The sequence below is a fragment of the Pantherophis guttatus genome, chromosome 1 (genome assembly GCF_059756535.1).
Source record: "Pantherophis guttatus breed Tessera chromosome 1, ASM5975653v1, whole genome shotgun sequence".
Taxonomy (NCBI): Eukaryota; Metazoa; Chordata; class Lepidosauria; order Squamata; family Colubridae; genus Pantherophis; species Pantherophis guttatus.
In genome coordinates, this window is record NC_142063.1 from 147,099,420 (window position 1) to 147,243,598 (window position 144,179).

General features: G+C 40.4%; 3 long non-coding RNA genes across 4 annotated transcripts; 1 reads left to right on the top strand and 2 right to left on the bottom strand.

The window, feature by feature from the left end:
- Nucleotides 1-1,268: 1,268 nt before the first annotated feature.
- Nucleotides 1,269-75,357, bottom strand: LOC148116585 (uncharacterized). 2 transcript variants are annotated; one of them, XR_015731125.1, is made up of 6 exons: nucleotides 75,124-75,357; nucleotides 18,486-18,586; nucleotides 9,182-9,361; nucleotides 7,140-7,416; nucleotides 2,911-3,038; nucleotides 1,269-2,033 (listed from the first exon to the last, which is right to left on the bottom strand). It is a non-coding gene; the product is annotated as an uncharacterized LOC148116585 (long non-coding RNA). The 2 variants fall into 2 exon arrangements; XR_015731126.1 differs by lacking the exon at nucleotides 18,486-18,586.
- Nucleotides 32,678-103,693, top strand: LOC148116586 (uncharacterized). Its single transcript, XR_015731128.1, has 3 exons — nucleotides 32,678-33,039; nucleotides 38,169-38,509; nucleotides 103,349-103,693. It is a non-coding gene; the product is annotated as an uncharacterized LOC148116586 (long non-coding RNA).
- Nucleotides 92,397-95,902, bottom strand: LOC148116587 (uncharacterized). Its single transcript, XR_015731127.1, has 3 exons — nucleotides 95,717-95,902; nucleotides 93,754-93,869; nucleotides 92,397-92,942 (listed from the first exon to the last, which is right to left on the bottom strand). It is a non-coding gene; the product is annotated as an uncharacterized LOC148116587 (long non-coding RNA).
- Nucleotides 103,694-144,179: the final 40,486 nt, after the last annotated feature.

Sequence of the window (144,179 nt, forward strand, 5' to 3'; positions counted from 1 at the left end):
TTAAAAAACCCTGTCATGTATATCCCCTTTCAATACTTCTTTCCAGGATGATTTAAAATCTTCATTCATAGATATGCCAGAAAACCATAGGTAAAAGTTAATTTGATACTACAGTTTAATCAATAAAGCCAAGTTAACTTCCAATAGACACAATTCCCGAATCTGCATGTAATGAAGAATTTCAAAGAAGAGCCAAAAATAGAGCTTGCTTCAGCCCTCCTGAGGTAGAGATTTACTTAGATATCCAGCCTAAGCTGTCTATCAGTCCTGCAATGTGGTAGTATTGCTCTATATTTTAATCAGCATAAATACTAACTGGGCAGTAGATGATTGTCCTTGTTTCTTCCATCACGGGGGATAGAATCAACCATCCCTTTCAACACCATAAAAATATATATATAGAAGGGTACTTCTGTCTTGTAGGGTACTGAGTATTTCTTGGTGATCAACCTTCATTAAACCACCAGTGGGTAGATGCAGGGGGTCATTGTAGTCCTTTGTTAACCGTACAATATCAGAAAACAAAGCTATTTCAGCTATGCAGGAAGAGATCCATGGGATGCACAGCCCAATAGGTTTGAAGAGCACCAGGTAAGGAAATCTAATGGTGAGCTGCATACCCAGGAGATTATTTTAATTGCATCAGATAAAAATGTGGAATATAGTTACTGGAGGAATGATATTTATTTCTCTAATCTTTGATGTCTTTCTAATAGTACTTAGAATTCAAAGTTATTCTGTAGATACATTTCATACAGTATATTATAGTCCATCCATGCAGTATAATTTTACTAATTAAAAAGAAATTAGAGTATAATCACACTAATATTCATGTGTTAATTAAATGTGTCAAAGGCTTGTCTATGTTCTTTCTTTTTCTACTACTTTGTCAGAAAAAATGGTAACAATGAGTCACTATAGTAAACAGTGTACTTCAGTCATACAAAATGTGATGAATGTTCCTTAGCATCTCTTTTATGATAATTTTTCATTGCCTACTTTTTAAGGGAAGGAGTAGTGCTAATTACAAAATTCCACCTCATTAAAAATTATTTTTGATTTTTTTCATCAGTCTTTGTGAACATGAAACAATGAGATAGCCACCATACAATACCGTAGATTTCAATTTAACTAAATATTTGAAAAGCAACCAAAGACAGCAATATTGGTGCATTGGATGACATCTTAATCTTACTAAAAACAGGACATAATTTCAGCTGCTTAGTAATGTGGAAAAACAGAAATCTGTTGACGAGTTGTTTTTTTAATTTTTTAAAATAATTTTTATTGAGAGAGTATAGTAACAATAACGGATCAATAATTGTACTGTAAAAAAGAACTATGTGCATCACAGTTAATACAGCATAAAAATAACATACATTTAGAGTGAAAAAAGCAAAAATGAAAGAAGAAAAGCGCAAAGATGCATAAATCAAAAAAAAAAAATATAAAGATGATTTTTCATTTAATTTTACAGCAGTTATAGATATAAGTATAAAATAACATTTTCTATGGTTACAGCCATAGAAATGGTTTATCTCTCTATTATTTTTATTCTAACCCTCAAAACCATATATCATAACATCAGTTTTTCTGTTTCCTGCAAAGGTCAATAAAGGGTTTCCAATAATCATTAAATTTAGACAATGTCCTGTCCAGTGGTGGGTTGCTCCTGGTTCTGTCCGGTTCTATAGAACCGGTAGTAAAATCGGCGGGAGGCTCTGCCCACCTGGCATGACGTCATCATTGGTGATCTGCGCATGCACAGAAGAGCGCGCGCGTGAGCAAAGCAAGCAAGCACAATCCCACTGCAAACCATTAGTAAAGGTAAGTGGAACCCACCCCTTGTCCTGTCTCTAATTAAAGCAGTCCATTTGGCCATCTCAGGAAGTTCCATCATCTTCACTATCCAGTTCTTCATTCTGGGCAAAGTTTTATTTTAAAAAAAAAATAATAGTCTCTCTTATGTATGACTGCATCATATATAAAACAAAGTCCCATAACATTTTTTTCTAGCTGCTTATCCCTCAATCCTAAAAGAAAAGAAACATTTTTTTAAAAAAAATCTCTGGTTTCAATTGTACATGAATCTTTAAAGTCTTCTGTATTATTATTAATTCAATTTTAAACTTGCAATTAGAGATTATATAGAAACATACTGCTCCATCTTCTCATCTCGAATCTAACGACATCTCAACTGATTAGAAAATACATATCTTGAAATTATTCCTTATCAGGATAATATGTTTCTTCCCCTTTCATAAAATATTTCTCTTCTTAAAGAAAAATCAATGGCTAAATTTTGAGAACCACTTCTCAATAATGAAATTTTACTGGTTTTCTCAAAGAATGTTTGAAAAAAGTATTCTTTTTTTTTTTTATCTTGCTGTAAGAAATATTAGGGCTTTTTTATTTTCGGGTTTTGGTCTAATCCGAACACACCTCCCTTTTGATTTTAAATTAAAATATGTTAATAAAATCCTGAAGAAAAGTATGATGATTAAACATGGAAATGGGTTGCAGAATTATAGTTTTAACACAGGAGATTTGCCATATTTTGAAGAGTTTTGGCAAGAGTGACACTCCGGGTACTAATTTCAGCCATTGCTTTATAATTTCCTGCCAATGTACACCAACAAGATAACACAGTATTGCTAAAACAGGCAACACGAGGGATACCAATATGGTTGGGAACTTGTATCTGTGATTCTTGCATGATGCAGCATCACTAGGACATCCCTCACTCTATACTTGGTTTTGTTTGTCATGCAAAACATGACTATTATAACTTTTCTATACAATATATATTTCTTTAAAAACATTTATTCAGGTCAAAATAATCAAGCTTTTTTTTTAAAAAAACCTGAATATGGCACTTGACATTTGATGTGGAAGGTTTGTCTCACCTACCTTGTTCTGATGCCATGAATTCCAAAAAGTTTAAAGATATACAGTATATTCCGTTAGACCTGCGTAGTTCCTTTGGCCAATGCCTGATAGATATCATAGATCCCTCTTTGCTGACTGAACCCAATTTCCTAGTAGAAGACAAGGTATAACCTTGTTACCCTTCTTTACCTACTTCCAACTTCAGCTACTTCCACCTTTAGGTACTTCCAACTTAATTTCATTGCCACGGCAACTGATAGTTCTGGCACTAATCAGAAATTTCCTGGGGGATGGGGACAGCAATCTTCTGCTTGATCATCACCTTAAATCAAGGTAGACAGTACACACCTTGGTACTGTTGATATCCTGCTACTGTTCCCTTTGTATTATGCTAAATCAGTGGCCCCCAACCTTTTGGGCACCAGGGACCAGTTCTATGGAGAGAGGTTTTTCCGTGGACCGAAAAGGGCGTGGTTTTGCATGCTGCCTGTATCCCACAAATGGGGTTTTGCTTGTTTGCGCAGCCTGGTTTCTGGCATATCGTGGCCCAGTGTCAGTTCACAGATTGGGGGTTAGGGACCCCTGTGCTAAATGGTGCATTCTTTAACATATTGCTACTGTTTCCTCCCTCAGCATCACTTTGCCTAATGCAGGTAGTCCTTGATTTATGACCACATTTGAGCCCAACATTTCTGTTGTTAAGTGAGACAGTTTAGTAAATTTTGCCCCATTTTACATCCTTTCTTGCCACAGTTGTTAAGGGAATCCATGCAGCTCTTAAATTAATAACACAGTTGTTAAATGAATCTGGCTTCTCTTTGCTTGTCAGAAGGTCGCAAAAGATTATCATATGACCCCAGGACATTATAACTGTCATAAATATGAGGTTTTTGCCGAGTGTCTGGATTTGGATCAAATGACCACGGGGATGCTTTCACTGTCATAAGTGTGGAAAATGGTTATAAAGTCACTTTTTCCAATGTTGTTGTAACTTTGAATGGTCACACTACTTTGGAAAGTCTACTACTATGTCCCAAAGAACGTCTGGGCTCTTTTTACAATGTTATGAATGCCACCTCTGCTGCCTTGACTGTATTTTTGGTTAGGCCAATTGTTTCCTCTTGACCCCAACAGCATTTTGCAAAATATTCCCTTGGTATATTTTCTGGAATTCCTGGAGTTCAATAATATGTGAAATGGATGGATGGATGGATGGATGGATGGATGGATGGATGGATGGATGGGTGGGTGGGTGGGTGGGTTAGGTAGGTAGGTAGGTAGGTAGGTAGATGGTTGATAGATCTAAAACTCTCCATTAAATGGACTGTGCTCCAAATTAGACATTCGGTCCTCTCGCCCCTCCTGTTCAACATTTATGTGAAGCCGCTGGGCGAGATCATCCGTGGCTTTGGGGTGAGATACCACCAGTACGCTGATGACACCCAGCTGTACATCTCCACCCCAGGCCACCCCAACGATGCCCTTGAAGTGATGTCCCAGTGCCTGGAGGCTGTGCGGATCTGGGTGGGGAGGAACAGGCTCAGGCTCAACCCTTCCAAGACTGAGTGGCTGTGGCTCCCGGCATCCCGATATAGTCAGTTGACTCCATCACTGACTATTGGGGGCGAGTCGTTGGCCCCCACAGAGAGGGCTCGCAATCTGGGAGTCCTCCTGGATAGGCAGCTGTCCTTGGAGGAACATCTGACGGCTGTAACCAGGGGGACCTTTTGTCAGGTTCGCCTGATCCGCCAGTTGCGGCCCTTTCTTGATCGGGATTCCCTGTGCACAGTCACTCATGCCCTCGTCACCTCTCGCCTTGACTACTGCAACGCTCTCTACATGGGGCTCCCCTTGAGGAGCACCCGGAGGCTCCAACTGGTCCAGAATGCAGCAGCGCGGGTAGTGACGGGAGCAGCCTGGCGCTCCCATGTAACACCGCTCCTGCGCGAGCTGCACTGGCTCCCAGTGGTCTTCCGGGTGCGCTTCAAGGTGTTGGTTATCACCTTTAAAGCGCTCCATGGCATAGGGCCTAGCTATCTTCGAGACCGCCTGCTGCCACCGACAATCTCCCATCGACCCGTGCGCTCCCACAGAGAGGGCCTCCTCGGAGTGCCATCAGCCAAACAGTACAGGCTGGTGACCCCCAGGGGGAGGGCCTTCTCTGTGGGGGCACCTACCCTCTGGAATCAATTGCCTCCAGAGATAAGGAGAATCCAAGACCTCAGTGCCTTCCGCCGTGCCCTTAAAACCTTCCTTTTCCAGCAAGCCGGGCTGGCCTAATTTTTTAAGTGTTTTTAAGTGTTTTGTTTATTGTTTTTAATTAATGGGGCCAAATTTATATATGTATATTTTAACTGTATTTTAATATTTGTACTTGATGTTTTTACTTGGCTGTTCACCGCCCTGAGTCCTCAGGGAGAAGGGCGGTATACAAATTCAAAATAAAATAAATTAAATAAATTTAAAAAAGGGCAAAAGACGCACTGAGAAAACACAAGGGGTTTATAGGCTTCGAACTGTATTATAACTGCTTTAAATAATTTTTAATCTACCCAGAGATCTTCAGTTATTATGAAGATTAACAATAAGTTTTGAAGTGGTGTTAATGCCATAACAAACCAGATTTCAACTATAAAAATCATCTGGTGAAGATTAGAAACAAATATTATTAAGAATATGTTATATGATTCAAATAGCCTGATTAGGGCTTTTTTTGCCTCAACATCTTCTAGTGTATAGAAAAAAATTATATATATTTTAGTTATTAATAAATAAATAATTATTCATCATTAAGTGATGTGACAGAAGGCAATGTATCTAAATGAGAAATATGTTTGTCCTGTTCTCCCAATGCTTTCAAAGAGAATAAAAAAATTAAAAAATGTTAAATACTAAAGGAGAAGAATAGAATTAAGGTGGTTGATAAAGGAATTAGATAATTTTTTTAACAGCAAATGGGACAAGGAATAATGAAGATTTTTATCAAATATGTACCCTCTATAAAACCAGCCCCAAATATGAAATATCTGTTTTGTAGCCTGTCGCCACTCCCAATATTATGTGCCGCCCTTGACCAGTTCAAAAGCTACCAATTTCTGGCTTCTGAGAACATGCCCTCTCTTTTAGGTCTCAGCCATGCAATAATCATATTCTGACTGACCTTGAGCTCTCTCAGTCCATATCTCCCTCCCTCCCTCTCTCTCTCTCAGCCCAACTCACCTCACAGGATTGTTGCTCTAGGGCAGTGATGGCTAACCTTTTTGCCATCGCATGCCAAAAGCTGGGGGAGTGCGGGGTGGTCGCGCGTGTGTGTGCCCACACCCATAATTCTATGTGCCCTGCCCCCCCCACTCATGCACATGCGACCACTCCCATGCTCCCTTTGCTTTTGGCATGTGATGGCCCGGTGGCCCGGTAGGCCTGTTTTTTGCCCTCCCCACCCCGGAGGCCCTACGAAGGCCGGAAACAGCCCATTTGCCAATTTCCGGTGGGCCCAGAAGGCCCAAAAATCAGCTGGCCAGCACGCGCATGCGTGCTGGAGCTGAGCTAGGGCACCCTTCACGTGCCCACCAATGTGGCTCAGCGTGTCATCTGTGGCACACGTGCCATAGGTTCGCCATCACCGCTCTAGGGAAAATAGGAGGAGAAAGGTGTGTTGAATATGTTTGCCAGCTTGAATTATTTATAGAAATAATGAAGGCAGGATCAATCAATCAATCAATCAATCAATCAATCAATCAACCAATCTCAGGTTTCCCCAGGCAGAAAGGGGACATAAAACCATCTTCTCACACTCAGCCTGCAATAAGGACACTCATGCTGGCTGCCATGTGCGGAAGGAGCCATAAGCGAGCATTACATATGTTGCTGCTCTTCTGCTCTCAGATGTGAAGGTGTCAGATGAATGTTCAATGCCAGATATTAAAGCCTTATTGTAATGCTTGCCTCTTTGCTGCCCTCCCCCATAAGCAAAAATGTTAAGAGACCCTATGCAAGGTTTTGTATGTAGGAAGATAATCCTAACTAAACATATTTTGAACCATTTTCCCTTTTTATTTCTTTATCGTTACCTTTTTCTTTAGACAGCTGCTTCTGAAGTGTCTGTTCCTTTGCTTCAAGCTTGCTGGATTTTCTTTTTATCTGAAAATCTAAGCTTTAGACTGAGGCCATGGGGGAGATGGAACAAACCCTTTTCTCTCTTGGCCTTGGAACCTTACAGACTTCTGTTATTTGTTTTTAAAAGGACTCACCTTTTGTTCTCCAGTAGATGGAAAGGGTGGGGAAGTGGCGTTTGCCTTTACATTTCTCCCTCATGGAATGGGCATTCTATGTGTATCCAGAAGTCTGCAGAATTCTGAATGTTAAATAAGCAGGGTCATTCTCTGGCTGATTTTAATACATATGCAGAAAGTTCTTCAGATGAATATTGACTTGAAGTTGGATCTTCCCAGTCTTAATTTGACAACAGTCCCTCTGTTGCAGTACCAAGCTGACCCATGCCTCTTTCAACAGTTTTAAGTGCAGAAGCTGTCAAGATAGGAGACATAACTCAGGGACAGAGTGTAAACTCTGCCATCAACAGCCAAGAATGAGAAACAGGCTACTAGAGCTCATGAGGAAAGAACAGGAGAAATAGATTCAGGTTTTAAATCCCAAGGCTGCAGGTACATATATAGGGCTATGTAATTTGTAACTCTTTAAAAGCAAATCTACATCAGCATTTGCATTACTTTCAATAGAACTACTTATCTATCTGTACCTCCTCCTTGATTTTTCAGAAATGCTTAATAGCAGTTAGGAAGTGCTAGAAGAAAGGTTTATTGCAATAGTCTTGACAATGAAGGGTGCCTGAAGTCAAAAAATTCTCCACTGCTTCATCTGCTGGGTAGTCCCTAAAAGTGCTTTATGTCATAGCGGGATAAAAAAGATTGAGATAGCCATTGGGGCAGAATGATCAAAGCCCTGTCCCTTCTCTATGTATCTAAATATTGTCCACAAGTGAAAAGGATGAGGCAGGGGTGAAATGCTCCCGGTTCGGACTGGATTGGGCGATCTGGTAGCGATTGTGGTGGGTAGTTTGGCGATCCGGTAGCGATGGCAGAGCAAAGCTCCATCCACCCATCCCGGTGTCATTACTTCCTGGTTTTAACCAGGAAGTAATGTGTTTTTTACCTACTGTGCACACGCAGAAGGTTTTGCGCTTGTGCAGAAGGTAAGGAAGGTAAGTAGATTTCTCCCCTGGGATGAGGGCTTTTATTGTGTTGATAAGACCACCATCCTCTTGTTTTAAGGCATCTTTTTGATACTCTAGGACAAATGGGAAACTTCAGTCTTTAGAGGGCAGGATGCGATGTGGGAGAATGGGACCAAACTGTTTAGATTGTCAACCCTGAAGCTGATCTGGTCGGAGCCATCTTGAGGCTTCAGTGCTGCCACACTGGAGCGAGGGATGGGGAGGGGAGATTAGAGATAACTGGGGTTGTGTAGTCAAAATAAAATACTTTCTCTTGGGAACCAAGGATGTTCTCACACCTGGCCGGAGGAAGGAGGAGTGATATCTCCAGACCAGCGGACGCTGCTTTGATTGGGCCATGTGACTGATTGTTTGGGGTTGAGAGGAAAACTTTTACTTTTAATTAGGTGAAAACCAAGGGGCTCCTCAGAGTTGGTTTTCACCAGATATATGTCAATAAGGTATTTCCAATAAAGCTATTCTTTGAAAAATCCACCTGCCTCGGAGTTTTTGCTTGCAATGCATCTATTACTTGGAACCCTGACATAGATTGGATTTGGGGCAACTTTGAACATATGTAGTTGTTGGGGTTTTAAGTGAAATAAGTGCCTCATGCCTACAGCATTTTAAAATGTATGTATGAAGCACCTATTCACTATGTTTTTATTAGCACTTATTTTGCTTGATGTTTTCGCACAGAACAAGGAAAGATCCCATCTCTGAATGTTCATATTAGTTGCCTAATTGTGGCAGTTTATGGTTATTTAGGGAGAGCAACATGGATTGCAAAGAGACTAGTGTGGCCCAGGTCACGTTGCTGCCCAACCCAGTTTCAAAGAATGTAAGAGGCAGCTCTTTCCACAAAAGCCCTTTGTGCTTTTTCAGCAAAAGATTGTTCACATTGGACTTTTTTAAAAAAAAATTTTTTTTATTTATATGCCGCCCTTCTCCGGAGACTCAGGGCAGCTTACAATGCGTTAAGCAATAGCCTTCATACTTTTGTATATTTATACAAAGTCAGCTTATTGCCCCCAAAATCTGGGTCTTCAATTTACCTACCTTAGAAAGGATGGAAGGCTGAGTCAACCTTGAGCCTGGCGAGATTCGAACTTACAGTAATTGCAGACAGCTGGTGTTAATCACAATGCTATCAGTCTGCTGAGCCACCAGGCCCAGACTTCCTGGAAAGCAGAAAAATCTTCTGATATAGAAAGTGGTGGAGATTTATCCATCCTGTTCCTAATGGGAAAAATGCCTTGGTCAAAAATTATGTTAAGTTCTCCTAGGCAAGCAGACCGGTATTTTCACAGATGTCTTTTGGTATGTTTAGGTTTCTGGCATTTTCATGCTACAACAAGTGTATTTTCCCTAATACATCATCACTGTGTCCTTTAGCATTTATTTGGAGAGTTAATTGCCTCATCATTATACATTAATATTTATAGCATTATAAATCCAATGTTCTATCTAATTCTAAAAAAATAATAATAATCAAAGCTTCCACGTTGTCAAGAAGATCGTCTCAGTAATGACACCTTCATGGATCCATGTGTGTGTGGTTGACAAAGCTGATGATGGACAAGAAAAAGACAAAGAGTTTTACGGAAACACCAGTTCAAGTGTTCCGTTCACTGGCTTTGAGACTGGGAACATTGCAAATCTGACAAAAAATATTTTTAGCACTTCCTGATTTTGGCACAGTCAGATGCGCTAAAATATAAAGCAGCTTTATTTTCATTTTTTTCTTTCTTTTTTTTTAAAAAAGTGCTTCTCATTCCTTTATCAGATAAAACTATGACATTTCATGTACAAAAGCTAAGCAAGCAATGAAATATTCTGGCTCCTACCATAGTGTTTTAAATCTGTACTGGGCAAGTTAGGTTTCTCCCCTTTTTAGTTCTTTTTTTTTACAGACTGATTTTCTACTTCCAACTTATCAATGCAACGGTTTCTTGGGCATCTTTCCAGAACAGGTCCATCAACAATATTTACCCAACTGATTTTTCTATTGAAATTAGAAAGAGGGCATTTTTAAAACCAAGTAAAACTAATAAGGTGGTAAGTAACATCTTATCCCACCTAAACTACTTCTGGCATAATAATAGCTCTCCCTTTTTACTAGGCCCTCTTAAAGGTTTAAAGCTGATCACAGTCCTTTATGGAATGCTAATTTTCAAATTTGGGCAACGTGCCTAAAGCATATGCTCCTCTTTGTGCCCCTTTCTTTTCTATTTTTAATCGTCCTAAATTCTCTATAACTGTTCCTTTACTTTTTATGCTGGGATTAATAAGCAATCATACCAATTGAAGCATTTCTATTAATTCTGGCAATGTATCAACCTGGAGATAAGAACTGATGAGCTAATTCCTCTAAAATGTACTTGGCCACATATTTTCCAGTTTAGATCATGGGTTGGCAACATATGGCCTAATGATGTGGCCTGCCACGTGAAGTCATCCAACCTGTGGTCCCCAAAACAAGTATATTTATCTGGGTCATTCAAGAGAGAGACAGAGCAATTGCCACCTACTTGGGCAGCCTTTTTGGTGAGTCACCAGCTACCTCAGCATGGGCAGAGCAACATGTTCATCCAGAAATAATGGTGGTGGTTTGGCCTTTGGCTCCTCTGCAGAAGAAGGTTGCCAACCCTTGGTTTGGATCTCTCTTTTTACCTTCATAAATAAAAGCCCAAGCAAATAGACCCTTGACAAATTTTGAAACATTTATATTGTTTTCTGAATAGTTTTTATCCCAGAGCTATAATTGTACTCAACAATGAACTAAAGGGCCACCATCAGTGAGCTGTTGGACAGCATTACTTGGTCTGTTGTATGGATGTTTGGGTGGTTTACGGGTGGGGAATTTGTGGTGGGTGGGGGTGTGTTTGGGGATTGTTATGTATGTTGGACCTCGTCTTTGGGTGTTAAGTGAATTTCGTTGTATAGGTATACTGTGTATACATGTACAATGACAATAAAGTTATTATTTTATTTTATTTTATTGAACCTTCCAGTTACAATTGGAGACCTTATTTCTAAATTATTATGGAACAGATTGCCCCTAAATTGGTCTAACAAAGAATGACCTGGGAAAAGGATTCACAAAAGTCAAGAGGGAAATACAGTATAAAAATGGAAACGAATAGCTTCTTCTTCTTCAGCTCAAACTAAAGGAAAATGTTTTAATTTTTTTTTATAGCTGGTATATCACTGCTTATAAATTAGAATGTATGAATAAGGAAAGCTCTGCTTTATGTTGCAATGGCTGTGAGGGAAAGGGTCTGCATTTATTTATTTTTATTTAAATTTAAATCTGCATTTTCATATGTGTGGTCCTTGCCCCAAGTCTTTTCCTTCTGATCTGAGATGTTCTGGGAGATTGGCAATGTTATAAATCAAATAATGAATATGCATCCATAGCTTCCTTGCTGAATATATATTTTAATCTCCATTGCACATATTTACTCTAATGAACCAGTGGTAGTTTTGCTGACTGCTGCCGAATGTCTACAGCCAAACACTAGAAAGACAACATTATGATGCTGCAGCTGTGGTTTCAGAACTATATTGCTCTAGCAGAGAAGCTAGCTGACATTCTTTGCCTTTAAATCAGAGGTGGTATTCAGCAGATTCTGACCAGTTCTGGAGAACCGGTAGTGGAAATTTTGAGTAGTTTGGAGAACTGGTAAATGCTACCTCTAACTGGCCCCGGCCCCATCTATTCTCTGCCTCCCGAGTCCCAGCTGATCGGGAGGAAATGGGGATTTTGCAGTAACCTTCCCCTGGAGTGGGAAGGGAATGGAGATTTTACAGTATCCTTCCCCTGCCACGCCCACCAAGCCACGCCCACCAAGCCACGCCCACAGAATCGGTAGTAAAAAAAATTGAATCCCACCACTGCTTTAAATGGGGCAAATCCTTCTTTAATGTATGGTCTGATTTTATGACTTACACCAATCAGGGGAACTGTGACCTCTTTACGCCAAAAAATGTTACTAATTGGGTGGTGGAGGCAAATACAGGCTTTCTTGCTTTGTTTAAAAATTTATTTAAGTAGGGGTATGATTGTCTTAAAAAAACCATAAAAAATAATTTTGTGCCTGAGAAGAGTCAAGGAGTGGGTAGGGCTTGGTCAATGTCTAAAATATCCCCCTTCTGTCGGCACAGATTTTCTTCAAAATGCCAACTCTGGGTACCTTCCCATACTAAAGTGCCCAAGGGATACCAAGGACAGACCTTTTCAGTGGTAGCCCTTGATTTAGGAATGCCATTGCAACTAGGTCAATTATCTTTATTGCTTTTATTTCTTCCAGACCTTTGAATCATTTGCTAATCCCCCTGTGATATTTTAACATTTTTACTACTTTTTTTTTTAACTCTCTGCTCTTGTTTTATTGTATATTTTGTTATCATATCTTGCACAGGTTAGGTGATGTGTTAATGTATTCTTTTATCAACAGATTGTTGATAAAATGTATCCTTTTAAACAACAATTTAATCTTCCATTTAAGTTATTTGAATCTGTCTGCAACCTGCTTAAGAAATTTAATTATTTTTAAAACCTTACACTTCAATCAAGCATGTTAAACACTTCATGTGCATAAAATATGGTAATTGTTATGAATTCAGGCTACTAAAAATCTTAATGCAAAGGAATGGTGGCAACTTTTGAAAGAATAGTTCAGAATAAAAGAATAATGTAATGGTGCCATGGTTCCTAAACTGCATCCATTGTTCCTGAAAAAGATTTCCATTTACACAACAAGACTTTGCATTCTTTTCTTTTCACTCTGACTCTACCTTTCTCCCACGAGTGCAAACCATAATTATTTCCTATTAGACGCGGCCACTGGATATTTCAGTAGGATAATACCCTTTTATAGAATAAGAATCTAATTTGATGTGATGTGACTTGAGGTTTAGAAACCACAAATCACATCACATCAAAACTTTGCAACAGATCCAGACTATTGCACATTAAAGCAATAGCAATCGCATTTGGACTTATGTACTGCCCCATAGTGCTTTACAGCACTCTAGTGTGTGTGTGTGTGTGTGGAGTTTACAATGTAGACACATTATTTGCATATTGCCCCCAACAATCTGGGTCTTCATTTTACTGATCTCAGAAGGATAGAAGGCTGAATCAACCTTGAGCCGGTCAGGATCGAACTCCTGGTAGTGGGCAGAGTTTGCCTGCAATACTGCATTCTAATGAACGTGTCACTATGGCACCATGTTACTACAATGCTTTGTATTACTACAGCAAAGAAACAAAACAATTAAAAATGTGACAAAATGAGAATCTGAATATAAATTCTAAGGGGAAAATTCATTTTGACATTTTGAAGCCAAAAGTTATTGTAGACAATCAAATAAAAATGAATCCACTTGTTTTCCCACCACTGACATTTTTTGAAAAAACTTTTCAGATATCCAACAGGCCTGATGATTGGTTAAAGACTCAATTCAGAAAAACTCTAAATTAGACCCAGGTCTTATTTAATAATAGCATAAGTCACTGCAGTAAAATTATATGCTAAGTTTAATTATGTCAAAATTCTGCTTACAGGGTTAAAATCTAAAGGGAAGCAGAAGAGCAAGAAAAGAAGGATAAATAGGAAAAGGAATGGAAGAGGAGATAATAAGTTAAAGACGACCTGGAAAAATAGAAATGTTTTTAATTTTTTTAGGAAATGAAATAGGAGTGACAGACTAATATAAAAATATAATAGTTAATCATTAAACTTTCAGATTAAGAATTTAAATATTTAACTACCGTATGTCATCTCGCCTGCTTAGCTTTTTGTATTCAATTAACCTTTCTTTTTTCTGCCATTGATATATCCAACAATATGTCAAACATGTTCTTTCTAGCATTTTTTCTATCTGACTTTCTGCTCCTGCCTATGCATGATTTCCTTCCTTCCTTCTTTCTTTCTTTCTTTCTTTCTTTCTTTCTTTCTTTCTTTCTTTCTTTCTTTCTTTCTTTCTTTCTTTCTTTTCTTTCTTTCTTTTTTTTCTTTCTCTTTCTCTTTCTCTCTCTCTCTTTTTTCTCTTTCTTTCTTTCTCCTTTTTCTTTTTTCTTTCTTTCTTCTTTCTTTCTTTCTTTCTTTCTGTTTTCTTTCTCTCTTTCTTCTTTCTTTCTCTTTCTCTTTCTCTCTTTCTTCTTCCCTTCCTTTCCCTTTCCTTTCCTGATTTCATTTTTTAGTCTATTATGGTTTTACGATTTCTACAGCATATTTTTGGCATGCAATAAGTGAATCCTGATGTTCCTGCTCCATGTCATTCATTCCTGACATCACCTCCCTCTCTCTTTACTCCTTCCTTTCCCCCTTCTGAGTTGAGAAGTGCCAGGAGCTTCTCCTGCTCCCTCATTCTAGGTGTGACAAGCTAAAGAGCGTTGTGATGACCCTTTCTCCCTTTTCATTTCTTCTTCAGCTGATCAAGGAAGCTGCTAAAGCTGATGAGATATTCCACTCCTCCTCTTTGCTCCCCTCTATCTACCCCCATCCTGCCTAAGTCAGGAGTCAGGGAGGACTTTTATTTATTGTTTGGTTGGAACCAATAAAATATGTTCCTTTTCTGGTTTTCCACTCTTGTTTCTTTCTGGCACTAGACTGCAGAGAGATATTACCATTTCTTTTACTTCTTTGACAGGCAGTCCTTATTTCTCTATCAATCCTTATATAAATGTCTCTCTCTGTTGTGGCCCGCCAGCGGCCTGCGCGGATCGTGGCTGATCCCGACGAGGAGGAGGCTGGTGTGGGGTTGTGGCAGCAGCTGGCGCAGCCGGCGCTCGCGTCGGACAGTGAGGAGGCTGAAGGGGATGTGGTGCCAGAGGCAGAGACTCAGCCAGGGCCTTCAGAACCTCCAGAAGCTCCTTCAAGTGGAGAGAGCGAAGTGGAGGAGCCTCTCTTCAATGCTCGAGCTGCCAAAAGGCAGGAGTGGCTACTCAGGAGGAGGAGGTCTCCTCGAGAGTAAGGTTTGAGGATAATTGGTCACTCCCTTAGCCTATTTAAGTCCCATGCAGTTAGTAATTTCTTGCTAGAAACAACGTGTAATTATTACAGAGCATTTTTGAAGAGTGAGTGTCTTATCATATCTTCTTTTCTGGGCTGGTTGCCAACCTTTGCCAGACTTCGTTTATTCTTGGTACGTTATAACTTTGATAAGGACCGTTGGTGTGTGTCACAATCCTTGGGAATCCGGAACTGGGGCAGAATACTCTAACCCCCCAAATAAGTCTCTCTATCCTACGGAATCAGGATTGATAATAGGTGCTGAAACTTGACTGTATTGTAATCAGGAGACGTGGGTCTGTGAGGGTATTGCAGCATTAAAGAAGTGTGGGGTGAGTACTTGGCCTGTGCCGAAAATCCAAAATATGTTCACTTTCAAATTCTTTCTTCCACCACCAAGGAGGAAGTTGGGGTGAGAGAAGATTCATAGGGAGCAAGAAAGGAGTTTCAGGCCTTGGAGGGAATGATGGAAACCAGATGTATTAACAGTGTGGATAGAAGTATAGACAAAACATCATAGGAATGATCCGTGCAATTACAAGGAATAATCCATTAAACCTGACATCTAGCTTCTTATATAGTTATGTGTAGAAAAGTCATAGAAAACTAAATGTGGTCCTCAACAACAATTGTGAGTGGGGCTTTCCTGGCAATGACATCAGTAGATCCTTTACTGGTAGTAGACCAGAGGTAGGTTTCAGCCAGTTCTGACCAGTTCTGGAGAACCGGTAGCGGTAATTTTGAGTAGTTCGGAGAACCGGTAGTAAAAATTCTGACTGGCCCGCCCACATCTATTCTCTGCCTCCCAAGTCCCAGCTGATCAGGAGGAAATGGGGATTTTGCAGTAACCTTCCCCTGGAGTGGGGTGGGAATGGATGTTTTATAGTATCCTTCCCCTGCCACACCCACCAAGCCATGCCCCGCCCACCAAGCCACACCCACAGAACTGGTAGTAAAAATTTTTGAAATCCACCACTGTAGTAGACCTTGAAATAATCCAATTCATCCTTGAACTGTTACTATGCAACTTGACATTCCTAGAGAAAGTAGGAGGTCTCTAAAACAGTAGGGCTTTGGGGGCCATTTGGAAGTTGGTACCAGTAGGCAACATCTTGATGGAGGAATGAACTGAATTATTGTAAGTGGATTCCATCATGGGCAAAAGAGCACACCAATTATCTTGCTGGTAATTTACATAGCAATTTTGCTCTTAAATGGATTTTGTCATCTGACTGAGCGATGGACAGAAATAGGTGGAATTTTTATATTCAACTAGATCAGAGTTCCCCAACCTTTCCGGCTTTGCGGAGCAACAGGGTGGAGGGGATGGTTCTGCACGAGCATTGGGGATGCACGCATGCCACACGCTCACGCACCACTTACACAACCCAGTTTTTTACAGCTCACAGCCTGATATTGGGCTGCAACCCGGGGGTTGAGGACTCCTGAATTAGAGAATTCTTTCCCTGCTGGATCACCTATTTCTCTACTAGATTTCTCAATGTCTTCTATAACAAAAGAGTTTCTAATGTATTGCCTTCACTGGAAAAAACTGGAACACATTCAGAAATGTATCTGCCTACAAAATAGCCCGTGCACAGTCAAATATCAGCACATGAAAGGTTTTATGACATTTTGTATTACGCCATAAACTGTTCAGCCCATGTTGAAGTGTACAGCCCAGTTAAACATCAACATAGGGCATGTTTTTACGACATTTTGTATTATGTCATAAACTGCTTTATGATAATGTTTATGTCATAAAATATCTCATAAAATTTGCTAAATTTCAATTCCATGGGAGACATGAATCTCGGATTTTGGCCACATGTTGTAAGTTAACCCATTTGAGGTAGTTTCGTTCAAAAACTATTGCCCTGTGATGCATCATTTCACCCACCTAAAGGCAGTGACAACTAGAGTTCTAGTAATATATGGATAGATCGTTCAAACAGAGTTTTCAAAAAACATGCCATGAATTGTGAGCCTTTATCAGAAATGAGATGATCAGGCAATTTACTGGAGAAATTTATTGAATCAGCAGGAGAGCTATTTCAGGATTGGAGGGGACACCATGATAGACAGAATGAAGTAGCCTTCTTAAAGGACCGGTTAATTACTACCAGAATGGTACCCAAGGCTTTGGCAAGTGGTATGATCAGGTACAAAATCCAAGTATACTCTATAAGGCCACTGTGAAAAGGAAGGGAATGCAACAAACCAAATTGTTCATTGCTTAGAACAGTGTTTCTCAATCTTGGCAACTTTAAAATGTGTGGACTTCAACTCCCACTGGCTAGGGAATTCTGAGAGATAAAGTCCACAAATCTTAAAATTATCAAGATTAAGAAACACTGGGTTAGAGGTTTGACATGGAGACAAGCATGGCAAAAAGAAACATATGATTTGACATCTTCTTTAACACAAGGCCACCAAATGTACAGAACAGGAGGAGGTGAATATACCTCCAAAGGATGAATGCTCCAAAAAGAAAAAAAAAGACATCTATTTTCTAACTATCATGGTAGAACTACAATCCTTCCTTTAAGGAAAGGGGAACATACAACCAGTACTGGAGAAGGCTCCTGCATATTCCTTGGACAGCAAAGGTGACTAACAAGCAAGTATTGGAGTGCATAATATCAGACATGTCTCTGGAAGGCAAAATCTTGAAACTGCATCTCACTTACTTTGGTCTTGTTATGCAAGGGAATTCACTGGAGAAAGCAATTATGTTTGGAAGAGTTAGCGGTAAAAGGAAACCAGGCAACCAAAGAACATGGTAGCTGGACACCATCAAAACTGATACCAGCCAGAGCATAGAACATCTCAGACAAGAAGTGCAAGATCAGAAGACCTGGCCCATACAACACCAAGAGTCGGACATGACTGAATTGATAACATCATTATCATCATAACCAGTTATTATGATATATTGTGGGGAGGGGCAAAATAAGGATGTCTTGAGGGTCATCTATTTATATCTGCATGTATTAATTTTGCTATTGCAGAGTATGGATTTGGACAAGTAAGATAAGCAATTTCTCTTTTTTCTCCAAGAGTCACATAAGGTTGGCCAGGTGTTGGAAGGAGGAAAGATCAAAGTCAGTCATGACTAGAAGGAGAGGGGAAGAAAATGGTGGGGTAAGAAATATTATGCATTAGATAATAAAGTATCAGCCTGCTTGCCCTGTGAATTAAGAATATAAAAATGCAAAAATTAAAAGAAGAGAAATATTGTGTCCATCTAATGTGGGACTGTGCGATCTTGTCAAAAATCTTTAAGGATTCCAAATTCTTTTAATTGGTTCAGATCTCAGTAAGATATTTTGCCCAAATACCTTTGTTTTAAAATTTTACTTCTTTTCAGCTGGAAGGATCTTTCTGCAAAATACAGGTAAAATCAAAGTCTCAGCCTACACAGCAAATGGGTGGGTAGAATCTGGAAGACAGAAAATGGATTGAAAAGTGAATGCTCGTTTGAACTATATATATAAAAAAATCTTATTGGCTGCCAGAACGAACTTAAAGGAGATCTCTCCCATTTCTGGGTAAAATGAGTTAATGGTGTGACTAGTAAAAGAAAGTTAGGAATAAAATTTTGGTAAAGATTGATATAGCCCAGAAAAATCAATATATATTTTTGATGAATAAGGAGACTGCCAGAATAGAATGGATTCTATCTTAGCTGGATCTCTTTGGATTCTTTTCAAAAAACCACTTTAACTTAGACAAGATCAAAGGCAGAGTCCTCCATCTTAATATAGAGACTGTAATCACAAATATGTTGGAGAACTGCTTGAACTAATCATTGTGAAAAATAGTATTCTGCAAATAAATCACTGATTATATAGGTACTATGTACCGTGTTTCCTCGAAAATAAGACCCTGTCTTATATTTTTTTGAACCCTAAATAAGTGCTTGGCCTTATTTTTGGGGAGGTCTTATTATTTGGGGGCACATGGAGCAAGATCGGGCTCCTCTTGCTGTCTTATCTGATTTCCAGCTCTGTGTCCCTAACCCTAACCAGAGGAAATGGTGGGGACCGGTTATGCATGCAGTTAAATATTTTGAGGGAGGGCTTATTTTCAGGGAGGGCTTATTTTAGCGTATGCGCTCAAAAGCCCGATTGGGCTTATTATATCAGGGGATGTCTTATTTTCAGGGAAAAAGGGTATAACTTGGAATTTAACCAAAAAACAATAGAACATAATATAAATCAGATAAAGACCAAAGGAATAGAATGTAATCCAAACAGTGTTACTAGTGATTCAAATTTTCCATAGCAAAAAACAAAGGTAGCTGTGACCCTTTCATTAGGATGAAATTATAAGTCTTCTGAAATCAAACTTGATGAAAATGTGTGCCTTCTGCCATTTCAAAAAGAGTCTGAAAACAAAATGAAAGGACAGTGATCCCTAATGCTTACACAGTTTGGGAGTCTATAATCATGGGCTTCATACAGGGAGTCACCTTTTTAAAGAAAATAAATAGGAGAATTGGCCAGGGAGGATTCCACAAGGGCTTTCTACCTTATTATTAATTATTATTAAATTTGTTTGCTGCCCATCTCACCACAAAGGAACTCGGAGTGGCTTGCAACATTCAAAATAATAAAACCATGAAAAATAAAGCTTTCTAATAACAATAAAGCAGCGGGGGAAGGTAGGTTTTTCAATTGGTCCATCGATCACTTCCAGTACAATACTTTCCCATTAGGGCCGCCAAGTTGACAGAGCCCATCTTCAGGCCCTTATGGAAGATCAGGAAGGTGGCAGTGGATCTCACCCCAGGGGGCAAGATGTTCCAAAGATTAGAGCCACGACACAAAACGCTCTTCTCCTGGACTCTACCAGCTGCAATTCCTTGACTGACACAGCACGGGGGAGGGGGGGGCGTGCCAGTCCCATTGGGGTGAGATGGTTCCTCTGATAACTTTCTATTGCAAATTCTTATAGGTAAATCCTTTCAAGTAGACATATGCTGAATTTGACATTGGATAGTCGTATTTTCAAGAAACTAACCTCCAAAAATTAGATTCATTGTACTCACAATGTTTTTGTGGTAAATATTTTGTGCTAAAATATTTGTAAAGAGGAAAGAGGCTTTTCCTCTTTACAAGTATTTTAGCATAGTCTGCATATCTGATGGCAAACTAGGATGATCTCTTCATGAAAGATTGTGAATAGTGTGGATCAGGGATGGGTTCTAAATTTTTTTTACTACCAGTTCTGTGGGCATGGCTTATTTTGTGGGCGTGGTTTGATGATCATGTGACAATTCTTTAGGATTTAGCAGAGGTATTGGTCTACCAGGCTTTTAACTGCTTGCAGAGCTGTATCAGTCTACCCATTTGTTTTTGGAGGCACCGGTCTATCCATTTGTTTTTTGAGTGCACTGGTCTACCACCACACTGCCTTTTAACACTGATCAGCTGTAGGGCGGCCCTTTGAAGCCCCATGGCAAGAGTTTAAACAGTTTTTTTCCTTCTAGCCGATCAGCTGGGACTCGGGAGGCAGTGAATAGATTGGGGGCGGAGCCAAATAAAAGGTAAGAATAACGCAGGGTGGGTGGGTGGGTGGGTGGGTGAGAGGGCCCAGCTCCAGAACAAAGAACTGGGCTCTTATCGTCACCACTACCGGCTCGGCCGAACCGGGAGGAACTCACCACTGGTGTGGATTTTATGCCTTGCAAGCTGTGAGTCTTACATGCTAGTGAATCAATAGCAATAGCACTTAGACTTATATACCACTTCACATGCTTTTACAGCCCTCTCCAAGCAGTTTACAGAGTCAACATATTGCCCCCCAGCAGTCTGGGTCCTCATTTTACCCACCTCAGAAGAATGGAAGGCTGAGTCAACCTTGAGCCGGTGAGAATCGAATTGCTGAAAGAGCTGGCAGCACTCAGTCAGGAGAAGTAGCCTGCAGTATTGCATTCTAACCACTGTGCCACTATGGCTCAAAGGTGATGTTAACCCATTCCAATTAATATGTGGCTTGTGAGGATAAAGTCAACTCATTTCCAAGACCCTAGATAAATCTCATGAGGAGTCTAAATAAAGTTGGGGAGACTTCTGAGGGTTGCTGGTGGTAACCTGTAAAACTTTAATGTGCTCTAATAGAGGTCATGAGCATTAAGAGCTGATCAGCAGTCGCCCTAACACTCAGTCCAAAATATTCCCTCCATTTTCTCATAGGGTTTTGCTGTAGTGCCAACATTACGGAAGACCCATCTGCATTTTCAGAAGGAAGATGGGATGGCATGACATAGAAAAATGGTGTTGATGATCATGTTGATGACAGGAGAATAGCAATATTTTGGGGGGAGGGAGGGGATAATGCTAGCAGTAGCAATGTGAGCAATGCACTTGAAGCTCTAGGTCAGGGGTGTCCAATCTTGGCAACTTTAAGATTTGTAGACTTCAATTCCCAGAATTCCTAAGCCAGCTATGCTGGCTGGGGAATTCTGAAAATCGAAGATCACGATTCGAAGTTCAGGGTTGGACACTCCTGCTGTACATGCTTGGAAGTTTACAGTATATTAAAATACACTCCACAGACATTTTTATTGTTGGAGTCAGGCTATATAACATGCTGCATACTATGATATTTCTCCAGAGACGCTCCAGCCCTATGAAATCGTTTATCTCAGGAGGTTCTTCCTGAGAATCTTTCAGAGGGCAACTAAGACAGCTATTCTGCAGGACATTTTGTGGATGATGAATAAAGAAGTCTCTCTTTGAATGCCAGGTTGGGGGTGGTGGCTGTTTATATATATATATATATATATTTTCAGTCAACCAGGGGCTTTTTTTAGGCAGACATGACTCATGATGTCACCTGATCTGTGAAACTGAAAATGTCAGAGACAAATCGTAGGGTGGACAGCATGCAAAGTCAACCAGGACAAATAAAGCCCTTTTTACACTGAGTCAGTGTTGGCCGGCAATTGCTTTAAGCTGAATCAGACTCCTGGCATGGTCTCTCTTGGGTTTCAGTCAGAGTTTTCCCCCCATTCTTAGTAAAAGATACTCAGAACAGATAAATAGATACCGGTATCTTCTTCATGCTAAGTACTGTAAGTGTTATGTAGCTGAACTAGGGCAGCAACCTTTCCTTGTTTTATGCTAAAACGTCTTTTCCATAAGGTAAGAACCTGGAGTGAGGTCATTTGTTTTCAAATGAAAAAGAGTAAGTTTTCATCAAACACAGAATTTTTTCCATGTATTTGTCTAGCTTGAAATTAACAATAACAACAACAACAACAAATCATTTATTTTTTATTTATTTTTGCTTTTGCTTTCAGGTGCAGTAAACTAATTGCATTGGCAGCCAGGAACCACAAAAGGTTCAAAAGTAGTGATGTGATGAAATCTCCCAAATACTTTTGTGCTTCCCCCCGCCCCCAACCAGGGTTGGGTTTCAAAACCCATCGCTACCAGTTCGCTCATGGGTGCGCATGCACTTGCGTTTGCACGTGACACTTCTGTGCATGCGCAGAAGCGACCAGGTGGGTGGGCGGAGCCTCCCACTGCCTCCACTACTGGTTCGCCTGATCTGGGGTGAACCAGTAGCAACCCACCACTGCCCCCACCCCATATTTTAGAGACTTAAATGCTTAAAAACTCAACTGAACATTTCACATTCATAAAGAAAATCAAAAGAAAGGCATGTTAGTCCTCATAAACGCACGAGCCACGGTGGCGCAGTGGTTAGAATGCAGTATTGCAGATGACTTCTGCTGCCTGCCGGCTGCCTGCAATTTGGCAGTTCAAATCTCATCAGGCTCAAAGTTGACTTAACCTTCCATCCTTCTGAGGTCGGTAAAATGAGGACTCAGATTGTTGGGGGCAATATGCTGACTCTGTAAACTGCTCAGAGCGGGCTGTAAAGGGGTATATAAGTCTAAGTGCTATTGCTTGCTATTATTTGATGGCTTAATTGTCCAATTTCAAGAGCATAGGTCATTTACTTTTGTACTAAATAATAGTTTACAATTTGTTATTCAGTCTCCAACTCATATCCAACTCTTTGCAACCCCAAGGACCATAGCACACCAGACTTCCCTGTCCTCCATTGTCTCCCAGAGTTTACCCAAATTCATGTCCATTGCATCAATGACACTATCTAACAATCTCATTCTCTGTCATCCCGTTCTCCTTTTGCCTTCCATCTTTCCCAACATCAGGGTCTTTTCATTTACAATGAAAAGAGACTAAACTAAGCAAGAAATCTTTTCCTGGTTTAAATGAACCACTGATCCTTTTGCATCTGGTACAGTGGTTATTTTAATTAAATCTTACCCAATATGCTCTCAACAACTCATTAATTCTCATAATTATGGGCTTCCTTATTCCCATAATTCCTGGCCACTTACCTCCCATCATGTGGAAGATTATGGGAACTGGAATGTCATATTAGGAGAGGCAAGGAAGGCAAGTTTAAATAACAGGTTACAGAAAGAACCCCAAAATCACGATTCATAATCATTATATAATGGTTCAATGATTATTTCAGCTATTTTACTGTTTTATTGGATTGTTGTATGCCATCCACAGTCATTTTCTGTGAGATGGACGGCCATACATATTTGATTATTAAATAAATCAATAACTTTCAGCCAGTGATTTGCATAATACAGGAGAAATTAGTTGACTGAATCTGGTGAAAATGAACACCTCCAGGAATTAATTGGCTTGGTCAGTTAACTTGGCTTTGTAGCTCTGTGACCCAATTAAGCAATTAGGCAAATTAAGACACCCAGTATTTTAGGCAGATTTGAGACATCAGTTGATCCAGGGGTGAAATGCTCCCGGTTCGGACTGGATCACGCGATCCAGTAGCGATGGCTGTGGGTGGTTCGGAGAACCGGTAGCAAAAATCCCTGCCTCCCCACCATGCCCAGCTGAGCTGTGCGATCATCAGAAACTTTTTTTTTTACTTTTAAAAGCATTTTTTCTACAACCTCTTCGGCCGAAAAAGTGCTTTTAAAAGTAAAAAAAAAAAAGCCTCTGATGATCACGCGGCTCAGCTGGGATCGTCAGAGGCTTTTAAAAGTATTTTTTTCTGCAACCTCTTAAGGTTGTAGAAAAAATGTTTTTAAAAGTAAAAAAAAAGTTGGCCACGCCCACCCAGTCACATTTACCCCCCCAAGCCACGCCCACATAACTGGTAGTAACAAATTTTACATTTCACCACTGAGTTGATCTATTCTTGCCAAATATGTAAACACTTAGGAGCGGGAGGGAGAAAAAGCAACTGTTTTCTTTCTATCTTTCCTCAAAGGGCACTGAAAAAATATGACAAAGGCCGAGACATCAAGAAAGCAGATAGCAAATGCCTTGCTTATGACAGGATCAGATAAAAAAAAAATGTTATCCTAGTTCAAAAGCGAAGTTCCATGCTCACAAATATTCACTCAAGTGAATGTTGAGTAATTTGCTCTGAGGGTAAAATAGAATATTTGTCAGGAAACAGATCAGAGAGACATTCCAGATCAATTTTTTTTTCTCCAGCTTAAATACCTGGCACCTTTTAGATGTGTTAGGACTGTTAATACGATACTATATGTGAGAAGCCTTGAGCACATGAAGACATCATATGTAATATATTTTGAACACTATGCTCTCGCTAAACTAAAACTGATTTACTGTGGCTAGAATAGTTGTGGGTCAGAGGTGGTATTCTGCAGGTTCAGACCGGTTCGCCCGAACTGGTAGTGGAAATCACGGGCGGGCCCGCCTACCCGCCCCGGCTCTATGCCGTCCTATTTAGGGATGCTTTTGAGGCCAGGTGTATGTGCGGAAACAAAGCACATGCGCAGAAAGCCAGGTGCATGCGTGGAAGGCAGGCACACGCACGAACCGGGCACACACATGCACGAAGCGAGCGCACGCATGCACGGTGAACTGATAGCAACAATGTGCAACCCACTGCTGGTGTGGGTATTTGTATGAGTCAAGAGAGAGAGAGAGAGAAAGAGAGAGAGAGAGAATGCTGAAACGATCCGTTGAATTGTTTCCTTTTTCATCTTTCATAAAATCCATATTAAATAAAAATGTTTATCCATAGATGTATTCTACAAGTGTTTACATACTACAGATTTGAAGCATGCAGAGTGCCAGAGTCAGTGAAGGATAAAAGGGAGAAGCTAATTACACTTTAAAGTGTTCCTTTTTTAAACAAATCATATTACAAAAATGCAACATGCAGAGTCTCTTTATTATTCTTTCTTTAGCTGACTCACCGAGAATAAAATGAAAATGCAACCATCACACAATAAACAGCTGTACAGTAGAGCAGCAATAAGAAGTGTGTTGAATCACTGGAAGGATTTATTTTCCAGGGCCATATGATATAAATGGTAAACCTCCTTCAACTCAAGCTTGACATCTGGTAACTACTTGGACGTAATAATATAGTTTTATTTGTAACAACATGCACATCATTTGCCATGATTGCCTACGGAGTTGTTGCCTCAGTTTTCTGTCTAACCTACAGGGCTGGAATTTCCAATGGTCTTCTATCTAATTACTAACCAAAAACTGATTCTGCTCATTTTTTTTGTCAAGATCAGCTGGAGGAAGGTCTTAATTCCAAGTCACATACTATGGTAGGCAGATTACCTGCAGAGATGACTTGGGCGTCCAGAAGGTTGTTTTACAGTCTGGTACAGATGCCTTGCGTAACAATGGAATAATTAGGATGTAGACAAAACTTCCACTCTAACAGTGGCCCTCCCAATTCCCTAGATGACACTGAAGTTGGACCAAATCACCACTAAGGGAATGGCAGATGGTGGGTCATCCACCAGGGCCCTGAGTGAAATTCTACTCTGACACATAAACACAGTATCTCCCCTGCCCCTTATTTTTAAAGGTATATTTTAGGAATTTAAATGATCATTATATTGTTGTTGTTTTTAATTGCATAATTCTTTTCTATGATACAACAGAGCAAATCCTATGTCCGCCTGTCAAGGGGAGTCCACTTCGCAGAATATTAGATCGAGGGTAGCCTTTGCAACAGCAATTCTCATATATGTTTACTTTGGAGAAAGTTCCACTCCAAAGGTTTTTGAGGCACCTGGGCATTGCATCTGAGCTGTGCAATCCTATGCCCCTTTATTAATTCTGCACATGCAATTCAGTGGGATTTAAACATGATGCTAGTTTGAGGATTAAACAGACCACTTGGGAATCTACCTTTTAAGATGGTTCTAATATTGTATTTATTCTCTCCTGTACAGAATGGTTGTATTTTTAATATACATAGTCTTTGACTTACAACAGTTTTTTGGTGACTATTCAAAGTTACAATGGCACTGAAAAAAGTGACTTATGACCGTTTTTCAAACTTCTGACAGTTGTAGCATCTGTAGTTGTAGCATAACCAAAATTCAGACACTTGGCAACTAACTCATATTTATGATGATTGCTGTGGCCTGGGATCATGTGATCAGATTTTCCAATCTTCTGACAAGCAAAGTCAATGGGGAAGCCAGATTAACAACCGTGTTACAAATTTAATAAATCCAAAGATTCACTTAACAACTGTGGCAAGAAAGGTCACTTAACAACTGTCTCACTTAGTAACATACATTTTGGGTTCCATTGTGGTCATAAATTGGGAATTATCTATAGCGATTGTTTTTAATCATCGCGTTAATACGTTTGTTGCTTTATTTTAATGGTTGTGTAAATAAATAAACATACCCACAAATAAAGTCTGCAGCATTAAAAACTGAAGATGAAATGAAGGACTCACCACAATTAATTTGGGCTGCTAAGCAAGTAAAAAATGTTTGTTGGAAAAAAGGGTGTAAACACATGTAGAAGTGGCCTCTTTGGTTGCTTTATGGACCAATGTTCTGTGCAAATCCAGAACATGGAAGAATTCCTCACCAGGGGTGGGTTCTTCTTATTTTTACTACCGGTTCGCATCGTGCCCACGTGCGCTCTTCTGTGCATACACAGAAGCTTCTGCGCATGCACAGATCAACTTTGATGATATCCGGGTCAGTGGGTGGAGCCTCCCACCAGTTTCACTACCGGTTCTTGTGAACCGGTCTGAACCGGGAGCAACCCACCACTGTTCCTCACCCAATACTGTAGGTTGGTTGGAACACCAAAGGATTTGCATTAAAGAAAGCTGAATCCACGATTATACTTGGATAGAGCTGATTTTCACTGTCCATAGTTGCAACCACCAAAGAATAGAATGGTTTTCATGAATTGGACTTGACAAAGTGACAATCACCATTTAGCATTAGCATTAGCAATAGCAATAGCACTTATATACCACTTCACAGTGCTTTACAGCCCTCTCTAAGCGGTTTACAGAGTCAGTACATTGCCCCCAACAATCTGGGTCCTCATTTTACCCACCTCAGAAGGATGGAAGGCTGAGTCAACCTTGAGGCGGTGAGATTTGAACTGCCTAACTACAGCTAGCAGTCAGCTGAAGTAGCCTCCAGTGCTGTACTCTAACCACTGCGCCACCTTGGTAATTATTTATTGCTAGATGGAATCTGGAATACTAGCAAGTATCCACTGTATGCTGCTGGAAGGCTGCCATTGATTGGTTTTCATTCTGACCAATCCTCTCTCAGCTAACTGTACAACTAGTCCTTGATTTACTGCCACAATTGAACCCAAAATTTCTGTTGCTAAGCAAGACAGTTGTTAAGTGAGTTTTGCCCCATTTTACAACCTTTCTTGTCACACTTAAGTGAATAATTTCAGTTGTTAAATTAGTAACCCGGTTGTTAAGTGAATCTGGCTTCCCCATTGATTTTGCTTGTCAAACCTTCACAAAAGGGGATTACATGACCCCAGGACACTGCAACCATCATAAATACAAATCAGTTGCCAAATGTCTGAATTTTGATTATGTGACCATGGAGATGCTGCAACTGTCATAAGTGTGACAGTCTTGGTCATAAATCATTTTTTAATGCTCTAGCAACTTCAAACGGTCACTAAACGAACTGTTGTAAGTCAAAGACCACCTGTACTTACTCCTTCCCAGGGTATTTTTAGATTTGCCTAGGAAGTAAAAAAGATTAGATTTTGTGATGAGATTTTTCTCCCCAAAATTGAGAGAATGACAATCCCAACCCCTCTTCCTCCCACCTATGGTGGTGCGTTACTTCCTTGCAACAAGCAAGAGCAGCACAATTTAAAGAATCTGGGGGAGGATCACTGTCAGGATGCCTTGAAAACAAAAGTAATTTTATTGATCAGAAATCTTGCAGACTTCCTGCTGGGTGACAATGTGCGTAGAATACAGCAACGCCCATATCATATCCCTTTATTAGCGTTTTTTTCTTTACCAAGAAGGTAGATTGACAGCAGAGAAAGAAGCTGCATTAGTTCTTTTGTTTCGGCTCACATTACTCCCTCATTGACCGTGAACAAGCAATCGACCAATAAATGCTACGGGATGAAAATAGTGATTTCAAAGAGTTCATTAGAATGAGAAAACCTATTGAATCACCGAGAATACTCTGAGCCTACCTAGACTTTGTGTCACAAACCTGTATACTTTCAGGAAACGTTTGTAAAGCAGTTCCAGCTGTCCCATAATTTGACAGTCAGCCCAGGACTCAGTATCCATCAAACTGGTTACCCTTCTTGGGGAAACCCCCACAGTGGAATATCCAAAGATTTCCTCAAAATCACTTCAGTCTCATCACAGCATTGCAGGGGACCATAGCTAATAAATAAATCTATTACAGGAAGTCCTCGACGTACGACCATAATTAAGACCAACATTTCTGTTAAGTGAGTTTTGCCCCATTTTATGACTTTTCTTTTTCTCAGTTGTGAAGTGAATCACAGCAGTTGTTAAGCTAGTTACATGGTTGTTAAGTGAATCTGGCTTCCTGTTGGCTTTGCTGGTCAGAAGATCGCAAAAGATGATGACATGACCCTGGGACGCTGCCACCGTATGAGTCGGTTGCCAAGCGTCTGAATTTTGATCACATGACCGTGGGGATGCTGCAATGGTTGCAAGTGTGAAAAATTGTCACTTTTTTCAGTGCCGCTGTAACTTCAAATGGTCACTGAATGAATGGTTATAAGTCATAAAAATGGTTGCATAATTAACTGTGTAGGACAGGACTCATGGTGAGATTCAGCCGGTTCGTACTGGTTTGGCTGAACTGGTAGTAGCAACCTGTGGGTGGGCCCGCCAGCCCGCCCACCTGCCCTGGAGCTATGCGATCCTATTTAGCCATGTTTTCTAAACCGCAAACCGCACACGCGAGCAAAATGCATGTGCAGAAGGCCATGCACATCTGCGGAAGGTGCACGCTCACATTTTGGGTGTTGCGTGAACCGGTTGTTAAATGATGTGAAGCCCACCTCTGACCGGACTCTACGGAAAATTCTCTCCTGAGGGTCTCTTCAAATGTGAGTTGATTATTTCCCTAACTTGTAAAACTTGCTAGATAACCTTTATCAGCACCAACACCCTGAGAAGGCCATTTGCAAGGATTTACAAAAATCAAATCAACGGAAGAGAAAAAGAGAAAATGTAAATAGCAAAATGGCAGGATTTCTTTTTTTAAAATAAATTTTATTAAATATACAATTTAAAAACATTAGACATGGTGCGACTTGTCTGGTACATACTTTTCTAACACTTTTTCTTGCATGTATATTACAATATAGCATTCTGCATCTTCCATATATATATATGTGTGTGTGTGTGTGTGTGTGTCTATATATATATATATATACTTTTTGTACATTCAATCACACTCCTGTTATATACATATTCCCTTCACATTTATTCAGATCCAATTTATTCCTATCTAATATTTGTTATATTATTTTATTTATTTTTCTCCCCTTTTCTTCACTTTGTTTCTAAATCTCTATCCCTACGTTCCTCCTTTTTTCTAGCCATTATAAAATGTATTCCAGGTTATATAGCATTCCGATTCATCTTTATCTTTGAGCTCCATTGTTAACCTGTCCATTTCTGCACAGGTCAATATTTTGCTAATTATTTCTGCCTCTTGTGGGTTCTCTCTGCATTTCCAATTTTGTGCGAATATCAACCTCGCTGCCATTAATATGTGTACCATAAGATACATTTCTTCTTTTTTGTAATTATCCCTTACTATACCCAGAAGGAAGAGTTCTGGCATCATATCTATCGTCTGGTTTAACATCTCTTCTAGCCACTGTTTTATTTGGAGCCAAAAGTGCAAAATGGCAGGATTCGATTGTTTAACTCATTTGTATGTGTGCTTGTTTTTCTGATTCTAAACAGAATTTGCTTTCCAAACCATTCAGCAATCAACAACCTTTGTGGACAAATGTGTCTTTTCCAACTCCTTCCTTTCATCAAAGCATATTATAGCTCAACTGGACTCTGCTCCTTTCCCCAACAGCTTCCTTTCATGCATAATGAGCCCTCATTTGTTGGGTTAGCAAAATGGCTGCTGTCACTCCGACAATGGGGATTGCAGCTGAAAATAGATCTGCATGCCGGAAGCAGAGCGCCAATCTTGCAGGTTTCTCCTCAAGAGGTGTAACACATCTCATTACCACTTTTGGGAAGAAATCTGCTGTTAGCAGAGGATTTTCTTCTTGTTTCAAGGGCACGAATATAATTATCACTTTATAATTTATGGAGTGCCAACTGCTCCACCACGCATCTTACAAGCAATAATCCGCTTTAGGGAATGTAAAAGTTTGTAGTGCCTGCGACTCATTAGAGGAGTAGATCCCCCCCCCCAAAAATGAAATATTTGGGCAACCTACAGCCCATGGCTTACAAAGAGCAAGATTTCCAGAGGGCAAAACTTGGGAACATGGGACTTAATTTGGGGGAGGGGAGGAGAGTTCCACGTGCCCCCCACTCACTAGATAATTCTATCCAATTTGACTTCTCTTGACTCTTTCCTTAGCTTGTCATCTTCAATTAATTTCCAGTTTGTCTAGACTAACACCTTTCTCTTAACTTCTGTTCTATGCTCCATTAGGGGCGGCTGTGGATTCCAACAGTGTGAGAGATGGAACTGACAGGTTGCTACCTTCTGAAAATTACAAGGGGAAGCCTTCACTGGTTTTTGTCTCAGTGGATTTTCCAGGCAACTCTAATCTGTTATACATCCAGCAAGCAAATTCATTTAGCTACCTCTGTCCAAGCCTTACTGTGTAATCTCTTTAAACAGAATGCAACAGTGGGACGTCAGCTTCAGCACTGTAGCTCTTTTCTCCTTCTCCTGATTTTCTTAATATCTAGCTAGAAAAGGGCTCTAGAGAACCTAGTCATCGGATAATGCTATTTTTGCTTCTCCTGCTGTGCCCCAGGGCTCTTCTTAAGATGGCACATGGATATTTTGCTCAAAGAATTTCCCTGACTAAGGAACTCCCAAATAAGAGCATAGCTAGCTCACAGCCAAGAAGAGGGAATGCCAGTATCACTGTCTGTCTTTGATCCTTGTAATCTCTTCTATAGCTGCTTTGCCTCCTTTGATTATTAGTATCCATTATATTTTTTTATGATATAATAAAAAGATGCTTTTGCAAATGCAGATTTCTATTGCTATTGTCAAAACAGAAATGGATACAGCAATCCAAGATCTTGAAAGCTCGGTAGAAACAGGAAGACTAATTTTGTTTAGCGACATAAATATTGTCAGCAGGTTCTAAATTAGAGGGTTATATTTCTTTCTGTAGCAGCTAAGTCTTTACATTATGTGTCCAGAGTAAGATAATCTGAGCATGGTCATTAGTGCCTCAAGTGACAACACTGGGTTGATTTGTTCAATGATCTATTGTTTGTATTTTTGGCTGCAAAAGGCATTCTCAGGAGTCATTTCCAATACCAAAGTTCAAAGGCATCGATTTTCTTCATATTCCAATTCTTCCAAGATTCTTCCAAGATCCTTCCAAGGTATAGTTCATGCAAATATGTCTGTTTTACAATTACTAAACCTGCTTTACTCACATAGAATTTCTGTTCTCAAGAATGCTTATGCATGGACAGAGTGGTCCAGAAACCAATTTAATGGAACAACTAATATTTTATAAAGTGGTTCATTTGGATTAGAAAACAGAAAATCCAACTTTGTACAAATATAGAAATGAGGGGATTCTTTTAAATTTAATTATAAGCCTCACTATAAATATACATTTGCTTAAACTGTTAATAAAACTGTAAACTGTTCCTTTTGTGGAGGCACTTTTTCTCTAAAGCACTTAACAAACGCTTTGCACTAGGAAGAGCAAATATGTTGGCTTAAGCTTAAGGAGAAAAAAAATCAGATGTTTCAGATACTTTCCTGGCTCCCCCTTCCTAGCACATCATTCTTTATTTTCCAACATGTTCATAGTTTATCTACTACTACATACATTTTGGAATGAATTGCATTATTATTAACTCCTCTTGAGATATCTGCTACAGAAAGAAATATGTTGTAAGAACTCAGAAACACAAATACTGACTAATCTAAGGAAGAGGGGAATAGCTTTCTCATCATATGACAGGGAGCTGAGAAACTGAAGAAACTCTCTGTCGCTACTGGGATATCTAGTCAGATCTGAAGGCTGGAAGGCTGCGAGAGAAGAAAAAAATTCACAGGGTTGGGGGCTGGGGTAGAGGCGAGATAGAAAATGCTGCAGGTTTTCTGCAAGCGATCACTGCAAAGATATACTTAGGGCAAAACTTGAGGATGGATTGGCAGTTTCATGCTTCAGATGTTATAAAGGTAAAGTTTCCCCTGTCCAGTTGTGTCTGACTCTAGGGGTTGGTGCTCATCTCTGTTTCTTAGCTGAGAGAGCCAATGTTGTCTGAAGATATTTTCTGTGGTCATGTGGTCAGCATGACTATACGCCAAGGTGCATGGAATGCTGTTTCCACTCCACTGTAGGGGTACGTATTTACTTTCTCACATTTGCATGCTAGGTGGGCAGGAGCTGGGGCAAGTAAAAAGAGCTCATCCAGTTCTGTGGCACTTAGGTCTTGAACTTGGGCTGTCAGCTTTCCAGTGGACAAGGTCAGTGTCTTTAACTACTGAGCCATCGTTCTCCTTTATGAGAAGATTTTATAAGATATTCCAAATGTCCGTTCTCAAATATTCTCTAGATCCCTATTATGTTCTTGAATAGATTTATCTGGAGACACTAGATCTCAATATAAAAAGCTATGCCTAACTTCCTTGACCTCCGGTTAGTTTACTTTAGTGGCTTCTCTCCCAAGATCATGGTGGCAGAGAATTCTGGGAATTTTAGCCCCAATATTGGTTTTTGTAATCCCCAAAGCAAACTAGGATGGGAAAGTTGACTTAGATTTGACATTGTCCTACTTTTTCTCTAGTTACAACAAGGTAAACCTGTTAGACAAAACACTACATCATTCTGCAAGGCTCTTTTGAAAGGTATATATGACAAGGTGGTTTTATAACAGATAGTGGGGAGAGATGTTTACATGGTATCCACAAGTAAATATACAGTCAGAGTACTTGCATATTATTACAAGGGAAGCTGCTTCTTGCTTTTAAAGCCCTAAATCTGTCAAATCACTTTTTTTTTTTTGATCTCAAGGATGGGAAATGTAGTGCGATTCTGTTTCTATTTTTTGCCATAAACCATGCTGATTAAATAGTACTGAACTACTGGAGTTTCAAATATTTGGAGTGCACCAAACTACTGCGCCCCAATGTAAAGACACAAATACCTCTGCAATTTGTCATAAAAACTCAAAACAAGATTGTGCCAACTGAAACAGTTTGTTATATTGAAGTATTGCCTTTCAACCCAAAGGACAGGGAAAGAAGCTGGTAGACTTTGCTTGATGCTTGATTGCTCAATAATTAATTTTCAGTGTCTTGATTTAGGCAAGTTAGCCCAGAAATTTGTCATCTTCCCTTCTATTCAACATATCTCTAGACAAGCGTTTTATAGTTTCATTGATCCTCAAGAAAGAAAAGCAGAAAATTTAAGTTCGGCTCTATCCATCAAAGTACTCTTCTTTGAACGTGTAAGCTGATGTATTTAGCAATATTGTTTTGACATGCTAAAACGTAGCCTTTCTTTCAGTCCTGGCTATGGTCATGGGAATATAACAATGTTTTTCGCAATAATGAGATCAGAAAATATCTTTCCAACTAGTGATATACCCCATGCATATTTTCTTTGTAGTTATGTGTTCCCAGTAGGATCCCTGCAGAAACATCCTGTAGCGCTTACCAGATCTTCTGCCCACCTGCATTTTAAGAGTTGTCTAAAATCATTTCATTTTGAAGTGGGAAGTTGACTAGTTACAAAGCAAAATGACAGCTTCCTGCTGTTTCTTCCTTATTCCCAAGAATGACCTGGAGTACAAATTGCTCCCATATGCATATTGAGAAAATAGAAATTATTAATGGCTATAGACAATTGCTTTCTTTGGAAGTAGGCCCACCTGTCCAGAAGAGAGGGATGGTTAAGAAGCATCTCGGAATCTAGAGAGTAGGGTGAGAATCATTTTTTCTTTAATCATTTTGGTTCAAGAAAAAAAAAAGTGATTTATCAACATTCCAAATGTTTCCATTTGAAATAGCTCATCTTTAATCAAGTTCTCATTTTTTAATGAATTTTGTTCCAACTCTATTTTCTAGTTCAATGTTCTTTTCCAGCCCAATCTTAGTGGTGCTATCATTATTATTATTCCCAGAACAGAACAAAGTAAAGATTCATAATTTTATGTTCTGAAAAGCAATCTCCTGCCTGATCATGTGAATAAATTAATGCAGTCAGTCAAATGAATGTCATTTCCAGATTTACAAAAAGCCACAGTAAATGAATCCATTTCATGCTAGAAGTTTGTCAACAAAGTTGCACAAAGAAAGAACAAGATCACTAGACAAATGTTAGCTGCAATACATGAAGAGTAATTCAATTTATGTCTTGTCTTTCAGCTAAAATTTTCACTAATTATAAATAGGATAAAATAACAGAGTTGGAAGGGACCTTGGAGGTTTTCTAGTCCAACCCGTAAGAGCTGAGGTAACACAGTGGTTAGAGTGCAGTACTGCAGCTACTTCAGCTGACTGCTAGTTCAGCAGATCAGCGGATCAAATCTCACCGGCTCAAGGTTGACTCAGCCTTCCATCCTTCCGAGGTGGGTAAAATGAGGACCCAGATTGTTGGGGGCAATATGCTATTTAGTATACTGTCTTTGGTGTAAGCCGCCCAGAGTCCTCGGAGAGTGGGCGGCATAGAAATATGGCTAATAAATAAATAAGTAAACCCCCTGCTTAGGCAGGAAACCCTGCACAACTTCAGACAGATAAATTCAGATTTAAAAAGAAATGTTAAAATTGAAATAAAAGCCAATTTCAATAAAACAGTGTTTTAAAAACTCTACACGCTTAAAGCTAAGTCCCATAACTTACATTGATTTTGCTGTGGAGGCAGAAGAAAAAGTTTATATTTTGAGAATTTAAAACCACCAACAATATGGAACAAAATCCAAGATATCAACTATCCAGTATTTTGAGAAGTTATTGTAAGGATAATTTTGTATATGCTCCTGAAAAATGACTCTAATTTGGCTCTGATATTCTAGGCAAGCTGAAATATATGAATGTTTCTCTAATGTGGAATGTCCTATGCACAATTCTTATTCCATATAGGCAAAACTAACGGATTCCATGTTTGACAGTATCAAAAGCCATTAAAATATCCAGAACAGCCAATGGGGATATGTGGTTCTTGGTGTAAACTATTCACCAAGAAAGTTTCTATCCCACATCCAATCCTGAAGTCAAATTGATAATTAAAAATCTATGGCATCAAGAAACACCTGGAAGCTACCAACACCTTCTATAGGAAATGAATATTGAAAATGAGTCAGAAATTACCCAAAGCAGTGCAGTCCAGAAACATATTGTAATTTTCCTGATCTCACTACTTACTAGGACTAATAATGTTACCTAGTTTTGTAATGAAATGTCTGCAAGAAAACAAACAAGCCCAGAGAACACTAAGGATCCCACAGCTTGACTACTATGTTTAGTACCAAGTTATTTTTCACACACCTATATTATTTGTCTCATAGGGCCCCCGCTTCTGAACCTTAGTCCTGCCCATTTGATTATTATTCCCTCTGAACCCATCGTCATTTCACAGATGAATCAAAAGTGGAGATTACTTTTCCTCTTCCTTGCTTTTCCCACAGTCAACCCCGAGAAAACAATAAACTGGAAGCCATAGAATTGAGAAGGGAGAAGATGCGAAGAGAACTGCATTAGCACTAGTAGGACCTACGGGGGAAATTACATTTTATGGAACACAAGAAGAAAGAAGGACTAGGGGTGACATGACAACAGTTTCCCATAGCTGCCACAAAGAAGAGGGGAGGGGGCAGCCTGTTTTCCAAAGCACCAAAAAGCAAAACAAGTAAAAATGGATAGAAACGAATCAAGGAGAGAAGCAACCTAGAACTAAGGAGACATTTCCTAACAGTGAGAACAATTAACCAGTGGAATGACTTGCTTTCAGAAGTTGTGGGTGCTCCATCACTGGAGGTTTTTAAGAAGAGACTGGACAGCCACTTGTCTGGAATGGTATAGGGGCTCTTGTTTGAACAGGGAGTTGGACTAGAAGGCCTCCAAGGTCCCTTCCAACTGTGTTATTACAACTGTGGTGTCCCCTTAGTGACTCTTGAAGAAGATGCTGCTGGAGAGCTTTTTTTAGTCTAAGAAATTACGTGGCTTTTAACAAATCTATAATATTTCTTGCAACTCTTCTGCGAAAGCACAAAGTGTGGTTCAAGTCGAGTTCCACTTGTTTTGGCAACAGTACAGAACTGAGTGTCTCACTCCCATGGTCTGTGGGTTTTTTTCCCTCCAGTTTCCCACTCTAACTTATTGCCTATGATCTCCTCTCTATCTTATTGTTGTTGTTAGTCGCCAAATCGTGTCCAACCCATCGGTACCCCATGGACAACTTTCCTCCAGGCCTTCCTGTCCTCTACCATCACCCGGAGTCCATTTAAGCTCACACCAACTGCTTCAGTGACTCCATCCAGCCACTCATTCTCTGTCGTCCCCTTCTTCTTTTCCCCTCAATCGTTCCCAGCATTAGGCTCTTCTCCAGTGACTCCTTCCTTCTCATTAGGTGGCCAAAGTATTTGAGTTTCATCTTCAGGATCTGGCCTTCTAAAAAGCAGTCAGGGTTGATCTCCTCTAGGACTGACTGGTTTGATTGCCTTGCAGTCCAAGGGACTCGCAGGAGTCTTCTCCAGCAACATAGTTCAAAGGCCTCAATTCTTTGGCACTCAGCCTTCCTTATGGTCCAACTTTCACAGCCATACATTGCAATTGGGAAAACCATAGCCTTGACTATACACACTTTTGTTGTCTCTGCTTTTTAGTATGGTGTCTAGGTTTATCTTATAGCTACATGCTGTTCAGATCCAACCTTGTTTAGCTTTTTTGCAACCATTCAAAAGCAGCAAGATTCTTCCAGAAATAAAGCTTTTTTTCCCCAAGAACACCAACATGACATATGATACAATTGGTGTGTGACACAGCCCATACATACAACACACAACTGCAATTCTCTTACCTGACTGAGAATAACAAAAGAAGGTGGAAAGGGAAATGGCAAAATAACATTTGGTTGGCTGATCACAGAATGTGTTCGTGCATGAACTGGATTTTTCTAAACAACAGTTTTCTGTTTGTTTGCACATATGATTCTATGAACTAAATAAAAATGTCCCTTGTTTTAAATGTATTTTCTCCTCTATGACCTTCAATCTTCTTGTGAGGATTCATATTTCTGGAGCAGAACTGCTATCACAGCCTGAAATGAGTTGCATGCATTTTTTATGATACAATCTTTTGTATAAATGTGTCCTCTGGAACACTGACAATCAAATAATAATAATAAAAAGGTCTGGCTGCATATGAGGAACAAATAATTTTGGATTTCTAAAAGCCCAAGAGAAAATTCATCAAATAGAACCTGAATTTTTTGCTAATTTAATTTTTTTTTCTTTCTTTCTTTCCCAAGGAGCATTCATAAAGCTATCAGTCAGATATACTATTGTGTGAGAAGGAAGAATGGGCGGTACCGAAAGCTAAAAGCCATTAAGTAAAATGGAAATGCTCAGATGATCTGAGAAGTAGGATCTAAAATGTCTTCAGTGCAGAACACTTGAATTGAATTGAACTGAATTGAATACTTTATACTTTATTTGCCAAGTGTGATTAGACACACAAGGAATTTGTCTCCAGTGCATAAACTCTCAGTGCAGTGGTGAAATCCTCTGAGGGTCTCCACTGGTTCACTGCCTGCGCATGCACAGCACACACCAAACACATGTTTCGTGTGGAAAAAGAAGACTTCACTAGGTAAGTAGAACAGCGAGGGGGGGAACAGCTGTGTCACATGATTTAGCTTCGCTAGAAAGCAGGATTTCCTGCTTTCTAGCAATTTTAAATTGCGCGGCACAGCTGATCATCGGAAATACCGGTTTGGATGAACTGGTAGCTTTTTTTTTTTTTTACTATTGGTTCAACCGAACTGGTAGCTTTTTTTTTTATCACTACCGGTTTGCCCGAAATGGGACGAACCGGTAGCATTTCACTCCTGTCTCAGTGTACATACAAAGCAACAGAATAGTGATGATAATAATAATATCAATAAGAGGGGGGAGTAGAGAAGATAATAAGGATAATATAATAATACCCTGTTTCCCCAAAAATAAGACCTATCCCAAAAATAAGACCTATTTAAGAGCCTGCGCAACTGGCTGCCTGACCATTCCATCTGGTTGCTCACTGTGCCGCGGCCATGAGGCAAGGCAGGCAGGTGGTGGAGCTGCCCTATGTGCCCCGCACTGGCTTACCTCAGAGCCCCTGCAGCCAGGCCATCTACACCCCAACAACTGCCTCACCGCAGCAGCACTGGCAGCCATGTACAGCAGGAACCCATATGGCTGCTGGCCCACTACCTCTGCTTGCTCACGGCCTCAATGGAAAAGGAGGCTGAGTGGTATGTTGGTGCCATGGCCATGAGGCGAAGCAGATGGCAGGACATGGATGGCCTATCTGCAGGGGCCCTGAGGTAAGCCAGTGCTGGGCTTGTGAGGCAGCTCCATCTCCCGCCTCACCTCAGGGCCGCAGCACTGGTGTGTCACTCAGCCTCCTGCCCAGCCATGAGCAAGCAGAAGAGTGTTGTGGCCCGCCAGCTGCCAGCAGAGCTGGCGGCAGACTTGGACAATGAGGAGGTAGAACAGCTGGGGTCTGTTCCAGATGCACACATGTGCAGAGCAGTTAGAAGAGGTGAACAACGGAGGAGCCGGCTTGGGAAGCAAAGCACACGTGGCCCCTGAATGGCCCCTCCCTGGCTGGAGAATAAGTAGAAGGAAAGGGGAGTGGTTGTCATAGGAGACAATAGTTCGTATTTCGGAAGATTTTGCTCATTGTGTTTTGTGCATCAAAGACTCCTTGCCAGAACTTAATTTTTAGCCTTTCGGCTGGTAGCTCATGGCCTTGCAATTATCGCAAGGAATATGGACTTTTCGGTGGGTGAATGCAATTAATTCACAAGAGTTAAATAAAGAGGGTTTTTTCATGACAATGAGTCTGTTTCTTGCTTTTGCTAAGGCTGAGTCAGAACAAAGAAGTGGGCCTCTTATACATAGGGAAAAAAATAAGACACTCCCTGAAAATAAGCCCTAGTGCTTATTTTAGGGCCCAAAGGAAAATAAGACTTGGTCTTGTTTTGGGGAAAACATGGTACTATAATAATACTACAGCCATACTACATGAGTAAATATGCATTTAAACAGTAACCTTTTTGCTTTACTACCTCAATCTGCTTATAGACTAGGTTCCATATGTTCAATAGAGTTATGATGGGTGAAGTCTGGATCTTCAAGTTTCTGAGGGTCTGTCATTATATTATGGCATTAATAGACAGGAGAACATTTTGAATTTCACACAGTCTAAATTTTTCCACATATGATAATTGTATTGAGCATCAATCCTGCAGGCAGAGCAAATGCAGAAGATGGAAGTGCAAATTAGTGATTCTCTTCCCAGGCACCATCTGATTCTCAGTCACACAAACAGATACAGGTAGTCCTCACCATACAACTGCAATGGAACTTGCCCGTGATGGTTGTAAGTTGTGGCGGTCATAAAACAGATCAGCCACATGACCAAACCTGGTTTTTATTAACTTTTGTTGTGGTGCTCATTAAGCAAAAGCTGTGGTTGTAAAGCAACCACTACAGTTGTTAAATGAACTCCATGGTCCGCTATGGGCACAGAAAACAGGAAGTAAGTGTTGGTTTTTGGTAAAACCATCATAAAATGTGGTCACATCACCATGGCATGCTGCAAATGGCTGTAAATGTGACCATCATCCTGCTGAGCACCCAAAGTGTGGTGACGTGACTATGGAAAAGGCCCGAGAGTTGGATCTGCAGATCCAGGTCATAAACAATCCATGAGGTAGGTCCATTGTAACTTTGAACAGTAGCCAAGCGATTAGTCATAAATCAAAGACTACCTGTATTGTGCAACTCATTGTTGTGACCCAGGCCTACGTAGCTGATATTAAAAGCAAAACAGTTCCAAAAAACAAACAGATTTTATTAAAACAGCTGAGAATTAACTCATTCTCAGCATATTGTAAATGAAATGAAAGCAAAGCCCTTAAAACACCAGTCTTTAGTTTATCTCTGATCCTATAATTAGGCAAACTGCCAAAGGCTTTTCTTGGCAACAGTTCAGGAACAGAAGAAATAACTACAGCCAAACACGAAGCAATTTGTGGTTTGTTGTTTTCTGGCAAAGAGGCCAAGAGCCGTTGCTGGTCTTTTAAGCCTTATGGGAGGGCCCAATCATGTCTTGGCCCTATTCCCGAATCATCCTCTCTGCTTTAGCTGCTCCTGCCTTCTGGCAGCTCTTCTCATACGTGCATCAGGAACAGGCTCCTCCTGTTCCTCTGTCTCTCTACTGTCAGCCTCTGGAGGCTCCGAAGTCCGCACATCACTCCCCAATGGCCCTGGCCCCATCTCTACCTCTGACGCAGAGCCCTCATTCGGGCCTTCCCCAGCCTCCAGGACTGGCCCCTGTTATTCCTCAGCCTCATCGCTGTCCGACTCCGCTGCCAGCTCCGCAGGCTGCTGGCAGACCACAACACTCATAAAGCTCAACAGAATACCTCCCATCTTAGTTAGAGGAACAAATGGCTCCAGATGGAGTTGTAAGTTCAGAAATTGATCTGGTTCATTTTCCAGGGTCAATATTAGGTTGCTAAGGGAGACATTTGTTAAGTGAGTTTTGCCTCACTTTACGACTTTTCTTGCCACATTTGTTAAGTGAATCACTGCAGTTGTTTAATTAGTAACAAGTTGTCAAGCGAATCTGGTTTCCCCATTGGCTTTGCTTGTCAAAAATGTCAGACAAATGGTCATAAGTCAGTGCTGTGGTAACTTTGAATGGTCGCTAAGTGAACTGTTGTAAGTCGAGGACTACCTCTCTCTATATATTCATCAAAAAAGAGAAGCTAAGCATTTCCCTAAATTAACCTTTAAAATGGGAGGGTCATTTTTAGATTTCCTGAGAATATGATAATAGAGGTGGATTAAAAGGGGATTTTTTTCTGTTTAATCTTTCTTCTGGTGATAGATGAGAGTCACCCTTCCTTAGAGAAAATACATCACACCCATTGTAATACTATCACCCTTCTGTGTCCTAAGAAGCCTATTTGTTTGCTTGGTTTCTATGCCTCTATTAGCCCACGTCTTCACCTTGCTCTTGAGGCAGTGTACTTTGGCAGGAGAATATAGAAATGTTGAATCTGGTTTTGCTGTGCCAGAGATAGTAGACATAGCTACAGCTTTATGGCCGGTTCATTTAGTGCAGGGCCAGGGAACTATGCCCCTCCCCCTTATGACCTGTGTATTTCAACTCCCAGAATTCCATGCTGGCTCAGGAATTCTGGGAGTTGAAGTCCACAGGTCATAAAGGGACCATAGTTCCCCACCCCTGATTTAGTGAGCTTCTTGATAAGAGCATGATTCCTAACATTCCAGACTGCCAAAAGGATGACTAAGGATGTATCCGGGGAAGGATAGGTCATGAGTTCAAGTCTACCCTTCTCCATTGGGCAAGTATCTCCCTGTCTCTCCCCCCCCCCAATTGCAAAACGCCCTGGGCATGTGCTCAGTTTAAAAGTCAGGCAAGAAAGATATTTTTCCTGCCAGGGCAGAAAGAGAAAGAGAGAGAGAGAGAGAGAGAGAGAGAGAGAGAGAGAGAGAGAGAGAGGAAAAAGGACAGAATAGAGTCCTTACTCTTCACTAAGCAGTGCATCCCTGGGGAGGGATAGGTGCCAAAAGTCCAGAGAGTGACAGTGACTGTGCAATCAAAGCTTCGTCCCTTTCAAAGCAGTCGTTTTGTTTGCATGTTCGTTGCCATCCGCTTGACTCCCCTGTCACTAAACCACTGCAGTGTATAAAACAAAACACAGGATGGCTTAGTGGCATATATAAACACAACAGGGGAAAGGGCAGAGAAGGGTAGCAGAAAGAGAGGGCTGGATTTGCCAGTTTAGCCCCTACCCGGACACTCCCTCTGGCCTCTTTTCTAGCATGTGACGTGTTCATACCACAGTTGCAATCCTGCAGCCCCGCACTGCCATCTCCCTGTACTAGTTAGTTAGTGGGCCTGTACACAACCCTGTGTTAGGAGGTGTGCTCTATGGAAACTGCTCCCAGAGAATTACAAACCAGCAGCATTTCATTTGGAGATCAGTGGCTGCAGTTCTCAAGGCACAGAACAGAATCCGAGGCAGGGAAAGGCCCTATGAAAAAACGGTTACATAAACTGGGCATGGCTAATCTAGTGAAGAGAAGGACCAGGGGAGACATGATAACCGTCTTTCAATACTTGAGGGGCTGCCACAGAGAGGAGGGGTTCAAGCTGCTTTCCAAAGCGCCTGAAGGCCAGACAAGGAATAATGGATGGAAACTGACCAAGGAGAGATTCAACCTAGAAATGAGGAGGAACTTTCTGACTGTGAGAACAATCAACCAATGGAACAGCTTGCCTTCGGAAGTGGTGGGAGCGTCCTCACATGAGACTTTCAAGAAAAGATTGGACTGCCATTTGTCAGAAATGGTGTAGGGTCTCCTGCTTGAGCGGGGGGTTGGACTAGATGACCTATAAGGTCCCTTCCAACTCTGTTAATCTGTTAAAAATAAACCCAGCAGGTTAACTTGCTATCATCCAGACCAAAAAAGGAATTGTTTGTTGGACGCATCTACCGGTATGTGGCTTCTCAGTTCAGGTCACATGACTCTGAATGGCATACCCACAAAAAACAACACATACCAGGAGAACCAAATGACAACAAAATGGAGGTCAGAACTAAAATATACTACAGTATAATTCTTCCAGGTGGGAAACTCTGCTCATCCCAACCCAAAGGGGAACCCAGGGGAAAAGCCAGCTCCTAATTGCCTTTCTAAAGGCCTGCAGGTGGGGGATATTAGAGCGATAGTGAGAAGATGCTAAGCCTGAAATTTACTGCAATTGCATGCAAACTAATGTTATGTCAGTTCATTTTGTTTCATTTCAGTTTTCCTCCCTCCACCAGACACCCCCCCCTCCATGTTAGGCCTTTGTTGTTATATTGCAACAATCAATAATAGCAGTTTCATATTAGCAGCCTTTGAAACATTAAAATGAAAAACAAAGTGCATGAAATGGAATTTATCCTTATTCTAGATCAGTTCCTTCTGAATTAAAGAGTTTACCGAACAGTAAAGAGATAATAAATTGGGGTATCTTTTAAGCTAGAATATATTTGCATTCCAAGCAAACAGGAACATTAGAAACATAATACCACTTAGCATCAGTGTAATAGCTCTACATTTTCAAAATATTTAATGTCGGGATTCTTGTACGTAGACTGATTTTTACATTTTATAATATAAATTTGTGATGTATGCAGCTACATTGGGTATTTATTTATTTATTTATTTGTTCAATTTATATGCCGCCCTTCTCCACAGACTCAGGGCGGCTTACAATGCATTAAGCAATAGCCTTCATACTTTTTGTATATACCTGCTTAGTAGGGCTTTTGGCTCCCCCTAAGCGGTGTTCTTTTTTATACAAAGTCAGCTTATTGCCCCCACAATCCGGGTCCTCATTTTACCTACCTCGAAAGGATGGAAGGCTGAGTCAACCTTGAGCCTGGTGAGATTTGAACTTGCAGTAATTGCAGGCAGCTGGTGCTAGTTAACAGCACTTTAGTCTGCTGCGCCACCAAGGCTAAATTGCCCATAGCTGAAACTCTATTAAACATATTCTTTAATTAAAAAAAAAAAGACTACAAAACCCAGACAGCCTAAAAAAATACAATCGGAATAATTTGCCCATGGTTCTAATTCAGGGCTGTCAAACCCCCAGCCTGCAGGCCGGATGCTGGCCACACCCATGCCCAGTTTAGTAAAGGGGAAAAATGTCCCAATATGTCACATGACAACGTCGTGAAGCTGTCATGACACCTCTGTTCCAATTGAAAAGCTGGCTGAATTTTAACTTCAGCTGAGTGGGATTCTCAAAGCGGGGGATTTATATATAGAGCTGCCAGATCTATTATATTTCTCACACCTCGTTCAGAGATTCAGTTCTGTTGAGAAGTCCCTAACACTTAAAAAGTAAAAGAAAACAAACAAACAAACAAGGAGAGAAAAAGGACCACCAACAGTAAGGTGGTCAGATTTGCTTATGACAGCAATGCACAAAGCTGAGGAATTCTGAAGACAGTCTGTCCATGTGGCTGCTAACAATCAACCCCAATTTCACAGCATTTCATCAATCCATCCATCCATCAATCAATCAACTGAGCGATATAGAGATTAGAACCTCCCTTGATGTTAAAAGTTTGACAATTGATTCTCTGTCTCCTACAACAGTGAAAATGAGGGGAAACTGAACATGCATGTGTGATTAGCCTGGCGTACTTTCATAGAGCCATACAATGCTTGAACCATTATATCCTGCACAATGTTAAATGCCTGCTTGCCGTTCCAAGCAGCCTGAACAACCTCATGGGATCCCTCCTCAGTAATCGCTCTCATCGGTAGTCTCTGCGCAAAATTTCACAACTTTTGAGCCCCAGGGGAACTTCAGGTGTCTTGCCTTATCAACACTACCTCACGATCAAGATTCATCCTGTCCGTGCTTTGTTTGAGAGGAAGCTTTTTTCCATAATGAGCAGCTCAGAGGGAGCTAGGGAGAATGGGAAAAGCCTGGTTTAGCTGGCCTGGGCCATGTGCTGAAGAGAGGGAGCCTTGTGGGAAATGTCCCTCATTTGAAAGATCATCCCCTCAAAGAAATATGCTACAGACAGAGATTCAATGGCTGGCTTGGCACATCATGCTGAGGTTGCATATTCTGAGCTTCCTATGATTAAGCAGCCTGTTGGGACAAGCAGCTCTTTTCACTCCTGGCTTTATGATGCTGAGTAGAACTCTCCAAGAAGTTATCATGTGGTTGAAAAAGTCAAATTGGAGTCCCTTTTCCCTGTTCCCAAGCAAGCCAGGATCCTCTGATCAGAAAAAATAGAACTCACCTGGTTTATCCTGTATCCTCTGCGCCACCAAGGAGCCTTGGTGTGCAGCGGACTAAACTGCTGTTAAAGTAGCACTTAGCTGCCAGCTGCCTGCAATTACTGCGAGTTCAATTCTCACCAGGCTCAAGGTTGACTTACCCTTCCATCCTTCCGAGGTAGGTAAATGAGGACCCGGTTTGTGGGGGCAATAAGCTGACTTTGTATAAAATAGAACACCGCTTGGGGGGGGGCAAAAAGCCCTACTAAGCAGGTATATACAAAAGTATGAAGGCTATTGCTTAATGCATTGTAAGCCACCCTGAGTCTCCAGAGAAGGGCGGCATATAAATCGAACTAATAAATAATAAATAAATAATATCCAATCCAAATTTATCTGGATGACAAACAAATGGGCAAGGCCTATTCTATTTAATTCACTTTTATTTCATTGGCTTCAAATTGTGTTTCATTCCATATTAAGTAAGTCTGCAAAACATCATGAAAACTTGGAAACACTTTTCTGTTCATTTCCCAGCACATGTATTGCAAGCACGTTTGTCCTAAAATAATACATATCTGGGTGCTTTTTTACTTTAATATTCATATTTAAATAAATTATTGTATATGAAAACTGACATATTTTGAAGAACAAACACAGTCATTTGCATACCAATATTCCAGATCTCCTAGAACTTCAATATGTGGGAAAACAGAAAGTTCATATAAATATGTAGATACGAATTCTTAATTCTGATTATAACATAAAATATTTCATAAATCATTTTCATTATCGAAGTCCCAAATCCTGGACCTGAACTCTTCTGAATTATGGCGGTTATGGACATATAACAGTTGAGCACTAATTGCCTTCAGAGCTTAATTTCAGGAACACATAAACCAGAAATACATTTTGAAATAAAATACATTTTGAAATAGATTTGAAATAAATCAATATTTATTTGAATGGAGGAGCTAAATTCACCATTTCATAAAATGATCATAGCTAGCCTACAAAAATCCAGATGACCAATAGATGGTAGCAAAGCATCAAAAGCTTTCTGTATCTCCTTCCTATCACCTAGTGGTTATCTTAATTTTTGCAGCCCAGATATGTTAGCCATCTCACTAGAAATAATGTCACTTGATTACATTTAACTCTAACTCAATTATGTTCCATCATTAAAAAAAATAGTCTGGCGATTAAACTAAATATTAATTAGTACTGATGAGTCAAACAGCTTCATTTCTTGGACTGAGACACTGAAGTGTTTTCTTTACTCTAACTTTTATTTGGCTTGTTGTTATTACTATGCAAACCTTCTGCTGAGCATTTAATTAAACAAGTTATCTTTGTCAAAAGCCTGGAAAGCTGGGTCTTTTTCAAAATATATGAAGCAGCTCAAATATGAAATGAAAAGAAAACAAAGTTTTGGCCAACAGAAACAAATGACTCATTTCCTTGTGAAAACATACAAAGTTTCTGTTTCTCAGGCAACAATGTCCACCATTCCAGCATAAAATCTCTTTTAACTTCCTTCAGATGTATTCCTATTACACTCTGTGTTTTTCAGTGACCCCACAGTGAACCAAGTTCTTAAGTTATTCACTGGGGATTGCAAATTATCCTTTACATTCACTAAATTTGGGGGCATATTTTAACATATTTTTTTTGTACATCAGAGGTATCAGAGTTACAAGGATTTTCTAATTTAGTCAGCACTCTTTGAAAATGAATCTGCAGCAAATATCACATGCACGCATCCCCTCTCAAACACGTCATGTTTTCAACAACAATACTAGGATATGTTTATGCTTGTTTGATGTACCAGGATAGCAGGATAGACCTTGATTACTAAATAATTGCTGCAAAATAAAGACTAATTTGATGTATCATAAGATTATCAATCATTTAAGAAACCTGTACAAATTTACTAAATTAAAATCTTGGTTCATAAAGGAACATGTCTGATCTTATAAGAGGATTTCTCAATATTATCTTTTCCCCCGTCTGGGATAAAAGATAGGATTCAGCCTTCTTCAGCTTAGAACAGGAACCCCATTGAAATCAATGAAGAGTCAATTAGTAATTACTTATGAATCCCATTTGTTTCACTGATAATCTGCAAGAATTACTAATTTCGATTTCTCAGCGCAAAATAACCACATGACTGAAATAGGATAATTAGATACATAAGAGTTATCTACTGCTCATAGTATGCCATTGTATTGTAAATAATCTTTGCGGAACATTCCATGAAACTGGCGAAATTGTATCTGTCAGGCCTATCATGTAATACCTGTAAGGAAGAAAAACTCTCCTCAAATTTATGTGATATGTCATTTTAACCAAACGATGAAGGCAAAAATTGCACCTCAGCAAATGGCTTGAAGATGTATGTATAATAGCAGCATTTCTGAAGAGCAATTAAAATCCCTTGGCCATTTTCACTAAAGATTTTAGTGCTCTTCAGTTTAAGTGTATTTTTTTCTCCTTAACCAACAGCAGGGCTTCTCAACCTCAGTGCTGGCTGGGGAATTCTGGGACTTGAAGTCCGCTAATCTTAAAGCTGCTGAAGTTGAGAATCACTGCCAAGAATTAGAATTCTTAGTCATGCCATTCTCCTGTATCAGATTTTTCATGGCTAATTTGTAACTAATTCAGCCGAATTTAGGCATAGTTTTTATTTCAAACTCAGTTGATTTCTTACGAGATGGAGGAATATTAAGACTAAAATAAACTAGAGCAGGGATGTCAAACTCGATTTCATTGAGGGCCACATCAGGGTTGTATTTGACCTCAGGGGCAGGGTAGGTGTGGCCAGAGTGGGTGTGGCCTGCTCGATGTCATGCATGTTGGGGGTGCCTGTGGCGGCCTGAGTGTTCTGCCGGTGAAAATGGGCTCCCGAGCTCCGTTTCTAACTGCGAAGGCCTTCTGCAACCCTCTGCCAGGGAAAACGGAGCTTGGGATCATCGATGGGATTCAAAAATTTTTACTACAGGTTCTGTGGGTGTGGCTTGGTGGGCATGGCATGGCTTGGTGGGCGTGGCATGGGTTGGCTTGGTGGGTGTGGCAGGAGAAGGATACTGTAAAATCTCCATTCCCACCCCACTCCAGGGGAAGCATACTGTAAAATCTCCATTCCCTCCCCACTCCAGGGGAAGGTTACTGCAGAATCCCTATTTCCTTCCAATGAGCTGGGACTCAGGAGGCAGAGAATAGTTGGGGGCGGGCCCAGTCAGAGGTAGTATTTACCGGTGCTCTGAACTACTCAAAATTTCCGCTACCGGTTCTCCAGAACTGGTCAGAACCTGCTGAATACCACCTCTGCTTGGGCGGGTCACTGGGAGAGGGTTGTTGCAGACCACCACAGCCAGAAATGGAGCTTGGGAGCCTCTTTTTGCTGGCAGAGGCACCGCGGTCCAGTGCTTCGCTGGTAGAAGCACTGTGGCAGAGGCACCACAAGCCGGTTTCCAGGGTGGCCCCGCAGGCCAGATCTAAGCACCTCGCAGGCTGGATCTGGCCCATAGGCCTTAAGTTGGACACCCCTGAACTAGAGGATGCATCTGGTAGAAAGGTGAATGGAAAGATAAGAAGTGGGCCCTTCATTCACTACAGCTGCCCTGGAAAACTTGTTCCTCCTCTCCTCCATCACATTATCTTGTCTGAGTCAGGAATTCCATGAAAATGTGTTGCTAGATCATGTACACGTAGACATACATACCAGTGGTGGGTTCCTCCCGGTTCGGTCCGGTTCAGCCGAGCCGGTAGCAGTGACGATATGACGTCACCGAACCGGTTCTTCCCCCCACCCCCCCACCCCCCACCTTATTCTTACCTTTTATTTGGTCCCACCCCCAATCTATTGCTGCCTCCTGAGTCCCAGCTGATGACTAGAGGGAAAAAAACTGTTTAAACTCTTGCTGCGGGGCTTCAAAGGGCCGTCCTACATCTGATCAGTGTTAAAAGCAAACAAATGAGTCGGTTCGTAAGTGTGAGGACTGGTCGTAAGTCCGAGGACCTTCCAGAAATGACTGACCAGCTAGCCACGCCCACCTAGTCACATGACCTCCAAGCCACAAAATAAGCCACGCCCACAGAACCGGTAGTAAAAAAAATTAGAACCCACCCCAGATACATACCCTTCATCTGCTATGTTATTTATTAATAATAATTTTGGCATGATGTCATCAAATGCCTTTCTCTCTTTACTTACAAAATGGCTTTCGTAAGTAAAGAAGATGAGGCCTTTTCTAAGTGCTACTGCTATCTGAGGCATCACTTTCTCTTTGAAACTTCTGAAATGGGCCCACACCAGAACAGCAAAATGTTGTTTGGGAAAAAAGCGGAAGGGCAAAAATGTTTAAATCATGATCATCAAAATTGATGGCCAGCCCAAAGAATATACAGTACCTTTAAGGTTGCACTTGAATGCACATTTACGAGACAAATGTTATTTTATCACGAAATGGGTTTGAACGTCGAGTACTTGTCCCATGGATTTTAAAAGAAAAATCAAGCACCTGTTTAAATCTTCCCCACTGATATCAAAGGTATTAAAACGTTATTCTAAATTATGTCATGTTCAGCAGAAATAATCTGCAATAAAATCTACACAAAGGAGAAAAAACATATTTTAAAAACAAAAAATGATTATTCATTATTCAAAAAATGATTATATAAAAAATGTACAAACTTATTTTTTTTCCTAAACTATCTATAAAAAAAAATACAAACATAAAATTTATCTAGGATTTCTGGCAAATGAACACATGTTAAGTTTGTTACATGGCACTTTCAGTATTCTTGAAAAAAGGAATTACGGGTAGTTCTCCACTTACAATAGTTTGTTTAGTGACCATTCAAAGTTACAACAGCACTGAAAAAAAGTGACTTATGACCGTTTTTCACAGTTAGGACCTTTGCAGCATCCCCATGATGATTTGATCAAAATTCAGATGCTTGGCAACTGGTTAATATTTATGAATGGAATGGAATGTCTATCAAGATTTTCAGTCATCCAGGTCATGGTTGTCCAAAAGGAATTTCTTCAAAAGGCAACTAAACTTTGTTTTTCCTCCTGTCAAAGGAGGAATGGGATGGGATGGGATGGGATCAGTGGTACGTTGCTCCCAGATCGGTCCAATTCTTGCGAACCGTTAGTAATGGCAGTGGGAGGCTCCGCCCCCCCCAACGCCATAACTGATGATCTGTGCTTGCGCGCGCACTCCTGTTGTGAACCAGTAGTAAAGGCAAGTGGAACCCACTCCGGGATGGGATGGGATGGGATGGGATGGGATGGAATGGAATAGAATAGAATAGAATAGAATAGAATAGAATAGAATAGAATAGAATAGAATAGAATAGAATAGAATAGAATAGAATAGCTTCATTGGCCAAGTGTGTTAATGAATACCATCATCGGTATAGGCCAGTGATGGCAAACCTTTTTGCCATCGCATGCCAGGAGGGGGGGAGGTCATGTATGCGTCCCACCCCCGTGCATGAGTACGCAACCCCCCCGCTCTCCCTCCCCCCTGCTCCTGGCACGTGATGGCCTGTTTTCCTCTCTCTCCAAGCTCCAGAGCCTTTCTAGGAGCTTGGGGAGGGCAAAAACGGCCTTCCCCCCCGGAGACCCTCCGAAGGCAGGAAATGGGCCATTTGCCGACTTCCGGTTGGACCATTTTCACCCTCCCCAAGCTCCTAGAAAGGCACGGGAGCTTGAGGAGAGAGAAAAACGGGCCTTCCCCATCACTCCTCCAAGGTCCTCTGGAGGCAGAAACAGGCTGTTTCCTCACTTCCAGTGGGCCCAGAAGGCCTGAAAATCAGCTGGCTGGTGCGCACATGCCCCACCGTAGCTGACCTCACGTGCCCTCTGATATGGCTATGTGTGCCACCTGTGGCACGCCTGCCATAGGTTCGCCATCATGGGTATAGGCTGCTAAGAGAGAAAAGTTATAAAAAGGCTCCTGTTGTTACTGCACAGCAACTCATTTAATCCACCCAGAGTCTAAAGCTACCCTGTTGTTTGGTTGATCACATTTACTCAGCATTGAATCTCATCAATATTGCAGAATACCTGATTGCATCAACCAAAAGCAGGGCTCTAGTTCTTTTCAGCATAGCTTTAATTGCTCCTGGCAACTATATAGTCTGTTAGAGGATTTTCATCCTAGTAAAAACCCATTTGTGGTCAGCCACTGTAAAGCTGATTAAGTTACAGTGCATTATCGTATCATAAGAATATTCCTTCTTAAGGCCAATGATAAACAGCTGTTGCTGCATCCAAAGTGACAGTATCTGGTTCTTGAGTCACATAAATATAATGATGAGATCTGAGCCACAACAATAATTGCAACCCTGGTTCATTTTCTGTATGCAGCAAGTAGATAAGCACAAAGCATTGCTTCTAAAGTCTCCCAGAGATACTGGCTCAGCCAGGATTAAAAATTGGATAGTTGGTTTCAAATAGGATCATTAAGGTTCTTATTCCTGTATGTTTGATTATACTTTAAAGAAAGCTGATAGGCTAAGCAGCAAGTGGAACAGTAGTGGGTTTCACTTACCTTTGCTACTGGTTCGCTCTGCATGCACAGAGTGTATTTAATGTTGTCCGGGCGGGTGTGGGGAGCCTCCTGTCGCTGTTGCTACCGGTTCGCCTAAGAACCAATAGCAACCCACCACTGAAGTGGAAGATACTAGTTACAGGGGTGTCAAACTGGCAGCCCGCAGGCCGGATGAGTCATGGGCAAGTCACATCCACCCCAGCTCCGCGAAGGGAAAAAATGTCACGAAACGTCATGTGATGGCAACATGACACCGCAAGTTTGACAACTGTGTATGAGTACAAATGTGCTTGTCTTGACAAAACTGGGCAAGCCAATTTATAAAGAAAATGAATTTATATTTCATCTTATTTCAGTGAAAGCCTTAATACTTTAGCTGATGCAAGGCTGAAAACTGATGCTAATACAGAAAAATGATGCATTTTTCAGTATTAAAGTTAAAGAGGTTGGGCTGTCCCCGGTGGCACAAAAAGAGTGGAAGTAAGTTTATGCAACTATTTTTTTTAAAATAGTTAATCCTCTTTCTTCATAGCCCTGCAGTTTCTCTGCCTCCTCTTATAAGGAACAGAGTAGAACAAAGAAAGATTTGAGTTTAGTGTGGCTCAAGGGAATAAAGACAGCCCTTCGACCTCAAATTTTATTCAGCATTTTTCCTGGCTTTGTATCATTTAATACCAAGATTTCTAAATAAGATTGACTCTATACAAATATCTAATTTTGTTATACTTTTTGTCCCCAGGCAATGTTGATTTTTAAAAAACAGACTTATAATAGTTCTGTTCCAAATATTCTAATCAATACCCTGCATTCTAACTTCGATCTATCTGTTTCTGCAATTAATTAATTACTCCTTTTGACTTGCTCATTTAAAAAAAACAAATCAACATTGTCTTTAAAAAATTTCCTCTGATATTTTAAAGAGATGTTTCTGTATCAAATTTATAAACTTAATTTCTTAACAAATTTCCAGTGGAAGCACTGTAAATCAGTGGTGGGATTCAAATAACTTAACAACCGGTTCTCTGCCCTAATGACTGGCTGGGTAGGCGTGGCTGGGTGGTCATGTGACTGGGTGGGCGTGGCTAACTCGACATCACTCACGTCGAGGGGTGCCTCACCTCGCCTCTCTTCACGCCTCCCCTCCCAGCCACTCCTCCCCTTGCTAGGCCACTCGCCTTGCCGCCTGGCTGCCCACTCACCTGGCCTCTCGGCCCCCACGTTTATCAGTTATTATGGTTGTCAGACAAATGTTTAGACTGGATTTGGCATTTTTAGCTACCTATAAATTCCTTCCTATTTAGCTTCATTACAGTCACTTACTCCCATATCAACCACATATCAAATATAGAATTAAAACTATTAGGAAACATAACAGCTGAGGCAAAAAACAGACCTAACATTCAAAAGAGGGGCTCCACTAATTCCATGACAGGGAACAGCACTTATAATCTTGGCTGATTTTAGTAAACTAAAGAGGGATCCATAGATGGGAGGCCTCATAGAAATTCAGGGCTATTAGCTTTTGGGGAACTCAAAAGAGCATTTGGCCAAAATGGACGTGGCACTTTTATTGCTAAGAAAACTGTATAAGCATGCCCATTATGCAATTTGGAGCCAAGTTCAACTTCAACAATGTCTCTTTTTTTTCTGTTTGTACTTTAAAATTTGAAAAATAAAAAGTGTCTTATTTGAAGGCAAATTCAATTACAGATAATGGAATTTGGCTGAAAGTGGCAATTTAGCACACAGTTAAGATTCTGATGGCTCTTCAAGGAAATTTCGATATGATTCAGTTTAGAAATCTTTTATTTTTTTTCTGTGTGTGATGGTAAAGGAGAGGAATCTATAATTTTCAGCAGGGCAAGAGCAAGCAGATATTTATTTATTTTTATTTCTTTGTTTATACAGTCACCCCAAGCTTGTCAAAACTGGGACAGTTAGTAAATCTTACAAATAAATAAATACATTGTGATCTGATTGGATAACCATTAGTAGTTCTTGGATGTTAGAAAGGTGAAACGTTTAAGGAAGTTTTGTCTTTCACTGGTTCTTCATTCACATGAACCAACAAGTAGGAACTGTATGATTGAAGTTTCCAAGACTTCCATAACTGTCAAATATGTAAGAATATCTTTCAGTATTAGTTCTTTTAACCAAGTTTATTTTTATAGAACAATGGGGAAAAAATAACATCAGAGAGGCTTGTTGAAAAGTGATTTTTAAATAAAATACCCTGTTTTCCCAAAAATAAGACATCCCCTGATAATAAGCCCAATGGGCTTTTGAGCACATGGCAATAAGGCCAAGCGCTTATTTCAGGGTTCCAAAAAATATAAGACAGGGTCTTATTTTCAGAGAAACACGGTATAAGGATATGAAATAGCAAGTAAAATTCAGGATGGTTTTCTCTAGTATAAATTGAGTTACACACACACAATTGCAACTTCTAATACAGGAATGGACAACCATTTTAGGCCTGAGAGGTCACACACATCATTCTTGTGATCTACTGAGGGGCTAAAGCACGGGTGTCAAACTCACAGTGTTACATTGCCATCACGTGACGTATCATGACATTTTCCCCTTCGTGGAGGTGGAGTGGGCATGGCCTACGTGTGACGCATCTGTCAGTTTGACACCCCCTGGGCTAAAGGGAGCATGCCCAGAGATATAACATACCCTAAGTGAATTTTAGGTCCTTAGAGTGCCTGGAGATGGTTTAAGTCCTCAAAAGGGCAAAACCTTTTTGGGAAGCTTCAGGCTTTTAATGAATGAAATGGGTGTTGTAAGTCTCTGCAAATGTTAACCCTTGGGAAAACTATGGGAATTCATTCCCCCCACCCCCAATTCTTTGATTTGTCATGGATATTGATGGAAATAAACATTGCCCTGACGTTGGGCCTACAGACTCCTTCTCACTGCAACTGTGAGATAAATGGTTAAAAAAAAACCTAAACAGTGACAGTGAAAAGGATTGTCTTTTGCCCTCTGGTGCTGGAGGCCTTCTGTCATCTACCTGTAGATACTTTCAAGAAGGCAGTTCCTCTGTTTTCCAAGCCTGCACCTGCTCACCAGTCTGTTTGTTCTATAAGCCAGTCCTTTATTACAGTCAACAATCTCTCTATTTGTATGAGAATCTAATTGCAGGTTGCTTTTTGTAGGATGTCAGAGCCAGGATACAGGCCAGCAATCTCAGTCAGAAACAGTGCGTGTTTATAATGCTTAATGTTATACGTTAACATGCCATGGGAAATGTCAACATTGCTAGCAGAAAATCAAAATTGTGCTTTTCTATGGGAGCCTTCTCCAGTTTGAAAATAGGCAGACGTTTTGTGAACAGAGAAGCATTTCTGCCATGTTAAATCTACAAACAAAGAAAACCAGTAAGACTTAAGCATATCAATGGGATTTTCCCCCACCCCCCAATACCCCTCATTTACATAAGACAGATATAGAACGTATCTTTTCTTTTATGTATACTGAGAGCATATGCACCAAGACAAATTCCTTGTGTGTCCAATCACATTTGGCCAATAAAAAATTCTATTCTATTCTAGAAATTATTCCTTACACTAAATTTGTGCAAGAATAAACTCAGTTCCCAGAGGCAAGTGGTGTATCCCAAAGAGTTTAGAGTTGGTGAAATCAAATATGGTTGTTTCAGAATTATACATTTGTTGCCCATTTTTGGAGATAGAAATTAGCCTTTAAATGGGGCTAACTAAACATTATTATCTGTTCAGGGGTAATAACTAAACTTTCCTTTCAACAGTTAAACTATGCAATCAGTGGCAAAAGAAAAAGAAGTATTCACAAATCAATTCCATCCAAACCTACATAGGATAATAGAAACTCAAACACATTATCTAGTGAAATACTGTTAAAGCAATCTAGCAACATCCCACAAACAAACATTTATTATTGGGGTATTTATTGACTTCTCATAGGACTGATGCCCTAAAATTGTTAGATCTAACTCCTTGCTCTATGCAGGAATTCAGATGTCTATTCAATATCTCCTTGAATACATCCAGTGAATATATCAATTCCCTTAGCAATTGAGTAAGAGCAAAACTGCCCTTACACTTTTCTTAATGTTGTTCACCAGAATCTGCCTTTTCTATAACTTAGTCCATGTCATGCACTCTAAGCTGGCAATGGCTAGATCATGGATTTCTTCTGTTGATACTCGTGGGAGTACTTGAAAAATGTTATACAGGCCACCTTTTCTCTAAATAGCGAGTTCTATCTAGTTTGACTGAATTCATCTTAAAATGTGATGTCCAGAAATGGACACATTACTTGAACTAGGTTCTGTACTGTTAATGCAGTGAGGTTTACTCCACTGCATAAGGAGAACTTAAATGAACCAATCAACATGGTAAAGACTGAGTACTCCACTAAATTGCACTCTTAAAATAGCATCTCTCAATCAACAATACCTTGGATGTACTGTATTAGTTTTGCTCATTCGCTTCATCCAACTTTAAAGTATGTAAAATCCCCTTTGGTTTCCTCTTCATCTCTTCCCATAGCCTTCACACAATGCCAGATGCTTAATACCTTCTTCAGTCACTTATTGTATCATGCCACTAGTATTCAGCCTACCTATATATACATCTGTAACATTTCATTACTACTTCTGTTTTTCCTAGCCATTATAGCAGAATCTAGATCAGTGTTTTTCAAATTTGGCAACTTTAAAATGTGTGGACTTCAACTCCCAGAATTCCACAGCCAGCATGATGTTGATTGGGAGCTGGGTTGTCACTCTTTTTTGCACAAACTACAACAGGTCAGGGACAGCCACAGGATGGTTTATCCGCGAAAAGTGGGGTAGAAACATTTACCAATGAACAAAATAACGCATATATAAAAGGATCCCGCTAATAATTTGGCACGAATACCTATTTATTGTTTTATAGAACCATATTTATCTTTGTTTTCCTTGGTTCTGGAAAACCTTACATGGTATTTGCAGTAGCTGTTTCCTGGACTATCTACTATTTCTCCATCTGGCACATGTTATTCTTTTTTGTTTGCCAGAAGCACATTAATCTATATCTGCGGAGTGGCCTTTAGTATTTCCAAGTGTTGCCTTACAGTTTACTAGTAATGTTCAGCCATTTGCTTAAGTGAGTGAGAGATCATCGACTCTAATTCAGGCAGAGCCAGCCCAAAGTATCTGGGGAATGTACTCATTGGGGAGAAGTAGAATTTATTACATATTTTAGTAACAAAGGGAGGAGTTGTACTTTGTGCTAACTGGAAGCTGTTCAAGACATGTGGCTTTGAGTCAGATAAAATGGGTTGTAATAAGGCAGAAAGTCAGGAATGCAAGGGTTGTGATGGGTTGCTCCTGCGATTTCTCTTTTTTTCTAAAACTGTTCATATCAGAAGCAACTGCTGAATCTTCCATCTTTCCTTCCAATGAAAGTTTCCTACTCATTAAAGCACACAGAGTTTGTTTTAGGGTTTTTAGGAGTGCAAAAGGAGAAAAGTTGCTGCTGCTACTGTTCTACCATAGAACATCCACCATAGCCTGAATATTTCCCCTTCTTTGGAAAGATTTTGTGTCTCCTAGGCTCTGGTAAAATATAAAGCATCAATATATATTTCTGTTTCTGAAACATGGAGTACCGGTACATACTGTTGGAGAAAAATTTTTTGATTTATATGCCGCCCTTCTCCGGAGACTCAGGGCGGCTTACAGTGCGTTAAGCAATAGCCTTCATACTTTTGTATATTTTATATAAAGTCAGCTTATTGCCCCCACAAACTGGGTCCTCAATTTACCTACCTTAGAAAGGATGGAAGGCTGAGTCAACCTTGAGCCTGGCAAGATTCGAACTTACTTTAATTGCAGACAGCTGGTATTAAATTACAGTGCTTTTAGTCTGCAGAGCTATCCAGGCTCCTACTACTACATTTATCAACTCAAACTTCCGGTAACATCTGAGTAGTGAAAATTAAGAGTGGCTATTTCAGAGCTGTTTTGAAGCCAATTTTCCCACAGGAGAACAGTAGATGAAAGGGGCAGGGGAAAAGGCTAATGAACAAAAAAATAAAAAATAAAAAATAAAGTTTGAGTCATAAGTGCCTACCCCCTGGATCACGGGTGGGTTCTACTTACCTTTACTACCGGTTCGCAATGGGATTGCACGTGTGCAGAAGCTTCTGCGCATGCACAGATTGCCGATGACGACATCCGGGGCGGTGGGCAGGGCCTCCCGCCAGTTTTACTACCAGTTCTTGCGAACCGGTCTGAACCGGGGGCAACCCACCACTGCCCTGGATGTCATTGAACATGAACATATGGAGTTTGGGGTTAAATTGTGTGTTCTTGGATTTCTCTCAGCTTGTGTGTCTCTGCCTACAAGTATTTCATTACCAGGCTAAGTAACATCATCAGTGCATGGGAGGAGAGCGGAGCCTGCTGGTTACTTACAGGTGGTAGTTTGTCTTATCAGGCTTAATTGGGGAATTGTTGATTGATTTTTTTGGTAAGATATTATTTCTTCTTTGTTCTTGTTTATCTGATGCTATTGGGGATGTTAGTTAATAGAAGATGAGGAAGGATGTGCTTAGGTTCCTTCCTTCCTTCCTTCCTTCCTTCCTTCCTTCCTTCCTTCCTTCCTTCCTTCCTTCCTTCCTTCCTCCCTCCCTCCCTCCCTCCCTCCCTCCTTTCCTTCCTTCCCTGTTCTTTCCTTACTAAAATGATTCATAAATGAAACTTACATGAATGGATCTGTTAATGGCTGGTTTATCAGAGTGCCATGTATTTCTCCTGCATTTTGGAGTCTGGCTTGGTCTAAGAAGTCTATAGTTTTCCAACTGAAATTGTGGTTGGATTTAATTAGTGTGTTATAAAATTAAGGAATTTTCATTGTGTGTCTCCTAATTGTCATATGATGTTCATGGATGTATTCTCTCAGGTTTTTGCCTGTTTGCCCAACCCCATAGATATTCATAGTCCTTTTATTATATATTTATTATATAGAAACTCCTGTTTTGTCTTATTGTTGGACTCATGGGTCTTTGCTTAGCATGGTTTGGATACATTTTGTTGGTTTATAGATTACTGTGATTTTAATTTCTTGCTAGTTTCAGAGGTTTTTGCATAGATGGTGGAATTACCATTTTGGGGGGGTTGTGTACTTGTTGTATGAACAGGTGCTTTTTATTATTTAATCATATTTGTATTTTAATCTCACATAGTGATCCTGGGTGGCATACATTAATAGTAATCAAAATAAATAGAAATGTTAAAACCATTTTGATAAAGTTGCATAGTAATTTCTTGTGTTATGTGAACATCTTATATTTCTGGTTTATGCAATTCTAGGTTATTATACCAAGGCAATCCTCAATTCCTGACCATTTGTTTAGCAACTGGTCAAAGTTATGATGGTGCTGAAAAAGTGACTTATGACTTAATATTAATACTTACTCCCATAGCAGTGTCCTTGTGGTCACATAATCACAATTTGAATGACTGGCAACCAGCATGTATACATGATAGTTGCAACCTCTCACGATCACATGATCACCACTGGTGACCTTCCCAGCTGGCTTCGGACAAGCAAAGTCACTAGGAAAGCTGGGAGGGAAGACTGCAAATCACGATCACATGGGTCTTGCTTAACAACCACGGCAAACAAGGTCATAAAATTGGGTGCAGACACTTGATGCCTTGCTTCACAATCGCACCACTTCATAATGAATTTTTCAGTCCGAATTGTCCTTGTAAATTAAGGATTATCTGTAGGGAGGATTTTTTTGCTCATTTCTGGATGTGCATGTAATGTCCATAAATTGAGCATGGCCAGCAAATCTGAGGATCAGTTCACACTTTGTGCAGCAAATACGTTTGCTACATATTTATTTATTTATTTATTTATTTATTTATTTTATTCGGCTTATATGCCGCCCTATCTCACAATGGACTCAGGGCGGCTCACAACAATAAAACACAAGCCACAATAAAAATAAAGACTAAAATCTAAAAAATTTAAAATTAACCCATTAAAACCCTTAAAACCCCATCATCAGACCAGGTCAAGGGATTTGAAAAGCCAAGTTTTTAATTCCCGATGGAAGGTGCGAAGGTCGGGCGCTAGTCGGAGCTCCAAGGGGAGTTGATTTCAGAGGGTGGGCGCCCCAACCGAGAAGGCTCTACTCTTGGGGGCCGCCAGCCACCACTGTCTAGCCGACGGCACCCTGAGTAAGCCCTCTCTATGGGCACGAACCGGGCGATGGGATGTTGTTGCTGGCTGTAGGTGGTCCGCCAAATATCCTGGTCCTAAGCCATGTAGGGCTTTATAAGTCAACACCAGCACCTTGAATCTCACCCGGAGGGCAACCGGTAGCCAGTGCAAACTGCACAGGAGGGGTGTAACATGGGAGTATCGGGATTCTCCCATCACAACCCGCGCGGCTGCATTTTGCACCAGCTGAAGCCTCCGAGTGGTCCTCAAGGGCAGCCCCATGTAGAGAGCGTTGCAGTAGTCAATCCGTGAGGTGACCAGCGCATGAGTAACTGTGCATAGGGCATCTCGGTCCAAGTAGGGACGCAACTGGGGCACCAGACGTATCTGGGCGAATGCCCCCCTGGTCACGGTCGTTATCTGGTCTTCTAAGCTCAACCGTGAATCCAGAAGGACGCCCAAGTTGCGCACCCTGTCTACAGGGGGCAAAACTTCACCCCCTATAGTCAGTGATGGCACCTCTCCCCTGAACCGAGATGCCGGTACCCACAGCCACTCGGTCTTGGCCAGGTTGAGTTGCAATTTTATCTTGAGACATCATGCACTTTAGCATTTCTTCATGATATAGCACTGTGTGCTCTATTTACTCCTTGGAGGTTGACTTCCACAGTTATAATACAAGTAGTCCTCGACTTACAATAGTTCATTTAGTGACCATTTGAAGTTACAACTTCACTGAAAAAAGTGACTTACGACCATTTTTCACACATATGACCCAGACGTAGGTTCTACTTACCTTTACTACCAGTTCACAACGGGGCCGCGCGCAGAAGCATTTTGATGATGTCACTGTCAGTGGGCGGAGCCTCCCGCTGGTTTTACTACTGGTTCTATAGAACCAGTGCGAACTGGGGGCAACCCACCACTGATATGACCGTTGCAGTATCCCTATGGTCACATGATTTACATTTGGATGCTTGACAACTGGATCATATTTATGACGGTTGCAGTTGTTCTGAGGTCATGTTGTCATCTTTTGTGACCTTCTGACAAGCCAGATTCACTTAACAACCATGTCACAAATTTAACCACTGCAGTGATTCACTTGAGAAAGATCACAAGAAAAGTCATAAAATGGGGCAAAACTTGCTTAACAAATTTTTTTCACTTAGCAACGAAAATACTGGGCTCACTTTGTGGTCGTAAGTTGAGGACTACCTGTAATATTACAGTGTGTGGGGGTGGGATTTAGAACTAATTTTGCCAGATAAGGACCCAGTTTGTGGGGGCAATAAGCTGACTTTGTATAAATATACAAAAGTATGAAGGCTATTGCTTAACGCATTGTAAGCCACCCTGAGTCTCCGGAGAAGGGCGGCATATAAATCAAATTAAAATAAATAAAAATAAATAAAAAATAAAACGTGAACCCAGAATTAAATACAGAAATGGAGAGAAGGAAGATCTCATGATCTTTGTATCTGGATGCATCATCCACTTAAAGGACTAGAGAAGCAGCTCTCCATGAACACTCATTTCCATCCGCTGTTCAAAAAGCCTGCCTGCTACATAAATATTTCATTTCGTTTAAATAGAAAAATCCTTAAAATAACCTTTTCCCCTACTGTTCTTTTCAAATGATATTTGATCCATGAAAACGCTGACTGTATTTCACCTTCAGCAAAAGCAAACACTGCTCTCTAGATACTTGAAAGACACACACATAAGCCGTGAATACCGCCAGTCTGTTGTTTCTAGAAATACTTGGTCTTTTTAGAATCTCTTTTAATATCAGCAGAGGATTAGACAATGTAAATACCAGCTCTTCTCCTAAGTTATAGATTCCAGATTTACCAACGAAATGCAGCATACCACTTGGAGCTCTGCATCATGTTCCCTCAGCCTTTCTTGATAATATGTCCTCGTGACATTAACTTCCTCTCATCTCCACCCCTCAAAGGCCACCGTTAATGCAAGTTGTTTTCGGTCGCTCAAGCTTTGAAGTAGCATTTTGCCTCTTGGATGCAGATGTGACCTAACATACTCCAACATCAGTTTTGTTGCTGACTGGATCACAGTTGGACCTGCCCTGCCCCGATTGCCTACTCAAGGCTGCCAGGGTAACTGACCTGAACTTCCATGACATTTTGACTCAGATGAGGAAAGAGATTGGACACCTACCCTCTGTAGCGGCATCTGGCTGCATAACACAGATGGGCACTTTCCATAGGATCATCATAAATACATTTAATGTTCTTTTGACTTTAATAAATATAACTAGCTTTCTATGTTCTGCAGGCCTTGTACTGCCATTTCTGTTACTGTGGCTGGCTTTACATGTTTCCTGCTGCTTCTGTTGAGAAGAGGTTTTTCATACAGTGGCCCTTTTAACTGTTTTTCACTATTTTATTATTTCTTGGATTCTCACAAGAGTGGCATCGTTGTCTCTCTGACTGGTTTTTACCCCCAAAACAAGGATCACCAGTTGCAGATCCTATGGCTGTTTGTGCAAACATAACAGAATAACAGAGTTGGAAGGGATCTTGGAGGTCTTCTAGTCCAACCCCCTGCTCAAGCAAAAAAACGTATACCATTTCAGAGAAATAGTTGTCCAATCTCTACAAATGGTTGTCCAATCTCTAATCTCTAACATATCGTGGCCACTTTAGTCAGGGTTTTTCAAACTGTATTCAGTGGAACTTTAAGATTTCATAAGAATCTGAGGCAGTGGTGAAATCCAAATTTTTTTTATTACCGGTTCTGTGGGCATGGCTTGGTGGGTGTGGTAGGTGTGGCTTGGTGGGCATGGCAGGGGAAGGATACTGCAAAATCTCCATTCCCACCCCACACTGGGGCCAGCCAGAGTTGGTATTTGTCGGTTCTATGAATTACTTAAAATTTCCGCTACCGGTTCTCCAGAACCTGTCAAAACCTGCTGGATTTCACCCCTGATTTGAGAGGTTTCTGTGAGAGACTAAAGGGGGGGACGGACCAGACAATTTTTATAATTTATAATTAAATGAAAAAAAAAACCTAAGAGATTCTGTACCCTGAAATGTTCTAAAACTCCTGTCATAGAGAAGTTGAGTTTTTGGGCCAATATGTCAGCTACTTAATGGAGGACTTATGGAGGACACCAAATGCCATGATGATGACTATTATCAGTCACAACTATTTTTGATCTCCATACTCTTAGCTCACTCTAGGACCTACTGGCTACCAGGTCAGAATTGCCAAACTTTAGATTCCCCTCTGGCAGTAATCACAAATAGAAGTGCTCTCATTATTAATTGCTCTCTTATTTAACCTGGATTCCCCTCCCCCCTTTGTGCTATTTTTGAGTGTAGGTTTAGTATTCTTTTAGAAGAGTGCTAGTTTCAGAAATAGTCTGACAGATAGATCATAGGAATGGATGAGGAGTTGTGTCTAATACTCCCACTTTACTCTATGCCTTCTCCTCCATACCTGCATCCTATTAGTTGGACAATTTGACTGGTAGTTGATTTGTATTCCAAGCTGGTTGATGGGAGCAGCATATTTAATGCTAGCATAGGTTTCTGCTGACTCAAAATGGTGGATGGCACTATTAACTGTCCATCCTTCATTGGAAAACATTATATATCTGCCGTGGTGGCTCAGTGGTTAGAATGCAATATTGTAAGCTGACTCTGCCCGCAGCCAGGGATTCGATCCTGATTGGCTCAAGGTTGATTCATCCTTCTATCCTTCTGAGGACAGTGAAATAAGGACTCAAATTGTTGGGGACAATATGGTGACATTTGTAAACCCACCCCCCAAAGAATGCTGTAAAGCACTATGGGGTGCTATATAAATCTAAGTGCTATTGCTATTATTTTAGTAAAAATCAAAACAAGAAGATGGGAATTTAAAGAAATCAGGAGACCAGGAGGAACAAAAAATTATAGGAGAATTGGAGTGAAATCCAAAAGAAAGATAAAAAAAATACACAAGGCAATCTTTTAAAGTCCTGAATTGAGGGCTGGGCTCCCTTCTAGAAGCAAGCACTTGAAATAATTATATAAGTAACTTTTATAAGACACAAGGCTTTATTGAGGAGCCTGTTTTTAGAACAGGGATGGGAAATAGTGACCCTTTTATGACTTATGCTGGCTCAGCTCAGAAATTCTGGGAGTTGAAATCGACAAGCATAAAAGGGTCATCATTCCCCACCTCTGCTTTAGAACATAGGCCTTAATGGCAAGATTAGTTGTCCATTCTTTCCAGAAGCTGATTCAAATCCCAGATGCCCAAGCAGTCATAGCACTGGAATAGTGAACCCCAACTGGCCTATTTCACCACTTGGAGGATTCTTTTAAGCTACAGTATTTTTTATAGACATTCTTGGTTTGTTTATTCATAAAGTGGGGGGAAAAAATAGGTGAAACATATTGCTATTACATTTTTCATAGTCAGTTCATGAGTCAGATTAAAAAGTTAATGTCATCTGAAAAGGGGATCTATCAGAATGACATCCTACATTAATGCAGTAGTTACTTTCTGCATTAGTAACTTTCTCCTTCAATAAAGCAACCCATAATTTATTTATTTATTTAATTTCTATACCGCCCTTCTCCCGAAGGACTCAGGGCGGTGTACAGCCATATTAAAACACATATAAATTTACAAAATTTAAAACAATTTAAAATAGAATATATAAAAATTTGGCCCATAGATTAAAACAAACATACACCCATTCTAAAATTCGAATTAGGCCAGGCCGGCTTGTTGGAACAAAAGGGTCTTCAAGGCGCGGCAAAAGGTACACAGGTCGGGGATGAGATGAATCTCAAGGGGCAGCTCATTCCAGAGGGCAGGTGACCCCACAGAGAAGGCTCTCCCCCTGGATGTCGCCAGTTGGCATTGTTTGGCCGACGGCACCCTGAGGAGCCCCTCTCTGTGGGAACATTAAACAAAACATTAAACTATGAAAATATACTATGGATTCAAAGAGAACCCAAACACATTTACAGTAGTTACCTCGTCATTAGAAAGCAAGCCCCCCCCCCCAAAAAATGTTCGGTCTTATGAGAGAGACTGTACCATGGCCACTAAGAGCCCCCAAATCTCTACAGGTCTATGTGGCAAGGGTTTGGAACAGAGGCCTGGTTAGGTGGCTCAGTGACTAAGAAGCTGAATTTGTCGATCAGAAAGGTTGGCAGTTTGGTGGTTCGAATCCCTAGTATAGGTCTCCTGCATGAGCAGGGGGTTGGATTAGATGACCTCCAAAGTCCCTTCCAACTCTGTTACTGTTACCTGTTACAGAGGCAGGAAAAATTATTTGTTAATTATTGTTATGATGCAAAGCTACATATAAATACAAAAAGACTCACATATTACTGGCATTTTCAAAATAATTTTGTTTAGTTGCTCTAATTTTTTGTGCTACTTCTTCTTGGGTTATTAATTGTAATTTGTATTTAATTAACTCTTTTTCTACTTTGATTACTTTGTTGTGGGGTTCTTTTTGTAATTTAGATTCTGCTTTTTCTAATTTTCCTTGGAGCTCTGCCAGTTGTTTCTTTGTTTGCTGTATGCAGACACAACACCAAATTGTGGTTTGGTAAAAGGACGGGAACTGTTTCTTCTGTTGCGGATTGTGTTTGTTAGAATCAGGACCACAGTGAAAAGGGAGGGGAGGAGCTTACCCTTTCTTTCCCTTTCTTCTTCCCAACTTTGTTTCTGCAAGGGGCCCACTCATGGTTTAGCATTACAAGAATGTGCAACACCCCCCACCCTCTCCTTCCCAGCTCATAGCAGCTCATTCTTATTATACTAACTGCAAGCTCTTTTGGATGGAAATATCTTAACCTTTTCCCTACAAGCCAGTTATCATTATTAAGTTAATCATCATATCCTGATTTTTTAAAAAAAAACACAAACAAACATTGCTAGGCACTGCTTTCTCCCCCTAACCAACTGACCCAAGGAATTCAAACATGGTTTTCCTTTATGTTCTATTTCCCAATAGTAACCAAATATAACATTTCTGAATCACCTCACGCTGATGCTGTAGCCATGGGCAAATTATTCCGATTGTATTTTTTTTTAGGGTGTCTGGGTTTTGTAGTCTTTTTTTTTTTAATTAAAGAATATGTTTAATAGAGTTTCAGCTATGGGCAATTTAGCCTTGGTGGCGCAGCAGACTAAAGCACTGTTAAGTAACACCAGCTGCCTGCGATTACTGCAAGTTCAAATCTCACCAGGCTCAAGGTTGACTCAGCCTTCCATCCTTTCGAGGTAAAATGAGGACCCAGTTTGTGGGGGCAATAAAGTGACTTTGTATAAAAAAGAACACCGCTGTGAGGGGGAGGCGAAAGCCCTACTAAGCAGGTATATACAAAAGTATGAAGGCTATTGCTTAACGCATTGTAAGCCGCCCTGAGTCTCTGGAGAAGGGCAGCATATAAATTGAACCAATAAATAAATAAATAAATAAACTCTTTTAATGAATAGAAATAAATAATAAATCAAACTGATGTAATTTCTGTCACTTCTATCCAAAGTCCTCTAGGTTTCCATTTTCTGAGGGGTCCATGCTGCTTTCTGAGATTTGGTTGCTTTCTTGTAGACGTTTTATTTATTTTATTTATTTATTTAGTTTGCCAAACATGTACGAGATAACAGGAATAAGTATAAACATGGATATTAATACAGGAAATGGGAACGAATAAATTGGGACAGCAGGACAGGGATGGTAGGCACATTGGTGCGCTTATGCACGCCCCTTACAGACCTCTTAGGAATGGGGTGAGGTCAACAGTAGACATCTAAGGTTAAAGTTATGGGGAACTTTAACCTTAGTTGGGGAACTTTAACCTTAGTTTAAAGTTGGGGAAGAAACCACAGAGTCAGATAGTGCAATCCAGACATTGACCACTGTTGCTGAAGTGATATTTTCTGTTTAGACTGGTTTTACCTTGAGTTTGTATCTATTGTGTGCTCCTGTATTATTGCGGTTGAAGCTGAAGTAGTCATTGACAGGTAGTACATTGTTTCATTACCTAAACTAGGTTTGGGTTGTTGCCTGGTTTAGGTAATGAAATATCTGCAAGAAAACAATCAGAGAGCATCAGAGCAAAGGCCCTTCATTTCAACCATGAGCTACAAATATTCTCCTTTCTTACTTCTATGTTCTTCTGTGGCTGAATTGTCTGGACAAAATAGAACATCGACACAAATTACAAAACACTGCTACTCTATCCTATTCTGCCCTGCCCTGCCCTGCCCTAAAATCTTGGGGATATAGAACAGACTTACTTCCATTACCAAATATCTTCCCTAAATTATCTTGTCAAGGTAAGATGAAATAAGACAGAGGCAGAGACAGAGAGTTATACTGAATTCCTACCTGCTCCACCTTTTCTTGTGCAGAGCTTACATACAAGGAAAATGACAGGGTTAAAGAGAGGTGGATGCCAACAGTCAGGAGATCTTCTTTTAAATATTCTGGACCAACTATTCTAAAATATACCCTTAGCATCTTTCACTTCATTTTCCAAATGATTTCTCTGGTACTTGAAGTATTGCTTTAATCAAATGAGCCATGTTGAATTCAGGCAGCTGCCTTTTCTTTAGTATAAAGGGTAGATTTTCAATTTCCAAAAGTGAAAGGATTTTTTTTTTTGGGAGAGGGAAAATAAATTATATGATTTGGGGTTTACTTAAAAACTCTTTTTATTCAACTCCATGAGTAATGAAGTCAAAGGCAAGGATTCTAAAGGCCCCATGCCAAGTGCAATCCATCCTTTCAAATATTTAAAAATAAGGAAGCAGAGATGAATTAATGGCCATTTTGTGTTTCTAGTGTATGTTCTTTACTTGATGTGGGAAAAGTTAGTTTTAAAAGAATTCTAAAGAAAACTGCTCATTATTTTGAAAGGAAATAGAGGGGATTCCTACTTCTAGAACCTTGTTACTTTTATGGCGTATCATCTACCCTTCCAGTTGGACTTATTCACATCATTTCTCAAGAAACGAGCATGTTCTTTTTACCAACGTGGAAGATAAAAGGTCCTTTCAGTGCAACAGAAATAATTTATTCCATTGAAACAGTGTGATTTGGAGATGGTAGCATTTCTAAAATGTGTTACTTTCTCATTATTGGTGATTCAGTTAAAAGAGCTGTAGAGAAGAACTGGAATCTCCACACACTAATTTTACACAACAAAATATGGGGAATTCTGGTCAAATGTCCCAGGACGAAAGAACAGCTTTCAGTAAGGTGGCTCCAAAGTTTAATTAGTCTGGTAATTGGATTCTATGGCATTGACTTTTTTTGCTCTGTATTGTCTCTGGGAACGCAGCCAAAGATAAACTGCCAACGCAGCCATTAGAAGAAAAGAGAACTAGACAGAGAGGAGAGGTTGATGAATGTGCTCTGAGGTTGGGGGCTCTTGTTCTGCACCCCTCTTTGTCCCCATAATGAGTTTGCAAAGACCAGAAGGCCTGTAGAGCTGAATTCTAATGAACAGAAGGAAACACCAAGCAAGTTAAATTTTCCAGGAATCTAAAGACTCAGCCAGATAGCTGTGTTTAAAGAGCTTCCTATCATCAATCTGCGGATGGGCAGAAAAGTATGCCAGTGTGCTTTGCATTGCCCTCATTGCTAGACCCTATTCTGCCTCAGGAAGAAGGCTCGCAAGTGGTGCAGTCCTTATGGGCAAATTAAAGAAAACAACTGGGAATTCCCCTAGCTTCATTTCAAATCCATACCCGGCATCAGTGGAAAAAGCAACCAATCAACTGGGCTCTTTTACATGGGGTTGGGCTGGAATGAGTGAAAATAGGCTGGGGCTTGGAATAGACAGGTTAGACTCCTAACAGGTCCCAGAAGCAAGATGCTCCACATCTGGAATTGGGGTATCTTCAAGGAGGGGGTCAATAATGTTTAAATGCCAAGCATGACCAGCCTATAAAAAATAATTAAAAAACCCTACCCCTTTTAGACATGATTGCATGCATTGCAGCAGAGGTGGGCTTCAGCAGGTTCTGACCAGTTCTGGAGAACCGGTAGTGGAAATTTTGAGTAGCTCGGAGAACCAGTAAATACCACCTCTGACTGGCCCCACCCCCATCTATTCTCTGCCTCCCGAATCCCAGCTGATTGGGAAATGGGGATTTTGCAGTAACCTTCCCCTGGAGTGGAGAGGGAACGGAGATTTTACAGTATCCTTCTCCTGCCAGACCCACCAAGCCACGCCCACCAAGCCATGCCACGCCCACCAAGCCACACCCACAGAACCTGTAGTAAAAAATTTTGAAACCCACCACTGCATTGCACACATATAAAAAGGAGCAGAGGTTTGAGCACCTGGCTTTGATACTTATACACACATATACACATACACACCACACTTTGTGGATACTGCTATCTGTGACCGGCCATTTGGGCTATTTCTGAACAGAGATATACTGTTTTTTGAAAAGAATGTTAGACCCAAACCCAAAAATGGCTCAGCTGACAGTTGGCTAAGTACATAGGAGAAGTTCGAAATAGTGCTGCTCTAGTACCTTAGACAGTTAAAAACTATGATTATAAAAAACTTTGTTGGCAGAAGTAATGGAAAACCTGCAATGCACAGGATCCAAAACAATAGCTGACAGAACCTGACTGTCTTTCCCAGTCTGCCTGGGAAAACGTCTGTTCTGCCCAAGGCTGCCTTCCTGGCAGATGGCAGAATAGGAGTCGGATTAGTGTTCTCTCAGGAGAGAGCAGTAGTTTTCTCTCACAGGTCTAGCACTTTTTAAGGTCTAATAAGCCTGGATAAAACCTGACAATGCTTTGGAACATGATGGTCAGATACTGTCTGAGCAGATACTTCTGCATAGTTTGTATTCCTATCTCCCCTGCAGCCCAGGGGAGATGGCCAAATGGCCAGGGAGAGCAGTGACCTAGAGAGTAAATATCCCCTCAGCACAGTGGTGGGTTTCAAATTTTTTTACTACTGGTTCTGTGGGTGTGGCTTGGTGGGCATGGCATGGCTTGGTGGGCGTGGCAGGGGAAGGATACTGTAAAATCTCCATTCCCTCCTCACTCCAGGGGAAGGATACTGCAAAATCCCCATTCCCTCCTGATCAGCTGGGACTTGGGAGGCAGAGAATAGATGGGGGCGGGGCCAGTCAGAATTTTTACTACCGGTTCTCCAAACTACTCAAAATTTCCACTACCGGTTCTCCAGAACTGGTCAGAACCTGCTGAAACCCACCTCTGCCACAGCAGCAAGTACAGTGCACCTGGGCAGATCCATGCTCCTTATTACATTATCAACTACATCACTGAACCATGGTGGCACAGTGGTTAGAATGCAGTATTGCAGGCTAATTCTGCCAACTGCCAGCAGTTCGATTCTCACTGGCTCAAGGTTAACTCGGCCTTCTATCCTTCCAAGGTCAGTAAAATGAAGACCCAGATTGTTGGGGGCAATATTGTGACTCTGTAAACCATTTAGAGAGGGCTATAAAACATTATGAAGCAATATATAAGTCTAAGTGCTATTGCTATTGCTAGTTTTACTCATAATTGGAGGATATGCAGCTTTAGGACTTCTGGGAGTTGTAGTCAATTTGGAGAGTAACAAATAGTGTTTGTTCAGATCCACCATGAAAAATAACAGACTGACTGTAGAATAAGCTTACATTATATTCTGTGTGGCACACATATGTAACTGTGTCATAGGAGTATATAAGGATAATACAATACTTCTTATTGTTTTTCTGGGTTACTTTATGCCTATATTGGGGCAGGAAATAATTGGTTATAGTCATGCCTAAACAGCTAAAATAAAATTTGTCAACTAGTTCTGAAAAGCAGTTTTGTACTGGAGTTTGCCTTTGAATTTCCTCTGTTGGAGAACTGCCACTTTCACAGCAGAAGTGGAATGAAATCAATTCCCATTTGTTTCTAAATGGCTATTAGGTTATGCTTGTTTTTGGTTTGGTTTTCTTCCTTCCTTCCTTCCAGTGGTGGGTTTCAATTTTTTTTACTATCGGTTCTGTGGGTGTCAGAACATGCTGAAACCCACCTTTCCTTCCTTCCTTCCTTCCTTCCTTCCTTCCTTCCTTCCTTCCTTCCTTCCTTCCTTCCTTTTTTTTTTGCATTGAAATCAATCTCTTTTTCTGATTAAGAATGGCAAATGAAAGCACACTGGACAATCAGTATGTAAATAAGTCTCTGATACTGTTGCTGATGCTAATAGGGCCAACATTATTGCACAGGCAGGATTGAAAGGGAGGGAAAGTTGTAACAAAAATGTTTATTACTATTCTTCTTTTCCTGAGCTGCCTACTTTTCTATGAGCTTTTTCTTTAACGTCTAGTCGTGCACTATTTCATAATTTTTTCCTGTCACTTGAAATAAAAAGTTTGCACATTGAGAAAAAAGAAATAAAAACAGCACAGGGAAAATAAGTGTTTCCAGAAAAGAAAAGATAACAAAATTCTATTGGGGTTCAAGCCAGCAATCTTCTATTTTCAAAGCAAATGTTACAACCATTGCACCACTGTAGGAATACTAGTACAAGGGTTACACAGAAAGATTGTGGTAACCGTTGACGCCGCTAAGGGGATATTTGTGCTTCTACAAAAAGCCAATGGACTGCTGGAGCTATTATGGCTTCTAAAAGACCACTAACCCAAATGGACAGGAATGTTCAAGACAACATAAAATCCAAAAGAATATTTGAAAACCACGGCAGGAAAACATTCCTAGAGGTCCTGTTTACAGTGTTTCCACACAGCAACATTAGTCATTCCTGTCCTTGATAAATAGTTGATCGCCAATTCAAGCAAGGAGGTAACAGAGCAGTGTGGATAAACCTCTTATTATCTATTTTAGTTCATTAACTGTAATATGCAAGAGCCGAGTCCTACAATTCTTAACTGTAATAACTGTAACTGTAAAATATGTAATTGAGGCCTTCTCTGATAAGCAGTAAGCTGTGTAGAGACAAAGAATCCATGGCTACAGACAAAGAATCCATGGGGCTTAGGATGGAAACTTTGAATATACAGAAGTAGCCATTGACTTTTAGCTTCAAGGTGATTATCTCTGCACCAGTGGTGGGTTGCTCCTGGTTTGGTCCAGTTCTTGTGAACCGGTAGTAATGGCGGTGGGAGGCTCCGCCCACCCACCCCGATGTCATCACTGACGATCTGAGCATGTGCAGAAGTACACACGTGCACAGACTTGTCCTGTTGAGGGTGAGTTCCATGCAGGAGAAACACAAGTTGTTGAACTTGCTAACATTTCTTAAGGGCTTCCTGTCTTTAGGTCTAGAGGATGGCTTCATTAGAAAATGACATGCCCCCCCCAATCTTCCTCCTTCTATCTTCACAATTAATTTTTAAATTGTTTCATCCGTTTTAAAACTGAACTCCATTGTAAGGTGTGCTAAGTAAAATTGCTACACTTTTTCTGCTATTCCACAGCAATTACTCCTCTAGGAGCAATTTTCTAGGAGGAAAGGGGTAGCAGTGGTTGACTGGCATTCTGGATGGAAGCTCCTAGAGAGGTTCAGAGTTGATCCAGCTTATAAGGAAAAATGTCAGAAAATATTGTTTAGACTTCCTATTAACTGGATGCATTTATGGAAGGAATAGGACCAAACCCATTGAGAGAATCTAGAGACAGATGCTTAAGACCAAAGGATGTGTGAATTTGATGGTTCCATGCTCTGACAAAAAAACCTGCATATCTGAGTTTTCTACCCAAGAGAGGAAAAGGAAGAAGCTGAAAGTATTAGCTTTTAGAAAAGCAAAAGAGAAACAGAGGGAGAAATGAAAAGGAATCCTGCTGCCTCTGCTCCTACTGTCCCTAGTGTTCAATAGACTAAAATGAAGAACTGAAGAAGTTTCTTGAATGAGAAGTGAAACATCTTCAAGAAAAAACAAAGTCCAGTTGCTTTTTGAAAAAGTACCTTTGGGACAACCATGACCTGGATGACTGAGAATCTCAGTAGACATTTATCTATGCAAAATGGATATATCCAATGCTTCTAGAGCAGGGGTGTCAAACTCGCGGCCCACAGCCCGGATGCGTCATGCTGGCCACGCCCACGCCCAATTTAGCAAAGAGGAAAAATGTCACAATACATCATGTGTACCGCCGTGACGACGCAAGTTTGACAGCCCTGTTCTAGAGGTACAAATCCAACACAGTTGAAATTTTAGTGAGATCAAAGGGATGCAGGGGGTCACAATATAAAGCAGAGGTGTAAAACTCAAGGCCCGGGGACTGGATTCGGCACCGAATGCCGAAGAGAATGCTTAGATCTGGCCCATGGGGCTGCCCTAGAAACAGAAAAGGACTGGCCCGCAGTGCCTCTGCCAGAGAAAATGGAGCTCACAAGGGCTGCGGGTGGCCCTCCCGAGCTCTGTTTTCGCTGGCTGAGGGTTACCCGATGCTGTTGCAGCCGAAAATGGAGTTTGGGAGCCTGTTTTCACTGGCAGAGCACTCGGGCCACCACAGGCGCCCCTGATATGAGGGATGTCGAGCTGGCCAGGGCCCCCGGCCATACACTCCTGCCCCCCCCCCCGAGGTCAAACACAACCCCGATGCGGCCCTCAATGAAATTGAGTTTGACACCCCTGATATAAAGTATGTAATAGAAAGTGCAAAAATACTGAAAGAAATAAAAATATATTTTAGGGGCCCTCCCTTTTGTAAAAATAGAGCCAAATTATGAGTTGGACAATGGGAATGGCCCCAAATCAGTTTGCAGAGAGGCTGTTCCTACCTGAATTTCTACAGGTTTGGGCTTGGTCCAGAGATGTGATGGTGGGCAGTGGATGTAGGATGTATATTCATGACTCACTAAAACTGGCTGAAAGATTTTGGAGTGAATAATTATACAGCTAAGACCTACCAGAGAGCCCCCTTTTTTTCTAAGAAAATCTTGAAACTTTTGGCCATAAGAATTTAAGAATTAAACAAGTAATAATCAAGATGCCCAATTCTATGGAATGACCACAATAAATATTACTTGCCCAGAATCAGACTTCCTTTATTTAATAGTCTTTGGAATCAAAAGCAACAATTGTTACTCTCAACACCTTTTTTATTGTTGTTTTTAGGTCCCACAATAGGCTCTTTAAATTCTTAACTTAACCGCTTAACTAAATTAGTTTATTTCAGGAAATACTTCAAGCATGTTCCCTTTAGTACTGAAAATAATTACCTATTTTTAAGGGCCACTCAGATTTAATATAAAAGCAAGCTTTTCCTATGGTAGAAAACATATTTATCTGATGAGTCATAACTAGACCAGCAGATAGATTTTGCCTACAGCTGAACATAGGATAAATTTACTACTCGTTTATTTAGCCAGTTCATTCCTGTTTTCTCGGGTCACCCGTAAAATGATACCATGAGCTTTGCAAATGCTTTCCAAACAGCTCCCATTGAACATTCAGGACAGTCTCATCTGACTGTGCCTTCATCATAAAAGACCTACAGCAGTTTGTTTACATTTCCAACACCCACAACTTAACAAAGGCTCATGAGAACGCCAAGAACTTGCTGGCCTGAAAAAAGGCTCTATCATTTCAGCAGGATCAGAATCAGACATGATTTAAGTATAGAAATAACAAGCAAAGCTTACCTTAGGAAAAAAAAAAGTGGGGGGAAAGCCGCCAATGATTATTTTGATAGATGCAAGTATTCTGTGCAAAACGTACATTTTGAAAGAACAGTGAACTGTTGAACTGATCAATTTTTGCACTGGGAATTTTTGCTTCCTTGAAACAGCTTTGATACGGCAGGAAATTCCAAGCCACAGTTGTTAGAAGACTCCAGCCCATTTTTTGCAAAGATATGAGAGAAGAAAAAGCGGATAAGTTAGGATAACATTATATGTATATGTTTCCATACCATAAACATCTGCAGTCCTAGACAAAATGCCACCAGAGTGAAAGAAGCTTATTCCCCCCCCCACCCCCCCAAATGTGGGAAAAAGTAAAAGGAAAGTTTATTATTCATCTTGGCAGCAATAAACTTTCAAATCCGCTTGGTTACTGATTCTGCTAGAACAACAACAACAAAAACCCCTGGAAAATATTTAAATAATTCTGCCCAAGACTTAATGGAAACAATGTTTGTTCAAATCTTCAAAGAAGATATGTACATGCAAAGCAAGACAAGAATCATTCCCAAACAATGGAAAGATCGGTTAAAGAATCTGGGTGTATTTTCACTTCAATTTATTTGGGCAGCATATAAATTAATAAATAAATAAAATGGAAGAAATGACCAAGGTAGAGACAGTAGCAGTCTTCAAACATCTGGACAGTTAATACATAGGATAGACAGTGGACTTTTTTTCCTACTGACCCAGTGGCCAGAGTCAAAGAAACAAATACCAGGCTAAATACCAGCAGGAAATTCCTGACTGCATTTGCTCTCAGCCAGTGGAACAAGTAGACACATGGTGAGTTCTTCTCTTGAAGTCTCCAAAAAGTAGTTACTTGTTCATCTATCTGAGTTACTGTACAAGGTCCTGCACTAAATAAGCTGTCCTAGACAGTGGTGGGTTTCAAATTTTTTTACTAATGGTTATGTGGGCGTGGCTTGGTGGGCGTAGCAGGGGAAGGATACTGTAAAATCTCCATTCCCTCCCCAATCCAGGGGAAGGATACTGCAAAATCCACATTTCCTCCTGATCAGGACCCAGTTGTGGGGGCAGTAAGCTGACTTTGTATAAATATACAAAAGAATGAAGGCTGTTGCTTAGCGCATTGTAAGCCGCCCTGAGTCTCCGGAGAAGGGCGGCATATAAATCAAATTAAAATAAATAAATAAATAAATAAATAAAATAAATCAGCTGGGACTTTGGGAGGCAGAGAATAGATGGGGGTGGGGCCAGTCAGAATTTTTACTACCAGTTCTCCGAACTACTCAAAATTTGAGCTACTGGTTCTCCAGAAATGGTCAGAACCTGCTGAAACCCACCTCTGGTCCTAGATAAGTGTTACTCAACCTTGGAAGAGGTGTGGACTTCCAGAATTCCCCAGCCCAAAACGCTGTCCTAAATGATCACTGAAATTGCTTCCAGCTCTATAATGCTGCAAAATAATATGGATTGATTGCACCCCAGAATACATAATGAGACTGTATGCGCCATCCACCTGGAGACTTTGAACCTGCAACATTGTTATATAAACAGTTTTACCATTTCTATGAATGTTGGAATGAGAGCTACCCAGGGAGAACTTCCAGTAGATACAGTTGGATTTATTTTTGGGTAAATATACTTAGGATCAAGCAGTATAATTTATATTTAATGTATCCAAGTCAGGATTTTCCATTTTTGATCCATTGATAATATTTAAATTAAGGATATGGAGGTACAGCAAGCCGCTACCAATTAAAAAGAATATTTGAAACATTTTAACTCTGTAAATGCAGAAGGCAAGTCCTTCTTTTTTACAGCATCATCCAGCAATTTTAAGCTATTTAAAAAGTAATAATTCCTGGTGTGTCATTATTAACATTAACAAAATTAACAACTTGAAAGGAAAATGTTCTAAGTTTCTCAGAGGACCTGGTGCAGATGGACACTTGAAGAAGTAAGATTGGCCCCTGGAGTGACATAGGATAGAGTAGGGGTGTCAAACTCGCAGTGTCATATTGTTGTCATGTGACGTATCGTGACTTCCCCTTCTCTAAAATGGGGGTGGTCATGGCTAGTGTGTGACGCATCTGGCCCACAGGCCGCGAATTTGACACCCCTGGGATAGAGGCTCCAGGAGTGGCACACAGGATAGTGTAGGAGATGACCAAGCTGAGCCCGAGGGAGAGATGAAATACCTCATCAGTCATGAATCCCTTCGCGCCCACAAGAGATCTAAGTCCAGCCCATCTTGAATTCCTTCTATCCTTATCTTCCGGAAATTTCAGAGAGTAGTTGGCAGAGAGTAGTTCAGATTCTTGTAGAGAGCTCAAGCTTACAATAAATCTTTATACCCATTTGAACTATCTGGCTCTCCTGATTTTCCTGACGCTTGACAGATAAAGGATCCAGGATCAAGAAGTGGCACATAGGATAGAGAACAGGACACTGTCCTACTGTGGACTTTCTTAACTTAATGTATCCAAGGCTCTGTTATCTGCAGCATGTCAATAAAAACAGGCAAAATTCCTTTTGCTGAACTTCCAACATTTTGGTGTAGCTATCATTTAGAAACAGTTTTATTAAATATGGCTAGTGTTCAGTGATGGGTATTGCTTAGTGCAGGGATGGAACCTAAAGAGCCTAAACACAAATAGTTCAATCTTTTAAGAAAGAGAAGAAAAGAAATGTGTCCTGGATTTTTAAAAAATCTTATTTTATCTGTAAAAGACAAGAGACCTGTTTTCATGGGCATTTATCATGCTGCATTGCTGGGACTGATCTAAACAATTTTGTTGTCTGGTTCTCTGGTTCTCTTTGGATGGGATCGAAAATTAATCAATACTCCTTAAAATACTTTGAAATGTTTCAGAGGATGGGAAATTGGTACAGCACTGCTGGAATCACCCTGACTTTGGATAGAACTGGGGAAAGCCACATTACCAGCACAACTCAGTGTAAGTATTTCTAGGCCAAAACTTCTTTTATAGTGTGAGAATCAAGAACACATAAGTCTGCTACTCTGCCAGCAATAAATGCAAAAAGAGGCTTCTTTTTTCATATTATCTTACACAAATGCTTCACTCAAAATAGGAGCTCTCATTTTGACCATGATGATAATATTCAGATTTTCTGCTAATAAATCTTGGCACTGAAAATTAAAAGATGGAGGGTTACATCTGCCAGGGCCCAGAGCACTCACTACACCAGCAGTCTTCAAACTTGGCAGCTTTAAGATTTGTGGACTTCAACTCCCAGAATTCCATGCTGGCTGAGGAATTCTGGGAGTTGAAGTCCACAAATCTTAAAGTTGCCAAGTTTGGAGATCCCTGCCCTACCCCAAACCACTGTTATCTTTAGAGATGCCAGAGACTGTATTGGAGCTACGTTCTCCCCTGAGCTGAGCAAAGATGCTATGAGAGTTTTAATGGAAGGGACTTGCCATGGGAATATTTCTTCTTCGCCACTCACCATTTCCTTGTTGATTGGCACTTTCCTTAAGTTATCTCCAGATCTCCAAAGTGGTCCTTGCCCCACTCAACCAGTGCTCTTCACCTCCTTTGCCCATCCATGGAAGAAGAAGGCAGACATCTTCTTTTGCACAGCCAACTTATCTTTGTTGAGCTTCTTTCTTTTCAGAGTCAGATTTTGCTGCTTGAGGAAATTGATGTGAGTTGGTGTGTGGGCGGGATGGGAGATAGAGAGTAAGAGAAACAGGGAGCCACATTTAGACTGCATGAGTTTTTCAAGCATTCCTCTTAAATGTTCTTTCCATGAACCAGAGTTATTGCAGCGGTTGTCTTAAGCATTCAACCAGGGCCAATGAAAAGCCAAAATAGTTTTCTGGGTGAGAACTGATTATGAGGCAATCTTGTGGCTGCCTCATTTGTAAGATCAAGGCAGAGTTTCCTGAATGAGTTTTCTCTTTAAATGTGCCTGCAAGAGTTCCCCCCTCCCCTTTTGTCTTTGGAGAGCCCTCAGCTGCAGGTCTCCGTGGTATTAATCATTCAAAGCCAGTCTGTCACAGCAACTGTGACTTCCTTTCTGTTGACCCATAATTATGAAAGAAAACCCTCTCAAGGTGCAAAGACACAAAGACTTCATAACACCAGCAGCTTTCTCATTAACCTATCTTTTGCAAATCCTGAGTTCTCATCGTCGAAAATTAAATAACGAGACCCTGTTGCTAGACAATATTCCATGAATTTCAGATCATTTGGGGGGATACATGCTTCTTGATTTAATGACTTAGCTGGGTGGAGTTGATCACCGCTTGGATTTTAAGCCAAAATAAATTGCAGAAGGCTGGAATAATTGATATTAATGCAAACACTGATTTTCCAAAGTTAAAAGAGATAAAATGTCAAACACAGAATTCAGTTCCAAAATCCTATTAGGCAGGATTTAATTTCCAATGCTGTGCCAAATTCCATAGTTTGCTCACTGAACAAACCACAATTGGCTGGGGTCACACAGTAAACCAAGTCATGAACTATGGTTTCTAAATCACAGTGGCTAGGTTTTACTACATTCTAAGAGAAATCAAAACCAACCACATTCTGGCTTAGCAGAACATGTGAGTCAGATGTTACACACATTTATTTCTCGTGAAATTTCTCAGTATTTGAATTAAAAAATATTTCCCATTCTCGTTATTAATAGGCCATGGGGACATACCTACACTTTTCTTTTCAGAAAGATTATTGGGCAATTTATGCAGAATAGGAGTTGCAAGACAGCTACAGAAAAATTAAAAAACTTTTTTTTTCATTTAAAAAAATCTATTTTACTATAACAAAGGTGATATTTAGCCAGTTCAGACTGGATTGGGCGAACCAGTAGTGGTAACTGTGGGTGGGCCCACCTACCTGGATGTAATGCCGTCCTATTTAGCCATGTTTTCAAGGCTGGGTGCATGTGTGAAAGGCGCGCGCAGCAAGCGTGTGGAAGGCCGGTGCATGCATGGAAGGAGCATGTGCACGAACGAAGTGAGCGTGCGTGTGCGGGGCAAACCGGTGGCAAGAACATGTGAAACTTATAAGGCATGTCATCACTGAGGTCAGCATTCGCCCCCTGCCACTGCCAACTGAATGGGATTAGAGAAAGACAAGATGTCAAGTGATGTCAGATAATGTGATTTGTTCTATTATTGCAACACTGGAGAAATTGGAGGCAGCAATCAGCTTGAGTTTACTGATTGCCTAACAGCTTCACTGGGTGTTCAGACACTGCACTGTGCCGAGCAATCATGTAAAAGAACTTCACAATATTTTCATTGCTAAATTATTGAATTGCCATCAGGAGAGTTTTAGATCCGCACTGAAGGACATTTCCGATGAACTAGACAAAAGACTTAGCCAGTCTGTTCTGTCCCAAAACACTACAAACCCTCTGTATTTAAATCAATGATTCCTTTATTAGGAGCGCCAGTAGCCCCAGCATAAAGTCTCTCTCTCACTGCGGGCTAACAAGTCTGTCCAGCAGGGAGATGAATAGTTGTCCGCCACATCTATTCATCTCTGCCCCCTGCCTTTTATCCCCAGAGCTAGGATGGGCCTTCGCTAGCAGCAGTGGCTCTTCCGTCCCAAGGATCAGCCCACAGATTTCCACTGCTCTGCTCTCCTCTGCCTTCTGTGCATCTGCACATCTGGCACTGGACCAGTGGTTCCTCCTCTTCCTCATCAGCCACCTCCAGACCTGGAGGCTGTTGACTCTCCATCTGAGGGCTGGCGGACAGACCAGGTTCTGCCTCTGTCTCTCTTTCTGACAGCTCCATTCCCTCTTTTCCCTCAGAGCTCTCAGGTTGCCTTGATACTGACCCTCACTCCCATGCCTCCTCCTCCTCTGATTCGGGTGCTGGAGGTGCCAGCGTCTGACCGGCCACAACACAGTCTCTGCATCCTATTTATTTAGTGGTCAACCAAATGGTTATTGCTTCTAATATTCAGCATTACTTACAACCATCAAAACTATGAACCACTATTAGCTTCATTGCTCATGAATATACTGTATGTATATCCATGTTGGAGGACATATCTGTATGCTGGAAAAAGACAATTTCCCAATTTAATAGAATCTTATGGAAAAATGTGTTTCTTCTGGTCTGTATCACCCATCATTTAGCTTAATGAATGATCTTGGGTTTTAACATCTCCTTTTCCATTATCTGTCTCATGTCCTCTTATTTACCACTTTTCTTGAAGCTAAAAAGACCCAAGTACTATAACCTCACCTACTGATGATTAGTCATTGTGACTGATTTTTCTGTACTAATCCCACCTTTACCATTTAAATTAGAAATGTAATGACCAGTGTTTTAAATACTACTACAAATATTGTTACCGTATAAGCTTGCCTAAAGTCAAAATGATCTTCGCACTTTAAAAAAAAAATTCCTAATGCCATCATGGGATGGACACTTTTCACAGCAGACACATATTTCGGTCAGCATTTTTAGTGAGGGATCTACAACGGCATTCCTTTTTAGTCCCAACATCCTATATGAGCAATGTGGACCTTTTCTTAATATAAATAAGTTATTCTTGATTACAGTGAACTATATCCATCATTTTAATGCATATTTCAGTTGGGAAAGTTTGTTAGTTCTTCAGAAACTCTTTTTGTTTTAATACCTTGCATAATATGTTTTTGGAGTTAATTTGTTCACTCATTACTAATTCCAAGCATTAGATCATTTACAGTATGAACAAATTAAGAAGCATCAGCCCCAAGAAAAAACTCAGTTCCATTCTGTTTATTTCTAAAATTTAACCAGTTACTTCCATAACTTCATCACATATGAATATCTAATAGCAGGTTCAGAATGATATCAACATTTATTTGTTTATTCAATTTCTATAGCCGCCCATCTTAGTCAATGGCTCTGGGGAACTTACAATTTACAAAATATCCTACAATTAAAACAACAAAAACATTTTAAAATGATACAAAAATGAAACACGAGCATCATGGATCATCATACATAGGGAATGCAACTATGTAAGTTGTGTCATTTGCATCATGATGTATATGTAGTCATATTCCCGCCCATTGGGAAATCCATGAAAATCTCATTATTACTAAGTTTTCTCAGGAGTCTTTAATGCAGAACTTTGAGCTGTTCTCTACTGAGATCTAACCATGGCACAAGCATACTTCGACAAGCATACATCCCATGATGCTGCCTCCATCTAATCTCCAGCTGGAAAGATAAACTTCAGTTGTTTTTGGCTGTATTGGTATTGATAATGGTGATTATCTACCAAGTTTGTGTGAACTCTTAGCCACAACACAAGAGATGTTCTCCATGACAATCTTTCCATTGAAAACCAGAATCAATGGAAATGAACACCAGCTGGCAGTCAATTGCCACAATCTCAAATCCCTAATCGTTACTCACACTGACACCGAAAAGCACCAATTTGATTGGAGCAATACAAGAATCATTGGCCACACTACCACCCATCACGCACACGAGTTTATCGAATCCTGGCGCTCCACAAGTGATTCCATCAACAGACACATCGACCAACAACCAACCAATGAAGCCCTGAGAATTCAAATTAACCGCAAACCAACCAGTGACATCACCGACCCTCAACCAACCCCTCCCAACCAGCACTTCACCTCCCAATGACCCTCACCTGATCTGACCCCGCACCACAACACCCATCACAAGACCCTCACTTGTCACAATCCACACCTGACCCATCACAATACCCATTAAAAGACCCTGATATGATGTGACCCTGACTTCACAATCACACTTATAAGCAGAACACCAACACTGACATTCCTTACATTCCACTGAAGATATTACCTAGCTTGGTAATGAAATGTTCAGAAACCAATCCTCAAACTTGGAGAACGAACCTCCAACCTTCACCTGAGCTACAGATATTTGCCATTATCATATTCTTCCCATAACCTGATTCTTCAGTCTACCCACTGCCACTATAATTAAGTCTATCCACCTTCTTGCCTGTTCTCTTCTTCTTCTCTTACATTCTTGCCTTCTTACATTAGCAACTTCTCCAGAGTGCCACGGCAATCCTATCCTTCTTATTCCAGCATTGTCCAAAGTGTGTAAAATCTGTCAGGCTTTATCTCGTTACCTCAAAAAGGAAAGCATGCAATAACAGTGACTTGACACAAACACCACAGAGGCAGGATAAGGATAAGCAATGGGGAACACACTTTTCACACTGGTATTCAGCCAACTTGAGGATGGGTAGAGAGGACTTCAGAACTCAGTGGTGGCAAAAGCCTCTTTATCACATGGTCCATTCCTTTCCATGTGCACGGTAGATTTGGTATCACAAGATGTGTTTTTGTAGAACCCTGGGAAGTTTCCAAGCTGCCAAACTAATTCTTCCCAATGTCTGATCATCTTAATGATGTAGTTCATCAATTTATGTTTCAATATATACTTTTAACTGCAGGCTGTTTTTATAAAATAAAATCAGTATTGTACTGAAATTGGTGCATATTTCTCTTAGAAAAGCAGCAATTTCACATTGAAATAATTTTAAAAGTCTCAAATGGATGTAATGTTAACCTGCAAAATGACTGACTATCAATTTTCTAATAATGTGTAGAATCTCTTGTCCCAAAAGTGCTTTTTAAAAGGCAACTGGACTTCCTTGTTTCCCCCCCACACCCCCTTGAAAATCTTTCACTTCTCATCCAAGAAGCTTCTTCTTCAGAATTGAAGAAGCTTCTTGGATGAGAAGTGAAATGTTTTTAAGGGAAAAAACAACAACAAAAAAGTCCAGTTATCTTTTGAAAAGCACCTTTGGGACAACCATGACCTGGATGATTGAAAATCTTTATGGAGATGTAGAATCTTTTCCTCTATTACTCTTGTATGGATGACTGAAAAAACATGAAGACTTTGATTCAAGGTATGGCGTTCACACTTTCCTCTGTGCTATTTTTTTCAGTGAGTTCCTGTTCAGCGAGTTCCCTATGAGTCAGTTGATAGAGTTGGGCAGCTATAGAAATTGAATGATTGAATGAATATCCTCGTAAAAACCAAAATATTTTTCTTTCCCTTCTGTAATCTGTTTTCTGCAGAACCTAGAAAAGAACCTAGAAAAGAACATCATTTTTTGGCACCCAAAAAGACTTGATTTCCCTAACTTTGTCCTAGGAGGTGGCAGCTAAGAAGCGACTCCTCCCCACTTCTTGTCCCACAACATGTCTCTGTGGTCCCTTGATTTACAACTGTTCATGTTCGAAGTTACAACAGCACTGAAAAAAGTGATTTATGACCGTTTTTCACACTTATAAGTGTTGCAGCATCCCCATGGTCACGTGATCAAAATTCAGATGCTTAGCAACTGATTCATATTTATGACGGTTGCAGTGATCCGGGGTCATGTGATTACCTTTTGCAATATTCTGAAAAGCAATGTCAATGGGAGGCCAGATTCACTTAACAACTATGGCAAGAAAGGTTGTCAAAATGCTGCAAAACTCACTTAACAACTGTCTTGCTCAGCAATGGAAATCTTGGGTTCAGTTGTGGACTTAAGTCGAGGACTACCTGTATACCTTCATTGGATAGAACTAGTAGCTCAAAAGTCACTTTCCCATCCATTTTCTTGTATTCCTTCAACCCATGACAGCCTGCAGAGTTGGCAGGAGAAATGTGGGAAGGCCGTGATTATTTATTTATTTATTCATTTATTTTTTTTATTTATTGGAATTTGTCAAACAAAAACGAGAACAAGAGTAAGAGAATAAAAACACAATGATAGGGATGATAGGTATATTAGTGCACTTATGCACCAGGGGTGGGTTCTAAAATTTTTTACTACCAGTTCTGTGGGCGTGGCTTATTTTGTGGGTGTGGCTTGATGGTCATGTGACAATTCTTTAGGATTTAGCAGAGGTACTGGTCTACCAGGCTTTTAACTGCTTGCAGAGCTGTACCGATCTACTCATGTATTTTTGCAGGCACTGGTCTACCCATTTATTTTTGCAGGCACCAGTCTACTCATTTGTTTTCTTTTAACACTGATCAGCTGTAGGGCGGTCCTTTGAAGCCCTGCGGAAAGAGTTTAAACAGTTTTTTTCCCTCTAGTCATCAGCTGGGACTCAGAGGCAGCAATAGATTGGGGGTGGGGCCAAATAAAAGGTAAGAATAACGCGGGGGTGGGTGGGAAGGGGCAGGGGGGCAGAACCGGTTCGGTGACATCATATCATCACCGCTACTGGCTCGGCAGAACCGGGCCGAACCGGGAGAAACCTACCGCTGTTATGCACGCCCCCTCTACTGACCACTTAAGTATGAAGTGAGGTCCACGGAAGTCAATTTGTGACTGAAACTGTGAAAATGGGTAGCTGAGACAACTGAATCAGGTAGGGCATTCCAGACTTTGACAATTCTATTACAGAAATCATATTTTTTACAGTCAAGTTTAGAACGATTTACATTGAATTTAAAGCCGTTGTTCGCACACGTATTATTGCGACTAAAACAGAAAAAGTCATTTATAGGTAAAACATTACTACGTATAATTTTGTATGCAATGCCTAGGTCTGACCGCAAGCGACACAGTTCTAAGTTATCCCAAATGAGAATTTCGAGCCTAGTAGCATAAGGAATTCTATTGTGTACAGAAGATTAGTCTACTGCCTGGCAAAACAAGGAGTGAGATGTGTGTGTATGTGGGGGGGGGAGGGGGGGTTGAACTTCCTGCAACCTCTTTCTTTCTAATTTTTATTAATGTTTTTAACAGACTAAAAATACAAATTTTGAATTGAAGGTAAGAATAGGGAAAAGTAATAAGAAAGTGGAAAAGAAAAGTGGGGGAAATAATAAACTCCTTAACAGCAGTTATAAATATATTTATATTTGGAAGCTATATTTATAACTATTATATTTATAACTCCCAGAATTCCCCAGCCAGCCATCTTGAAGTTTCTGAAGTTGAGAAAGACTGCATCAGAGGAAGTTGACCCTATTTAAATCTCTCTCTCTCTCTTTCTCTCTCCCCCCACTCCTCTCCCCTCCTTCCCGACTTCTACAGCCTCTGATCCAGTCTTTCTCAACTTCAGCAACTTCAAGATGGCTGCCTGGGGAATTCTGGGAGTTGAAGTCCACACATTTTGAACTTGCTGAGGTGGAAACCCTCCCCCCCCCTGCTCTAAGGGCCATTAGGAACATTGCTGGTCACTTGCACTTAAAGTGACATCAACACAAGACACTGCAGTTAGTCTCAACATCATGGTTTGTGCAGGCAGAAGGAGGAAAAGAGTACTTAGGGCAGGAAAAGAAAAGCACAGTATACCTTCATGGTGAGTCAGGAATCAGGTGAAGCCAACAGTGTCCAACTGGGCATAGTTAACAAGGGTTCCTGCTGCAGTTAGGGAGCCTTCTGGAAGAGCCCTATTATAGCAGATTATCATTCCTGTGGTGGGTTTTTTTTTTTTTTTTTAAATAAAAGATTGTGATCTTTTGTTCATGTTTATGGTCTCAGTTTCCTTGTAGACATTATAAGAAACAGCACTAAAGTGATCTTGAGCCACCCTGGGTCTTTGGAGAGGGGCGGCATATAAATTGAATAAATAAAATCTTTCAAATACATCCAGACATCTCTTAGTCCAGCTTTGGTGAAGAAACAACTTCACTCGTGTATTATGGTTTTTTTAAAATGGTGTTTTTTTCCCCAGTTGAAAAAAAAAAGAGAACTTGTGCCTTCTTGGAAGAGAGGTAGCCCAGAACTTAACTACAAGGTATGAGCCTTATTGGACTAGTATAGTGCAAATCAATTGCAATTAGTTGTAACAGTAACAGAGTTGGAAGGGACCTTGCAGGTCATCTAGTCCAACCCCCCTGCTCATGCAGGAGACATGTACTAGGGATTTGAACCGCTGAACTGCCGACCTTTCTGATGGACAAGCTCAGTGTCTTAGCCACTGAGCCACCTTATCAGGTTCACCTAGTCAGTTAATTAATTAATTTGCATATTCTTACACGATACACTAAAAGGCTTGGAATATTTATTAAAGACAAGCATTTTTTGTCCCATCCCTAAATCCAAACGGAGGGGGGAAAGTATATTTTAAAGAGAAAGGATGATATGAGAGGCAGAAATAGAAGAGAAAGCTGAGAGAGAGAAATCTGAGAACAGGAAGTCTTTACAAGCAATTTATATGCAGGAGGGGGAAAAAATATGATGATCAGGAGGACGGTAATCACACGAAGCATTTGGGGGCCTCCTCTGAACTTCCTTTACACAGGTATTGTCTGCGTGTTGTTGTAAGAAGTCATGAATAGAAGCGTGAAAGGTTGTTTCTCTTTTTCTTCTCAACTTGCTATTGAAACAAATCAGTTCAAGTCTCCTCTATAAATACAACTCATTTCCAAATGGTTCCAGTTGGTGACTCCTTTTAGGGGACAAGAAAGAGAGCCACATTCCTTGTTCAATGAACCTACAAAGAATCTTATCCAGCAAGAGAATTAAAAGATTAAGGCCCAAGTCACTTGACCTAAGTCGTTAAATGCTCTTCTGAATGACAGAAACTTTACATAAAGCCTTAGTCCCCAAACCACTTACTCAAGAATAATCTCACCCGATTTTCCAGGTAAGTGATTTGTGGACTGTAACCATAGTAATCGAATCTGGCCTTTCTGCCTTTTTCTACAAGGCAAGGAGTAAGATGCTGTTGTAGGCCACTTCATTCATTCATACACATGGAGGTAGTCCTCGACTTACGACCATAGTTGAGCCCAAAATTTATGTTGCTAAGTTAAGACATTGGTTAAATGAGTTTTTTCCCCCCCATTTTACGACCTTTCTTGCCACAGTTGTTAAGTGAACCATTGCACTTGTTAAACACTAACTTGTTAAGTGAATCTGGCTTCCCCATTGACTTTGCTTGTCAGAAGGTTGCAAAAGGTGATCACATGACCCCAGGACACTGCATCCATCAGTGCAAACCGTCATAAATATGAGCCAGTTGCCAAACGTCTGAATTTTGATCACGTAACCATATGGATGCTGCTACGGTTATAAATGTGAAAAACGGTCATAAGTCATTTTTTCCAGTGCAGTTCAGTGGTGGGTTGCCCCCGGTTCACACTGGTTCTATGGAACCGGTAGTAAAACTGGCAGGAGGCTCTGCTCACTGACCCTGACGTCATGAAAATGCTTCTGCGCATGCGCAGAAGCTTCTGTGCTTGTGCGCGGCCCCATTGCAAACCGGTAGTACAGGTAAGTAGAACCCACCCTTGGTGCAGTTGTAACTTTGAACAATCACTGCACAAACTGTTGTAAGTTGAGGACTACCTGTATACATACACATGCACAATATTCTCTTTCAGGGAGGGTTTGCTCACTGTTTCAGTAATTAGGATACAATGCATGAAATTAAATTATTGCTTGTAATTTACAATCATGCAGAAACTATGATACAGGATGGTTTTCCTGTTGAAATGTGGTTCCAAACCAGCAGAATTAGATTGAATTTCTGCCTCTGTGTGTGTGTGTGTGTGTGTGTGTGTGTGTGTGTGTGTATTCCTCTAGCCAGGTTTTCCCTACGTAACCAAGGTTTTTCTGCAGCCCTAGCTCAGTAGAATCACATCCACTCGATTCTGGGCTTTTTTCTTTTCTGGTAGCCAGCAAGTTCTTCCTGCTAGGTGGGAGACTTATATAGATCTATTTCTATCTCGTTTGCTAGAAACCTGGCTAGAGGAAAAACACACATAAACCCTATGAAGAAGTAAGAAAATAGATACTATACCTTTACAGGGAGGATACATAAGATGTGGGTGTGGCTTACTAATGAAAGCAAACGAGCTAGAAATAGATCTATATAAGTCTCCCACCTAGCAGGAAGAACTTGCTGGCTACCAGAAAAGAAAAAAGCCCAGAATCGAATGGATATATATATTCTCTGAATACAGGATTATATTTAGCTATCCTGGCTATTGGCTATTGATAAGTCCTTCAAGACTGTTTTGATAGGTGTATCCCATATGACTTGAAAAGGAACTCTTAAAAACTCTTATTTTTTTAAAACTAGAGAACTCCAAGGTTGTTGTTAAAAAAAAAAAAGGCTGGAGGCCATAATAACACTTTGCAGGAATGACTTTGTACTCTCTATACAATTGCTTCAGTTTATCAGTTCTGCGTAACAGTCTGTCTATCAATTTCACTGATGATTCCCAAATCTTATTAGAACAAGACACAGAAAAAAATATATTTCTTCACTGAATTTTTCATAATTGGAATAATCTTTATCATTATGATATTCCCTAATTGAGAGTATTCAGTGAAAAATGTCCCAGCTTACATTTGGGGCATTTCCCGTTAAAGTGGATTAATTAATGTAGGATTTATTTCAACCCTATCAAAATCTTTAGTTTGGCAGCTCTATTGAATACCAATCATTTCCTACTTGAATCTATTTGCAATAGGCCCTGCAGGCATTGCACATGATTTGCTTTGTAATTGGACTTTAAAGGTTGCTATTTTAAAGGAACTAAATGTTCCAGATTGCACATTACAGCATTTCAGAAACATTTCCAAATACAACTAAAATAATAGAATCCTCTGATCATCAAACACAACAGTTAATAACAGGAAATACGATTTGAAGGAATAATGTATAATACCATTTACATTAGTTTTTAAGCTTGGAAGTGACCTGCCTTCTCTGGGTAGCATTTGTTTTTCTAAACAAGTAGTTTAGTTCAGTGGTGAAATCCAAATTTTTCTACTACCGGTTTTATGGGCGTGGCTCTGTGCGTGGCTCTGTGGGCATGGTGTGGCGTGGTGTGGCTTGGTGGGCGTGGCTTGGTGGGCATGGCAGGGGAAGGATATTGCAAAATCTCCATTCCCACCCCACTCCAGAGGAAGGATACTGCAAAATCTCCATTCCCACCCCATTCCAGGGGAAGTATATTGCAAAATCTCCATTCCCACCCCACTCTGGGGCCAGCCAGAGGTGTTATTTTCCGGTTCTCCAAACTACTCAAAATTTCCGCTACCGGTTCTCCAGAACCTGTCAGAACCTGCTGGATTTCACCTCTGGTTTAGTTACTTGAAAACTAGGGCAAGGTAGATATTTAATGATCTGCGGTTATTATTAGGAATGCTTATGTGATTTTTTTTTAAATTTAAAAACGCATTGCTCATTTTATCAATTAATATGGAAAACTGAGCAAAATAGGATTTAAATTTTTTAGGGGGGAAAAAAACCCCATCATTGGCCTTTGCATTCATTATCCAATGTCTGGCTGATCATAGCTACACCTAAAGAAAAGATTCCAATTGTTTCCACTGGAAACAATTCCTTTGGATTTTCTTTTCTTGAAAGGAAACAGGAATGTATTATCTCCGGCATTTTTAGATGGAGCATAAGACTGGGTTTTTACAATAGGCTGTATGAGATAGATAGGTGGATTTACATAACATAGGTAAATCCTATTAGCATTAATTAGAAGGGAAGCAATTATTCATCTAAATCCCAGCATCCCAGTGGGAAAAGAAGTTTGTGGAGGAATCCAGGAGCATGACAGTAAGGCTGAGGAATAACTCTCATTATCTCTCATTTGCATTTTAAATGTTTGTGCGGCTGACACTAATTTACACAGACATGTGCTTCAAGAAAAGACAAGTGATTTTGCTTGTACAGAAGGCTGGATCTAGCAAAAGCTACTTCATTTTATTTGTGTTCATGCAATGAGGCTGCTCCTGTGGCTACGTGCTATGTTTTCCTGCCTTTCTGAAGATTAGTAATGGAGAGTTTAATTCAAACAGCCTTAACTAAGCCACTCGGGTTCATTAATGTGAATGCCAGCTAACCTCAAGTTCTCATGGCTCCTTATTCGCAGTAGGTGGTTTATGGTATGAGCGATGGTGTCATTTGGACTTGAAGCAGCCACCATTTCTGGCTAGCACTAATTGGAATTTGACACAAATGGTTAATGCAGTTTCAGTTTTCTGGCTAATGGTAACCAAAAAATGGGGGTTTCCCCAGATTTTTCCCCCATATTCAGCATAAGAACTCTATTGACCATAGTCATGGAATTTTGTGGGACAGGGAGAAGGTGGTTTAGATTCATCAGATGTGATGAAGTTGCAGCTTAAGGCAGCTTAAAGTCATTTTTACTGATTGAGTACAATTCTCCATGGATTCAGACAGAAAAGTTTTGAAGTTCTTAAGTTTTGGGCAGGCAAACTGCACAGTACTATAAATTTATCTTCCATCGTAAAAAAGAAAAAAACACCATTGTGGTTTGGTGATTCGAATACCTGCAGCTGACAGCATTTATCCAAGATAAATCATTCTAGAATATGAATGGAAGCCTAAGAAAAATACAGTAGCAGCCAAAATCAAACTTATTGAATTCTGTCAGAGTTTAAGTTGAACCAATAAAATTTTGTCACGGGCAGCTTGTGCCCAGTTTCTTTTGTTTCACAAAACGCAGCAATTTACTTGTGGCCTAAATTGGAAAATTGGTGTGTGAGAGGAGGCGTCTTAACCCTTCCGTGTGATGACTTTTCTATTCTCTTTTCCCAAATTGCTGCACATAAAAGAAAAGCTATTCATTCCTGTTTATTTCTTTAGCGATGAACAATAAGCTTAGAAAAATATTTAGAAAAGCTCTCATCTCCATCAAATATTGTTGTTATTCATTTAATATTTGACTGCATTTCAATTTACAATTTTGATGCTGGATTGGATCAATGTAAGACAATAAGGATTCAACCCTTTATGTACTTATTTAGGATTACAATGAGATTTATTTCTGAGGAGACATATATCAGATTGCAAAGTTAACTCATGGGACTTTCTATACAGGTAGTCCTTGACATACAGCCATTCGTTTAGTGACTGTCCAAAGTTACAATAGTGCTGAAAAAAGGGACTTATGACTATTTTTCACATCTTTGACCATTACAGCATCCTCATGGTCACATGATCAGAATTTGGACTCTTGGCAACTGGCACACAATACATTTATGACGGTGTCCCGTGGTGGTGGTCATGTGATCCCCTTCTGCAACCTTCTGACAAGCAAAATCAATGAGGAAGCAAGATTCCCTTAACAACTGTGTTACTAACTTAACTACTAACTTTATGAGCTCCCCCCATTCCACTCCCGCCTTCCCTATGTGTTCTTAGATTTTAATGTTGATTTTAATTATTTATGTTTTAAGTGTACGTGTATAGATACAGTCTCATGATTGTAAGCAGCTGTTCTGCCCCAGCTACAGACCCCAAAGAACGCAGCACACACAAAGTTTGTACAAACCTTAGTTTACTAAAATAAAATCAGTTTTTCAAACAAAGGCTGTTAATTAACTTTTTTAACAGCCTGCAAGAATCCAAAGAATAAATAATCTTAATCTTACTATGGTTGGCAAAAAGCCCAGAAGCAATTTGCAGAAAACTAAGATCAAGGCACGAAGGAGAGTGAACGGTTGTTCCCTGCAAATTGCTTCAGTCGGCGTTCCTCCTTAAATAGGCTAAGGGAATGGCCAATTAGCCCCAAGCCTTACTCTCAAGGAGACCTCCTCCTGAGGAGCCACTCCTGCCTTTTGGCAGCTCTGTGTGCCTATGCATCGAGAAGAGGCTTCTCCTCTTGTCCTCTTCATTTAAGGAAGCTTCTGGAGGTTCTGAAGGCCCTGACTGAATCCCCGCCTCTGGCACCACATCTTCTCCAGCCTCATTGTCCGACTCGAGTGCCAGCTGCACAGGCTGCTGGCACAGCACCACACCAGCCTCCTCGTTGTCCGAATCAGCCACCAGCCTCACAGGCCGCGTATGGGCCACAACAGCGGCCCAGAGTTACCCTATGGTAAGATGGGCAGCCAATCAATTTTATAAATAAATAAAGTGATAAACTCACTTAACTGTTTTGCTTACCAACAGAAATTTTGGGCTCAAATGTGATCATAAGTCGAGGACCACCTATATTCATACACAAATTATTACACGTGTCTTGCCTATTAATTTGGTGTATAAATGTTAATGCAGCATTGCATACTTTATAAGTGAAGATCAGTCATTTTGTGCTATGGGTTTCAGCTCATGGTGGCTTGCTTCATTAATCTTTAAGCATCACTCTGCGCATACAGAGTCAAAGCACATGAGCATTGAATACATGATCTTTGTTCTACTGAAGAGGCGAAGATATACAGTACTCAGCCTACCGTATAGATTTTGCAAGGGATACACGTAAGGACTTCTAATCAACAATAATGTATACTAGTGTTCTTATAATTTCTTTCCCATTTTATATGTACTCAGTCAAACATTAATTATGCATCCGTTCTGAAATTAAATAGCCAGGGAGTAGCCAACTGGGTTTTGCAACCATGATTAGCACAGAATGCTATGTTAGATCGCTCAAGTGTTTCCTGATTATTCAGCCCATGCTTGTTTGAAACTCAGAATAGACCAAATCAAGCTCCTGGAGTTTGATTTAAAAAACAAGGTCCTGATTCATCCAGAAATAAAAATATAATTCAATAAGGATTTCTGCAGCCACATCATGGTAAAAAAAAATTATACAAGAATTACAGAGTGCTTTTAAATTTAGTTCACTTGTCATTCATTTCTTAGAGCATGGGTGTCAAACTCGTTGCGTCTCGTTGCCGTTACCTGGTGTATCGCAATGTATTTTCCTTTCGCAGAGCTTGGGTGGACAAGACCTGAGCATGATGCATCGGCTGCGGGCTGCCAGTTTGACACCCCTGTCCTAGAGTTTCCATGAGGTTCTGAAACATAACATTCGTCTGATTATATAACATAATCATACATATAGCCAACATATATATGAAAGATTCAAATGTTTTCTTGTTTTATTTCCTGGAGAAATTACATGAATATCTTTGTGCTGAAGGTTTTGCCCTTGCATAGCAATATCATCCAGCTGCTACAGTACAGTTTTTTCTCCCATAACTATAGTTCATGTTAGAATACTCTCTTTTCCTCCCCCTTATACAGCCGGTGGTGGTACCTGGCCTGCACGTCTGAGCATCATATCACTTGGTCCCCTTGTTTTCATTGCACTTTCCTCTCTCTAGTTGCCTACAACTGATTCCATTGGGTCAATAGCAGGGAAATCATATGGAAACAGCCCAACCTGGTCAGCAGTGAAACAGAAGATAGTTTTAATTCAAACAGGCTGGGTTTCCTTTGGGTTGAATTACCCACACCCAGCTGGTCATATTGTGCAAAAATGTTCACATTGTTAAAGGCAGGGAGGCTCTAAAGCCCTGCTTGGCCAGGTCTCTAAGGGAAAGAGCTGGTGGTTGAGAACATTTCCAGAAACCAGGTTCTCTATTACAGAAGTCACTGGCAAAGTGTTGACAGCCCCAAATTATGCATGTAATTTGTGTGAGGATATAGTGCAGGGGTGTCAAACTCATGAGGACACATCGTCAAATGACGTATCACAACTTTTTTCCCCTTCGCTAAAACAGGGGTGGGGGTAGTCAGTGCATGAAATATCCAACCTGTGGGCCGGTGAGTTTGACATCCCTGATATAGTGCATGTGACACCATTTGTTATAGATAGATAGATAGATAGATAGATAGATAGATAGATAGATAGGAAGGTAGGTAGGTAGGTAGGTAGGTAGGTAGGTAGGTAGGTAGATAGATGATAGATAGATAGATAGATAGATAGATAGATAGATAGATAGATAGATATAGTTACACACCCACACACCCAACCCACACACCCTGAAACCTGGCGGGTATGGAGGTGTGGTGAGCATCCTCTGTTCTTTGAAATGTGTAATTGTGTGCTCTCAGAATCATTGGTGAGGGCTATAACTAGATTAAGCCTATGGGGGGGGAGGGGAAGACAGAATCTCTTGGGTTTTTCTACAGTTATGGCTCCCTTGGATTATTCTTTGACCTTCTTATTTTCTCTTTTCTTCCTCTATACATGTTTATCATACAACAGTATTCCTTCCTTCCTTCCTTCCTTCCTTCCTTCCTTCCTTCCTTCCTTCCTTCCTTCCTTCCTTGTTCTTCTGTTCCTCCATATGCCCATGGATTCTGATAGTTTACTTTACCTCTTTTGACATTCAAGGATGTTCTGATATTTGCCTGTGGGGCCTCTGTGTCAGGGGTCTCAGATCTTTTGCCCACCATCCAGTTCTAATACCACTATTTACACAAAACAAATAGTGGCATCTATCCTTTTTTGTCCCTCCTCTGTTAATGCATCTTATATGAAATCGTCCCGCTGGATTCAGCTGAGATCCATGTAGCCCAGCATTCTGTTTCCAAGAGAATCTACCTTGTTGCTTCCAGAAATTTGCCAAACAGAACGTCAAGGAGGCAGCCTCTCCCCTCCCCCTTTTTTTGATGGCCTGTTCCCAGCATCTGGTTCCTTGAGAAATGCTGTTGGAGGTTCCATTTAATTATCATAGTTAATAGCTGTCAATAAACCCATCTGCTCTGAATTCTTTTTGAAGCTAGACAAACTCATGAACATAACAAATAACTTATATCACTATGGCCCCATTTCAGGTCTGTACAATTTGTAACCCAGTAAGTAGAATCCAGTTTTCATGGCTGTGTATTATTGCTTGCCAGACTCTTTACTCACATGTATATGCACACACAGCCTGTGTCCAAGTCACGAAGGAGAAGGCACAGAGCCATGAAACAAAGCTAATAACTAGAAAATGTGCAGCAAACTGTGTAATGGGGTCACTTGTGAGGTTTAACTGTAATACAAAAATGATGTTATTAGTGGTATTATTAAAATGATATTATTAAAAAAGTATTAGTAAAAACAACTGATTACAATTAGATATACAATACGTAAAGCATTCTAGGTATCTCCAGCCACTCTCCATCATGGGTATTTTCCATGGGATTCCAAAACATTCCATTCTTCCTCTGGCAACTTTGGTACTAGGATAGAATATAATAACAGAGTTGGAAGGGACCTTGGAGGTCTTCTAGTCCAACCCCCTGCTTAAGCAGGAAACCCTACACCATTTCAGACAAATGGTTATCCAATATCTTCCTAAAAATTTCCAGTGCTGGAGCATTCATAACTTCTGGAGGCAAGTTGTCCCACTGGTTAATTGTTCTAACTGTCAGGAAATTTCTCCTTAGTTCTAAATTGCTTCTTTCCTTGATTAGTTTCCACCCATTGCTTCTTGTCCTGCCCTCAGGTAGAACAAGTCTGCAGTTTTCATGACTCATCACAAACTATTTCTAGGATACCACATTTAAAACATCATGAAACATATCTGAAAAGCTGCAAAATACTTTTTGTTCCTAAAGATTTCTAGATTTCCTGGAAAAGTGGAAGACCATGCCTAAACGACAAGGTCAACATGGCCTGGAAAAAGAACTGAATGTTCTAAAGTTTCTTGATCATTTTGTCCACAGAGACAGAACTTGTAGCTCTACCTATTAGATTACCTTCTGAACACGAACTCTATTAGGGCAAAGCTGCCGTATTAGAAGGTTTATATCAGAAAGTAGTATTCGATCATCACAACATGGCCCAATGTATGACAATTGATGTTTTTGGATTTAGCTTCACTTTCCCAAGCTTAGATATTTTTTTATCCACTCTGTGGATTTTAAACACTAAGCAACAAAATATGTACATACGCATAGGGAAGTGTACAGCCCTTATTGTAAAATGAGTTATTGATACAGTTCTACAAAGGAATTATTGAGTCTGTACTTACATAACTGTCTGGTTTTGCAGCTGAACAGGACAGGTACAGACTTCAATGGATAGTTAGGACTGCAGAAAAACAATTGCAACCAGCCTGCCTTCCACTGAGGACCTGTCTACTGCACGGGTCAAAAAAAGGGCTCAGAAAATATCTACAGACTCTTCACATCTTGGACATAAACTGTTTCAACTCCTCCCCTTGGGACAACACTATAGGGCATTGCATACCAAAACAACTAGACACAAAGACAGTTTTTCCCCATGCCATCACTCTGCTGAACAACTAATTCCGACAGCACTGTCTCATGCCTAAGGATATTTACCAGGGGTGAAATCCAGCAGGTTCTGACAGGTTCTGGAGAACCGGTAGCGGAAATTTTGAGCAGTTCGGAGAACTGGCAAATACCACCTCTGGCTGGCCCCAGAGTAGGGCGGGAATGGAGATTTTGCAATATCCTTCCCCCAGGAGTGGGGAGGGAATGGGGATTTTGCAGTATCCTTCCCCTGCCACGCCCACCAAGCCACAGCCATAGAACCGGTAGTAAAAAAATTTGGATTTCACCACCTGATATTTACCCGAGTAGTATGGCTGTATTACTGTTATCCTTCTCATTTTTCTTATTGGTATCTTATGATTATATAATGTTGTTGTTTATATGTACACTGAGAGCTTATGCACTGGAATATTCTGTTCTGTTCTGTTCTGCTCTGCTCTGCTCTGTTCTGTTCTATTCATATTATGCTGATAATTTTCCCATGAAAAATAATATTAATAGACTCATCGGACACAAAATTTTTGGCCTACCTTATTTAAAGCACACCCATTATGACTGTAATCATTTTTTACATTTCTCGTCTGACTTCATTCCTTAGCACCTCCTTTGTAAGCAGCTGACTTTACATTAGAGCAGAAATCTAAGTCTGACAATAGAGCTGCAGACAGTTCCCCAAATCCTCGGACAAAACTCCAAACCTTCTCCGAAAGCTGAAGCCAAAACGATAATGTTCAGTGTCACAATATATCAAATGACTGCACAAACAGAAATAAAGTTTAATTTCAGTTGAATGTAAACGTTTGTCTAAATTGATTGACATTTAAAATAAATATCATTAGAGCAAAATTGGATCAAATTTAGTTTTTGTCTTACTTCATCCAGTTTTCCAGCGTGGCTTTACCTTGTCTTTCACTTAAGGCAAAATGTAGTTTTCAGGATCAAAATATTATATAACCCTGTCTAGGTTGTATATGAAAAGCAAAAATATACAAGTTTTGGCTCTTTTTTCCTTCTTTGTCCATCAGTAAAGATAAGATCTCACATCCAAAGTTTCTGCCTGACAGGAGATATATTCACATAAATAGGTTGACATAAATAAATGTTTATTAATCACCAACTCAGTTGGATGAATATTTCACTGTTATATTATGTAGAATGCATTCAAAGATAACTTTGTTGTGCTTAGAAATAAAAAAAAACTAAAAAGAAAAGAAAAACTCTGGAACTGAAAAATGGAATAACTGCCCATATTTTCTCCAAGTAAAAAAAACCCATGGGAATTAAATAGGACTTTATGTCTCTATGTTTGGGTATAGCTAAAGCCATAGAGCTGATTTTGGAAGGAGAAAAGAAACATTTGTTTGACTTGTATTAATTAATATTTTAAGTTAGCAAATAGTAAATTATAACCTGTTAATGAAACCAGGCTTCAACCAACAAGATTCAAAACATCCTCTTCTCTGTTGACGGTATTTGACAGAAATATATACGCATACAGCTTTGGAAAGTTTCTTTATAATAAATTACAAAATATAACAATCAGCACTTAATTATTCACATGGCAATTACCTGATTTATCTCATTACAAGCAATAGAAGGAGCTGAATGATAAATTTGAGATAAACACGTTTTTGAAAAAAACCACAGCAGCGCAGTTCATAAAATCAGTACTGCAAAAATATATAGTCAAGCAGAAGTCAGATTGCTAAAATAGTTGTTTTTAACATTAGCATCTCCACCTATTTTACTTGCATTTCAGGCCTTAACCTGAAAGCACTGAGATGCTGCTTGCAATTGCTAAATCATGTGTTATGAAAGTAAAGGATGCCCTCAAACAGACATTTGATTTCTAGACACATCCATGCAGTCTCTCTGTCAATAATACTCTTTCTTTAAAGAACCTGAAATACTGACGATGGAGGAATGAAGATGACAGGATTAACAGAGATGGCGAAATTGATTTGTCTGATCAGAGAAAAGACAATAACCACATTTATTTGTAACTGAAAACTCCCTCTGGATCTTTTGCTGAAAAAATTAAAAAATGAACTTGTGATTTATGGCTTTGATGATTAGAAAGCATAGGCTGTGAAAAGAAGATTATGTTGTAACATTACAGAAGGTAAAATATACTGTGCCTGTAACCGCTGCTAAGAAGATTGGAAGCTGCTTCTTTATAACCCTATTTCTTTGCAGTTTTTTTCACACACATTCATGCACATGTATCTAATACTCTTTCTTCCTTTCCTCTATGTATTCAAAATGGACAATGATTGTGTGTGTGTTTGTGTGTATAGCATATGTATATGTGTGTTATGTACACACATATGTGTGTTATATACACACACATATATATACTTTTTTTTCATGTGTGCCAGTGTACTTACAGTAAAAAATGACAATAAAAGTTATCTTATTCTACCTTCCTTCTTTCCTTCCCAACCCCATTCCTCCCTACACCCTACTTTGTGTTGGCTTCCCAGCCAAGTACTTACCAGGTCTGATCCTGTTTAGCTTTCTAAAATCAGTCTACTGAAATACATATCAAATTAAACAGCCAAATAATTTACCTACCATCACTAACTTGCACCTGATTTCAATGTAAATGGCCAATCTGCAGTGTTGCTAAGTTTTGCTAGGCATCAAAGGGTGAAACTGATACCTTAAATAGGTACATTATAATAGCTAAAAATAGGGGGGAAATGTTTCTAAGAATTAAGTATAGAAGCAAAGTGTACAGAACATACAGGTCTTTGTAATCAGTGGATATTATAAGAAGAGTAGGTGGAGGAGGAGGAGGAAAGGAAAAGGGAAGAGAAGGGAAGGGAAGGGAAGGAAAAAGAAAAGGGAAGGGAAGGGAAGGAAAAGAAAAGGAAAAGGAAAAAAAGGAAAGGAGGAAAGGAAAGGAAAGGGAAAGGAAAGGAAAAGGAAAGGAGGAAAGGGAAAGGAAAGGGAAAGGGAAAGGGAAGGAAAGGAAAGCAAAAGGGAAGGAAAGGAAAAGAAAAAGGAAACGAGGAAAGTATAGGAAAAGGGAAGGGAAGGGAAGGGAAGGGAAGGGAAGGGAAGGAAAGGAAAGGAAAGGAAAGGAAAGGAAGGAAAGGAAAGGAAAGGAGGAAGGAAGTTAACCAAAGCTAGCATCAGAAGTGGAGAGGGGGAGAAAAAAATAATTATATAAAAATAATTATATATTTAGAAAAAATATATCTAGATTGTAACAGGAGACGGAATCCACATTAACATGTGTGATCATCCTCCAACTGTCAAAGATGCCCTCTTTCATGATTTATCTTTACGTGATATTATGAGGTCTTTAAAATTAATTGCATGGGTACATTTCTTCACTTACAAACATTGAAAAGTACTAACAATAGTGCTAGTCATGACCCCAACAACAACTTTTCCAGTTAGCATTGCATGCTCGCTCTGAAACTCTTCACTTGATATCTGAGCAACAGCAAAGCCTACCTAAATCTTTTTCAAAAATCCCTACCTTTTCCTTCCTAGCTTTGTGCAAACAAAAACCGAAATCAGGTTCTGTTGTATGGTCTGCTCCACAGTTTTCATTGCACTGAAATAAGACATGTTACAGTATACTGTCATAGTATTATGCGCCCCAGGAACAAAAGACTAAAACCTCATTTCACAAATGTCTGAAATTCTTGGGCTTTTCTTGGAGGAAGGGATTATTTTCCAGATGTCTTTTTTTTTAGACGCTCCAGGTGTTCAGTCAAACCATCTAATTATTTCAGGAACAAAATAGCCTTCAGCTTTTTTTGGACCCATGAACAGCCAAGGCTCATTAAATGAATAACTTGGCTACTTTTGATCATTAATAATGTTATATTATCAATATATTAATGTTCAAAAATCTGCATTTGATTCAGCCAAATCCTGAATCTCAGACTGAAATTGGAAAGTGGGAGGATTTTTTAAAAAAAAGCTTTTCCAAGGAAGTGAAATTCCATGTTTAAAGAAGAAAAAAACACACCACAAAACCAAATCTGACCTTTTAAAGATCTTGCGAACACTTCAGTGCTTTGGATGACTGCAGAAAGTATTTTTCAAAAAACAAAACAAAACATTGCTTTGCTTTCGTGTATGAAGAAGCTGCTTAAGATGAAAGTAGACTGAAGCAGCATTGAAGTCCTTGTAATATATAAATAAATATCTCAAATGAGAAGAGCAGAAAAAATGACTCACAGGCTTATTTTCTAATCAAGAGCTCTCCAGACAAATCCTTTTGGGGAGGCCCACTGAATCGCCTGTAAGTGTCTGCTGCATGTTATTCTCTCTTACTTGCTAATCTAGTCTTAGCTGGGCAAAAAAGTATTAGATATTTGGAGTCACTAAAAGAAAGGAGCTACTTGTAGTTTCTGATATTTTCCTGTTCCTTTCATTTCTAAACAGCTGCTGTTCTTCAGGTATGGTTAATAATTTAATAAAACAAACAAACAATTTAAATACATACGTATCCTTAGTTTCCCAATCCTTGTTCTAAAAGCCATGTTTTTCCATTTCAATGTTTAGTTAGAACATACCAGGGGTGAAATTCAGCAGGTTCTGACAGGTTCTGGAGAACCAGTAGCAGAAATTTTGAGTAGTTCGGAGAACCGGTAAATATCACCTCTGGCTGGCCCCAGAGTGGGGTGGGAATTAAGATTTTGCAATATCCTTATTTTATTTATTTTATTTTATTTTATTGGATTTATATACCGCCCTACTCCCGAAGGACTCAGGGCGGTGAACAGCCAAAAAGATAAAACACACAAACTTCAAAATTTAAAAGACAATATAAAAACCCATTAGATAATTTGGCCCAAAACAAATTAAAGCACCCCTAATATTTTAAAACAAATTTACAATTTACAATTTAAAAGGGCAGTTAGGCCAGGCCAGCCTGTTGAAATAAAAAGGTCTTGAGGACACGGCGGAAGGTGCGTAGATCCGGGATTGTCCATATCTCCAGGGGGAGCTCATTCCAGATGGCAGGTGCCCCCACAGAGAAGGCTCTCCCCCTGGGGGCCACCAGTTGACACTGTTTGGCCGATGGCACCCTGAGGAGCCCCTCTCTATGTGAGCGTACTGGCTGGTGAGAGGCTACTGGTGGCAGAAGGCGGTCCCGTAAGTAACCAGGTCCTAAGCCATGGAGCGCTCTAAAGGTGGTAACCAAAACCTTGAAGTGCACCCGGAAGACCACTGGGAGCCAATGCAGCTTGAGCACGAGAGGTGTTACATGGGATCTCCACGTCGCTCCCATAACCACCTGCGTGGTGCACTCTGAACCAGTTGGAGCCTCCCAGTGCTCCTCAAGGGGATCCCATGTAGAGAGCATTACAGTAGTCCAGGCAGGAAGTGACGAGGGCATGAGTGACTGTGCGTAAGGAGTCTCAATCCAGAAAGGGACGCAACTGGCGAATCAGGCGGACCTGATAAAAAGTCCTCCCGGCCACAGCTGTCAAATGCTCTTCTAAAGACAGCCGTGAATCCAGGAGGACACCCAAGTTGCGAGCCCTCTCCGTGGGGGCCAATGACTCGCCCCCAATAGTCAGTGATGGCATCAACTGACTATATCGGGACGCCGGAAACCACAGCCACTCAGTCTTGGATGGGTTGAGCCTGAGTCTGTTTCTCCCCATCCAGATCCACACGGCCTCCAGGCACCGGGACCTCACTTCAAGGGCATCATTGGGGTGATCTGGGGTGGAGATGTACAGCTGAGTATCATCAGCCTACTGATGGTACTTCACCCCGAAACCATGGATGATCTCACCCAGTGGCTTCACATAAATGTTGAACAGAAGGGGTGAGAGAACCAACCCTTGCGGCACCCCACATATAAGGCGCCTCGGGGTCGACCTCTGCCCCCCTGCCAACACAGACTGCGACCGGTCAGAGTCTCCATTCCCACCCTCTAGAGTGGGGTGGGAATGGAAATTTTGCAGTATCCTCCCTCTGCCATGCCCACCAAGCCACGCCCACCAACCATACCATGCCCACCAAGCCATGCCCACAGAACCGGTAGTAAAAATAATTGGATTTCACCACTGGAATATACATATCATTAATGTTTCTTCTCCTCTTCCACCTTCACCAGTTTTGCCCATAAAGAGAAGACTAGCTTTTTATAAAGCAAAAAAAAAAAAAGCAAGTTTTTTTTTCTTTTTTGCATATGCCTCTAAGTTACTGATGAATGTAATTGTGATACTTCATTGTTCTGGCTCACCTTTGTTAATGTAGATCTCTTCATTTGTTTTCTGTACAGGTAAAGTGCACCATTGGGTGTATGGCGTGCAATAAGTGAGCCACATACAAACCTCCTCGCTATCGAGTAAGGATGTTTCCCTTTGTTCAAAAGCCAGCTTCTGAAGATGATCTTTTTACTAAAAGTTTAGCTCGTACCAAAATGTTTTGTTTTTGTGTTTCTTGTGTTTTTATTTTTAAACGTTAACAATTTGTAAACTGCCCAGAATCAGGTGGCATATAAATCTTCTTCTCTTTAGAGTTTTCCAGTAATCAATAATATTAATCTGAAGAAATTTAATTGTCCCTATTATATGAGATGCTGGGCAAAGTGTGAGATATTTTCCGTTAGCAATCACTTTCTTCTAGTCTGCCTTGGGTATTGCATTTGTTTTTGTATGTTCCTTTTAAATTGCTCTTTATTGGTAATTACAGCTCTGGAATTAATCTTCTTCCTCTTTCAGCACTTGCATTTTAATACTTAAAGTAAAAAAGGACAGAATCAGACTTGCAAGATTTATTATTATTATTATTATTATTATTATTATTATTATTATTATTATGACCCATCTCAATAAAGGAGAATATTTGTAGCTCAGGGTTGAAATGAGGAGTCCTTTGGCTCTCTCTGAACTTGGTTGTTTTGTTGCAGAAGTGTCATTACCCAAACTAGGTCACATCATCAGACTAGCACTGAAGATGTTACCTCGTTTAGGTAATGAAATGTCTGCAAAAAAACCCCAACCAAGTTCAGAGAGTATCAAGGACCCCATGTAGCCCATCTCATTGATGCGATGCAGTTCCAACCTTCTTGGCAGTTGATTTCCTAGTAGGGTTGGCATCAGGTTGCAAGTCTGATTGCACTGTACCTCCCTTCCTACTTATACCCCCATTCCCACGGCCAACTCTGATTCTAAGCAGCAGCAGTTGGAGGAAGAGGATATTGCTTCAGATGATCCTGAATAACAGCCTGCCTTGGAGACTGGCAGGGAGACATCAAGGGTTGATTTGGCTGCAGAGCATTTGAAGAAGTTGGAAGTAGCTAAAGCATGCAGGGCTCAGTAAAGAGCAGAATAGAGAAGTTCTATGTGGCTCCTTGGGAGGCAAAGGCATTCCCACCATTGATTACCTGCAACTGGGGAAGCCCCCCCCCTCTATTTTAGAGCCACCACTAGCAACCCATCCCTCATAGGGATCAACTGCTATCCTTACTGAAAACTCTGTGCTTGACCTCTATCCCTTTGAAACTGGATTAGTTGATGGCCTAACCATAACCTTTAGATTATGATTTGATGACACTTCCAGCCACTGACTTGGACTTTGGCTACCGGCAACTCTTTACAGTCAAGTTTCAAGAGATTTGGGATTGCTCAAACTAAATGATTCCATACATACCTTGCCTACCACTGCTTGTAATTGCACAAACTCAAGTAAGCCCTTTTGCAGTTGAACTCTCATATGTGTATGTGTGTATGTGTATGTGTATGTGTATGTGTATGTGTATGTGTATGTGTCAGGGAGGGGTTTACCTGAGTCACTTCCAAATATTATTTTATTTCCCAGGACTTAAAGGATTTTGAGCCCTCTTTGCTTAGCTAACAATCCTTGCATACTTTGGTCAAAATGGACCACCCTTACTCTCTACAGGCTAATACACTGCATGAAGTCATTTCAGAGTTCAGTGAAAGTGCATATTTGGTAGATGAATAGAAAAATATAGAGAAGATTCTCCTTAAATGGTAGCTGCAGATCTAATCTCAAGTTTAAAAAATTCAGAGGAAAACAACCAAGGATATTGAGATAATATAATCCTAAATTGTGAACAAGTGCTGTGAGCAGCAATGTCCAATGCCAGTCCTGCTGGATGAGAAGCATTAAACTCTGAACCTAAAGCAGCTCTTTCCATTGCTTTAGGAGAGTGAAATGAAGTAAGTCAAAATACTCCCAAGTTGATTCACCTCCTGATGACTCCATCCATGCTCTTTTCTTGGCAGCCTTCCAGAAGTGGTTTGTTTTTGCTTTTTTTCCAAAATGATTTTTGAACTCTCTGCTCTATCCTGTAGCTTTGGGATTCTTGGACAGTCCCCATCACAAGTACAAACTGGAGCCAACTCTGCTTGGCTTCAGCAGAGCACTCCGTATCAACATTAGTCTTTATTAGTGCCATTAACCAGCAAGGCAAGCCTTCCTTTAAAAATTGTATGTTTGTTCGTGTTTTGGGTGTGTGAGTGTATACACATTATACATACACGCATATCAGTGGTGGGTTTCAAATTGTTTTATTACTGGTTCTGTGGGTGTGGCTTGGTGGGCATGGCATGGAGAAGGATACTACAAAATCTCCATTTCCACCCCACTCCAGGGGAAGGATACTGTAAAGTCTCTATTCCCTCCTCACTCCAGGAGAAGGTTACTGCAAAATCCCCATTTCCTTCCGATCAGCTGGGACTCGGGAGGCAGAGAATAGATGGGGGCAGGGGCAGTCAATTTTTACTACCGGTTCTCCGAACTACTCAAAATTTCTGCTACCGGTTCTCCAGAACTGGTCAGAACCAGTGGTGAAACCCACCTCTGCGCCCTTCGGTACAGTATTCTCTTCAGATGTTCTGTGTTTGCTGGAATAAGACACAGGTCAGAAGTCTATTACTCAACCAGATAACTTTTGAAACAGTTATTAATAGTATTGCGCTCATATTTGCCAACTTTGGGAGAGAGACCGCAAATTTTTATTTTCAGGTTTATTCTCTTTCTTTCTCTTTATGTTCTTTGCAGTTAATGGCATGTATTCAATGCTTTCTTTCCCAAGACCTTTTGCTATTGTGGCATTCCAGACAACCAAGACGGGTTAGAAGTACAACTCTCAGATTCCCCGATGAATTTACAAATTAGATTGGCTTTCACTTCAGTTCTACTTCATGCTCCTTGCTTCTGCACATGTGCAGATCGCCAATGATGACATCCAGGGCAGTGGACGGGGCCTCCTGCCAGTTTTACTACCGGTTCTTACGAACCGGTTCGAACCAGGGGCAACCCACTGCTGATCCTACTTTAGTACAGCTAGTTGTTTATATTTAGATTGTTAAACTTTGTTGTAATGTAATAGTGATGTTCTTTATTTAGTACAGGAGTGTCAAACTTGATTTCATTGAAGGCTGCATCAGGGTTGTGTTTGAACTTGGGAGGCCAGGGAGGCATGGCCAGCTTGATGTCACTCATCAAGAGTCCATTTTCAGCCACGATGGCATCCTACAGCTATATGCCAGAGAAAACAGAACTCAGGGAGGCCACACACGGTCCTCCCGGGCTCTGTTTTCATCCACAACGGCCTCCTACAACCTTCTACCAGTGAAAATAGAGCTCGGGGAGGCCGTGTGTGGGCACCATTTTTGGCTACAAGGCCTCCTGCAACCCTCTGCCAGCAAAAATGGAGCTTGGGAAGGATGCGGGTGCCCCCCCTGAGTTCCTTTTTTGCTGGCAGAGGCATCATGGGTCGATTCTTTGCTGTTTTCAGGACAGGCCCATGTGCCAGATATAAGCACCCTGCAGGCCGGATCCAGCCCCTGGGCCTTGAATTTGAGACCCCTGATTTAGTAGATCCAATTAGCAATCTCTTCTTGTTTTCCATTTCCCAGCCCTGGAAGTTGTGATGAGACCCTCTGTACAACATTGTGCATCTGTCACTAAAATTGCTTCCTTTTGGACAATCATCCTGAACTTTGGGCAGGTTCTTTCATTTGATTAAACTTTTGATTCAATTTTTTTTTTGCTTCTTTAGTCTAACCTGGGTCTCCTCCTACACTGTTCCTCTGTTTAAATATGTGGGAGGCATGTTGACCTGGAGGAAAGAAAGAAAGAGAGGAAAGCTAGGGCTAGAATTCGTGGAACTCATGATGACTTGAGTTAGAAATCAGGCCAAGATTTTTAAGTACTTTTGCTCTTGGCTCACTTCCAAGAGAAACTATTTGACTGCTTAGTCATCAGTGAGGACCAAGGTATTGGTATTTACTTCAAAAGCACATTTCTTTGGAAGCCAGCCGCTGACTTCAGAAGACACTGGGACATAGTAAATCTGCTTAAAGCATGCAGCCTCAGCATGTTGTCCAAAACCAAGTGCATGAAGTTGTAACTTAAATGAAGTGGCCAAGCAATTTGTAAGCTTATATTTTAAAATCTAAAATTTTATACCTGAAAGCATTCTGAAATATACTTCAGGGAATATAATCATACATGAGGTAAAACAGGAAGCACAGAAAGAATGGAATCAATCTATTTCAATTTCTCATTTTTCTAATCTTACATTTGTTTCATCGCTGCCAGTGTGTAAAAAAGTCTCTCTTTACTACCCTGCAAATTTGTCCATAAGCAACTTTGTCTGCTATAAGGCCTTGTATTAGTCATTGTCAATAACATAGATATTTTGCCCAAATATATGTAGTATTAGGGAGAAACTGCACTGCAAAATTCAAAGAAGCTCAAATACCAGAAGATTTAATTTCTTTCACCTCAGGTAATGATGAAATTGTTCTAAATTTCGTCAAAGTAAATTCAAGTAGAATTATACAGTAGCATTATAATAATTTTCCGAGACCCCTCTGTGTATAGTTTAAAGAATAACCCATTAAAACCCATGGTTTAAAAAAACTTGCAATAAACAATATGTGTAGGTCTAAATATATATAAAAGAAATAGCCTATGTATTCTGCAATGTTAGTCCTATACATATTGTTTATTGCAGATCTCTCTCTCTCTCTCTCTCTCTCTCTCTCTCTCTCTCTCTCTCTCTCTCTCTCTCTCCCTCTCTCAATAGTGTATTGGATCTTGTACTTTGTTGTATTCCATTGAATGTCAAAGATATTTAGTTCAATTTTTAAGTATTTGTTTTCCCAGTTCCCTTTTGTATTGGCAGTTTTAATGTTATTTTTTCTATTATACCCAGCTTTGTTTTTGCCATTATATTCATTCTATAGAAAGAATGAAGTAACGTACCATTCAGCCTCATACTTTCAATGCATTTTTCTGACTCTTTCAGATGGATTTTTGTTTGCTATTCACATCTTTTTAATTACCTTTATTTTGCACTGCGGCTGTATGTCCTTTTTCCTAAAGTCTTGTAACATTAGGGGTTGACTCAATGAACTAAAGAATGCAGAAGAAAGGGAGGTAAGAAAAGCTGTAAAACTAATTGGCGTCCAACTTGTCTTGGGCTGTGTTTAATTTTCTTGAGGGGAAAAGAGGTCAAGAATGGAATGAAGTCAATGAAAACTAGAAGAAGGCTCACAGGAAAAGTGAAAAGTGGAAATGGCCAGCATTAAAGGGCCAATAAATATCCTAGGGACAGGAAATGAACTTTAAACAAAGTATATTGTACTAGTTCTACCTCCATTTGAGAGTTATTAAAATGAATATTAAAAGAGGTACCTTAAATCACCAGATGTTCTTCACATTAAAGGTTTTTAACATAGTTTTCATTTATTGGAAAACATCAGGAGTCCCAGATTGCCTAAGCTGCACAATTAGGAAATTAGTAATTAAATGCAGTGCTCTCATTTATTTATATTTTCAAGATGGTTTCAATATTCTAGATTGGAGTCATTTGCATCCTGTTCTGTTTCAGTTATTTTGTTCCTGAAGAAAACACTGTAGTGCCAGCAAAATGTTAATTTCCCATTATGTTTTGCAGAAGAATGTACTTCTGTCACCCAACAAGCCAGGTTAATTGTAGATGGACCACATGTTGTATTTGGTACTGTGCTTCCTTTGTTTAGAGTATGATTTTTTTAGAGTATAGTTTTGCATAGCTCTTGCTCTCACAAACAATTTATCATTAGGAATTTTTGCCAAATACTAAATTGTCCCATTTGGTGTGTGTAATTTTTTCAAGCAGAAAGACTTGATTATGTGATATGCTTAGGATTTCTTTTATTCGCCTTTAATAATTGTGAGGTCCATTTTTAAAATAGGGAAAGCTATCAGATGACCAATTTTCATGGCCCATAAGCGCACTGCAGAAAACTTTGTTCCTGGCTGACCCACTCATCAGAATCAAGTAGACTGAAAATTGTCCCAAAGGTGCTTATTCAAGAGGCAATTGGACAGTTTTTTCCCTGAAGATTTAAGTCTTCAAGGAAAAACGAAGTCCATTTGCCTTTTGAATAAGCACGTTTGAGACAACTGAGAATCTCCATAGACAAGGCTGAAAATTCTTACAAATCTAGCTACTCCAGCCAATCTCAGTAGAACAAAGTCCAAGTCCTGAGTATTTTCTACTGTGATATGTGAGAAAGAGGCATGGTGACTCAGTGGCCTAATGATGCTGGAGATGATCTCTGCTCCAGTAGTTTGAGTCCTGGTACTGCATGTTGGGGTGAGCCCGCATCACTCATCTCGGCTTCTGTCCACCTAGCAGTTCAAAGCATGTTATCTGCAAGTAGATAAATAGGTACCACTTTGATGGGGAGATGAGTTTGTGCTCCGTGCAGGCAGTTAAATGCTTGCTGGCTCTGAACCTTCCTTGCTGTGGTGCCTGTTTGCAAGGCAACTCTGAGGAGGGTGGGGCTTGTTGCAGGAAAAGCTGCTCATCTTTCTGGTGCGAAGTTAGTTTGCCCTCCTGTGGATCACCTTGGGAAGCACAGAAGTGTTTACTACAACAGAATTGGTACCTTGACAGCAAACCTATTGTTCTGTCAATAGCATTGTGGCCTCTGGCTAATGTAACAATGCCTTACACTGATAATTATACATATGAGAAAAATCTTGGAAGGTAGGCGAAGAAATGCTGCCTAGCAACTAGTCAGATAACAGCTGGATAGTTGGCAGAGGAAAAGACTCAAAGACCATCTCTAGCTTCTCAGGATGTAAGAGAGATGGCAGGAGATTTGTATTTTAGACTTGCAAGACAGCCTTCCTAGGTAGACTATCAGATGAGTTAATTCTAATTTATTGTAAGATACATTAGCAGAATCTTGCAGATCTATTTTAGATTCAGACTATAAGCTGAAATTTGATCTATCCATGTTGGTCCTAGAAAACTTTTTTCAACATCTTTGCCTGGATACAGAAAGGCTGAAACCATGTAGGGAAATGCAAGAGAATGGGCCTCTTGTCATGCCTCCTGGGGCTCTAAACTTACTGTCCTAAAGCAGAATTCAAACTTAAAAATAATAACCTGGAAAATAAAATGAATGATTATTTCCAAGTTTTTCATACAAATTATTTATGCATCCAGAGAAATAGACAGAGATGGATAAAAAGCCAGGAGTCTGGTACCACTTTTTCCAGCTGACTTGCTTTTTTTAATTAAAGAATGCATAAAGCTTTCGACAGCTGCACCTAACTTCATCAGATTTATCCATTGACACTTGTTCCATTTAATGCATTTCTTGAAATGATCTATGCCTCCCAAAACATTATGCGTTTTAATAAAATCTGTCAATCCAAAAAAGGTGTTACCAGTCTTTTTCTAGTAGCTTTTCACCACCAGAGACTAGCACAGCTCTCTTCCTACAAGGTCTACATAAAGATGGGAGAAATTTTGGTTTCTCTATTTCTTATTTTTTCATTAATAATTGCATCATTCCATTATGAGGGGTTTTATATTCAAACATTTATGTATTTATGAATGCATTTCTCCATGTTTTTGATTGCAATTTGTCTATGTAGAAATTGATTCTGTTATAGTTTTTTCTATTATAGATTCTCTTATACTTAGGAAACTAGTTCTCCATCAAAAGATCTAAAAAGTCCTCCTCCCTGAGATTCCCCCCCTCTTTTTTTTCTTTGCCTTCAAGTCATATTTGATTTCAGGTGACTACAAATCCCATGGAGTTTTCTAGCAGCATTTTCAGAAGTATCTTGCCACTGCATTCTTTCAAGGGCTGAGAAGGAATGACTGGTCTAAGATCATTTAGCTGCTTGCATGCTTAAATTAGGATTTAAACTCAGATCTTCCTACTTCTAGTCCTTCATTCATCCAATGAGACAAAAGTGCCTGTCTTTGCCAGACATAGAGAACAAACAGTCTTAATTCTGCTATTGGCTTTGCTCCCTTCTGGGATTCAGAAATTATGCTAACAAATAAAACACTGATCAACCTTTGCTTTAGATCTGTAAAACTGTAACTTCAGTCATTACTAGCTGCTCACCTTACCAGTGGATCGAACACATCTGGAGAATACAAAGTTATGGAAGACTGATATAGTCATTGGTACTCTTAAATCCTAGAATAGATAGGAGACAGCAGTTTTCTTCTAATTTTTCTTTTAAAATCACATTTGGTCTTGCTTCTAGCTGCTTCTCTCTCTATATAGAATAGAATAGAATAGAATAGAATAGAATAGAATAGAATAGAATAGAATAGAATAGAATAGAATAGAATTCTTTATTGGCCAAATGTGATAGATGTGTGTGTGTATGTATGTATTCTATATTTATGTATCATATATCTATATCCATCCATCCACCCTCTATTATCTATCTATCTATCTATCTATCTGTCTGTCTGTCTGTCTGTCTGTCTGTCTGTCTGTCTGTCTGTCTGCCTGCCTGCCTGCCTGCCTGCCTGCCTGCCTGCCTACCTACCTACCTACCTATCTATCTATCTATCTATCTATCTATCTATCTATCTATCTATCTTTACCTATCTATCATGTATCTATCATCTTTATTTATCTACTTATCTATCATCTGTCTCTATCTATCTATCTATCTATCTATCTATCTATCTATCTATCATCTATCTATCTACCTACCTACCTACCTACCTACTTACCTACCTACCTACCTACCTACCTACCTACCTATCTACCTGTCTATCTACCTGTCTATTAATCCTTTTTAAACCCCTGGTCAAAAAAGACAGAAACTGGCACAGCTAGAAATCTTTTTAAAGAATGCCTCATTAAAACTCAAGTGTCTGTCTAACTCTTGTTGAAGCTTAAAAAAATTGGAAACAGAATAATTTGTTCCAGCCTTTTCCTAGAACAGCAGAAAATAAGAAATCAATGAACAAAAAAGTGAATGTCTCTTTGAGTTAAAAAAAAAACACCAAAGGAAGTTCTCTCATGAAAACATAAAAATTGAACTGTTAAAAAGGTTCTTGTTCTTTTAAACTGTATCTTTCACACTTTATTTTCTCAAGCGCATGGAACACTGGCTGCAAGAACTTATCTCAAAAGTCAGCAGGGTAGCTGGAATGCAGTTTAACAAAACCTGGCCATCTTTCAGCAAGAGTGGGTGGATTTTCAGCACAGCAAATGTTTATGTACAATAAAGTATTTGCCATGGTGACAAAGTTTGATGAAACATCCCACTAGCCACAAATGGGAAAAACCCTTGCAGATTGCTCTGATTATTCATGCCCACAGCTTAGTCTGGTTGTGTTGGTTGTTTGTATGTGTGCATGTCTGTGTGTATTTGAGGGAAGGGATACATTTCTGCATGCTCTTCCCCCCATCCCCCCAAATTTTTTTTTCAAGCCACATAAAACAATTCACACACATGTCCTCCACTGAACTATCTCTGGCTTGATGTAGCATGTGTTTTGAATCTAAAGGTGTTCTCCAAGCCAGTTTTTGGCCTGGAAGGTTTTTTTTTTTTCCAAAGAATGATCCTTTGTTCATTTTAAAACACACCTTCCCAGAGCTCTGAAAATCTGGTTTACATAAGTTGTTGTGGAACAAACTCATGGTTGCGGCTTCTCACTGAAAAGAATCCTAGTGACAGACACGTCTAGAGGGCCTGACACTTTTGCTGAAACAAGAAAAGCAGCATTTTGCTCTCGTGATGCAAACACGTTCCTTTTTTGTACACGCAGGCAACATCGCAACAGTCATGCAAAATCAAGTTTACGGCCCAGTGCTACTTTCATCATTCGACACTCCCAAATCCCACTGCGGAAATACACGTGCCAAGCGAGAATAACACTAGTACAACTTCACGTGGGCAGTTTACATACAGATGATAAACAATAATGACACTGCATCAAACTCCACGCAGATTGGATTCACAGTTTATGGGAAGGTAGGGAGTTTGCCTGATTCGATTAACTGATTGACTTTGACTTCCCCATTCCAATGACTTTAGATTTTTAATGTAAGGTATCACATTAAGTAAAGACTGATCAACCTGATTTGAAAACCAGGATTTTGGAAGTAAAATAATAAACCCCAGGATCAGTCTGAAATCTATGGCAACCCAATGACAACTCTTAAGTGAAGGTTCAGCTTTCCATTCTCCTGCATGGGAAAACTATGAATACCCACATAGCTATAGCTTTTACGTTCTTTATTAGAATGGCATGGAATTTGCAGGACAGTTATATATTAGAAGTAAAATATGGATGGACACCAAATTTCACATATCATAACTTGGGAGACAAGACATATAGCATTACAGAGTTTTTGTTAAACATGCCTATAAGCTTCAAGACAAAACACTGTACAGTGAAATTTCCACTAAAAACAGTTGCTATTATCGATGAGTATCAGCCCTAGGAAGCAGACAAGATCAAACTACTTCCCAAAAAACATGCCCAAAAAAAATTACAAGAATTAGTCCAGACAGTCACCAGAAGTCAAGAATGACTTGAAGACAGACAAACACAAACACACACACACACAAACAAACACCTATCTATGGTAAATGTCTGATAGGCAACCTGAGCATTTTTTATTTATTTTTTTTGCAAATGGAAAGGTTAATAATAATGGATAATGATTTTCTGTATGTGGTAGAGTATGTGTATTTTAGGAGAGCAGTCTGAGAAATGTGCTCACAAATCTTTTCCATAAAAGACAAGTACAATTACCTCAGACAGCCAGGTAAGACACCTCACAAATTATTATGCAACTGCTAAAGTTGAGGGATTGGATAACAGTGAATTGGATAGTCTGAAGCATCTTCCAATATCTCTCCCTCCCACCCTAGACTCTGTGGTTGGATGTTCAATGTAAAGGATTGAGTTAAAAGTTACTCTGAGTTGAATAGAGGCTAACTACCAATCACCAAATCCAGCCTCTTTCTTCCTTTCCCACTGTGGTATTTTGCACAAGCTGCAAAAGGATTTTGTTTTATTTATTTATTTATTTTGGCATGGCTATCATAGTGCCGCCATTTATACTACATATGTAGGAGGTCTGAAGTTGTGAGGTGACTAATTTGAAGCAGAGGTTAGTGCAAGGAGAATTGGAATCAGAAAAGGATGCGTTAGAGAAGTCCATTCTCTCTCTTGTATGAATTACCATCTGTCACAATTTACTCCAATCCCACTTGGAATTCGAACATCATGTGACTATAATGCACAAATCTAGGGTGAACATAGTGCTGCAGCCTATTCAACAAATGATGATTAAAACGAGTCCTGCTTTATTATTTCATCAAAGAATATTTCTAGATCAGTTTTCCCTCCAACAAAGAAAAATCAAAATGAGGGACAAAATAATAATAATAATGGATGGTCACATACTCAGACATAAATTTTGATTAGATTTGGCATTTTTATCCACTTATCAACTCATTCACAAAGAACTGGGATAGGCAGATGTTGTTTGATGGAGTTAAAGGTATCCTCATAGGATGGAAGCTGCTCCAAGCAATACTGCCTTTTGCAATTGAGTGATAGGATTTTGTCAGTGCCGATGGTGTTTAAGTAGTGCTCCATATGTTTTGGGATTGCACCCAAGGCAGCTATTACAATTGGTACTACCTTTGCTTTCTTTTGCCACATCATACTACTTATACTTGCGGTCTTTATATTTTGTAGTTTTCTCCAGTTTTTTCTCTTCTCTTCTGCTGCCTCCAGGTATTGCAATGTCCACTAATGAGGCGTTTTTGTCTTTATCATCAACAATTATTAAATCTGAGGTACTGTGTAGCAGAAACTTGTCTGTGTGAATTCTAAAGTCCCAGAGCACTTTGACTTCTTCATTTTCTATTATTTTGCCTGTTTTCTGGTCCTGCCAGTTCTTGCTTGCAAGCAGATGGTATTCCTTGTAAATATTCTGATGCACCACTATTGGTATTTTGTCATGGCATTGTTCATAGTCAGTCTGTATAATCTTCTTTTGGTAGCTAACTAGATTGACCACTGTTTCTTCAACTTCTTTGCAGAATTGGCATTTGCTGTCTGTTACTGTCTCCTAAGCCTGGTTTGGTAGGCATTGATTGTTTGGCCTTGGTTTTGTGCAATCAGAATTAGACCCTCTGACTATCTTGCTCTTAGCCATTGCCGAGTATTGTTCAGGGGTGGGTTCTACTTATCTTTACTACCGGTTTGCAACGGGATCATGCGCACTTGCTCACTTTGCTCGCTTACGCGCCTTTCTTCTGCGCATGCGCAGAAGCTTCTATGCATGCGCAGATCGCCAATGATGACATCCGGGGTGGTGGGCGGAGCCTCCCGCCAGTTTTACTACCGGTTCTTGCGGACCGGTCTGAACCGGGGGAAACCCACCACTGGTTTTGTTGCAATCTGATTTGCCTGCTAGTTTTTCCTGGTCATGTAATGTTTTGTCTTGCCGTGTCTCTTTTCTACTCTTTATTTGGTTTTTCTTATAGGTCAGTTTGGTCTGTGGTATTCAGTAAGCCTTTATGGTAGACTAACTTCAGTGCATCTTCTTCACTGTCTTTCAGGTATCCTTCCAATACTCTTTTTTCTTTTTCAATTGTCTGATGTACTTGCAACATTCCATGTCCACTTATTTTCTTTGGTATGTAGATTCTGTCAATGTTGCTGCATGGATGAAGGGCATAGTTCATTGTATGGTCTTCCTATTTGGGGCTTTTAGTACTGTTTGAGTCCAGTCTACTATTGCAGTTATGTATCTAATGACTTGAATTGTCCAGGTGTTAATTGCCTTGATAGTATTTCCTCCACTGAGTTTGGTCCTTTAAGGTCTTCATGATAACCTTCTAACCTTCTTCTTAACTTCAGTGTGCTTGATGTCAACTTGAAGGATGCCCAGATATTTGTGGTGATCTTCATCCAGATTCTGAATGTTATTTTTATAGGGCCCCTCAATACCTTCAGTTTTCACTATTTTTCCCTTATTGATAGTGAGGATGACACAATTTGTCCAGTCCAATTATTATTGCAGCTTTGGCCAGGAATAGATGTCATGATACTTTGCTTTCTGAAATAGGATTCTTCTGTTCATGGTGGCAAAGGCAGCTGTGATATTACATCCTCCCTGAACTTTGTCTTTGTAAATATACATTTTTACCCAACTTTTGATTGGATTTAGAAGCAACTGCCCAGCTTTTCACAGAATCCCATGTTTTGTGATGCAGTTCAAGTTATGGATTATACCTGGAACTGCACAAAATAGCTAGAAGCTTTGGCCCAGAAGATAAATAAGACTGGGTTTTTTTCCCCCATCAAACCCTGTTCAGTTCATAAGAGCTACGGCAAAGGTGTCTCTTCCAGAAGAAAAATCCACTGGAAACATTGTAGTTAAAACTCATTCACCATATAATGATCCTCTGGCTTCACGCTGTGCCTTTGGACCACAGCAATTAAAAAATAAGTAAATATGGCTCAAACATTTTGTTTACAAGTTTCTCTGTACCTGTTTCAGTACTTTACCTGGATATCTTACTGTGACTATCCTTAACAAAATTTACATAGGGGTACACTTTGATTGCTCAGTTTTACAATGATCTTAACTTTAGGGAGTTTGGAAATGCTATAAAGAATTTCACCTGATGATATTTAGGATCATGTGACATTTATTAACTATCTCTTAAGAGTACAGTATGATTTCAATTCAACTACAGGTAGTCCATTCGTTTAGTGACGGTTCGAAATTACAACAAAACTGAAAAAAGTGACATGACCATTTTTCATATTTACGACCATTGCTCCTGGTTGAGTTTAGGTGAACTCAAAAAAAGGAAGCAGAATTAGTTCTTGGTTAGAAGATAATTAGGAAATACCAGAATCAGAGGCCATAATGATCAGGTTTTACAAAGCATAAATAATTGAGGCTAAACTTCATTAGTTGTTGGACATGCCTAATAGCTTCTACAGGCAACTGGAATTGCTAGTTTTATCAAAAGTTAGCTGTATCAAAAGAGAGTCCCACAACCCACATCCTAACACCCAATCCTCCTCCATCCAACCCCCCCATCATCCAAAACTAGGCACACATGGCCCAAACTTCCTCTATAACAACTACTACCGACCTTAAATGCAAGCTACTTAATGCAAGAAGCCTTGTAAATAAAATACCTGAATTCCTCCTCTTACTAACTACGGCTATATTTGACATTATATTTGTCTGTGAAACTTGGCTGAATATATCCCTCCCTGACTCCATTACTACAGTAAGAGACTATCATGTTTACTGGTCAGATCATGAAATCCATAGAGGAGGTGGTGTTGCTATCTTCTACAAAAAGTCCCTACATCTAAAAAAAAAATGCAAGTTTTCCAACCTTTCTGGAAATTTCAATAGGTTAATCTCACAATAGCTGATCTGTTAAAGTTGTGTGAGGATTTACGTACAAGACGTTCAAGCAACCAGGCATGATATAAAGAACAATGTAGTAGGGTGTGAGTCACAAACTCAACTTCAATATCTGAGCAGAAACAGAGGTGGTCTTTTTAGTTTATTACGGTATATGTTATTTATTTATTTTGTCATAGCAATCCTCACTTGAAGATGGTGGATTGACTTTTTATAGTTATGATCGTTTCTTTGCTATGTAAGTTGGTCCTGCTGTGTGAACATTTATATTGTGATCTTTGACTGTTTAACAATCAATCAATTCCAGGCTATAGACTAAACCGGGGACACTTAAAAAAATAAATAACTCAATCCCAAAAGAAGCCAGTCGCAAATCACTCCCACATTATTGTTAAGAAAACAACATAGATGGAACTCTATAGGCACCTTGAGTAGATTAAGTCTTTACCTTTAAATTTATGTGGTGATGATAAGGTTATACCTTCTGTGCTTCCAATCAGAACAATGAAAAAATGACCTCCTTCTGAGGTGGGCAAAATGAGGACCCAGATGGTTTGGGGGCAATATGCTGACTCTGTAAACTGCTTAGAGAGGGCTGTAAAGCACTATGAAGCAGTGTATAAGTCAAAGTGCGATTGCTATTTGTTTGTTTTTATTTATTTATTTATTTATTTGTTTAAATTTCTATACCGCCCTTCTCCAATGTAGGACTCAGGGCGGTGAACAGCCAAAGTAAAAACAAGACATACCTACAAACATACAAAGTCTAAAAACTGTTTAAAATAATTAAATAATTTTGGCCGTGATTAAAACATTCCAATTTAAAATCCATTTAAAATTTGACTCAAGCCAGCCCAGCTAGTTGGAATAAATGGGTTTTCAGGGCCCGACGAAAAATCCGGAGGTCTGTTATTGTACGTAGCTCTGGGGGGAGGTTGTTCCAGAGGGCGGGCGCCGCCACAGAGAAGGCTCTCCCCCTGGGGGTCGCCAGCCGACATTGTCTGGCGGACGGCACCCTGAGGAGGCCCACTCTGTGGGAGCGTACTGGCCGGTGGGAGGCTATTGGTGGCAGAAGGCGGTCTCGTAAGTACCCCGGCCCTGAGCCATGGAGCGCTTTAAAGGTGGTCACCAACACCTTGAAGCGCACCCGGAAGACCACCGGAAGCCAGTGCAGCTCGCGCAGGAGAGGTGTCACGTGGGAGCGCCTCGTCGCCCCCAAAATCCCCCGCGCGGCCGCATTCTGGACCAGCTGGAGCCTCCGGGTGCACCCCAGGGGGAGCCCCATGTAGAGAGCATTGCAGTAGTCCAGGCGGGAAGTGACGAGTGCCTGAGTGACTGTGCGTAGGGAGTCCCGATCTAGAAAGGGGCGCAACTGGCGTATCAGGCGAACCTGATAAAAAGCCCCCCTGGCCACGGCCGCCAAATGATCTTCTAACGACAGCCGTGCGTCCAGGAGGACGCCCAAGTTACGAGCCCTCTCCGTGGGGGCGAGTGATTCGCCTCCAATAGCCAGCGATGGCGTCAGCTGGCTATATCGGGACGCCGGAAGCCACAGCCACTCGGTCTTGGAGGGGTTGAGTTGGAGCCTGTTTCTCCCCATCCAGGCCCGCACGGCCTCCAGGCACTGGGACATCACTTTAAGGGCATCATTGGGGTGGCCTGGGGTGGAGATGTACAGCTGGGTGTCATCAGCGTACTGATGGAACTCCACCCCGAAGCCACGGATGATCTCACCCAGCGGCTTTACATAAATGTTGAACAGAAGGGGCGAGAGGACCGACCCTTGTGGCACCCCACAAGCAAGGTGCCTCGGGGTCGACCGCTGCCCCCCTGTCAACACAGATTGCGACCGGTCAGAGAGGTAGGAGGAGAACCACCGCAAAACGGTGCCTCCCACCCCCAACCCCGCCAACCGGTGCAACATGATACCATGGTCGATGGTATCAAAAGCCGCTGAGAGGTCTAACAGGACCAGGATAGAGGAGCAACCCCTATCCCGGGCCCTCCAGAGATCATCCACCAATGCGACCAATGCCGTTTCCGTGCTGTGCCCAGGCCGGAAGCCGGACTGGAGCGGGTCTAGATAGACAGCTTCATCCAGGTACCGGGGAAGCTGTTGCGCCACCACACTCTCAACAACCTTCGCAATGAAGCGAAGGTTGGAGACTGGACGATAGTTAGCCAAAACAGCCGGATCCAGAGAAGGCTTCTTGAGGAGGGGCCTCACCACCGCTTCTTTCAAAGCGGCCGGCAGGACCCCCTCACTCAAAGAAGCGTTAACAATCTTCTGGAGCCAGCCTCGTGTCACCTCCCGGGAAGCCAGTACCAACCAGGAGGGACACGGGTCCAATAAACATGTGGTCGCGTTCAGCCGTCCCAGGACCCTGTCCATGTCCTCGGGAGCCACAGGATCAAACTCCCCCCAGATAACACTCTCAAGACCTGCCTCAGTCATCCCGTCTGGACATACCCAGTCAGAGGCCAGCCCTTCCCGAATCTGAGCGATTTTGTCATACAGATACTGCACAAAATCCTCAGCTCGACCCTGCAAGGGGTCATCCCGCACTTCCAGATGGAGGAGGGAGCGGGTCACCCTAAACAGGGCGGCCGGGCGATTATCTGATGACACGATAAGAGCGGCAAAATAGCTAGTTTTCGCCGCTTTTATCGCCACTAGGTAGGTCTTAATATGAGACCTCACCAGTGTTCGGTCAGGTTCGGAGCGGCTGGTCCTCCAACTACTCTCCAGGCGTCTTTTCCGGCGCTTCATCTCCCTAAGCTCCTCGGAGAACCAAGGAGCTAGGTGAGTTCGGTGCCGGGTCAGAGGCCGCAAAGGCACGACTCGGTCCAAGGCCCCGGCAGCCGCACTATCCCAGGCGGCCACCAGGTCTTCAGCCGAGTCATGAGCCAGAATCTCAGGAAATGGCCCAAGCTCCATCTGGAACCTATCAGGGTCCATCAGGCGCCTGGGGCGGAACCACCTGGTCGGTCCCGCCTCCCTGCGGCAGGGTGCAGTGGTTAGAAAGTCCAGTCGAAGGAGCGAGTGGTCAGACCATGACAAGGGTTCGATGGCTATATCCCCTATATCAAGGCCACTCAACCACTGACCAGAGACAAAAACTAGATCCAGAGTGTGTCCTCCTGTGTGAGTGGGGTCATGAATTAACTGAGTAAGGTCCATGGCCGTCATGGAAGCCATGAACTCTCGAGCCACCTCAGACGTTTCACCGATAGTTTTAATTTATAAGTCACCAAATTCCATTGGACTCCAGTCAGTAGTGGGTTTCACTTACCTTCCCTACCGATTTGGAACTATGAGCCCTTGCGTGTGGCACTTCTGCACATGTGCAGAACTTTCTGCGCAGGCACAGAACATCCGTGATGACGTCCGGGTGGGTGGGCGGAGCCTCCTGCCGCCACTGCTACCGGTTCGCCCGAAATGGGGCGAACCGGTAGAAACCCACCACTGACTTCAGTGATGTAAGTTGTCCCCCGATTATAAGCACACACTCTATACATTCCACAAGACATATGGTCATATGGTTCTTATCTGAAACCAAACTGCTAATTTGCTTCAGGGAGAGGCAGCCCGCAATATTATCTTGGCTTTCAGGAATGCAAACTGAGATATACCTCAATTTAGTCTTTAAAGTCTTTCTTTTTAAAAAAAAAAAAAGGTTTGTTTCTAGCCAGGGGAGATACAGCTGTGAATTTAGTTACAATTGACCAAATTAGATGTATTATTTTCTTAGGTTCATTGCAAGTGGCTAAGTTTAGAAGCTACTGCCAGAATGCATTTTTACTAAAAACAAATGTAGAATTTGCCACTAAATCGCTTGAGTGCTATATCACTGGAATTCTTCAGGAGTGGCGCTAAAAGTTGCAAACTAAGACTAACTTAACCAATGTTCTTTGACAAGGAAAAATGAGAGGTGACTAAATGGTGTGGAATAGCAACAAAAGAACAAAAACAAAGCTCATTTGATCAGGCAGTAAAGAAAATCAAAACAGAATTATTTTTCATAAAGGGAGTATCTTTCAAAAATAAAGGTATGCTAATAAGAAAGTTCTGTTTCTTTACAGAAAAGTTTTAAAGAGTGGGACTGTTGCAATATTTTTAGGATCAGACTCAATAATAAAAATGAGAGTTAGAGGTTTAAATATATTTCTCTTTAATTATAATAGGCATTCTATATTCACTGAATATTCACAGATAGAAGCAAAGAAAATGGTGGAGGTGGCTCCTTATATATACAAAGGGTGGAGCCAAGAGTGGGAGTGGTGAATTATGAATACATTAAGAACCAAAGAATAAGTTAACCCCTGATATCCCATATATACATTATTTACACATTAGGGAATAAGGCATTTACATCTGACAAATCCCCCTCTAAATGCCGATTCGCTATACAACACCAATTACATTCAGATTCAGGACAATATAAGACATACAATTTGGAAGTTAAGTATTTGTGCTGTTTAGAAGGTAAAGGCTTCGTCAATATGTCAGCTAATTGTTCAGAGGTATCACAATGCACTGCTTTGATAAATCCATCTTGAGACAATTGTCTCACATGCTTAAATTTTATATCTATATGCCTGGATCTTTGTCCAATGGCATCGGATCTAGATATTTCAATGGCCGCTTTATTGTCTTCATGCATAACAAAAGGCAAAGCAGGTTTTTTCCAAACATCTGAAATTAAATCATTAAACCATACAAGGTTATTTGCAGCTTTGGATAAACAAACATATTCCGCTTCTGTGGTTGAAGTGGCTACCAGTTCTTGTTTACCAGTGTACCAGTAAACTGGACAGTCATTTAACAGAAAAATATAACCAGAAGTACTTTTTCTGCATGATATATCTCCAGCCCAATCCGCATCTGCGTAACATGTAAGTCTTGGTTCTTTATTATCACTAGGTTCTAATACTAGGCAAAAGTCTAATGTACTTTTCAGATATCTTAAAATTCTTTTGACAGCTTCCCAGTGATACATTGTTGGTTTGCTAACGTGCCTTGATAATAAATTGAGTGGTAATGCAATATCTGGCCTGGTCCAATTAGATATATAAAGAAGTGAACCTATGACTGATCTATAAAATGTATTATCCCTGAATTCAGGGGAAGATTCATCAGTATTTCTAAGGAAATCAGTTTGCATAGGAGTGTCACAGGGTTTGGCATTGTTTAAATTGCATTTGTTTAGAAGTTCAATAATCTTATCTTTCTGAGTAAGTTTGAATCCCCTTCTAGTTTTGTTAATTTGTACACCAAGGTATTTGTTTACTTTACCTAGAGATTTCAACGAGAAATGTTCATTTAACTTGTTTACAAAGATTTCTCTTCTCTCTTTGTGTTTTCCTATATATAAAATATCATCTACATAAATCAATACAAATTCAATGTGATCATCACTCTTTTTGACAAAGAAACAGTTATCAGCAGTGGTAGCGTTGAAATCCATGGTCTTAAGTACTTTTACCAAGCAATCGTACCATCTTTTGCCAGATTGCTTTAATCCGTATAAACTCTTGTTCAATAGCCAAATTTCATTTTTATTAGTGTATTGACTGTGAGGTGCTCTTACATATATTTCCTTATCTAGTTTTGCGTGTAGGTACGCAGTCTGTATGTCATATTGAAATACATCAAGATTGAGTGCGGATGCTACTACTAGAGCTGTTTTAACACTCTCTGTTCTTACTGTGGGGGAGTATGTGTCAGTATAGTCCTCCGGATATTTTTGTGCATAACCTTGTGCAACCAATCTAGCTTTGTATAAGGTATTGCCTCCTTCTAGGTTCTTAATTTTATAAATCCACCTGGTACCAATAATTGTTTTATCTTTAGGTGCAATCGCAGGTGTGAATACATTTAATCCTTGCAAACTTTCCATCTCTTTTTTCATAGCTAGTTCCCATTTTTCCTTTTCTTCACGAGGTAGTTTTAATACTTCCTCATATGTATTAGGTGTTATTTGTTCACCATCCATATGCATTATGTAATCTCTGTATTTATTTGGTATTTGATTTCTGTTGTTCCTAATAGCTCTTTCTGGTTTGCTATGGTAGTCATGCAAATATCTTGCTTCCTTTTTTGTTAATGTGTCTGTCTTTATTTTGTGTTGACTATTTGTCCATGTTTTGGTTTTGTTTTTATTTTTGTTGACATTTTGATTTTCTATTGTCCCTTCCTCACGAGATTTGGTATCTTTGCATTTATTCGGAAATATTTCATTAAGATGTAATTTAGACCAGTTGGCCTGTTCATGGAACACAGCTGTTCTGGAAACTATAAATTTATTATTATTATCAATGAATCTGTACCCTTTGGTGCCAGTTTCATATCCCATAAATCTTAGTCTTCTGGATACGTTTTCTCCCTTTCTTCTCAACTGTTTGGGTATGTGTACGTCTGCAGTGACCCCAAATATGTGCATGTGTGCTAATTTTGGTTTCCTATTATACATCACCTCATATGGTGTCTTATTCACAATACTGGACCAAGTTCTATTTTGAGTGTAATTTGAATAATGTAGGGCTTCTGACCAAAATTGTTTGCCTAAACCAGCATCCTCTAATGTGCATCTAATCATGGTTTGTAATGTGGAATTCTTTCTCTCTGCAATCCCGTTCTGGAACGCAGAAAATGGACTAGACGTGTAATGTAGCATTCCTCTATCCTTTAACCATTGGGAGAATTCTTTAGACATGAATTCACATCCCCTATCTGTCATAATTTGTTTTATTCTGATATTATGTTGTGTTTCTATGCGTTTGTAAAATTCCTTAAATTTTTGAAAGGTTTCATCCTTCTGTTTTAATGTGTAAACAAAACCATAGCGACTGTAATCGTCTACTATTGTTAGGAAGTAACGTTTTCTATAAGTGATTGATGGAGTTAATGGGCCAACTAAGTCCATGTGTACTAAGTCAAAAATTTTGTTAGTTGATCTGGTGGATTTTTTTGGCCTGGGACTAGTTTTTAATTTAGTAGATTTACATACTGAGCATTCCAAATAATTTTCACAATTTTTTATTTTGACACCTTCTGCGTGTTTAGTCATTTTTTGTACTACAGGAAAACTTGCATGTCCTAACTTCCTATGTAAGATATGAGCACACTCGTCATGAATTGGTTTACCTATTTTTGGTTTCTTCTCATTGTGTGTATCTGTGTGATCATGAGATATTTTACATTCATCATTGTCACTGTTACTAATATTTTCATCATCTGCCTCAATACAATCTTCCATATTTGAATCAATGTTATGTAACCATCTTTCTTTTGTTATCAGATAGGGTAGGCCTCCTTTAATCATCACAGTGCCTACAATTGTTTTATTCTTCTCTAAAGTTGCTTTTCCCTTTGAGAAAACTATATTGATGTCAGAATCTCTGCTTAGTTTTATGGCACTTAGTATGTTATGAGGTATTTCTGGTATTAACAATACCCCCTCTATTTTTCCTAGACCAGGCAAGGTCACATTCCCTCTGCCTAATACTTGAACTTTTTCTTGATTAGCTACCTTTATTACAAACTTATCTTCTGTAAATGAAGACAATATATTTTTGTTATTAGTGGTGTGATTAGTTGCTCCAGAATCAATAAGCCAATTATTGTTCTCATTTTGTTGCGTTTTAGTGCTGTCTTGTTTATTTAGTCCATTCAGTGAACCAGATTTTTTCTCTTTTGAATTTTCTCTGCCCCCTCTACTTTCTCTGTAATTTGGTGGGCTTCTATATTTATGTCTATCTGTGGAAGACTGTCTATAATTGTATTTGTTCCTATATTCTGACCTATGTCTTTCCTTTGAAATTTTGGGACAATCTCTTCTATTGTGTTCTGTGGACCCACAATTGTGGCATTTAAAAGTTTCATTATATTTTTCTTGGAAAGCTACCTTCCTAAAAGATTTGTGTTCTGTGTGATTGCTATAACGATTTTTTCTTGAATTGTCTTCTGCTATCAATTTGTTAGACAGACTTTCTATTGACAAATATCCTAGATTGATGGTGTCTAAGTGTGACATAAAACTATCCCATGATGAATCAAGTGAGTTGATAATAACACTTTTCATTGTTTGATCTGAAATCACTTCCCCCCTCAAATGCAGCTCAGCTCTTATTTTGTTTAAAGATATTAAATGCTCACTTATGGAAACCCCTGGTTTTACTCTGGAAGAAAAGAAGTCCTTAGACATTCTTGTGGTGGTAGCTACACTATCGCTGTGAAACAAATTAAACATGCATTGAATTATTTCTGAAACAGTTAGATTTGGTTTGATGCTATGATACATTGCAGGAGACACGCTAGATATTATTAAGAAAAATGCCTTATGGTGTAAACAATCTATTTTTAAAGTCCAAGGTCTTCTTGGGGGACTAGTGATAAAAAATAGTAAATTTTCTTTCATAAAGACAACCTGGAGCTGTTGATACCATTCTTGTAAATTAATGCCATCAACCCTAAGTTTTGGGAAGTCACTGGGTAAGTTACCCACATTATTTTGTCCATTACTTACAACCTGAGGTAGTCCGTGGTCTCGCAAGTGTAGGAAATTGCAAAACGGCATGGGGATGCTCGCAACGAGTCTGCGCGGTTCTCTGGCCAGTTCAAGTCTTTCCGGACCGTCTACGTAGTTTCGCACATGCGCGTTGTTCATTTCTTCTTTGACGTCGTCGTGGAAGGTTCTCTCCATTGTAGCTCGCTCGCTCCGCTCCTCTTCAGACGAGTCGGTCTCTGGCTCGGTCTTAGGAGTTCTGATGGCGGCGACTGTTCTTCTCTTTCTTTTGGGTGCGTTGGCACTTGCTTCGGTCTGCGGTGTAGGGCGGAATTGACATGGCTCTCTGGGCTCGGGCGTCGTCGTTCTCGAAGTCAGGATGGGAGCGTGCAGGTCTTGAAGTATCGGCTTGTTCGCTTGCTTCTTCGTTGGCGCTTTGGAAATTTTTAATTTTGGCCCAAATGCAGCAAAAAGCGTCTTCATTGCTGACTTTACTTGGGATTTCGTTAAGTCGTCTTCATTTTCTGATTCTGGCTCTTCCGAAGAGTTTGAATCCTCCTTTTCACTTTCGTTGTCTGATAACGTTTTTCGCGCCAGAAATTTTGAATTGAGCATTTTGATTGGCTCTGCTTCGCTCACTTTGGAGGCTTGTTGAAACCAAGATGGCTGCCATTCAAAATTTCGCGCGGGATCACATTTTTTCTTTTTCATAACGACTTTCTCTGTAGTCATATCACTCACAGTTTTTTGGTCTTTGGGTTTCTCTTTAGCGATGTTTTTCTCTCTCGCTGCTCCGCTGTTCTTCAGCATTTCTTGGAGGTTCGTGATGAGGCTTTCATCATTCTTCTGGCTTTTTAATAACTTCAGTATCTCTGACCTGAGTTCGTTATTTTCTATTTCGATTTCCTCCTGGCCATCATTTTCATTTATTAATTCTTCTTCTTCAGTGGTGTATTCTTCGGATTCTCTCGAAATCGCGTTTGTGGATTCGTTGATTATTTCTTGTTCAGTTTCTATTTCTTTGCTGTAGGCACTGGTGTTGGGCCTATCTTTCTTAGACATTTTTAGGTATTTATTGAGTCAATTAACCATCCTCTGCTACCAGTTTGTTGCAATATTTTTAGGATCAGACTCAATAATAAAAATGAGAGTTAGAGGTTTAAATATATTTCTCTTTAATTATAATAGGCATTCTATATTCACTGAATATTCACAGATAGAAGCAAAGAAAATGGTGGAGGTGGCTCCTTATATATACAAAGGGTGGAGCCAAGAGTGGGAGTGGTGAATTATGAATACATTAAGAACCAAAGAATAAGTTAACCCCTGATATCCCATATATACATTATTTACACATTAGGGAATAAGGCATTTACATCTGACAGGGACAAATCCTTATCAAGGTGCTATGCCAGTGATGGTTAACCTTTTTGGTACTGAGTGCCCAAAGCATGCACACACACGCATGAATGCACGTGCGTGTGCCAGAACCCCCAAAATGCAATATGAGTGCCCCTGCATGCACGTTCCCTGCGCATGTGTCCCCCCTGTGCATGCGCCCTGGGCCCCCGTTTTAGCTTCCAAGTTGATACAGCAGGCTTTTCAGGCCCAAAATAGGGTGGGGGGGAGGTAGCTAGGACTCGATGGGGGTAGAAATTGCAAAGATCAGAGAAGGCACGGAAGGCAGGAGGCAGCTAGGCCTCAATGAGGGAGAAACTGTGGAGATCGCGTCCTGGCTTTCTCCTGCATTCCTGCCTTTCTACCTTTTCCAATCTTTGTAGTTTTTCCCCCATCAAATCCTAGCTGCCTCCTGCCTTCCACGATCTCCAAAGTTTCTCCCCCATCGAACCCTAGCTGCCTCCTGCCTTCCACGATCTCTAATGTTGCCAGGTGTCCACTATTTGAGCAGACAGTCCGCTTTTTTCACATTATGTTCACTATTTTTTTCACAAAATAGTGGACATTTATTTTATTCAAAAGTTTTATGATGAAATTAAAATGTAATTTAATATTTTACATATTATTATAATATATTTGATGCTTTGCATTTTAAGTAAAGTTTTGAAGTGATTATTTTAATACGTGTTAAAATGTTTGTAAGAAAATATATAATTTAATTGTAATTTTTTTTTATTTTTTTACTACTTAAACACCCCCCCCCCCGCTTGTCCGCTATTTTTTGGAAGCAGACCTGGCAACCCTAAGTCGATCTCCAAAGTTTCTCCCCCCACTGAGTGCTTCCTGCCCTCCATGCCTCCTCTGATCTTTGCAGTTTCTCCCCCCCCCCGCATAGCGTCCTAGCTTTCTCCTGCTTTCCTGCCACGGGGGGGCATCTGCAGAGGGTGGAACCTGCAGAGATCAGGGAAGGCCCTGCCCCCGTGCATGCACGGCAGAGACCTGAAGACCAGCTGGCCAATGGGAGGTGCGCGCATGTGCAGTGGAGCTGGGCTGGGGTGACGGCTGGCGTGCCTGCAGAAAGGGCTCTGTGTGCCACCTGTGGCATAGGTTTGCCATCACGGTGCTATGCTATTAAGGCTCGTCTCCAGAGCCTAAATTTTTCAAAATAGCATCTGTTTGGTTAGATAAGCTGCTTTAATTAGCAAGTAAGGTGACCAAAGGAGCATGCATAAACATGTTTTTTTTCCTGTAGAACTATGAAGTTATGAAAGAATTGTGTATTAACATGTACATTTAGAAAAGGCCTGATCACGTTAGAGAAAGCAGAATAAAGTTACACAGTTCCAGAAAACTTTTATCAATGTAGCTCCAATGCAAAGCCAAAATAGCACTTAGAATTTGAGTAATTTGGTACAGCTGTACACATTTTCAAAGGAACTGCAAGATTGGGTGTGGAGCTTTGGGTGACTCTGAAGCGTCTTCATGGTGGAGAGGTTTGCAATGCTAGAAGCAACTATCTCTTATACCAGAAGTCTCCAACCTTAAGGCTTGTGGTCTTCAACTCCCAGAATTCTCCAGCCAGCCAGCCAGCCGTGCTGGTTGGGGAATTCTGGGGGTTTTAAGTCCACAAGTCTTACAGTTGACAAGTTTGGAAACCCCTGTCTTATATTATAGTTCCAGATGTGTTGAATTCCATAGTTGACTGAAGTTCAGAAGAGAGTCCATTACAGCACCACCTGCAGCACAAAATCCCAGATGGCTTGAAGATTATTTAGGGACTGTGTTGAACCTGATGCCCCTGAAACCTTGGGTGTGCCCAGAGGCATCCATTAAAATCGGGAGATTTCATCAGAATGATAAAATGTGCATTGTGACATCTTGCAAACTCCACCCCTTTATGTGTAGAGTAGGTGCCAATGCATATACAAAAGGAATAGAGCTGTGATGCATATTTCTAGGCCAAATTTTGCATGTATAATTAAGCTATGCTTTATTCTTTTTGTACTATTGAAAAAAAGACATTTATATTCTGAATTCAGTGGTTAAAATGTGGTATAATTAATTGTCACATAGATCTTCGCTTTTAAAGTTTAATTTGTTAGACAAGAATTGGGGGAAAAGATATTAAAGCCACATAAAGATTTTTAAAACAAAAAACCAAAATATTCTAGGGAATTAATCATAATCCTCTGAACAGTGTAGTCGAAACTGAAATAAAAAATAGTAAAATGCAGAGGGATGTAATAAAATAATTTAGACATTTTCTTTTGTCTTATATTTTTCTTACCAGTGCTTCACAAAAAGAACAACTTCCCTCTGACGTCTTTATACTCAGTGGCTCTTTAAAATTAACAGCAGCCGTGAAAATTATCTGCCTACAGTGGGGGCAAGAGGCACAGGCAGTCCTCCATCAGGCTGCTGAAATTTGATGCCAAGTGGCTGGCTTTATTTTTGTTTTTAAATAGGCTGGAAATAGCAAAAATAGATTTCAGGAGGCAAACAGCTTCTTTCCCATCATTAACCAACCCTCTCAAAGTCTCAAAATTGTGCTACCAAAATTCAGCAGCATAGTTTTAAAACATTTCTGGAAACCTTTAAAGGATGGGAAAAGGAGCAGTTTGCCTCCAAGAATCTTTTCACCCCAGTTTCCAATCTTAACCCCCACCCCACAATAAATAAGTAAATAAAAAGATCAGAAAAACTTCACCCCCAGTCTTTCCCACAATCTCTCCTGAAACCTTCCTATGGGTTAAGAGGAAGGGGTAGCAGCAAGGGAAGGGAAAATAAAGAGAATATTCCAGTTTGGTGGAGATTAGGCAAAGAGAAAATGTAGATGGGGAGGGAAAGAGAATAATGATTCCCTGGTTATGCGTTATATAAAGGGTTAAATTTAGCCAGGCAAGCAGCTGAAAAGAATTCTGCTGTCTTCCAAGTTGGCTGATACTTATTCCTATTATCAAGGCATCCATCTTATACGTCTGCAGTGTGTCGCCCCTTCCATCCCTTTGCTCCTTTTCATGTAAGATTACACAACCCTAACCCACTCTTCACAGGTAAGAGCCATGGTGGTGCAGTGGTTAGAATGCAGTATTGCAGGCTACTTCTATTGACTGCCGGCTGCCAGCAGTTCAATTCTCACCAGCTCAAGATTGATTCAGCCTTCCAACCTTCCAAAGTCAGTAAAATAAGGACCCAGATTGTTGGGGGCAACATACTGACTCTGTAAACCACTTAGAGAGGGCTGTAAAGCATTGTGAAGTCTACATAAGTCTAAGTGCTATTGCTATAGCTATTGTAATTATTTGAGAAGAAAATGGTGTCTTCCAATTTGCTTAAGAAAGTATAAAAGTAAAGGTAAAAGAGTCCCTGCAGATTTTACTCCACTAGTCGTTGCCCACTATAGGGGGCGGTGCTCATCTCTGTTTCAAGGCCATTAGCAAGCACTGTCCAAAGACATTTCTGCAGTCATGTGACCAGCATGACATCCCAGAGGACTGAAGTGGTACCTATTTATCTGCTCACATTTGCACGCTTTCGAACTGCTCAGTCTCAAACCTGGACTGCTGGCTTTCCAGCTGATAAGCCCAGCATCTTAACTGCTGAGCTATTGCACCACCAATGTAAGTCAGTGTCTTACAGCAGAACTCAAAATAAAATTCTCCAAAGTTTTGTGCAAAATATTAACACTTCAGATTTTTTTTAAGGCTGCAGTCCTAAGCACTCATAAGAGTAGAAGCTCAAGTGGATGCAAAGGAAGATGTTTAAGACTGGAAGATGTTTAAGACTGTGAAGAACTGAGCAATGCTTTATATTCATAGGCATTTCTACACACAGTCAAATGTGGATTCCTTTCAGAACCTAAAAGAGTTCTGCTTTTAATTTATTGGCTATGAAAATTTATTCATTTCGATTGTGGTGCATTTAATGAATATTTTTACCACAATTTTACATTATTCATATGATCTACATATCTGAAAATGTTGCAGTTTGAAGAACTTATTTCCATCTAAATTGACCAAGCGAGGGAGGAAAGAAAGGGAGGGAGGGAGGGAGGGAGGGAGGGAGGGAGGGAGGGAGGGAGGGAAGGAAGGAAGGAAGGAAGGAAGGAAGAAGACATTTGGATGTCTGCAATTTCATTTTTTCCTAAATACATTAACAGTTGTAAATTAAGTATTTATTACCCTAGAAATTTAATTTCAGCATTTTGCTCAAACAAAAAACAAATCTAAGCAAAATGCAATTTTCATCTGTGTGAGAGAGATTGGGATTTAAGAGTACAGCGATCCAGCAAGTCTGTGCACATACCAAACATGATTGCTGCACACAATTTAAAGAGGGACTTTTCAAAGTGTGAAACCAGCCCTGTTCTTTGGAAGGCTCACATGGCTCTTTTGAAAGCTCTCCCAATATATTCCATAAAAACAAGTCCTTTTATATACCATAAAACAAGTACTCAAGAAAATCACATGATTTAAAAATGGTTTGAAAAATGTCAATGAACATCCCAGCAGCATAAATATTATATTAATATTTACAATATGCTATTACATACACTTGAGAGCCAGTTTGGTGTAGGCATAACACATCAAGCTAGAAACTGGGAGACTGAATTCTAGTCCCACACTTAGCACAAAGCTAGTTGGGTGTCCTTGGGCCAGTCACTCTCTCTCACCCTAGGAAGGAAGCAATGGCAAACCACTCAGGGGTAAAATCCAGCAGGTTCTCACAGGTTCTGGAGAACTGGTAGCGGAAATTTTGAGTAGCTCGGAGAACTGGCAAATACCACCTCTGGCTGGTCCCAGAGTGGGGTGGAAATGGAGATTTTGCAGTATCTTTCCCCTGCATGCCCACCAAGCCATGCCCGCCAAGCCACACCGCACCCACCAAGCCATGCCCACAGAACTGGTAATAAAAAAATTTGGATTTCATCACTGAAACCACTTCTCAAAAACTTGCCAAGAAAACTGCGGTGATTTCTTCAGGTGGTGTCTGAGAATCAAACACAATTGAAAGGAAGAAAAAAATATGATAGGAAGAATAGGAAATAGGAGTGGGAAGAAAGAAAGAAACTTCATGAACAAAGAGCAAGATGGTGATGAGAGTTGAGAATGGTATGGGATTCGGTTTTAGACTAGAGACTTCTGTATTCTTTACTCAATATAATGACTGTGTACAAAGCCAGAGGTAATACAGGTAGTCCTTGACTTACCATCATTCATTTAGTGACCGTTCAAAGTTGCAACGGTACCGGAAAAAGTAACTTATGACCATTTTTCACACTTACGATGGTTGCAGCAACCCCACAGTTGAATGATTAAAGTTCAGATGCCAACTGGCAACTGGCATTTATGTATGATGGTTGTAGTGTCCTGGGATCATGTGATTACCTTTCGTGACCTTCTGTCAAGCGAAATCAATGGGGAAGCCAGATTCACTCAACAACCGTGTTACTAACTTAACAACTGTGTGATTCACTTAACAACGGTGGCAAGAAAGGTCATAAAATGGGGCAAAAGTCACTTAACAACTGTCGTGCTTAGCAACAGAAATGTTGATCTCAATTGTGGTTGTGAGTCAATACCTATATTTGGTCGGTACCACCACCATGCTTCCCTTATCAAATTACTGCATAACCTTCAGTGCTGGACCCATGAGGGTGGATGTCTGCAGCAGTTTGAGTTTCTTTCTTCCAAGTTATTCAATTGTAGAGTCATATAATTTATTTATTTAACAGGATTTGTCCTGAGGATTTGTCCTGTCCTCCAGCAGCCAAAACCAGGTAAAACTTCTCCTGAGTCCTTGGGCCCTGGCTTCTATTTGATTCTTGAGCAGGAGAAAGTCTTTTTCTTTGGCAGAAAAAGACCCTTTTGAAATTAAGTACAGGACCACTTTTCTTGGATTGCTCAAGCTATTTGAGACCCATCTAGGTGTGAGTGATATACCCCAGGTTAACCTTCTCATCTGTGATCACAAATAAGGGATCATAGATGAGGTTGCAGGTTGACCATGAAATTTTGGGCTTAGACAACTTAGAACTTCCCCGTCTTCAGTCTGACCTAAGCATAGTACATAAAATCATCTGCTACAATGTTCTACCAGCCAATGAATACTTCAACTTCAACCAAAACAATACAAGAACACACAATAGATACAAACTCATGGTAAACTGATCCAAACTAGACAGCAGAAAATACAACTTCAGTAACAGAGAGGTCAACGCCTGAAATACACTACCTGACTCTGTGGTTTCTTTCCCAAATCCCCAAAACTTTAACCTTAGACTGTCTACTGTAGACCTCACCCCATTCCTTAGAGGTCTGTAAGGGATGTGCATAAGCACACCAGTGTGCCTACCATCCCTGTCCTAATGTTCCCTTTTATTTGTATCCATTTCATATATTTATAATTATGTTTACACTTGTATCTGTCATAGAATACATGCTTGATGAAATAAAATGAACAAACAAACAAACAAACAAACAAACAAACACTGAGAGCAGCAGCTGAAAGCCAGGATCTCTGAAGGTCAGAGGATGAAGGATCAGAGAAGAGACCAGGGAGTATGCAAGGGCTGTGCAAGGGCTGAGGTATATAAACACTGGCACTGCAATCCAGAACATGTCTGGTTGGGTCCCTTAAGACCTTGTTGTCTCCACTCCCTAGCAACTGCTAGCATCTACACCTGCCTATATTTATTTAAAGGATTTACTGAGAGTGGTGCTTTGGCATTTTGGGTTAGAAAGTGAAGTCAAATCCTTTTTCCTGCAATAATCATCACATTACTTTTTGGAACAGCTCCAAGGGTTTCTCTTTGTGCCCCAAGGTACCAAAACAGGTGATGAACCTTCTAACTGGAAAATATCCAATGCCTGATGTCAGGCAGGGGCTCCTAATAGCTCTGCCTCCCAGAAACAAATTTAGGTATCAGAATTCAAACTTCAGAATGCATCGTTAGGAAACATTTCATCTATGAAGTGCACTAAGCTGTATTTGTTTTTGTTTTATTCTGTGACCTGTTTTACTCCTTTTTTATTTGATAAGGAATTATTTTGCATCACCTCCTCCAGCCTTGATAATGCATATCATTTTAATATTTCCAGTATTCTGAATAATTACATGCATTAAGATATAAATGCATTTTTAAAAAGAAAAAATATATACCCATTCATGGCTCAATTGTACACATAGACAGATATCTTTTCACTGATGATTTAATGTTCTTTCCTTCTTTCATTTTACATATGAATGAACAATGAAACTTCACCAAGGGAGGGTGCAGAATTGCAATCTGCTGCATTCCTGGATGTTGAACCTGAAGAATCACAACTGAACCATGCAAATATTTAATCAGTCCCAGAAAAACATATAGAATCAAAATTCCTACTTAATTGCCAATATCGATTGAGCAGCAGTCAGGAAACCAAGATGAATACAATCATCCAGTGTCTATTAGACTGCTGCAATTGAAATTTTTCTGATGCATCAATACAATTTTGGTCTGCAGGTGAGAAAAGCGTTTCTTGGTGACACCGTTTAAAAAGAAACAGCAGTGACAGACAAATGTAATATATAATGAAGCAGCTACAGTATATTAAAAGCTGATGTTTCTCTCCAAAACAAAAAATATATATAATGAAATATTTGCTTTAGGGAATCATTTAAGCCACTGTGTCCATTACTACCCTTCCTCCAAGCATAACCCTAAGACCATTCAATAATATACTGTATATTGTGTACATAAAAGGGAGAGACATTGTCTCAATCACCTAATTTCGAGCCATGGTGGCTCAGTGGTTAGAATGCGGTATGGCAAGCTATCTCTGTCCACTGCCAGGAGTTCAATCCTGGCTGACTCAAGGTTGACTCAACCTTCCACCCTTCCCACCGAGGTCAGTAAAATGAGGATCCAGATTGTTGGGGACAATATGCTGACTATATATAGGGGGCTGTAAAGCACAGTGAAGCAGCATATAAGTCTAAGTGCCAATGCTATTGTTATAATTATCTGTGATGCAAAGCTATTTAGTGGGATCCATCCGATCAGTCAGGCTTAGGCCAGGATGGGCTACTCTTCCAGGTAAGTGATGTCTGTGGAGTAGCAAGCAGTTGGATCTAGGAAGGATCCTAATGGCAGACAAGGGAAAACAGGATGGGATGATCAATCTGGTTAGGTTCCTAAGAACCTATGGAAAAACCAGGGCAGATGCCAACAACCTGCACCTGCATTTAGTGCCCCATATATAGAGCTCCTAACCTCAGAGCCTCAAAGACATCTGTGAAGCTATCACTGTTGTAATTTTCAGGATGAAGAACTTGGAGGTGGTAGAACATTTTTTTAAAACTGTAACCACTTAGCAACCACCTCTAAGACTGAAGTGGAGTTCCTATTGCCCCAACTAAATCACAGAGGAACTCTTGTGGAATCTTGGAGGAAAGGATTTAGTTGAGATCACAAAAGGGGAGTAAAAGAGAAAAGTGAGGATTGAGCTGGGAATCACAAATATTGAGTTGGGGGGGGGTGGTCAGGCAGTTTTCAGGAGCAAAGATTATCTGGCAGACGAGACAGAAGTTTCTTCCTCACATTCCCCTAACAACAGAATGAAATGCTTCAGCAATTACCCTTTTCTTCCAATCCTTGTTAAGCTGCTTTTGTTTGATTCCCGACCCATAGTTGAGATATTTTTAAGCAGTTCTTAACTGTTCCAATTTTACAGTGGTGTTTTCTCTCTTTCCCGATACAATTTTCATGGTCATGGCTATGATTTGTCACACTGCTTCAAAGATGTGGTTACTAATATAATCAAGAGTTGAAACTGCCCACCATTTATTGCTGGCCAGTTTAGGCTGCTGCAGGCATGGCCTTCCCCTACAGCAGGGGTCCCCCAACCCCCAGACTGAGACCCACTATGGGGCCAGAGCCCATTCAGAACTGGGGCACGTAAGTGGCAGGCGTGTGCACATGCATATGCAGCTCCACCCACACGAGCAGCAGGCATGCATATGTGCAGTTCCATTTGTGCTAGAGGTGTGTATGCGCACCCATGGCTCACACAAATGGATCTGTGCATATGAGTGCAAGTGTGCCTGCCACTCACATGGAACCATTCCCCCCCCCCAACACACACACACTGGGTTGCGCCACAAAGCCAGAAAGGTTGTGGATCGCTGCCCTACAGTCCCTGGGCACTTTCCTCTATGCCAGAGGCCTGCAACTTTAAACACTCAAAGAGCCATTTGGAACCGTTTCCCACAGAAAAGAAAACACCGGGAGCCACAGAACCCTTCCCGTGCCTGACTATTTCTTGAGCGGCCACAAAACTAGCATATGTAGTTGAATTAAATGTTCTGTTTTCTTCTGAAACTTAACTTTTCTTGGATTTATCCATGGTTGGCCTATCGGGGGTTGAAAAGCTCAATGAATCGTGTTCCAGCGGGTGTCGCACATTGGCGGTTGTGACGCATATTTTGAGTGACAGGGAGCCGCAGCAGAGGTGTGAAAGAGCTACATGTGGCTCCAGAGCCGCAGGTTGCTGACCCCTGTTCTATGCTCATTTTGATTACAGTTATAAGAGAGATCTGACTTCAACCTACCACTCATTGAGATACCTGCCCACATAATGCCTGACTTGCAAATCTTACTCAAATCTTATGCGGGCTCTTTATGTACATGGGTTTAGCTCTCTTTTAAAAGAGTTCTAGTCCAATGCTACACATTGGACTCAATTTAAACCAGAAAAGAGCCCTTGTTTATGCTGGGGATATGGGTGCTATTATCACTGTTTGCATTAGATGTTTCCACTGCTTCTACTGACAGGGGTTCTTTTCTTGGAAAAATAGGAATTTTTAATTCCTATTTTTACTATCATGGAATAGTGGTGCAATGGTCACCTTAATCAGTCAATATTCCTGGCATCAGTCTCATGCAACTGCACTTCCTGCAATGAATTCTCCAATTCTTCATGATTATTTATCCCATTTTGGGGGGAGTTAGTTGTTTTATTTTAAGCATGTTGGCAACATTAAGAGCCATACGGATGACTGCAGTCACTGCATTTGATTAATTGATTGATTATGTGCCATCAAGTCTTTTTTGACTCGTAGTTATCACGGGTCTACAACAACTCGCCACGGCCAACTCATTGTGGGACAAGAGGTACACTAACATCAAAGAAATAGCGGAATAGAATCATTAAAGAAAGGATGCCGAAGGAGGGACAAAATGAAACATGAATGAAAAAAATTAAAATTATTTTTAAATAATTTTAAATAATTACATTGAATTGTTGAACTGATCCAGCCATGTCAAGTTGAGCTGACTGTGGCAAATTGGCTGCAGTGAGTTGACTCAAAGTTATTACCATTGCATGTTCTCCTGAGCAGCCGGTCACAAAATCAGAACTAAATTCCTTGACTACTTGCCACCAGCATCACTATTCCCTTCCAGCACTAATCAAGAAGGGAACGTAACTCCTATTGTCTATACCTGAAGTGTTCCTTTCTTCTCCCAGGTATTTATATATTTATATTTATTTATCACATTTCTATACTGCCTATCACACTTGGGTGCTTCTGGGCAGTTTACAAATAATATATATATAAAATCCATAGTTTAGTTAAAAACAAAGTTAAAAACATAATTCACACAGAGTTAAAAAGAGCAACTGAAAAGTTAAAAAAGCAGAGTGAGAACCTTCAGCCCACCAACCACCCCCAAGGTTGCTTGACACTCTTAGACCCTTTATATCTGATGACTCCCAATTTGAGACAAAATTGGTCACATTTTGCCTCCTCTGTGGGGGCACCTACTATCTGGAACGAGCTCCCCCCGGAGATACGGAGGATCCCAGATCTGCGCACTTTCCGCCGTGCTCTTAAGACCCTCCTATTCCAGCAGGCCGGCCTGGCCTAATTTTCTCCCCTTTCTTTTAAATTTTTTAAACTGAAATTTTAATTTGTTTTTAAATTATTGGGAATTTCAATTGTCTCGGGTGAAATTATTTAATTTGGTTTTAATTATGTTTTTTTTAACTTTTGTATTTATGTGTTTTATTCTGTGCCTGTTCACTGCCCTGAGTCCTTCGGGAGAAGGGCGGTATACAAATCTAATAAATGAATGAATGAAATGAATAACATGCCATACAGGATACACAGTGTGTAAAAACAGAGAAATCCTCCCACGCTATTCAAGAAGATTGATGAAACTCATATAAAACCTTCTGCCCAAGAGCATGATATAAATGTGACATTGGTGTTTCTCTCTTGGGTTCTTAATGTTATCACACTTTGATTGTTGTTGTTGTTTTTTCATTACAGGGCTAGGTAATATTATATGAATGCATGGGAGAGTGGAGTTTGCTGGTTATTTACATATAGCCGCTTGCCCAGTGGTGGGATTCAAAATTTTATTCTACCGATTCTGTGGGTAGTGGCATGGCTTGGTGGGCGTGGCATGGCTTGGTGGGCGTGGCTTGGTGGTGTGGCTTGGTGGGCATGGCAGGGGAAGGATACTGTAAAATCTCCATTCCCACCCCACTCCAGGGGAAGGTTACTGCAAAATCCCCATTTCCTCCTGATCAGCTGGGACTCGGGAGGCAGAGAATAGTTGGGGGCGGAGCCAGTCAGAGGTGGTATTTACCGGTTCTCCAAACTACTCAAAATTTCCACTACCGGTTCTCCAGAACTGGTCAGAACCTGCTGAATACAATCTCTGCGCTTGCTCCTCCAATCATGGTGAAGATGTAGTTTCTTCCTTGATGAGGATATTATTTCTTCCCTGTTTGTTTATCTGGTGCTGTTCTCTGGTTATCTGGACATTGGCTGCTAGGAAGGATGTATTTTCCCTCCAGGACTTTTGGTTGTGCATTTAACTGGTTTGCTAGATAGGGTTTGTTGACAGTTGATTCACATTTCCAGGAATGCCAGAGAACTTTTTGATTTGGCTTGATCTGCAATGTCAACAGCTCCCAGCTGAAATTGTTTATGTGCTGAGAGATGATGGATTTTCCCCCCCATGGCTTCTGACTGCCAGTTGATATTTGTACTGTAGCTGCATCCTCTCAAACTTTTACCTATCTGTCCTACATGGTGGCTGTTACAGCCCTTACACTGTACAGGTAGTCCTTGACTTAGGATCACAATTGAACCCAAAATTCCTGTTGCTAAGCGAAACATTAGTTAAGTGAACTTGCCTCCATTTTACGACCTTTCTTGCCACTGTTGTTAAGTGAATCACTGTAGTTTTTAAATGAGTCAAACTGTTGTTAAATGAATCTGGCTTCCCCATTGACTTTGCTTGTCTGAAGGTTGCAAAAATGACCTCAGGACACGGCAGCCGTCATAAATATGAATCAAGTGTCTGAATTTTGATCACGCAATCAAGAGGATGTGACAACGGTCATTAAGTGTAAAAACTGGTCATAAGTCGCTTTTTTCAGTGCCATTGTAACTTTGAATGGTTACTAAACGAACTGTTGTAAGTCAAGGGCTTCCATGACAAATACAACATACATTGTAGGAATTGCAATAACCATCATGTGTGATTGACAGTTGATTGCCATACACTGGAGGGAACCTTGGAGAGACGTTATAACTAATTTTACAACCAGGCAAATATGGGTTAAATTATGGGGAGATTGTGACAGGGGCTTTGGCAGGATAGCATTATGTGAGGCTAAGTAGACACAGGATTAAGAGAAAACCACAGTCATGTGCGGCATTCCAAATGGAACTCAGGGTCATTTCATAATTGGAGGAGGGATGCCAATGTTTGTTGGTATGCCTTACCAATAGCCAGTGTTTTAATTATAAGGAAGTTGCACACTGAAAAAAAAAGGTTTAAAGAATGAGGAAGTCTGGAGTAAAAATAAAGAAGAAAAAGAACTGTAGGAGCATTGCCTCCCCCATCCCAGCAATGCAACAGGCTCTATTTGAAAAGTCATAAAAGCAGCAAAATGCTTCCCAAACAAGCAGATAATCAAGGATGGGTGGGGAATGAAATAAAATTACCCAGATAAAAGAACACACAAATGGCAGCTTATTACTCTGAGGATGCACTTCAGTTAGCTTTAATTGTTTCCAGAAATAGATGACTCATGATATTTCTTGAAACTAGCCACAACTATTTGTACATATAATTATGCTACATTTTTATTCTTTTTGACTTGAAAGTATATTGTCTAGCTGAAGCTAATTTTTCCATATAAAAGAATGTCAGTCTCATTAACCTCAAAAAGAACTGAAGGCCTGTTCATAACTATTCACATCTACCCTCAGATTCCTGGGGTGATGCTGTCTCTCTTTCTCTCTCTTTTTTTTTTCCTTGTAGAAAGGGGAGGAGAAGGAGGAGAGGAGAAGGGGAAAGAGAAGGGGGTGGGGGAGGGGTGGGAGGATTGAAGGGGAAGGGGAAGGGGAAGGGGAAGAGGAAGGGGAGGGAAGGGGAGGGGAAGGGGAAGGGGAAGAGGAAGGGGAAGGGGAGGGAAGGGGAGGGGAAGGGGAAGGGGAAAGAGAAGGGGAAGAGGAAGGAGGGGAGGGGAAGGGAAAGGGAAAAGTAGGGGAAGGGAAGGGAAAAGTAGGGGGAGGGGAAGGAAAGGGAAAAGTAGGGGAAGGGAAAGGGAAGAGAAGAGAAGGGACCCTCCTTTTCCTTTGCTTCCACTATCTTTTCATATTCTCCTTAGGTCAATGGTTTGACATGATCAGAGAAAAAGAAACAGTCAATAGTTCTTGAGACAATGATAGAAATAGATGGGATAATGTTGTAAACATTTATATAGTTACTGTTACAAAACCTATACTTGAGCTTAAAGAAGAGTGGAGAATGTTAGAAGGGTTGGCCGTATGTCAATCTGTTTGTATTATAGAAGCCAATTTTCCCTTCCTAATTCTCCATGGATTTTTGCACCAGATTCCATCCGTATAGCCAGAGTGTTATCTGTGTGTTGACCTATTTTTTTTCTCGTGCGATGCTTACTGGCCAAGTGAAAATAGGATTCATGCAAATTTCTGTTAGTTTCTTCCTTGGAGGAATAATAATAGTAATAGATCACATAGACTGACTTTCTTTTTTATACTTGTCTCCTGAGAGGTTTCTCTGGGGTTCTTCCCACAGGAATTTAGGATAATGTACCTCCTACTGACTTATAAATCACATGCAGACAGCTGGTTGAGCAGGCTTTCCTCCGGTCCCTGGCAAAATACACCAGCATAAACTTCCTCTCTCTACACTGTCCATCTTAACACTGGAACTGGTGACTAATCCTGTCCTAACCCTTTACTGTTAGAGAAGATTTCTCTGCTGGCACCATCACTACCCCATGTGAACTGGGACTGGAGCTGAGGAAGGAAGTGAGGTTGGTTAGGGGCTGTTGACATTTGTGGACTGGGGATTTCTCCTTATTTATGGGGAAACCATACCCATCCCTGGGATCCTGTCATGGAATGTTGTAGTCCAAATTCCCAGGAGGAAGGAGATGCATTCCAGAGGAATAAGAGACAGCTCAGTCCAGATATTTTGTGTGAGAGGAAAAAGGGGGGAACGGATAGGATAGGATAATTTTATTTCTATACCGCCCCTCTCCCGAAGGACTCGGGGCAGTGTACAGCCCCTCCCTAATAGCTCTCAGAGTATATGCTTGATGCAGATAGTAGAGGGCTTCAGTTGGCAAGATTGACATCAGGCACAAGAAACAAGAAAGACACATGGTGAATCCCTCAAAGCAAATGTCTTTATTGTTCCATATTTGTAGAAAATGGTGTTAGGATAGTACAACTAGCTGTAGAAAAAAATAAAAGTAAAATCTCTATCAAAAGAAGCTCACCTCTTGGTAATTTCATGCCATTTTCTCTGGCACCATCTCATAAGTGGTTTGCCATTGCATTCTTCCAGGGTCTATTTTCACTTCCCAATCTGTACTATAAACACAAGTTGGATGGTCTTTGATCCAAATCCTAGTCAAGTCAGATTCCCACTTAGTTTTTCAGGTCAGACAAGATTTTTTTTAAAAAATCAAAGCAATAGTCTGCAATCGCCTATCCCTAGGATATAAATATAGCTCACCAGAATGGCAATTCTGAGCATTATTCACCATTATCCAAGGGGGTGCTGTAAGTTGTAAATCAACAATATTTGAGGGGTCACGAGCTCTTCCCTCCCCCTTTGTTTGAACAACTGAATCATGTTATATGAATAGACCGACTATAAGAACAACTGTACCAGATGTGTCAAGGAAATGAGCCAGTCCTCCAGAGGATCACAAAGAAGTGAGCAAACTTGCCAAAATATGTGGCCGGCTGTTTCTAGCCATCTCTATGATCCCACAAGAATCTGGCTTTCATTCAAGGAATGTCTGTATGGGCGTAACTTTCTTTGCAACAAACCTCTCTAGCTTAATATTACCAAGACATGAAAAGTACCTTTTAAACACATAACAAGAATAAAATCCAAGATGCCAATGGGTCAATAGTGGTTATTTCCCTAGAATATTTGACAAATATGAAATATGAAAAAAAAATGTGACAGTTGAGCATTCGGCTCCTGACTTTTATTTATATTATTTAATACACTTAGATTTATAGTATGTGTTGTGGCTTGCCAGGAGCCAGCACAGCTGGCAGCAGATTCGGACAGTGAGGAGGTTGGGGAGGAACATGGGCCAGTCCTGGAGTCTGGGGAAGGCTCGGACAATGGCTCTGAGTCGGAGTCAGAGAGCGGGCCAAGGCCATCTGGTAGTTCTTTGCTGCCTCCAGAATCTCCGGTGTCTGATATCAGCGAGGCAGAAGAACAGTGTGAGCCTGTTTCCAGTGTGTGCATGCGCAGAGCTGCCAGGAGACAGGAACAATTAAGGAAACAAGGTCGACTTGGGAGTAAGGCTTGGAGATGATTGGCCCCTCCCATAAGACATAAAAGAGAAGCGAACGAGACGTGAACTTTTGCAGGAAGCAATTAGTTTAACTGGCCGATTCAAGATTTGAAACTTATGTTTGTGACTCTGTGCCAAGTTTGGCCTTGCCCTGCGTCTGGAAATTCAGTCTTTGGCAGCGTTCCACGTGAAATAGATGGATGTTGATAACCTTCCCCTGAAAGACTGTTTATCAAGCCTTGCAGATTGTAAATGAAGGTAATTTACAGCCATATGAATTAAAGAGGTTTGCCGGGACTAAGTTTGTGATGTTTAATTTCTAAGGAAGCCTACTTCAGAACAGTATGATTGGGTGGTGTACAATAAAAATTATAATACAGTAATACAGAAAACAATGAGCAAATCCATAAAACCAGGTCTGTTTGGGGGCAGTGCAACCTCTTCCAGAATCAAACATGGCATAGTCTCTGGGCCAGAGGACCCATCAAACCCAGAGCCACTCCATCTGGCCAGGATCCAGGTGAAGATGGTTGTTCCCCATCCAGGCCCACATAGGCTCCAGGCAGAGAGAAAGGACACCAGCAGCATCACTTAAGTTGCCAGAGGCAACTTACAAAGGTATAATTGGGTAT